Source organism: Brachyistius frenatus, unplaced genomic scaffold (genome assembly GCF_029030835.1).
Source record: "Brachyistius frenatus isolate BFR_SWC_R1_liver_20210118 unplaced genomic scaffold, ASM2903083v1 Contig_81, whole genome shotgun sequence".
NCBI classification, from domain to species: Eukaryota; Metazoa; Chordata; class Actinopteri; family Embiotocidae; genus Brachyistius; species Brachyistius frenatus.
The window spans coordinates 491,299-635,000 of NW_027210680.1; the positions used below are offsets into that span (position 1 = coordinate 491,299).

The following is a 143,702-nucleotide window of genomic DNA, read 5'->3' on the forward strand; positions in this document are numbered from 1 at the left end:
AAAAAATAATACTACTGAATGCTATATCTTTGAATGACCCATCCTTTATTTAAATGCGTGTCCACAGTACTTTAATTTGAACTGTGATACAAAAAAATACAGAAGTGCATCTTTATGCACGGCAACAAAAAGGGAAGTTAAATTCTAAATTGAGAAAATTGAGAGCACGTAATTAAAAACCGATGACACATTAAAATACTTCAGAAGAAAAAAAAACAACTGAAAATGCAGAAGATGAGAAACAACCGACGGTATGTTGATCTGAGCAACACAAACACAATTCTGCATGGAATCAGTGCATCCTCCAAATGTATGTTGTTTGATGCAGTTATTAGAGCGGAGTAATGCTAACAACAGACCGACCACTTCTGGGTTCAGGCTTCTGACTTGTAGAAGTACCCTTGAGTAAGAAATCCAGTTTGTGAACCGGAACCCCTGACTCTTAACCTCCCAGTGGAAGGTGGAAAAATAAAAATACAGCAAATAAAATACAGGTAAACATATCTAAATTAGGATTAGGTTTCTGTCAGACTGCAATTGCAACAATTCAACAAATTTTAAGTGTGACAAAATGTGCATATGTATATGTTAACATTATCCCCAAAGATATCGTTTTTTGGTTACGTGTTCGGTTGGAGCTCCCAAAGTGTGTGTCTGTGTTGTGTGTTTGTAGCTGAGGGCAGCAGTGTTGGTGATAGTTACGGGACTCATGGGCATCTGTGGCCTGCTTCTGCCCACGGCCTTACTCTCTCTTCTTCTACACATGCACCCTCACAGCCACACATGCACACGCACGCGCACACACACACACACACTCTCACAAGAAACAGACTACATCTCCCTCCGTGGGTTTGGAAACCAGAGAGAAAAGAGAAAGAAAATGGAGAGGCAAGGAGAGACGTGGTGGAAAGCCAACACTGCAAAAACTATAGTAATGATGGATAATCACATGTTTAGATATTTTCATTGGACGTCTTCTGCGTTTTGTATTTGTTAAAATAATTCGTTTTGGTTTGCCACTGCAATTTCCTCATTTGTAAATGATTCTGTTCCACTAAACGTGACATGAACTAACCAGAGACTGTCCACCCAGGGCCGTAACAAGGTACAAAGTGATTCATTACCTTTAAGAAAACAGCTGCTATATAATTTAAGATGTTACACTTCTACCTTTCAGGGCTTTCTAATTCTCAGCTCTCCTCTCTTTGTGTCTGTCTCTCTGAATTACAGTGTGCCCACTGGCCGAGCAGCTCCAGTGAGCACACAGTGGTAATAATTCCCAGTCAATCTGTGCACTGGACCGCCACACAGACTCATTTAAATACTGCCCTCGACATTACTACATTTCTCTGTCTCTATCATTATCCCTATCTCTTCTAAGCTCCACTCACTTGACCTCCCAATCCTTCCTCTCGTGACTGTTTTGACTTTTCTTTTGCTCCGTCTCTTATTTGTGTAGTCACCGCATCATTTCTTCACCTTCCAAGAATTATTTGAACTCAACTTCTTTCATTTCTTCTACCCCTCTCATAGTCACCACTTATCTGCTCACCCAATCCTCACAGCTCAGGGTTGCCAGGATGCCAGGAAGCTCTGATTTACTTATTTCTGTTTGTGGCCCCTGGCAATGATGTGAGGAGTTCAGACAGGGAGCACACCAAAGGTTGTGTCGATTTGATTAGTATGCCATCAACATTCTTGGATACACTGACTGAATATGGAATTAACGAATGCAGAGTGACATGTTTAATACATGTACAGTCTTTTGTAGGCTTTGCAGTCTTTGCACTGCAAAGGGCCCAGCAGTTTCCATATTGTGCATCAATATATATAGTACAACACTATACTGAAATGTTCTGCACTGATTCCATCAGTCAGTTTCTATCTGTATTATTCTATGCAAATATAATGGGAAATGACTGAATGAATGATGATATGTGCATCAAATGTATGACTCAAGTAAGCCAGGACTAGACTCAAGTTCTTTAAATAAGGAACACGGGTGAAAAAAGGCAAGAGCACCAGGGGATTATCCAGAGACAAAAATACACAGAGCAGTCTGAGGTCAAAACCAGGTAAGCACCAATCGAGGCGCCACGTCAAAAGGGCAAAGCAAAAAAAATGGCATGCAACCTTTCTTAATGTAGGATTTCTGATTTGTGAATGTGACCGCAAGCCAGAAAATATTATTTTGTTCCATGACTTGCAGCGATGACATAAAAATGATACATGTTTCAGGTTGTATTTTTTCCTGAAAAAGAAAAATGTTCTACATTACTAGAAAAAAAAAAAAAAAAAAAAAAACAGACCCAGAGTGCCACATACATTATCAATAGCTGTTAAAATCAGTCCACTCACTCACTCACTGACTCATAAATATGTTATTTGTTTTAATGGAAAGAGCTGTGGTCCTCAGCACATCACAGGTGTCCATCTGCAGGGGTTAAGAAGTGAGCGAGCGAGTGAAGGAATTGGAGCATGGTGAGGGATGCAACCTGGGAGCCGTAATCATCTCCAGCTGCTGCTCACCATCTCTCCGCATTTCTCTCGGTCGTTTCCTTTCTTCTCCTGATTCCCTGCTCTCTCTCTTTCTCTCTATCCTTATTTCCCCCTCTCTTTTCATCCCTTTCTACCACAGTGTTATAATCTTCCACACAGCTGCAGGCAAATCTCGCTCAGGGCACCCAGGGGCCTGTGTTTACCCCACGTCTCAGGCTCCTCTAGCAGGCAGTGGGAGAGAAGGATCTCCCCCACCGCAGGTTCACCGGAGGTTCTCATGGCTTCACCGCATGCCACCCTGCAGCGCACAGTGGGTGCTGACCTACAGAATAGAAAACAATACCACGGATGAAGGATAGGTTCGAATACATATGATTATGAGTCAATAAAGCTATTAGTGGAAAGGGAGTTTAGATAAAGTAAAATCTATCACTCTTCTAAGAGAACATTTCTGAGATGTTGTTTAAGCCAGCGGCAGGCTTGTAGAAAAGACTTAATAGTGTTTGAATGCATGGAATATGTAAACACAGAGCATGTAATTAAGCACTTTTTAAAACACGCTTTCTTCAATTTTGTTTTCCAAGACACAAAAAAGAGTCTTGGATTATTTCATTATTTCTCCTCACACTCGTCCCTGTGGTTACATAAGGTGACGTAACCAGCAAACTTCCCGTTCTTTGGGGCTAGAGGGTTGCCAGGCAACTCCAAGAGCATCTGCCTGTCTGCATCCCTGCAACCTTTTGTGTCTCACACACACACACACACACACACACACACACACACACACACACACACACACACACACACACACACACACACACACACACACACACACACACACACACACACACACACACACACACACAATCTAATCCTTTTAATCACCTGCTCTCGTCTGTAAGTGTCTGCAATGGGGGCAGAAGTTCCAAGGTAATGATGACGGAAAAGGAGAAGTCTGAAATGAGAACAGAAACTTCACTGGACACCAGATGACAGCTTGGAGTTTCCCAACTAACTTCCTGGACAGAGGACCGCCAGAGGAACTTGGACCCGTATTGAGACTGTTTCAGTTGGTGTCCTCTTTGAAGTCTTGGCCACATTTCCTTGTGTCTGCTGTTTTTGTAGACACTAACACAGTCAAGTCAACTCCAGGCCTCGACTGCATTTTTTTTTCTCATTCAGTTGCTGCAAACCTGGATGATTTACAGTTAGAAAATAGGTGATAAAGGACAGGGGGAAAAAAAAACATAAATTAGGTTGAACCATTGTGCAACATCATCTCTATGAATGCGCAGGACTCGCTGGAAGCTTTGAGTCCCCTTTTAGTGTCTGGCTACTTTTAGTCAGCCAGACGTGACTTCAACAAATATAGATTTATTTTTCCTCGTGAACAGTTGTGAATCAGAATCATCAGGATCAAGTAACACACTGAAATTAAATTTACTGTTAGAGTTCTTTAAAACTTATCATTGCCCTTCCACAGTTGGAAGTCTTACAAGAAACTATTCTTTTAAGGCAATAGAAAAATCAAAGCAGCAGAGGCAAATATCTTGTAAATTTTAGTTCCCAATATCAGTATCCAATGTCAACGTCAGTATCCAACAACCCATAAATCCTTCATTTCCCATAATGCAAATCTTTTCTTCGAGGCTTTCAGCCTGGTAAATGAGCACATCTGTCAAGCTCCCAGTTCAACCCACAAAACACTGATGACTGGTTATTTTGGTTACACGCATGCACATCAATATGTTGTACATAAACAGCACATATATATGCAAAGTGTACATGAAATCTCACTCATTGATTATGTTATTGTAAACAATAAAGGGGTGGCACTCTTTGAGTGCAGTTTAACCTATTAAGTATTAAATATTTATTTAAAAAAAAAAAATCTAAATATCAAATAAAAAGGGATTGCGCTGATGTGATTCAACACTGTACACATGCACCCACATACATCAACCTTATGAACACATACTGTATGTACACAAGGATTTAAAAAAACAAAAACAGAAAACATCCAATTTCCTCTGCATGATTTTAGCTTCATATCATTCTATTCCCACAACCATGAATGACTCAGAGTGTTCACTATGTTTATTCATCTCAGTGCTGCTATACTGCCTTGATTACTTTGCCGTGCTCTGAGATGGCTCTGTGGCTGAACAATCCATTCCCTGTCCCTCCTTTAGAATGGATTATTATGGGCTTGAAAACTGATTCACACTGATCGTCCTCTGTATGGATTCCCACAACAAACCCTGTCCCCTTTTGACACATCTCATTGAGCAGGGTGTAACACAAAAGCCAAATTTATGTCTAAAATCCAAATTAATGTATTTGAATGACTTGTTGCAAATATCCAACTTTCTTCCTCCTCATATCCTCTCAGATTTTTCCACAGAATACATAACCAGATGCAGATGAGCGGTTTGATATTTTCCAGCTCTGAGGGTGCAGATAATACCACACGGGTCGATAGACACCTAGATATTGTAGGGTTTTTTTAGCTCCTTGTGGGCACATACCAGACAAGAAAACAAAAAGAAGAGAGAGAGGGAGTGTGTGAGGAGAGATGTTTTTGTGTTTGTGTGTGTGCGCACATGAGAATGAAAAGAAAGAATCGGCAAGATGGAGAGATACAGGGCGAAATATTGTACAACAATAAGGTTTAGTCATCCACTGTGGCAAGTCAATTCGCTGGAGAGTCCCCATCAGATCTGCAAGTCTGTCTGTTTTAATAGCCTTTGGGCATTATGTCCCCTTTACATAGGATTCCATTGTTTGGAAGTCTGCTGCCTGCTCAGTCTCAGACAGAATAAAATCCACGATTGCCTTCAGTTTGTGTCTCATGAATGAAGGATATCTTAGTTTATAAATTGCTTTTTATCCTCTCGTCTGCACTGAATTGCTGACAGCTGTGATTTAAGTGAGAGCTGACATATAGACAGGGTAACTGTGGAGTAAGATGTTCACTTAAGAGCAGTCTAATTGTTTTCAGCTCATCACTGAACCGACTTCTAACTTCAAACAACTCAGCGTCTTTGGATGGCTGAACCTTTATAAAGGATGTCTGAACTTATTTCAAGCATTGTCCTGCCAACCTTTTCCATAATCCCTCCCAAGGAGGAGGAAGGGAGAAAATAGAAGACATTCCCATAATAGGAAAAGGGGCTTTTCTGAGGAAACGGAATTGAACAAGCTGTCAAGTAGCTCAGCCCTCCATTGATTCAGTGCCCGGGGCTTCTAGTTTATCTGTCAGTGGAAACCTGCTAAAATGGATCTCACATCCAAGTGGCCATTCTGGTTGTTTCTGGGACTTCACCCAACAATCGACTGAACAATTAGAGAACATATTCGGGGGACAGGGGTTGCAAAAGGTGAAAAAAAATACCTGAATGCCAATTGTAGAAGACCAAAACATCTAGTCTTGCTTATTGGTTTGAGTTGGCTGGTGTTCACATCATACCACAGCAAAGTGTGCCACAACTGCACCTGGCAAATGGTGGCTATACCTCCAGACGAGGTAATGAGGACAGATCAAAGCGTGTGAGGGTGCCATATACCCCCCACACAGAGCCATCAGAGCCGCAAGCAGCTAAATGTGTTTTTAATCCACTTAATCAGATGGCTAGATGACAATGACATTACCTTATCAGCCCTGTGTGTGTGTGTGTGTCCCAGAACAAGTGCGCGTGCTTGTGTGCCTTAATGGATTTTCCCCAGGACTCAGATAAGCCATATGTGGAGTGTAAAATGCTTTCATTGCAGATTCGTATTCAGATTCTGCAGCAAATTGATGATATCACAGTTTAAGCAAGCAACAAGCTAAAGCTAACCTTAAACGCTCCAACTTCTCACAGTTCATTCACACACATACACCAGTGTTTCATTAGATGACTGACTATGGAAACACTTTTGTAAATTGCTATTGAAAGGGAGGCTTTTGCTCCGAGTGTGATTGGGTTGAAGTTAAGATGAAAAGGTAGAGCAGAGTTGGGGCATACAGGTGTTTCTGGCTGATCTTCCCCTCCCTCAAAACGAACCTGTATTCTGTTTTACTGATCTTTGATCAATCAAAATCCATGTTTGGGATTCTGAGGAGGCTGTAGCACACCTCAGCCTGACAACAAAGACCTCTCTCTCTGTCTCTGCGTGTCTCTCTCTACCCATCTCTCTGGAGCCCTCTTAAAAAGGTTAATGGGCTGAGATTGAAGTTGCAAAATATGAGCTCGTAAGACAAACGTGGGCGACGATGGGGAGGTAATTACAATGACAGAAGCGTCACCTTGCTGTCATAGTAAGCTGTCTGATAAAGTGCTAAATTCTCTCAAAACAGGAAAATGAGGTGGGAATAATACGGGCTTCAGCCAGTGACTAACAGTCTGTAATTAGGATTTGGATGCTCTATTTTGAGTGTCCTACCTCCCGCCATCAACCAGCAGTGTGTTTTTATTGCTAAACGGGGCTGGATATTTGGTAATTACTATGAAAGTGCGTTAAGGCAGGTGGCGTCCAACACTCCAGGAGCTGGTGCCCGATAATACTGTCTGATTTTTCACACACAGGTCACATTAAGTTTATTTAGATATTAATTCACTCAAAAATGCAGCAAGACAGCGTTGTAAATTAGATATATATCATGATCCCTGCATGGAAACGGAACTGCTGTTGCAATAAAAATGAGGATACAGCAAAGAAAATAGGATTGGAAAACTGAAAAAAAAAAAAAGGAGTAAACATATATAGTGCAGCTATATAGTTAGACATTTACTGTATGCAAAGTGCAAATATAGCATCATGTGGAGGTGAATAAATCAATGAAAAAAAGGAACATGTGCATGATGGAAGAATTTAAACGAACTACAGCGATTAGACAATTAATCGATGAGTTGATTGACAGAAAATGAATCACCAACTATGTTGATGTTTTTAGTCATTCGTAATGAAAACAAAAAAAAGATACAATTGTGATTCCAGGCTTTTAAATTCAAATTAGAAACGTCCTCCATGATAATAAACGGAATATCTGTTGGTTGTGGAGTTCTGGTCAAGAAGAAACAAAAACATTTTAGGCTGCACCAAGAAATATTGATATAAAATAAATATTTTTCAGCATTTTCTGACATTTTAAAGATCAAACAGCTTATTGTTTGAGAAAATAATCAACAGATGAATCGATAATGAAACTGTTATTTACAGCCCACACATCATTACATTGCAAGAAATTGTTTGACATTTTGGGAAATATTGACTTCTTTTTGCTGAGATTGGATGAAAAGATCAACACCAAATGCTTAGTGATAACTTGCTTTCTGTCAGAAGTTGAGGAAGTAGAACAAGTGAGAGGCCGTTGAACATGATGTGATTTGATTCTGGTGCCCTACAATGTTTACAATAACTGACCGGTAGAAATAGAGAAAGCACACAGCTAAAATTTGAGGGAAACTACTTGCCACCCTTGAAAGATCGCCTCTCCTCAGCTTTTGACGTTGTCTTTCCATCAAGTTAGAGAGCCGAGATCATTTCATAACTCGCCTCTCTCCCCAGCAGGCTTAACCCATGCTGCCTCTCCACATTGCTCCAGGCCATGTCACTTATGAATTATTTAAAAACAGTAACATTGCACATGAAATTAATATTCAGACATTTTCCATTAGCTGCTGTCAGCTCCCTCTCTCACTCTTTCTCACTCCCTGCTATCTGTTATGTTGCTAATGATTTGTATTCCTGTGGTATTAGGTTGGTCAGGGCTTGTGCCCATTGATGTAACATGCCAGGCATGCTGAGTGAGCTTGGACTGGGGGCTGCTCTGTGTTTTTCCCCTTCATTCCTGCACTGGTTTTCTGGCAAGGGATTTCTTTCTCTTTCCTTGACACACTGCTTTGCCTGGCCTAAACCATTTCCAAGTTCCTTCAGAGCAACATCTGTTTTCTTCATTTCTCTGTATCTCAACAGAATGTGATATGACACTTTTTCAGCCTAACTGGTTATTTGATATTTGCATTGCACGCTCCAGCCCTAATAAACGTTTAAAGCAAGACACAGCTCAGCAGCGAGTATCGTTCACTGACTCTATAAATTATGGATCAAAAATTATTTAAAAAAAAAAAACATCCCTGGGAATATCACTTGCTGTAATGCAGTGAGAGCAAGGTGTCCTTTGAATTTCAAACAGTATGGCTCCCCCTAGTGACAAAGTCGGTTGTAAAGTCTGGAAGTTCCTCGTCAAGCAGGTTGGTTCAATATTACAGCAAACCTTCTCTTTGAGTGTGTCAGGTTTAATCGAGCATTGCAGAATGACAGATGAATTGTAATCATAAAACTATTCACCAGCTTCTCATACTTTTGATTTTTTTTTCTTTGTCAGTAAATTTGGGGATATAGAACCATTATCGAGTTACATTTAAAAAAAAAATTTAAAAAAAACAAAAAAACATCAAGGGGATCATTTGAAAAAGTAAAGGCGTGCAAAATCTGCACTATTACTTGATGAACCGTGCTTTCAGTTTGACTTCACACTTGGTGCTACTGTGTCCACTTAACACACCCCAGCTTCATTAATTATTCAGGCTCAATGCTACAAACAGTACAACACTTCTGTCTGTATACTGTGGCCCAGGGGCTGCATGCAGCCTCTCCTGGAAATGAGTGCAGCCTTCTCATGGGCCATCTTGAGGGTGAAATGTGTTTCTCGCCTCGATTATTCAAGGCATCACATCAGTCCGTGCGCAAACTGCAGTGCCAGGCAAACTGCATTTCATTACACATCTACAGTCTTGCTGCTTTATTCAAAGTCAAAGTTGTTGGGAGGAGGATGTGCAACAATACTGTGAGGATGTCTGTTCCCTAAAATCAACTCTACGTGCAATTTTGTGCAAACATTTTCAAATCTTTGGGATCCAAACTCACAGGTCTTTCTTTCTTGGTGTAGAATAAAGGATTTAGGAGCTGTCTGTATTTTCTTTGGATATGATTTGAACTGCTCTGGTTCACCCTGCTGTTGTATACTGTTGTTGCACGTGATAATGCTATTAATGAAAATCCCATGAGGACAATTTAGTTCATATTTCAGAGATTACCGAATGTGTTTCTGAGCCCACCCACATCTCGATAGTTTGAAGAAAACTCAATGCAAATGGGAAACATGATAAACAGTCTTTAATTAACTAAAACAAAGTATGTAGGAGTGCACGTTTCTTGGGAAGCGGTCCTGGAAACCTCCCAATAGTCTAACATGAGGTGCACGAAAAATGAAAGCTGGCTTTACATTCGGCAAGCCTTGTACTCTGACATCTGTCAGGTCTGAGCTGGAGAGAACACTGCTGACAGTTAGATCGTGGGAATGAGAACAAGGAGGCTGCATGTCTGAGATTTTCCACTCGTGTAAGAACTATTTCTATCGTGTCAAGAAAAACCGAGAGTGACTGAAACAATAAAAGCCAAAAAAATGATGAGCTGGATGATCCAACCTGAGCTTTCAGTTGGGTGATTTGAGAGCTGATTATTAGGATATTAGGCTGCAGGATAATTCACTGCAGTAGATGCTGTCCTGTGTTTGACTTTTTAGGTATCTTTTGAGATGTGAAGCTGGGAAAAAAAAAAGAACAATTTAATTGGCTGTATTAATTTAAGTCAGGGTTATATGTGAGAAACAATTGTTTTTACGGTAAATCTTAGTATTACAGAAAATAAATACCATAACAACGTACACAGAAATTTAAATTCATGCTGCCCTAGAAGGAGTAGGAACAAATACAATACCCCACAAACTACTAAAAGTGTAATGAAACCCATAAACTGGAGCCTGCATGTAAAGATAGAGCAGGAAACTCTGCCTGCTGGAGTGCAGTTACTGAACATGTGCATGGCTTTATTGTGCAGGGAGCTGATGTGCCACTCGCAGACATTGTCCCACATAAACTGAGGAAATATACCATTTCCTACCCGGACTGTCATTCTTTAACAGGTAGACAATGAATCAGTTGTAATGATGAATGATATGAACTAACTTGGAGGTGAATGGAGGTGTGTAATATACAACATCCCAGCATTGGGGAAACCAGGCAAAACCAGGCAAAACATGAAGAAAAAGTCCTTCTCCCAGCACTAGTGGTAACGGAGTTTGGAGCCCTTTTAAAGGTTTATTGGAATATTTTTAACTTCAAGGTGGGTTAGTGCCAAAACAAACAAAAGGGAACTAAAGTTGCCTCCTGAACACAACAAAAACAAACCAAAGAAGAAGAATCAAAGAACCAAAACACAAAGCACTGACCCAACTCCCACAGAATAAACTGAAAATGCCTCCCACCCCGACAGAACTTTGGCTGTTATCAATGTCCAGATATTTTTAGAATGTTTCCACAAAGGGAAATGTTGGCTGGCTGGCTGATTGGGGAAATGAAGAGCGAAACAGTGGGAAATCAGCCTTTTTCCTGCAAGTGTCCAATCAGCTCTTTACAACACACTCACATGGACACACTCCAGTTCACCTGCAACCCATTGCACACCTGCACATGAGCAGAGTCAGCAGAAAGAGAGAGACAAATCCACAATCGCATGCGCAGAGGGAAAAAAAGCATGTCCACATCGTACACACGTCCTCGGGCTGGGACAAGACAGACGGTTTTGACTTCAGATTATGGCACTAAAATTGACAATGAACACTTTTTAAACTCTGTGACTGTGCTGTGAGTGCAGAGAGTTGATTCATCCCTGAGATCTAATGGTTACTGGAACTGCCACTAAAAGCAGTAGATGTGTGAAACTAGCTGGAATTGATTCCCTCTCCAAGTGTTAGTCTTGGAGAAATCCATATTTCACCTGTTATTAGAGCAACAAGACTGAAGCATTGCTCCAGTAAAAATGTCTTTAATATCCTTTTCTTCTAAAAAGGAAGAAATGTGAGAGTCTCAGTTTCACACCATTGCACAGATGATAGTGATGATGACGGTTGCATATTCATTGAGACCGTGAGAAAAAAAAGATTAAACTGTGAGTTTTGCAGCATTTATGGACAGCTTCTATCAGTTGTTCCCTCTGGTCAGAACAGAGCGAGAGAGCCCAAATCCATCGTATTTAAGACAATGATCACTTAGTGTTTTTGCTTTGGATTGCATTACACTGAAGAATACATGTGCTCACTGCTAATTGGTATTTAGCTTAAGGTACCTCATCTGTGTGAACTGTCTAAATTTAAATGTAGATGTTGGTGCATGGTGTCAAAAAAAGACATATGCGGAAAAACAAAATAAAGAAAAGGGGTAAAACAGACTTTACGTGCACTTCTGATAGTCTAAAACATCCATTAGATTAATTCACCTGCGCACCTGTCGTTTTTATTGTGTTGCTGTCATTTTTTCCTGCCTCATTATTGTCACAACTTTAAAGGACTGAATTCATGAATTGCAACTATGCAGCGGAGTACGAATTTTGCATATTAAGCAAATCCACATTATGCAAATCTCAGATAACTGTAATCAAAGTATTCATTGGAATACAGAGGCACTGTTTTATTGCACTACATAATAACATAACTCCATCAGAGGACCATGTGTTGCATCCCAGACCTCTCATCACAATGTCTGCTGCATCACAGATGCATAAAATGACCTCGTCAACATCACAGAGCCTCCTAATAAAGTATAGCGGGCTGGGTTTTGTAGCTTTGAGCCCTATGATGGCATTTACTATACGTCACAGATGCAAGCAGCGCTTTTCTGCTGCATCAAAGATGCATTCATTCTTTGATTTTGTTGCATGATCTGTCGTTAATCACCCCGAGCAGATGGCAAGTCCCAACTGAGTAGATCAAGTTAGAAGTGTCTGTTACCCAATAACACTACACATAGTTATGTAAATTGTATGAAACAGCTGTTTGATATTTGTTTTTGTAAAGATGAGAAGGTGCGTACACTTTTCTCTTTAGAGACATACGTGACAATAATAGCACGATATTAACTGAGTTATGACGACCATGAATGGATTATAAAACCTGGGCACAGACATGTCATCTTTGGCATGTGTTTGTTAATCTTGGGCAAGTCTTTTTTAACCAATCTGTGTCGTTTAGGTGTTTTTGTGTGAAATCTGGATTTATTGTATGTCTCATTTTGGTAGTTTTGGATCTCTTTCATAACTATTTGTGATTGTTTTGTGAATCACATCTCTTTTATGGTCATTTTACTTCCCCTCTCTATGTCATTTTGGCTGTTTGTGCCGTTTCCTGCGATATATATTATAATTTTGGGATTAAAAAAAAACCAAAAAAAAAACACGGGGCCCCTGACTCCTGCCCGTTTGGCCCGCTCAGTTATCTGTCCGATCAGAGATATATACATTTTCACAAAAATAACCAAAGACAAACACAGCCCATGTTTCTGTTCACTGCGTCACGCGCGAAACACACGTGACGTTCGTTCCTATTCTGGGATTGGCCAACGATGCCGGGAAACCTCCTCGTGACATGTCTGCCGGTATAAATACGGCGAGCCGCTGTCTCCTTACGCAGCCCTGTTTTATGAGGGAAAATGTATCGTCTCGTTCAACAGACTATCTCCAAGATCGCTTTCAATTTCTTTTTATCGACTGTGCCACGGGAATATTTTCGTTCTACGAGACAATACAATAAAAGCTGGTCGTGTATCGGCTGATTTTCGATCCCCAAAAAAAAAAAAATTGTTTTTTTTTACACAAATCTGCACGAAAAATGCCGAGGAACAAGAAGAAGAATGGCAAGGGTGAGTAAACGTTTGGGCGGCCGCATCGCTTCGTGGCCTCGGCGTCACGTCTCCGTCTCGCCGCCGGTAGTTGTAGTTCTCTCCGTGTTGGTCGTCCATTGAGCGGACGTGGACGTCCTCGCAGTCCGGACTACAAATGTTGGAGGCTGGCCTACGTCAAAAACACAAAGCTGACCAGCTTTTTCCACACAAAGCGTGCCGGCAGTATGCAAATATTTTTTATTTATTTATTTTAATCTTTATGAATACATTTGTTTAATGTCCATAAACTAGTTTATACCTCACAGAAGCCCTAAAAAAATAATAATAAAAAAATAAATAAAAATCGTCGTACTTCGCGAGCTAACGTGAACTAGCCTCATGCCCGCTCCCTATTAGGAAGAACATACACATGTGGTTGCTAGGTAAAACATTTTTTATTTTTAAATGAACATTACAAGTTAGGGATCGTTTTGACACCCCGGCGGCTTTTTATCGTAACTATTATCTCGATAGCGGAATAAATAGTTCATTTCTGCGGGGCAACGTAACAATTACAGCTCGGAAAGTGTGTAAGGTGACCTCGATTAATATTCAGCCGAATTCGTGCTGGTGTTCATTCAGACTTCGGCTCGCCGGTGTTTCACTCCGGTGTGAAAGGCAGGTATTTTATTTTATTTATATATATATATATATATATATATATACATTGGTTATTATCGGGTTGTTATTTAGCAGCGAGAGGGCGGACATTTTGGACTCCGGGGAGCGGGGCTGGAAAAGAGGCGGCGCCCGGTTCTCAGAAATCAGCTGTCGTCCACGTCAACACAGAAACCCGCACGAAGCATTAGGTGGATAAAATGACCTTTATCGGTTTTTTGTTGTTGTTTTTGTTGTTGTTGTTGTTGTTTTTAAGCCCGTAGAGTTTAGCACAGCGTGGTAACGTGACTTAACGCGTTCAATTTTGAGTTGTGGCTGCGGCGTGTTGTCGCCGTGACGTGTTTTCCAGAGGTGAAGTCAGGTCACTGCTGCGGAAGCGGTTCAGTCCGAGTCTGGTTACAGTTCGTCTGCAGAGGTGTTACGTATATGACGTTTCTCACCACTAAATACATCCGAAGATTTCAGTTTTGTTAAATGGACACTCAAGATTGTGACACTATTTTTTTTTTAGCTATGAACTGTTGTTTTTTTCAAGAAGACCGTCTGTACAAGTATTACAAAATGGAAGAACGTTTTCATTCTTCTTCTTCTTCTTCTTCACACCGCTTTGGATGTTTTCAACAAAACATTTCCCCGTCTGAGCGGATGATGACTCGTCTGATCTGGCGTTGACCTTTTGTTGGAAAGGCACCCCGCTTCCTCCTCAAGGCCTCCGTTACACAGGGTTGTTCCTCCTGTACCAAAACCTGCCGATTTTTGTATCTGGGGTGAGTAATCGATTGCGGTGGCGGATTGTCAAAAGAGTCTCTTGTCGGGGACTTGTGTCCCTGCACCCTAGACATCGTGTTGTGTTCACGCAGACGACGGGAGTACGAGTTAACCCTTGACCGCTGACAACACGGCGCCTTCTCGTATGACATAATGAAAGCCCCGGAAGGATAAGGTCCACAAAGGACATGCACCCGATTAGATAGCTGATGTGTTTGCAGCAGTACCCGTGTGGCGCTCCGGTTACGTAATGGAATTGCACCGACCTGCTGCACTGTGTCGGGAGTGATGGAAGCACGGGGATTATAATCCAGCCTAATCAAATCGTTGTTGTGTCTTTCAGGAGGGCAGCATGGAACTGTGCATCCTTTCAGCGATGAAGATGCCTCCATTGAGACCCTCAGTCATTGCAGCAGCTTCAGTGACACCACCAGTGTCGCGGATGAAGGTAGGTTTGCGTGCGCACCTGTGCCAATACCGCGAGTGGCTTGAACTTGCGCGCGCAGATGCCGACCCGTGCTGTCGGTGGGCGTGTCTGCGTGCAGCCGGTAACTCGTATCTTCGCTCTTACGCGTACGTTTACCGCATCCCGTCTTGTCCTCAGGTGGCGAGGCCAGCGAGGACGCAGCCCAGGAGGATTTCCAGTACAAGTTGAAGGGGTTCATAGACAGCACGGTGGACAAGAGGTGAAAGTCCACAGACGCATGTTATGAGCTGGGGCTGCTAGGGTTTAGGCTGATGGGACAATGCCAGACATTTGCTGAGGAAAAACAAACCAAACATATTTCCTGAAGTCCCCTCAACACAGCATTATATGACTGAAGTGAATCGCCACGCAGTTCATGGTTTTGGCGCATTTTAGCGTCAGACCTCCGTCTGAATCCCTCCCGGGGAAAGCGGACGCGTGTCTCGAGAGACCATTTATGATCTCATCTTGCTTCCCTGCTCTATGTGCAAAAGGACACACTCGCACGTAAAGAAAACAAATAAATACAAATGGTATTTAAATAGGGGAGTCGCCATCGGTTTGCCGAGTGTGATAACGTTGAGTTCGGGATGCGGCAGTAGTGCCACATCACTACCAATGCCATGTGGGTATTAAATGTTTCAACTGAAGCGTCAACTTGCGGCACATCAATGCAAAATGTTTTTATAATCACAATCATAATAATAATAATAATAATAATAATAATAATGGAAGCAGTATTTTTTAACAGTCAGCCAAACATCCCTGATATATGTCAAATCTATGGCCTCTTTATCAGTCTCCATAAGCTTCTATATTTACATTTGCAGTGAATGTTTCTTTGTGGAGAATTATTTTTCTGACATTTCGCTGTCACGCGTCGCTGCTCACCCCATTTATACCAAGAGGCATTTTCATCATTTCAACGATGGCAGCAGTGAACGCTTGCGTCCCCGTTTTTCCTCAGTGCTAAGACCAGACAGGGGGCGCTGGACGGGCTTAAGACGGCAATGGCCACACGGATCCTGCACGAGTTCATCTCGGAGAGAAGGATGACCGTCACGGACAGCATCGAACGCTGCCTCAAGAAAGGTACCAGGGGGGGAAAAAAAAGTTGTCAGTGTCTTGTTGTCCGACGGCACCGTTGCCCACAAATAGTTGTTAGTAGTCTTACAACAACAGCGATGGAATTCTCAGGTTTCAATACTTTTGAACTACACGTGTGTATTTATTTTCTCTGTGCTAAATTAGTCGATTGCCTCTACTTTCAAATCTGATCATCTGTTTGTTTCTGTGTTGTTGTTTTTTTTTGTCAGGAAAAGGCGAGGAGCAGCGAGCAGCAGCTTCTTTAGCCTGTTTGCTGTCCATCCAGCTGGGCTCAGGAATTGAGAGCGAAGAGGTGTTCAAGACCTTGAAACCCATCTTCAAAAACATCCTGGCAGATGGATCAGCCAACATACAAGCCAGACAGGCAGTGAGTATTTGATTGGTTTCGTGGCGATCTCCTTGGATATCATGGACGAATGTATTCTTAACAAGTTGTGAAACATCACCCACTCTCCACTTGCTGCTTCTTGTGGTTCGGCTTTTTCTACAAGACGTCAACTGAAAAGAAGTCTTTTTGCTTCTGTGATAGGTGGCGACAAGTCTGGGCCTCTGTACGTTGGTTGCAGAAGACGATATTTTGGTAAGTTCTTGATCACGTCTGGGCTTCAAGGCAAACCGCTTTGATGGGTCTCTGACAACATTTTGCCAAGATGTACATCTGTGCTCATTATCGGCACTGACATTTTTTTTTGCCTTATCCACTGTTGATGTTCACGATTAGCAGAACCGACGGCTGAACTCAAACAAGCCTCAAGGAATCACTCAGACAGTCAATCAGTCGTCCCCAACAACATGTTTAGAATTTTATGTATAACGGCTGGAGTGTTTTTTTTTTCTTATTATTATTTTTTTCAAACTTAAAAGATTCCCGCCTTCACATGACCCCCCCGCTGCGTCCTCTTCTAGGACGTACACGCCACCATGGAGTGTTTTGAGAACCTGTTCACCCGGTCCTACGCGAGGGCGGACGGTGCCTGTCCTTCCATCGGCCCCCAGATGAGCCAGCTTCACACCAACGCCCTGCTGTCCTGGGCACTGCTGCTTACCATCTGCACCGCCAACCAGCTCAAAGACATCCTGCACAAGTACGACGATCGCTCTCGGCCCGCTCAGTGACGCGCCGCTGTCGAGCGGACTTCTTTTACAGATGAGCATTGTAGGAATGAATGCATATGTAATGCACGTGTGTTGTTGTGCAGACACTTGCCCAAACTGCAGAGGTTGCTTGAGAGTGATGATGTCAACATGAGAATTGCTGCAGGGGAGACTATTGCTCTGCTCTTTGAGCTGGCCAGAGACATGGACTCTGTAAGTTCACGTCTACGCTGTTAAATTTCACCCTACTCTTTTTTTTTGTTGTTGTCCTTTTTTCTTTTACTCTGTCCGGCGTGACATCTAAATCCTTCAGACGCGCGTATTGATTGTAAATGCAGCACTTCTTCCTGTGTCCCTTCAGGACTTTGAGTTTGAGGACTGGGATGCACTGTGTGATAAACTGAACGCGTTGGCCACCGACTGTAACAAGCACAGAGCCAAGACCGACAAGAGGAAGCAGCGGTCGGTGTTCAGGGACGTACTCAAGGCCGTTGAGGTGAGCGCTTGCTGTCAGATTTTACTTGACATTTTTAGGTGTCGATTTCCCCTGCGGTTTTTTTGTTTTTGTTTTTTTCAGGGTGGTTTAAAAATAACTCGTCTGTATGGCGGATTGATGGACTGCATTGCTTCTTACTTTTCCTGAACTCCCTTTTTATCTTTTTCCAGGAGGGTGACTTCCAATCCGAGACCATTCGCTTTGGGACGGAGCGCATGACCATCGACAGCTGGGTCAGAAAGAGGACATACGATGCCTTCAGGGAGTTTGTGGGCTCCGGGATGAACTACCACCTACAGGTATTTTTAATTTTTAATTTTTTTTAATTTATTTTTTTTAAATGGGGTGTTTAGTGTGGGTAAACTGATGCATCAAACTTTAACTTGAATTACATGGTGCCAGTTGAATTGGAAGACAAATAGGAGCTTTTTTCCTTCTGCATATATTGACTGTTATTCAGATTATTATTGTTTGACTGGTGAGCCGTCTTCATGGTGTTTAACTTTTCTCCAACTAGGCAAATGAATTCATCAGAGACGTGTTTGAACTGGGACCACCGATTTTGGTTGACTCAGCCACGATGAAGGCCATGAAAATCTCGCGCTTTGAAAGGGTAGGTGTCCACAAAAAAGGCTATCCAAAATCAGGTGTGTTTGGACTTTTCAGAAGCTATAACATGGTCCTTCTTTTCCAGCATCTTCATAACTCTGCTGCGTTCAAGGCTCGGACCAAGGCCAGAAGCAAGTTCAGAGACAAGAGAGTGGATGTGGGAGAATTTTAATCTTTTTTTTTTTTCTTCTTCTTCTTCTTCTTCTACTTCTTTTTTTGTTGACTATTTATCACTTTCCTGCTTTTTAGCTGACATTTGTCTTCATGTGATCGTCCCCCCCAGAGTCCATCTTTTGTGTATCCAAACGCTCACCTTCTGTAGACTCGATCACAGCCGCCGTGCTTTGTAACCGACAGGAACATCCTTTTTATAGCTACGCCTCAGAGGTGAGTGTTTGATAATCAAACAGCAGACTCTGGGTGGCGCAAACCTTCAATACTGTGTATTCACAGAAAACAGTGGTGTTGTACATAGCCTAAAGTGTATATTTGTTTTCATGTTAATATTCATGATGTGGCCTTTTTTTTTTTTTTTTTTTTTTTTTTTACCATAATAACTTATGAACTTTTGTCTTTGCACCATTTAGTTCTATTTTAGTTCACGTCAAGACATGTTGTGATCACCTTACCATTCGATGGCTTCGTATTAAGTTGCACCAACGAGTTGACCCTTAGATAATTGTTTATGTAGAACTGCGGTGAATATTGTGTTTAGTATTGTACTCTAAGGGGCGAGGATGGTGAAATAAACACTGAAAAGTTGTAACAAATGGATTTCTTCCCTCTTTTCTCTCTCACGATCGTGATACGGCTGATTTAACCAAGATCAGTTGATTTATTCAGCTCATGGAACACATATTGGGACCTTGCCAGCTCAATCCAAAGTATAATTTAACGTTATTGGAAAAAAAAAAAAAAAAAAAAAAAAAAAAAAAAATGCCTATAGGTTTTTACAGAGGTGACCGCGAGACTTGAAATTTCCCGGAAGAGGATTTCTGAAAGCCAGAAATCTCGGCACTTCCTCTCAAACCCTGGCAGGTATATGAAGGTCATTGAGCAAATTGTATTCAGTGCTGCCGCCGCACATCAAAGTGAAGGATCTTTGCAGCCGAGGTGACGGTGGCATTACGGTGACGGTGACTGAGCAGTGCACCCTGCCCCCCCCCCCTTTTTTTTTTTTTTCCTTTTTTTTCTACAGCTTGTCGGCGACGAAACGTTTGGAACGCAGACCATAAAGGAGCTCTTAACATAGAACGGCGTACATATCGTATTTACACCACCGGCTCCCTGCTCAAAGGCTGCTTCTTTTCCACAGCAGTGAAAGAAGACTTAAATCCACCGCAGCAGTAAATGTCACCGGATAAAGGTAAATGTCACAAAGCTACAAATAGTGCAGTCAATAATACGTTGTCTGTTAGCTGGGAGGCTGCAGAAAACACTGCTGTCCTGCAATCGTTTTCAGGTTTCAGAAACGATACTACCTTCGGAAGAGCGCAGGAACACTGGGCCGATACATTTTTTTTTTTTTTTTTTTTAAATGGCACGCCTTCGTTCCTGCCGAAACGTCGGGATTAGATACGGAGATGCGTTTGTAAACCTTCTGAAAGCCCGCTGTTCTTCAGATTACTTTGGATTAATAGATCTGATGAGGTACCTCGGCCACGCCAAGCAAAAAGAACCGCTTTGATTTTGAAAGGACGGTCCTCTTTGTTGCAGACTGCAAAACTTAAGGAATTTTGTCATATTTTGGTTCCTTGTTTGCAATTTGCTTCCTTCGGGGACACATTTATGAACAAAATAGGTCTCGTGCTTTGGTAGTAGCACTTCACCGTACGCTCCGCTGTCTTTTAAAATGGCATTTCTGGAGATATTTCTTGATTTCGTTTCTTGTCCTGTAAACAACCTCCGGCCTATTCTTGTCGGTCCGTCTTCCACCGTTTTTGAATTCCCCAGATTATTCCCCCCCCCCCGGCTTATTTGTTTTTCCTTTTTTTATTCAGGTTATAGATCGATAAATACTTTATTAATCCCCTAGGGGATATAAAACCAGGTTTAAAAGACGGTACATTAAAAATAAACAACCAATAAAATTCAAAGTCGGTGATAATAGTACGTCAGGGCTAAGAAGGATTACTAAAACCAACCCAACAATAAATAAATAGAGCAATAAAAAAAAAAAGTGCAAATAAGAAAAGAAATGTCATTATTTGTTATTGCACAAAGTAAACCCGGCATGAGAAATATCCACCGTCTCCTGCTGAAAAATGTTGTTCACTGTAATTCTTGCTGCTTTTAAATCTTGAGAGGAGATTTTAACTTGTGTTTGAATTGAAACGGTCAGGTTCAGATCTGGCAGAATCCTCGCCATCACTGCGATGCACGGGCTCGTTGTTTCTGGATCCCTCTCCTTTTCATGACCACGTTATTTAAATGCCGTTTTTTTTTTTAGTAGTCGACTCCGTTGTGGTCACTTGGAATTTCTGGTTTTCTTTGAAACTTTGCGTCTCGCATTCCGACCGTCGGTAATCTGCGTCACCTCCTCGCCCTCCTTCTTCATCAGACCAAGAAATTCATAAGAAAGAAAGAAAGAAAATGTGCCTGTGTTGGAGGCGACTGTGCCAAATGACATGCCGTTAAAATCCCCAACGCTGTCACATCCCATTTCTTTCTTTCTTTCTTTCTTTCTTTCTTTCTTTCTTTCTTTCTTTCTTTCTTTCTTTCTTTCTTTCGGAGGAGGAGACCGCTGTCTCCAGCAGTAAAACAGGACGTTGTGGGCGATTTATCTGCATCCCCCCTCCCCCCGGCACTGGTTGTTTCCTTCACACTTGTGAAATTAAGTCGTCTTATCGTTTTTGTGGCCTGGGAGGCAGATTGAAGTTTTTGTTTTTGTTTTTGTTTTTTTTCTTCTCTTTAAACATGCCTGCTCTGGTCTTGTTCTCGGACCTTTGTGAACTGAGAAACGGAACAAACTAGTTCTGATCAAGATTAAAGTCCCAAGCTAAACAAACCTGCACCGACGGTTAATGATTACCTCGCCTCTTGGGCAAGTTTGGCAAATTCTTTAGGAGGAAGAATTTCATGCGGGGCCAGAACTGTTTTTTTTTTAGTTTTTTTTTTTTTTTAGCATTTGTACCTTTTCAAAAGGTGCTTTTGGTTTGAGAGCAACCGCTGAACTGTACACAAGGACAAGTGCTGTTAACACTGACCTGTGGACCCGTGTTGGTGGAACATGAAAAGATTTGAATGAAAAATACTGTAAACAACACGAGCAAAATATATCCTTTTAATTTTGTATAACTTGTTGGCAAACCCGCATATTTACACGTGTAGCAGACAGAGCAGCATTAGCATTCATTTGGCCAACTGGTGAAAAGTTCAATATTCACTGAATACGCTCCATCGGTGGGTTTATAATAACGGCTCCTTGCACACACACACACACACACACACACACACACACACACACACACACACACACGCCCCTTCAATCCATGGTTGATATATAACTAACGATTGCAGCAGCTTGAAATCAGATTTTTCTGTATTTATGTGAGAATGTAACACTTATTTTCAAAAACCATATTAGTTTCAGTGTTGATTTTTTTTTGGATTTAGATTATTTATTTTTTTTGGATCGAAAACAAATTTCTCCCAGCTTATGTGGCTCCTCTGTAGATAAACATTATCATTTGATGAGATCGTCTCTATCTTGGCAGCTACAGTCAGGCAGGTAGAAAAGGGATCGTAGAGAATGTTAATGGTTCATTGTTATTATTCACGTGTCATCACAGTCACGCTGTATACAAAGAAAATCGCATCACTGTGCAATTAGGTGGGGGTGAGGGGGAGGGGTGTGTGTGGGGGGGGGGAGATAAATGAGGATCAAATGAGTAAGAGACTTGAGAAGGTATCTGCAGTTTTAATCAATAATTAGTTTCATTTGTGTGTCGTTATGCGCCCACCGCAATTTGGAAGCGCGTCCTGCGGCGAAGCGGTTCCTGCTGCGTTGTTTTGTTGTCTGCAACTCGAGCAGAAAAGAAAAGAAAACAACAACAAAAAAAAGCTGTGGATGGCGCAGCGGGCTCGAGGAACCAAGCAGAATATGTCATGTCATGGTGGGTGGGATTTGACCGGTGGTTGCGCGGAGGCACACGGCGGTGAGCACAGAGGCAGTGTTTTGAGGGGAGGAAACGGCGCGTCCAATGATCGGAACTCCTTTTCTGTTGTGTAACACAAGTTAACGCATTGTAATGTGACACCTGCAGCACGTGAGGACACCGAGAAGCCGGTCGTTGCTACGGCCGGTTGGGCGTCTCTTGTGGAGTTCAGTTCTCCGTTCATCGTGCCACACACGCTGGCAGCAGCAAGAGCCCGAAGCCAGACCATTGAGCGCACACGCGCACGCACACACACACACACACACACACACACACACACACACACACACACACACACACACACACACACACACACACACACACACACACACACACACACACACACACACACACACACCCCAGATGGATGCTTTTCAATAGTTAACCAGGTTAATGTATTTATTCCACTTGTGTGCTTCCGGCACATCAGCAGCTGTTACTATGTCACCTACTATAGATCAGCCTATTTCCTTGCAAATTGGTGATGCTGGCAGCAGTGTGCCACTCACATAAACTCCTTCTTCCCTTCTTCCTTCTTCCTTCTTCTTTCTCCTCTTCCTCCTCCTCTTTCCAGCGCCTCCTTTTTCCTGGCCCTGCTCCCCGGAGCGAGGCGCATACAGTAGCGATCGCAATGAAAAATGGATGGCGAGATTAGCGGCACTTTGTCACCGAGTGGACGTTGCGTGTTCTCCATCTCGAGATGCCAAAGGGCTTGTTGTTGCGACTGATAAAATGGCCGCTGCCCCTGATGACTGCAGTCATGGCTGCGTGCGTGCCGTGCAGTATATCAGCAGGATGGTTCACCCCGCTCTCGGTCACCTTGTGCGGCGACGACGTGCCACATTGTGACCGCGGCACGCTGAAGACTGCTCAGAAGGACTTGTGCTTTAAATTTAGTTTGTGGAAACCCCGAGTGTTTTCTAACCGCACATGAAATGACTTTGCTCTTGAAGAAAAAAAACAACAAAAAAACGACAAAACAAAACATCGAGTACAGCTTGCCCTCTCGCTCCTCTGGTTGGTCTCTAGGGGAAACATCATCCCGTGTTAGATCAGCATCGGGATAATTAAGTAGCTCTGGACAAGGCAGCAGTGAAGAAAATAACTGCCGCGGCAGGAACACGATGCACCCCCCCCCCCCCCCCCTAAGACAACCAGAGTACGCGTTTCTATATCGACTGACGAGGTGTTTTATTTAACACGGCCGTTGTCGGTGTTGCATATGGAGCTGCGACACCGCCTGCTGTGGAGATGGTTTCGTGTTATTTAAAAGATATTGCACGCGGTTGTAAAAGACGACCATGAGCGCGCATCGCTTCTTCGGTTTGCGCTTATTTACAGGTCTGCGCAAACGTTAAGTGAGCAGAGTGTAAACAGAAAGTGAGGAATGTTAATGCTACTGCCTGGCCACGCTCCCAGGAGAAAGGTAGAAGCTTGTTTTTCCAAAAGTGCAGCATCGAACGTAAATCGTTGATCTCGCTGCGCGGCGGGCTCGCTTCTTACTATCGGTGCTTACATTGCTGATTATGTTTAATGCATCGCGACTCGGGTGACTTTATGGAGTCGCGCTCATGACCTGTGTGGGGGGCGGGGTGGGTGGGTGCGGGGGGAGGGGGGGTGCTGACTTCTCTCATCCACATCTTTGTACATGCAGGTGAGATACAGCAGGACAAGAGATCACGACATTCACTCTCCAACTGCACACGTGCTTGTTTATCTGATGTCTCCATTAAGAGGCTTGTTTTCTTCACATAACATTTTGGAGGGGGGGAGGGGGGAATCACAGTTTCTGGTCCTAATTAGAGAGCAGGTTGTTTATGTCCCAGCATTCAGCTTACACCATAAAATACATGTGAGGGTTCAGAGGCAGAAAGTTCCCAAACAAATCAGTCGGTGTTGCAGCCGAGGTCAAAAGTCATTTCTCTATGAAGAAAGAATAAATAAAATAATATAAAAAAAAATCCTTCTTTAATTGTCATTATTGTGTTTTTTTTTTTTTTTTTTTTGGTCTTTACTCGTCACTGCATTCCCCTCTAGGGCAAATGGAAAATATAAAAGTTCTGTTAAACCTGTGTTGTGTTTGGGTCATGTTTAATATTTATTTTTTTTTTTTTTACAAAAATCAAAGCATTACTAAAAATGGGATCTTCAGTGCAGAACTCCGTGACCCCGCCCGTAGGAACCTTTCAGCTTCATATGGTGTTGACTGGGTCAGTTTGGCCTGAGAAGCTGAGGCTTAATTGCCAGCTTCATATTGTGTTTTATTTATTTATTTTTCCTTCAAGGCCATTCCTAACACCTTCACCTGAGTCACAATATCGACTTGTGATGATCGTTTCATATCCCACTTCGGGACGAGAACAGGTAGGTGAGGTGGGTGTGGAGTGAAGGGGGGGGGGGGGGGGGGGACTCGGTAACTGAAAACAACAAAACTAATTAAAAAAAAAAAAAGAAAAGAGAAACGCGCAGAACCAAAACCAGCGCAAAGGCATCTGCGTGAACATATTTACACCAAGTTAAAGTTAACATTGTGGCTTCAGGTTATTTCGAAGCACATCAAACGGCATCATTTACACTTGACGAGATGAAACGCCCTGCAGAGACTTACAAATGGTGTTTACTCTTTTCCGAGTGATTTGCTGGATATATATATATATATAATTACCACTCGATAGCATGATTGAATTTGTGTTTGACGGGTGTCTCTAATGCGCAATTTAGAATCTCCTGGAAACACACCGTGTACAGTAAGCTCATACTTCACCGTTTTTTCAAACTTTAAAAGAAACACTTGAGGTTAACGATACTTTCACTGCTGCAGTGGAATTGTTTTGTTTTTTTTAAAAAAAATTTTAGCTGAAGTCGGTGAAGTTTATTTACGTCGCACTTTTCTGGAGCGTGAGAGGAATAAAAAAAAAAAAAAAAAAAGGCGAGCTATGAATCATCTGAAAATGTAATTTTGCTGTGTGTTAATTCTGCCTCCATTTGCGGTTGACATCACCGAAATGCACCCCGCTGCCGGAGTAATGATGTCAAGGCGAGTGTAATTTTAAACTTCGCCAGGCGGTGGCAGCTGTTCACCGTTAAGCCTGTGAGCTGCGGCAACACTCGAATTGACAGTGATCACCTCTGCACTTGCGACTGAGCGCGCCGAGTAGGAATTGTGACGGGAAGCATGACGCATTTCGTCGAATCACAACAGGAATTATCAAACGAGTTCATTCCCCCATTACTCCCACTTGATTACAGTGTTGTAGTCCTGCTCATTTACTGGCAAAAAAATAAATAAAAAAATAAAATAAATATATATATTACCCCGGCCTCGCCTGAGCTGAGTCATTCAGACAACTTCTTTTTTTGTTGTTGTTTTTTTTGGTCTCTGCTCTGTATTGGTCTGAATGGGCGACCCCGGACCCCATGTGCACGGGTCACAGCATAAATAAAACATCCAATGACTGAGCTGCTCACATCTCATTCATCTCTCCGCAAAAAAAAAACAAAAAAAAAAAACAGAGCAGGCCTTATATCACACTGTGCAAAGCCGACACCATATGGAATGTGGTTGTAGACTTGAAATAGAGTCAAGCGGTACACGTTTGTCGTGCTGGGCGCAGATGCATTGTAGCCCCCTCAATGTGTGACTCATAGCTGCTGAACACTCGCACACAAACAACACGCATAAAATACGAGTGCACGTGCGCAGACAAACACCGTTACACTTCCCCTCCTCCTCTTCCTCCTCCTCCTCCTCCTCCTCCTCCTCTCTCGACAACCCTCCCCTCCCTGCCTCTCACTAATTCTCTCTCTCTCTCTCTCTCTCTCTCTCTCTCTCTGCGGGGCAGCGAGGAGCGCAGACCCCCGTCAGGGCTGACAACTGTTTGCCGGATGATGCCACGGAGAGGAGGCAAGAGGCCACAGTTGAGGCGACGACACCTGCCTCTGCGTGCTGCAGCATCAGTCCGGCGCATACGCCAATAGAGATGCAGCGTAGAGAAGCCATCCTCTGACAGGATGCATTTGGTAATCCAACCCGTGACCCTCTTCTTTTTTTTTTTTTTTGGATCATTACACCATTCACGTCCCCCCCCTCCCATGGAATTCATGCTGTGCTAAGCTTGACCTATAGGATGTGACGCTGTGTAAATACGCAACGCGTTTGTGCGATTTTATAGTTATAGTTGAGTTTGGTTAGTGTTTGCGTCAGGCTGTCCACAGCAAATGGATGTGCGTGCATATGGGTGCGCGTGTGTACGTAACGGTAGCATTGACTTTAGTGAACAGATATAAAAGAGGCCACTTTCCAAAAATGGTGAACTTTTTCTTTAAAAAAAAAAAAAAAAAAAAAAAAGAGGATAAAAGGGATCTCAAAATGGTAAATCGCCAGAAACGGGTCCATATGGGGCCCTCGAAACAGAAATGAGTTTACATAAATTATATTTCATGTTTGTTTTAATGTGGTCAGAGACATCTTTGATTACACCAGCAGTTTATTTGTGTAATTTTATCATTTCCCATCTAATTTGTCAGCTTTCTACCGTTTCGATTTTTGTATTTTCCGTTATCTAAAGTACATTTATGCCAGTTTTTTTTTTTTTTTTTTTTTTTTTAACGTGTTTTTCCACGATATAAACATGATCTACAACTCATCGTAAATAGGATTTTATTTGAATTTATTAAACAATCGACTTGTGAAGTACACCGGAGAGGACATTAAAGAGGCATGCTGTCTCAAGCTGCAGCCAGAACTGTTTGTTTGATCCCTCAACAGCCATTCGCACATGTTTGAAATGGATTGGAGGATCTATGCTTTTTAAAAAAAAAAAAAAAAATTATTATGTGTTATGGCCTGCAGTACCTATCTCACAGCTTATCTGTCTGCTTTGAAGATGGCCGCTGTGCTTATGCTGTATCTTTCACCGTATTGACTGAACGAAGCAGCTTTTCACTGTTGCTGGGGCCAACTCAAACTGGAGTTAAATCATCCCACGGACAGAGAAATGTCTGTCCTGGCTGGCTCAAAAAAATAAAAAAAAATTTAAAAAAAAAGAATCTGCCTGGCATTGATCTCGGTCTGCTCAGAAAAGCAAAAAGTTCCCATCAGCCATTTGCTGAATTTATATTGGTTTCACTTCAGCCAGAGGGGACCTCTATCTGTACATCAGCTGTTCTACAATCAATTTCTGACTGCTGCAACTTGGGCAAATCTTCCGCTCGATTCTATTTATGCAGGCACACACACACACACACACACACTGTGTGTGTGTGTATATCAGTCCGGGCGTGTTGCGTGTTTATAGGAGACTGTATTAATGAATTCATGAGGTCATCAATTAATCTGTCACTCACGGGACGAAAGCAGCTCAGCACTAGTTTTCATGTACACAGTAGATCCGAACAGACACGGCAGTCTGTGTGACACTGCAGCTTCCACACGAGATCTGAATGCAGAGGAGACGGATTTTTATAGGTGATGTGATGAGTCGCACACTCGCTGCACAAATGCACACTTTTCACTGACACAGATGTTAAGACAAACACGCGCACGCACGCACACACACACACACACACACACATCACACTCCTGCTTCGCTTTGCCGGGGAGGTTGTTGCCAAGGCTCAGAATGAGCGAGTTGATTGGTCGCCCCTGCTCATCACCGTAGGAACCCACCGGTTGGATTGGCTGGCTCCGTAAAGGAAGCTTTTTAAGATGTTTTCTCATCTTCTCCTCTAACAACCGCTGGATCTTTAATTACTCTTGTTATCGCCACACACTGCTCATATAATTTCATTTGCTCAGCTTCGCAGTGGTGTTTTTAAAAAAAAAAGAAAAAGAAAAAAATATATTGTTTTATCCATTTCAGCTGGATTTTTTTTTTTTTTTTTTCCCTTTGTTGCAGGCAAGGTAGTGTAAGGTGAATAAAGGAGTTGGGGGCAGGTGTGGGGGGGGGGTTGTTTTCTCGTACAGATCAGTCCACATTATCATACGAATCATGATCCTGGAAGGAAATGATCAGAGCAGTTCATTGATTCTCAGTTGTCTTTTCCCCGGGCGAGGTGGCACACGCATGCGGATTGATACGCGCTGTATGCAGTGGCAGCATGCAGCACAAGGAAGCATAATCATGGACCAGAATAAAACTCCTCCGTTGACTCGCAGCGCACACAGACACTTTTACTTGTCTGTAGTTTATATCTGTTGATAAGCACCAATGACAAAATATGTCCTCAGGGTTGAGCATGCTTGTGCGTGTGTGTGCATGTGCGTTGGCACGTCTATGTTGTGTGTCTGATGCGTGCATGATTGTAAGCATGCGTGTGCATGACTGTGCGTTTGCACGCCCCGCGCCTCTCTGGCGGCTGTGCATGTGTGACAGTGCCACGGTGTATGTGCGGAATTAAACAAGGTCGCTCAGTGCAAGGCTGACTGCTCCGGCAGCAGCCCCCCCCCACCCTCCTCATCTCCCCCCCCCCCACACACACACACACTTCATGTACAGAGATGGTTTAGATGTTTACGTGTCTCCAGAGGGAACACAAAGGGATAGAAGGACATATCCTGGAAAAAAATGACAAGCGTCTCCGTCACTGTACATAAACGATCATTTGGCAGTCGTCTCCAACTCCATTGGTCTGTTCCTATTTCAAAGAACGGGCTCGAAATGTGTGCGTGCCAAGAGTTGGATCAATTAAAACCACTCTGATGTATGTGCAGTAAATATGAAGCTGCAGCTGGCAGATGATTATCTTGGTTAAGAATTAAGACCGGGAATGGGAAAAAGAATCCACCTACTAGCACCTCACTAGTCAACATTTAGCATTTGTTTATCCCAACAACAACAAAAAGAAAGTAAAAGTGACAAGTTACGGGTCTTGTGTGCTGAACTGGATTGGGACACTGCATATTAACCATGGATGTGTTAAGAGAGCTGGGTCGAGGGCTTCCTCTCAGTCTAGTCCAATATGTCACAGTGACCACCAGCGGCGCTAAAAGGGAAAAATGCCCGGTGGCTCAAAAAGCATCGTCTCCATATACCACCATTACAAAAGAGACATCTGGACAACTCTTGACAGGACACTTCCAACTGCAACTAAACTAAAAAGGAAAACATTTTTAGTGTTTGTGACGTCAACCCAATGTGAAGCAGAAACGTGCAGGCGGGGTCAGCGAGAGAAATGCACGTTTGCAGTTGACCTGAACGGCAGAAAACATTTTTTTGGTGTTTGTGCTCGGCAAGCAATTTTCATTCAAGAGAGTGAGCTCCAATTTTTAGTATCTAGTTCTTATAATAATACATCTGTGATGTTAATGTGCAACCTGGAGGACGCTGGGATTGCTGGTCGGTGGAAGTGATATTTTCCTTTTGACAGGTGGGCAAATAATTTCTTCCTGTTTCCAGGGGCAACCAACTCCTGGCTAAGCAAAACTAAAAACCTGCTGGTTGTAGCCTGGTAACTCAATGGAATTTTGTATTTAAATAAATCCGGGAGGGGAAATTTTTCAGTTGCTTATACATGTTTTGTAACCCCCTCACAGGACCCAACCCTCTGATTCACTGACTCAGATGTAAAGATTTACAGGTGACCAAGTAAATTCTTTGAAAAACATCAAACATTTTGGACATGTACACAAAGCTACTTTCTGGTACCAAATCGTATCCAGGGCAAGTATAAATACTCTATTTTCTGATCCATTTTACATTTCTTAAATGGTCTTTTTTTTTTTTTTTAACCTTCAAATCATCAAAAACCCGCTCATTGATTTTCTCCACTGTGGAGTGAAGTGTGTGATGCTCGTACCATCCACTGACCATCATTCTCCCACTCTCCAACAGGCAACCTTATCTTTATTACTTTCCCCGGTAAAAGATGAACAGGTCAGCACAGGGAAAGAAGGCAATTATTGTCAGTTAGCTGTACACCGTATATCTGTCACCGCTTTTTTACTAGGCATTCAGGGTTCAAATGTATTCCATCATAATTTTTTTTTTTTACAAGGGCCGCTGAATGCGTTGATGTTATTTATAGGCAGCTGTTTTCCTTTCCATCAGCGGTGTCACCCCTCGTGTGTACACGGCACCTCCCTGTTCACCTCTCTGGCGACGGGAAGATGGCTTTAATAATAGGAAACATTCCACTTTTCACGCTGAGCACTCGAGTCGTCGGTGTCTGCATCCGTGTCAGTGCCAGGAAAGTGTAGCTGTCACTTTGCAGCTACACATTTTAATAAGCTGCGCGGGAAAGGAAAATGTTGGACTGCTGCTTTTATGAACGCAGTGTGCCTATAAATCCCACATACATGGGTATAAATAAGGCGACATAAAAATCTAAAGCAACTTGTCATCTGTCAAACCTGTCATACAATGAATGATTAACATCTGAAAGGTAAGACACGCAGCGCAACATGTTAATCACTTACTGCAGTTTTTATATCTGATTTATTGTCGCCTTTTTTCAGCGTGCGTCGATATTGGCAGCATGCGTGACCTGAATTTAAAGCTTTGTAAATTTGGCTCGTAGCAACATCCTTTCTGTCTGTATGAATATTCAAGGGTCTTGATAACATCAGTATTTATTCAATCAGTTGTTTTTTTTACTATGAGAAATAGTATTAACCTATATTGGCAACTTAAAGTACTATCTTTAAATTAAGAAAAGCAATAACATTTATGTTCAATTGTCACTGGTGCATAAAGAATTTGGGTCAAATCTGGTGGTAACGATGCATTCAAGGCAGTTCAGCTGTCATTAGGTGCTGCGCACGACCTTTCTCATTGCTTTTTCGACACCTCTGACTTGCTGACACCAAGCAGAGCTGTGAAGGAAGTTTGGAAGTTTTGTGCTTCGAAACAACAACAAGAACAACAACGCAGTTCTTACTGAACTCATGAAACCACAATCCAGCTGCTATACTTGAGGTGTTTGTCTTCACAAAGAACTTGCTTGCTTGGTATAACAGCTCTGGAGAGTGGTGTTATTTAGCCGTGTTGCAGGACCAAACACAACTGTTGACTCCTGCTGCAGGCTTTAACGAGAGAGGTTTCATGAAGGCATGGAGGTCACAGACAGTTCCTGTTCAGGGTAAGCTCAGCTTCTCTGTCTGTCACCTTCCATTTTTGGCCGTCCCGGTCAACATGTCTTTTGGCTGTCTCAGTGTTGTTGTGTGCAGAAGGTCACTGTCTTTGTTCTTATAACAATAAGGATGTCCTCATTAAAATCACAAATCCCCAGACACACACACACACACTCACAAACCTAGCCCTTTCCACAATAAAAGTGGTCAGCTATTGACGGAAAAGGAGGTTTTTAGTATTGCTTTCCTTCGTTTTATGTTTTTTTTGTTCTTTTGCACTCCCAAGAGGCGACATTAATATAAAAATGTTTTCCCTGACAGCATTCTTGCTTATCGGCAAAAGCAGAAACTGTCCAAAATACAAAATGTGGTGCTTGCCAAACAGTCCTATGCCCAACAGCAAGATGCCAAGAGTTCATTCCACAGATTTCTTCTCCGGCATTACTGCTTGGAAGCCTGAAAATCAACACAGAGGAAACCAAGAATAATACTGTAGTGAACAAAAAGTTAATGCTCTATTTTCATTTTTTTCTTTCATGGGAGGTTTAGCTGGAAGTTAATTGCAGGAAAGTTTGATTTAGATGGCGATGGCGTCATTTATATAAAAAAAGACAAGATTGTCTTTTTACTTTTAGCTAGAAAGTGAAGACACATATCTCTTTTAATCAAAGTATTTCTTTCAAATATTATAAGCCCTAAATTGAACAAGCTTTATACACAAAACTGGCATTCAGATGCACTTTTTTTTATTTTTTATTGATAAATAAAAATGCAGCAACGCCGAAGGTGTACAGCGTGTGACTTTTATTCCTCCTTTCCTTTGACTAGCTACATAAATTTTTACAAGAAGGTCTCGCAACATTAAGTATTAATTGAGAATGGCGCGTCTACATTTCAAAAGACACTCGGATAGAACAAAGAGCCTTCTTTGTCAGCAAGAGATCTATGAAAATACAAGCTGAGATCACACACAGCAAACCCATGAACCACAGAGACCTCTTGTATGATGCTGCAGATTTAAACTTTGACCCACTGAATGTCAGAGTTATCATCGTATGCCCCCGTAAACCTGGTCAATACATAAATAAGCATCTCCCTCAGTTTCAGAGCACATATCTGATCAGAAGGTAAATCTGTTGTTAGCAACAATCAATAATAAACTACCCAACGGAATGACAATGACATCTCCACTAAGTCACACACGTGCAACTTTGCTGCTGCTGCTGCTGTTTGCCGGGCAAGTGAATCTGTAGGGGGATACATTTATATTACCTTGTACAGCAATGATATATTCTCGTATCAGACATCATGCAATGCAGATCTAATGAGGGTATACAGATCACCATACACCTGACGACCCTCATGTTCTTTTCAGTGTTGATTTTGCATTTCTGAATAGGTAGAGCCGAATCTGGCCATTTTACTGCTTTTAAATCAGACAACATACAGGAATTGATACCAAAAAAAAAAAAAAAACAACAACGTTAAAATGAGAACTCCTTTTGTTCCAGCTGTTTAATAACATTATTACGATCATATTCACCTACTAATTTGTGGTGTCCGTCATGCGTACCTCAGCCATATCAAAGTCTTTTGATGATATTAGAATGATTTAATGACTGTGTTTGTTTAAATGAAGGAGGCTAATCGTGTTGGGTCTGGACAGCTCAGTCGTTCAAAGTAATCTACCAAAAGTGAACAGAAAAACAAAATGTTCTCTAAACAGCACAGTCATAAAAAGCCAGACTCACCAACGTAGAGCTTGTGTCTCTTTAGTGCCCTCGTTGTCTTGCTTTCCACGTACATGTAGATTTACAGCTCGAGGCGCAACACTCTGCCAGCAGATGGACCAGATAACCTCATATCAGACTTTACAGCTCCCCAGTCATCAGTTCAGACTCCACGAGAACAAAACCTAGCTTGTGGAAATATGCCCCATAGATACAGTAAAAGAAATGACACCAAGAGTGATTCAACAAATGAATGGATACTATTTCAGTCTTTTATGATAATTTACTCCCAAGCTTCATTTCTTTTTGTTTCCTTTTCCAAATAAGTAATGGATGATTTGGTTAAATTGCTTGTGATGTAGCGCCCAGAGCATTTTTGTCAGTGCTCCGTCTACAGTTTTCCTAGCTGTGTACTTCGCACTGCTTGTGGGAATCCAAATACCCAGGCGATAAAAGTCATGTCATCCACCCACTATGTCCCCCTCCATCTGCAGATTTCTTTGGCTTCATATCATCATACTATTTACTCCATGGCTCCAAAAGGACAATAATCTAAATTCCTACAGTTACTAGTCTTTAAGTCTTTAAAAATCTTTTAAATAAATTGTGATCGGGAATTTGGATGAACAGCTAATACTGTCTTTTTTTGTGTGTGGTAGGACAGCCTCTGCTTCGGCCATTGTTAAGTGTACTAAAATAAGCAGCCGGCACGATTGTATCGTTGATAGCCGTGTTTGATACCACAGTTGTATACAGTATTATATAGGCTTACTTGGTTTTATAGTAGCCTATATGGAATACCTATGCAAAGCAAAAGCATCTGTAACCCACTCAATGTAGTCAGTAACTCAGTAATCTCAGTTGCAGAGTGGAACTGTCTGGAAATAAACTTTTTTTTTTTTTTTTTTTTGGTCCAGCGGAGGGCAGTGGCCGCGCGACAGAGAGAAAATACAACTTCCGGTTCCAGTTAGCAAGAGTAATTAGCAAGAAAAAGCTTAACAACCTCGCAAAGTATAAAAAAAACCAAAATAAAGAAGTCTGAATATGGGAGTGATTTAGTGTGCAACTTTAGACACGTCAAGTGGTCGCCCTCTTGACGAGGTGACGGAAGGGGCGGGGACAACCGACTTCTTTTAAACCATTCGGGATAACGCCAGAGGAGGCAGCAGGTTGCAGCGAACACATTAGGACAATGCCAGTTGTTTATGTCGATACAAAAGCGATTTATTTTCCCATTTATAAAATATTTATGCTTGCCATATGCTTATTATGTACGTTAAACTGGATGCTCGTATTTTGGCGGGGGATGCGTTCAAACGTTGCCGTCGTGATTTCCGGTAAGCGTGCGCCGGCTGCGTTGGAACGTAAGCCATCAAAATGAACCACTCATTCTTCTTACCGAAGAGGGACACGATCTCACGCTAAGAGTTCATGTCATTTATCAGTGCAATCAAAGTTAAAAGTGAATGAATTAAAGATGCATTGGAGGCAGTGAAGGGAAATTCTGGTCATGTTACGATGGCGCGAGAGATTTATATGAGCAGCAGCACAGAGGGTTGAATGTATATTGATCTTGGCAATAAAGTTAATAAATGTAGGTTTTTGGCTAACATCAGTACTATGTGTGGTGGTTTTCATTTAATAGAGAATAATCAAACATTGACCTGCTTTTGCAGGGTTTTGTTCTGCACTTTATGATCTGCGAGAGACTGATTGTGGGATAAATCGTCAATGGACACAGGACGGCCGTGCAGACCAGTCAAAGGGACGGATTCACCCCACATCCTTCAGATCAGCGCTGAGATCTTCACCACATTGCATTTAAGGTAAAACACACTACCCAGGTAAATAAACACTTGTTTTATTTTCTCAGAGATCTGAATTCTTTTATTTGGTAGTTTTTTCCCCCCCCTCAAACCGAGCTGTTAAAAAAAACAAAAAAAGCTGACTAACTGCTTCCCTGAACTTACTGCAATCTGTTGGGCGAAAAGGAGATGTTGTTATTAAAAACTGGTTAGCCAATTTCACTTCACTTTCACTGAAAAGACATGAAAAAGAACGAGTTATTGAAATAGTCTGCACTGTATTGGAGGTCCTTTACAAGCAGAATAATTTAAGAGATGAATAAACTACAATCTCACGTTAGTCTCTGGTTAAAAGCTGCTGAAAGTAATAAACTTCATCTTTGATGTGATTACTTTTTTTTATTTTTTATTTTTTTATCCGAGCCAATTTCTAATTTCTTCTTGATGGATTTTTCTTGCCTTTGTTCTGCCTCCCAGGCTCATCAGTTATAAGATCTAAATTGGTTTAGTAACTTCCTGGATAGATATCTTTGGTATCACTCAGTGCCCGGCTTGATGTCAATGATGTCATCTTTTGCTCGCTGGCTTTTGCTGTCGCCGTGCAACGCAGCGAGAAAGACAATGAAGTCCACTTATGTATTTCACAGTTGAGTTCCTCCTCATTATTCTGCCGTTCGTCCTTCGACACTCAACTGTGAGATCAGCAGAAAAAAAAAAGAAATGGCATGATACAAAAGAAGACTTTTGAGACTGCCAGAACGATTTCAGATCTATTTCACTGGAGGAGTTACAGCTGTGCATTGAGGCAAAAACCCTTCTACAATGTCACTCTATTGGTTGATCTGGACCAGAGAGAACAAAGATCTTGTGAAAGGGCAGTGTTTTTTTGTTGTTTTTTTTTTTAAGCCAAAGTTACTTTCTTCCATCATCACACAACTGTGCATGTAGTATTTGTCCAAATGATTGTCAGATGATTACTGGGAGAAGAGAGAAGAAGAAACAAAGTTCTGACACACAAATCTGTTTTCAGTTTTTTGACTTTTTCTTATCTTAGATTTTTGCAGTGACATCGAACCATTTGAACATTTATTGAAATGAAACCATGTGACAAGTTCAGACGGGGGAAAAAAAAAAAATAATCCCTGTTTGGTAGGGCTATGAACAGCTCAGAGACATCGGAAATGTGACCCGACACACTGCTTTTTGTAAGATGTCGGTGGTCAAAAAGGTTAGAAACCACTGGTTTAATTTTTAGAAATGTGTTGTGTTTTAAAAGCTTCCCATATTATCAATTGTGCCAAATCTTCATCTGTAAAGTCACTAAAGCTGTCACGTAAATGTAGTGGAGTCAGAAGTATAATAGTTCCCTCTGGCGTGTGTGGAAGTGGAAAGTAGCTTCAAATGAAAGTACTCAAGCGAAGTACAAGTACCTCAATTTGCACTAAAGTACAGTACTTAAGTAAATGTGCTTAGTTGCTCTCCACCACTGTTTTGCCGTATCATCGGTGCTTTGTGTTCAGCTCAATTTACTGAACTCGAGTCCCTAAAAATCATCTGTTAATTAAAGTTTTAATACATCTGCTGCTAAAAAAAGTGACCATTTTCGGTAACAACTCTTCTTACGACTCTATTTTGACCATGAAACATGCCGACGTCTGTTTGTTCATCAAGAATTCCACCTACATGGAGGAGCACACTTCGATTATGCCTTTTTTAAACTTAAGAGGTGAAGAAAGAACTAATGATGAGGTTAAAACATGTTAATGGAAAAAAATAACACACACACTAAAGAAGAAACCAGGGGAGTCACTGGAGAAGATATTGCAATCCTGTTAGCTAGAGATGACATTTATCTGCTAGTTTACTGGAGACATAACCTTTGGCACATTGTGTCGCTGTGTCAGTTACTTACCTCTGGAAAGGAAGTAAAAATTGATGACAGACGTAATGTTTTCCTGACAATTTCTCTTTTTGCGGGCTCCAGATTTTGATAAGTGGAAGCTAATAAACGCAGCAGCATGTTATGGCACTCAGCAAATAATAAGCACCAGGGTCAGCACTGTGTCAGTCTTAAAGATGCGAAGTAAAGAATTTCTCAAGAATACTGTTCGCTGCGGAGAAAACGAAAATGACTGAAATAATGGATCCTAGGTGCTTGCACAAACCAGCCTAAACAAACACAGCAAAAATACATTTAAAAAAAAAAGCATCTGGCATTACAAGCGAGCTGCTCTCTGCTTTAATTTGGTACAGTTTGTTCAGAGGCATAATTTTGTCTGGTTGACAATGTCTTGAAGGAGAAATAAAAAGATGCTAATAGACAGCGGCTCACATCCGCTGCAGAAAACAGGAAAGGAGTCATTATCACAACTCGTTAGACAATGACACAGAGGAAATTCAAGAGACACTTTAAACCAGATGTATTATGCTAATAAGCAGTGGCATCAGTGTCACTTGAGTGCAAGTCTGTTGTAATGCTAACTGCATCTATAAATCATCCCATATAATGACGGTGTAATGACTGTCCCAGCCAAACAAATTGATTATTTTTGTTATGCCGATGACATTAAAACATTTAAATGTCACGTGTTTTGTAGAAGCGGGCTGGGAGGATACACTGAAACATGTAAACAAAACAGAGCAGATGAGGTGTTCACAGTGTTCAGTCTGTTCGTATTTGATAATGTAACACCAAGACTAAAGTGAAATATTCTGCAGAATTTTTTTTTTTAAATGTGATGTTTTGAGAAGTAGAAAAAAAAAAAAAAAAAAGCCAGCCTCTGCTCACCCCTTGGGTTGTAGGGTTACTATGGCGACAGGGCCTTTTCTGTGCAGCTGTTACTTTGTTGACCCGAGAAGTTCACAACCATCCACTGACTGAAGACTAATACTAAAATGCAAAAAAATAATAATCTCAGGTTAGGTCAAACCTTTCTGTTATCAAGAAGAAAACCTTAAACAGTTGAAAAGATTTTGTCCAAATACTGCAATTTATTGCAGGGGAATTTTATGCCTTTCAACCCACCAAGACATTTTATACAAGTACCTCCGTCTTTAAAACACCTTGACTCAGCTTTAAGAACTGTTTAAAGCTATACAAGCCTCATGGGAAAATATGAGAGAATTATTTTGCAGGAGATGCGAGTGAAACTCTGAATCCGAGAGAGAATCAAGAAGAAGTCAGAAACATGCTTCAGCAGATAAGGTTCAGTTTCATATTACACCATGTCCGAGGTCAGTGAGGAGCTGACGCTAGCGGTGAGGTGTGCATGTATGCAAGTCTGAATTAAAGCTACCCCCAAATAGTTGACGAAACATTATCCGACGGCAAAAGTCGGCCAAGTTTTCATGAGCGAAACGGTCACGGGAAGAAAATAAACGCATAAAACAAAGCTGCACCTTGGCGGAGACTTTATAAATAAACCACAGCAGCTGTTGCCGGTTGAGCCTACTTCTTCAGGAAGGTGGCCTTGTGCGTCACCTACAGTAGGTGAGAAGTAACATCAGCAGCATGTAGCCACACTGAGGCGCATGCTGACGGTGGTGATTAAGTTATTGTAATCAGACATAACGTCTCGAGATGAGCCCAAGTTTCAGAGTAAAAGTTTTCCAAATGTTGTGCTGCCCAAAAAAAGAAATAAAGTTAATTCAACATTTCGAGCGTGCCTCTGTCTCTCCTCACAACTGCAGAGGTGGTTGAGACAGTAAAGGCCAGACTAGAGCTGTGAATGTGGAAAGGTAACATGTACCGTGCAATTGGCTTTGTCTTATTTCTGAACTCTGTTCACCTTCCACCTTGTCTCTCGCTCTCTGCACTCACTCTCTCTCACACACACACACACACACACACACACACACACACACACACACACACACACACACACACACACACACACACACACACACACACACACACACACACACACACTAGAGTGTCCAGGACTTTAACAGGAGCATCGCTTCATGCATACACTTGTCAAAGTCCTATCTTAGAAGCTCATCATTGCATTTGTCTGTAAATGTAGCACAGTGTTAATGTTATTTCCTCCTTTCTTTGCCAGCCCTGGAACTTGAACCATTTTGCCCCCACAAAAATATATATTTAGACAATTACATTAATATAAATATCAACTATTGGCTTGAACTAATGACTAAGTCGACGTGGAGAATCTTCAGTCTGAATTTCTAACATCATAACACACCGATTCATCTTTATCCTTCATGATGGTAGGTATCACTTTTAAACTATTTTAAGCCACAATCTAAAACTGTATATATGCTGTATACCGTGACAAAAAAAAAAAGAGGTTGGAACTATTTTACTTAATTGTACAACCAGCTCGTTGGCATTTCACAGACACAAACCAAGGAGGATATCTACTGTCTTGTGCTTTTATCAACAAACACGATCACATTTTCAAAATAAAGTTAATGAAGGACTTTTCCCCCCAACATAACGCATCACAGCCAGGAAAACTTGCTCTCTGCCAAAATAAACTCGAGCTGATGCGTCGTTTCAGGTGTCAGAAAACGTCGGTCGCAGAATAGAGTGAAACAAATCATAACGCTACGCTGTCACATTGCCTCATTCGCTCAGTCATGAAATGTTAACCACATCCAATGAGAGCGAGCGCTCTTCTCAGCCATTCAACGAGTCGCTATGACAACAGCTCTTGACAAGGGAAATCTGGTTTGATGTCTTAAAAAAAAAAAAAAAAAAAAAAACAGCTCTCGGAATCAAAAGTCTCGGCTCATTGACTGAGCCACTCCTGAAGAAGACTGAAGGAGCCTGTCCAAGCTGAAGGATGATGGAGCTCAGACATGCATTTCAGATCATCCGTTTCCGTTTTTTTCAAAGAGGGCGAGCGTATCAATAAGAAGTCTCATTGCAGACAACAAGCGTCGGTGTCAATGGGATGTCAGTGGGACGAGGCTCCCTTTATCCATTAACCTCTGGATGGGTGGCCATGAACCCGAGACCCCCCTCCCCCCCCCACACACACAACTCATCATTGAGGCTTTCTAATTAGTTGTTCAGTTCTCTTTGATCCCATATCTTGTTATTCACCGTTGCGACTTCTTTGCCCTTTGGAAATAGGAAAATCATTTCTTCTCATGTTGTGATTTACAGTTATTACGTGCAGAGACCGGGCTCGGTAATTTGGAGATGGAAATGAGCACAGACAGGAGCGAGAGTCAAGTCTGTAACTCATTTCCAACCTTCACTTCCTCCTCCTCCCGCATATGAAAGCAATAACTCAAGTCTTCGTGTCCTCAGCTGACTACGTAGCCTTCGGTAGAGCATCACATCGCCGGGCATGTTGGTCTCAAGGTTGTCCTCACCGCTGAATGGGAACCTCGGTACATTTGATCTGCACATATCTCAGTCCAAGCCAGATGGTAGTTGGATAACAGTTAAGCTCTCGAGGATGCCAAGTGTAGAAATTTACACATCAAAAAAAGAAGTTGGCCGCATTTCTGCTCAGGTAAAATAGCACAGCATTTCAGTTCGTCCTCACACTGTTACTGCGGGTACTTCTCACATGTTATTCTTCCAAGTAATACGTCCATTTCCCAACATAGTATTCCCAGCATTCCCTTTCAGTTAGAGGCTCCAGTAATTCTGCGATGGCTTCTCCTCTCCCAGTAACGATCCCACTAAATCTCTGCACAGCCACCTCCCCGAGGTGGACAGCAGCCTCCAGACACGTAAGTAAAGCCTTAGACCTGTAAGTAAAGCCTTAGACCTGTAAGTAAAGCCTTAGACCTGTAAGTAAAGCCTTAGACCTGTAAGTAAAGCCTTAGACCTGCCGCGGTGGAGCCCGCAAACATGGATGATTTGCTCCCAAACACCTTGAAACCACCTGACCTCATCCCTGGGGTTGCAAAGGGGATAGTGTGTGTGTGTGTGTGTGTGTGTGTGTGTGTGTGTGTGTGTGTGTGTGTGTGTGTGTGTGTGTGTGTGTGTGTGTGTGTGTGAGAGAGAGAGAGAGAGAGAGAGAGAGCTAAAGACAAACTGAGAGAAGCAGCAGCAGCAAAGGTTTGAAAAGGCAAAAGAGGACAAGCAGAGCCGTTAGCTGCACTTGGAAAAATGTAACTATTACGCACGAGTGTGTTTTTCAGGGAAGTCAAGAATAGAATAAGAGTGATGCATTTATCTGTGCTGTGTGTGTGTTTGTGCAAATGAAAAGGCCAACAGGGACAGAGTGGATGGAAAGAGGCTTCAACTAAACTGCTTGTGATTGCTCACCTGGTTCACTATGTGTGTTTATGTGCGGTTTGATTACTCTGCCAGGGAAGTGGTCCTAGGCAAATATTGAAGAGCGAGAAACACCTGATCCTCTGCAATTGTATCAACTCCCGAGTGGGCACGCACACACACACACACACGCATGCACACACGCACACACACACACACACACACACACACACACACACCGGTACCAAACATCAAAACCTGCTCATTTCTTGCATTACTCCCAATTATTTTCAACATTAAAAACTTCCGTTAACTATTTAACACTTTCCAGCCCAGAGGTTCCTTCACCAGGTCCTGGCTGTATTTATTATTAAAGCTTTTCAAAGGTTGCAGAGCGTGGCGCATGCAAAGAGGACGCTTAGTGCGTCTGTGATTAAAATGGATCTCACCGTGCTTAATTTGTTTTGAATAAAATTTGGTAAGAGTCACAGTAGGTACATTTTTGAACAGGTTTAGTAATAGCATTGAATCACTCTTATAAAAGCTATTGTTTACTGTTTAATTTAGGGTTTAGATTAGGTTGAAGGAACTGTGGCTCCACCCAGCTGAATCACTGAGTACAAACTAGGTACAAGATATATTCACAGCTTTAGATGTATTTAACTTTATTTTAAGCTTTTGTTCTGAGAGATGTAGTAATATATCGACATCATAACTGGATACGATACTATATCAAGGAAATACAAGCATCTCCAGATGGGTGGATTAGGTTGAAATCAACATATCATTCTGGCCCAGTGATGAAGACAAAGGTGTCTCCTATCCACCAGCCCAAATTTGTTCATCTTACAGTTAAAAGTGTTTTTCCAGGTGTTAATTAAAAAAAAAAAAAAAAAAAAAAAAAGAAATCAGTAGGAGTGAACCCATTTGTTCTTTTTTTTTTTTTTTTTTTTTTTTTTTACTGACAACTAACCATTTAACCACAACTTTCAAAACAACAGCAGCAGAACAGAAGGCGGCTGAAATGGGGAGCACATGGTAGAATAAAGCCTGTTCGAGCCAGCGGTCATCTGAGAATAATCAAACTAAGAGATAGCCACCTGGATGGATGCTGGATTCAGTACAGGAGGTAATTTCCTTAAGAAAAGACTCATCCACCTACAGTTGAATCACAGCCTTTGCCATTAAACCAAATCTGGCGTGTGTGTATTGAAACAGCCTGCCAATACTGCCATCAATATCCGTTCATCTAATAAATCTCACAAAATAAAATTGAGTTCCATTCACAGTCGCCAGCGGGGCCATATTGAAACATATTGATTGCCTGCGCTGACGCTCGCCTGCAGCCATGACGGAGGACTCGTTGTTTTTTTGGGGATGAGATGTGATCAGTTGCAGCTGCCAAATGAGTGCAGTGAAAGTGCCGACGCCACGGACGCAACTCAGCAGAGTTTTCGGCAGCGCACGTGCTGGCACTTAACCTTGAAGCAGTGTTCAACCTCGCAGTGAATAATGCCCTTGGGGGGGAGAGGAGGACAGGAGGGGGTGTGGTGGAACGGGAGGCGAGGAGAGCGGAAAAAAAATACAATGAGGGAGACTGGCAGGGTGCGCATTTAAAGAGCTGCAGAGACTCTGGGAAGGTTGTATAGGAGGTGTGTGTGTGTGTGTGTGTGTGTGTGTGTGTGTGTGTGTGTGTGTGTGTGTGTGTGTGTGTGTGTGTGTGTGTGTGTGTGTGTGTGTGTGTGTAGGAGTGAGAGGGGAGGAGGAGAGGGAGGAGTGGAGTAAGAGAGGATGCCAGAAAGGTCACTAGGCAAAAATGATGAAGTCATCTGTATTAGATTTTCTGCGGCTGCAGCTTGGATGAAAGCTGGCTGCTCGCCAGAGAGGTGAGCTGCCTGTACCTGTGGCCGGTCCTCCTCAGACATTAGCAGCTCATCAGTTCCTTTGGATTCTTGTAGAATTCCAATCAATACCTGGGATTCTTCAAATTTGTACTGCCCCGTCTACATCTTGGGTAACATACCCGCTGAGAAAACAGAAAATAAATTAAGTTTAGGGTGTCCCCCACCCCCCTCCACAAATACACATGATTTCCGTTCGGCTGTTTGCTCGTCCCCGTGTCCGTCTCCCATGTCCAGAGCCACTTTGTAAAAATCCAATAATTGTTCCCGAAAAGTTTGGAGAGTGTGGCTTCCTCCAGGGTCCTGCATCCACTCCCCCTACTCGCCTCTGCGACTGCTAAACCACTGATGCAACAAATAGGCAATCCACTCCCCGTGGCCCAGGACAGCTCTGAGTCTTTAGCCTCCGCAGTGAAGGCCTTCCCACTGCTCACAGAAACTTCCTCTGTCAACAGCCTCTCCGTATAGTCCTAAATTACATTATTTATTTATTCTCTTATGGTAGACACAAGCAGCAGCAGGGCATATGTTTTCTGCAGTAATTCAGATGTTTTGTAGTCGGGGGGCTTAGGGAAGAAAATCCATCCAAAAGCTGTTATATGCTACTAAATTCCCAAGCCAAGTGTGTTTGCTGGTGTAGTTTTCTGACAGAATACGGCCTCTAGTCGAAGTTATAGCGGTGGAAGTTTAATGGTGGAGATATTTTCTGACACCCAACATGTCAACATCAGATGTCCCCTTGTTGCTAAGCAATTTTGTAGACAGTACTGTTCACTGTTAAACCAAAAGCTCCCCATTTGACAAACTTCAATAAACGGCAGCATCATATGCAACAAAGGCACGACGTGTTCAGAGCCCGTCTTGGCTTGGGGAGTATATACGCAGCTGATGAGTAATGGGGGAGCAGGTGTGCAGCATGTGACGCGAGGCGACCACAGCCGTTGGTGGGCAGGTGAGGGACAGCGGGGTCTTGCACCACGGGGAAATGTTAGTAATGCGCAGAAGAGGATGAATCAGATGAAAACTATGACCGAGGTTTTTTAGTTTAATTTTTTTTAAATTCAGTTACAAGTCTACGAGCCACCCACGCAGGCATTTTCACTAAGGAACTCTTCTCAGGACTGAGTGGGAGTGTGTAGACTGACGAGCTGAGGACACACTTGAAATTTCCTTTCACCACAATTCAAGACCACGGAACTCACTAATTCAAGCGTGAGGCTCAAGTGCGACCTGCGTATTTGCACTACAAAGCCCACGCGAGCGGTGTTTTCTTGGTTGATCTTGTGATTTCCGTTTTGTATGGAGTCTGGTGTGATCACATGATTCCCCCGTGCAATCAAACTTTACGAGTTTTTAAATTTCATGTCATTTCCTGCTTTTTTTTTTTAATTTATTTTTTTTAATTACCGTTATGTTTTACCGCAAACCTTTTGGGAAATATGGTTATTTGCTTTTGTTTATCTCGGCTGAAGTTATCTAGACTGAAAGCAAAGGGGAACCGAATGGCTATGTTTAATTGTGAAAACATCCTACCAACAGCTCAATAATGAATTAGTATCTCACAAAAGAACCCCTTTCATACCTCATTTGTTATGTTGTGATCCATTCACATCAGAAGTGAGAGACTCACAAGTTGAACCCTGAATTCGCAGCTTGAAGCGCTCCCCGACTCAGAAAGCCAATCGTAAACAATCAACGTAGTTAATGCGTGTCGATAGAAATTTAATTTGAATCATTTATGTGGAATTTGAATTGCTCCACTTGGATAATTGCTTTACATGAAAAGGAGTTCAATTTACATGTACTCAATGGCTCTTCCTCAACCAACACGGAAGGAGAATTACAAGAACTGAATTTGAATTGTGAGAACTGGATGTTGATGTGCGGTATCTATATGGAGGTTTACATTTTCTGTAAAAGATGGTTTACAGTTACAATTAAAATACAAATGATTCAAATTCAGACCCATACATCCGCCCACGGGAACATGCAGGTAACATGTTACACAGCTTAACTGGATAAATCAAGAAAAGAAACAAATTTAAGCCTAAATTTGTTCAATTTTGTGGATGCTGCAATATTAAGTGACAGTTTACCTGCTGGTTTTTACACAAACGAAGATTTAATGAGGTGCTGGTTCGGTGGAGTTGGGTTTTGTTTTTAACCTTAGCGGGGAGAGAGAGCCAAGCCAGCAGTTTCCACCCTCCGTTTCCAGCCTGCATGCTCAGCTATGCTAACTGTTTTTTAGATTAATATTCAGCACACAGACAGAGTGACAGCAATCCTCTCAAGCGACTCTCGGCAAAGGAAGAAAACTATTCCTTTAAAATAAAAAAATAAAATAAAAAATCCCCCCGGTCTTTGCCCGTTGCTCACTTCTGCCAATTTAAGTGTGAGGAAGATGAGTGCAGAGTGCAGGCAGTTTTGGTGTAATGATGAAATGGATGTTGATGACTGTGCTGTTGTAGGAGCTGATGCAGCATATAGCTTCTCAAAACATTTCAAAAAGGGAGAGGACAATCGGCTCCCGCTTAATCACCCGTTTTAACACTTGCCCTTAGATCCCTTCCGTGATCAGAAAGCGCTTTATGAGAGCGGGCAAGAGCTGCAAAGCGTACTCGCTCCATCAGCGAGCTCTTTCTGGAAAAATCAGTGCGGTCACGCCTCAAGTGTGGACTCGGAGGAAGAACATTTCAAAGTTTTAATAATTGGGATTCGACTGATCTCGGGCTGCCTCCCCTACAGTTTCAGCTCCTTCACGTTTCCAAGAGCTCTTTGCATAACTCGCCATGATTGGTTGTGATTTCTCGAGCAGAACCCGAGCCGCTGACAAGCCGGCGCAACGTCGCTGAAAATGTCAAGGCGGGTCAATCAGCGTGCCGTCAACAGAAAGCTACCAATTAGGTCGCAACCAATCACGCGGCCTGCAGTTTTGCATGCAGATTAGCCAGTTTTTTTTTTCTTTTTTTTTTTTTTTCTCTCCACTGAATATCTGCCAGGTTTTTTTTCTCTCCCCCCCCCCCCCCCCCCATTTTAAATCCATCGCCGTCACACAAACTGTGAGGGGTCTTGTTAAGACCACGTAGCCTCGTGTCATCAGGGTGGGTAAATCGGTTCATTCGTCTCCCTTCTCACGTCTGAGCGCAACTGTTCGGTGCCTCAGACAGAAAGAGGGATAAATGTTTGCGCGATGGAACGCTGTTGCTCAGGATGAAAGCACTTTGTGGAAAAATACGACGGCGTGCGTCACGGCGCTAATAAATCCCGCGCTTCGAGCGGGGCGAAAGGTGAGAGGGAAAGACGAGGAGCGGAGAAACGCTGCGTGCCAGGAGGCCACTCTATCACAGTGGCAGACCTCTATGACGTGGTCTTTCTGCACATATAAATCACTGTACTAATACGACCGGAGCATAGCGACCGGCCGCAGGCCCCGGCTGCTAACTACAACGCCAAAAAAAAAAAGAAGAAGAAGAGAGAAGCAGAAAACACTTACACAGAAACAACACCCCCCCCCCCACCCTCCCCATCCATCCATCCATCCATCCCCGCAGTCCAGCTGTACTGACCCGAAAGGCAGAAAGCAATTTCAGCCGAGAGTACAAACATTATTACAGGTCTTGATGGAAATGAATGGCGGGGTGGAGAGCTCGACAGGGTAATGCCTCACATTCCGCGTACTGCTTTCTGGGTCAAGCGTTTCCTAAGATTCCCTTTCCACATGTGGCACGGGCGCACTTGAAAAAAACAACAAAAACAAACAAAAACACCCCACAAAAGACACGCAATCAGGAGCGCAAACACTCGAAGCCGTGGATGCATACACATTTTGGAGTTTGTATTCAGAGAGTGAGGCCATTTGTTCGGCATCACATGGGTCATCTAAATTCATTATTGACTGATAATAAGGCTGCTGGCAAGGACGTCTTGTTGGCAACATCCCCACCTTATTATGCAGGAATATGATATTACCTCTGAATTAATTAACTACCGCTGTGAGACTATGGGGAATATGTTTTACAGGCTTTTAAAGAATGCCATTGCAGATGGTTGGGAGATTTTTTTTTATTTTTTTTTGCCTTTGAAACTCCAAAATCTGTTCATCAGTCATTAGTCTCTCTTAGCAAAGACAATAAACGCCGAGCCTGCAGTGATATTGACGGGGCTAGAAATTAATTTTGTGTCCCGCTCAACATTAATTAATCACTTTTAAAAAAATAGTACCTTCGCCAAAGTACAGGGGATGTTTTGACATTGGTAGTTCTCAGAACATCCTCGTGTCCAAAAAGCATCCATTCAGAAATTAATTACTGTCTCGCCATGGCTGCACCATCACTGTGAGTGCAAGCTGTTTTAATTAGCGCGGCAAGAGCTTAAGTTATTCAGTCAGTTAATTCTCTGTAATGCAGCGCAAGCCAATAAATGTGCACACAGTTCACTGGAGAGAACGCGCAGATAATGTGGATATACGTGCACAGCATTTGTGCATGCATGCAAACGTTCATCGGCCGGTTCATATAGAGCGCGCGCACATACCTACAGAACAAACACGTGGGATGTACAGCTGGAGGGGACAAGGTCAGACACAACAAACAAACAAACAAAACAAAAAGAAAAAAGAAGGACAACAGGGGAAGAGAAATGTTGATCTTTAAAAGTCATTTCCTGCTTTGCTGGCACCCAGCTGAAGAAGGCTGGTGCACTCCGCAGAGATTGCAAACACAGCCGTGTCTTTTCAGCGCCTGTGCATGTTTCCAAATCCCCTTCTCCTCCTTGGAGACAATCAATAGAAAGCTTTTTCGCAGTGGACAGCCAGGAATACAAAGGACCCGCGGGTAATAAAAGTCAGGCCCCGATGTTGCAACTTCAATCTCTCAACCGCTGGTAAACATCATTGATGAGTAAATAAAGAAAACATGCACCTGCCCCCGGCTGCCACTTCACTCTGCACGGCCTGATTATATATATATATATATATATAAATATATATATATTGCAACAATATTGGAAACATGAAGTCTGGATTTGTGTCACGTGAGGTACACTATATTGCCATTTTTCTTTCAGGCAAGTGTCTTCCCTTTCACATTAAAAATGAATACAGACCACTGTACATTCAGAAAACAAGAGCTCAAAGACATTTGCTTCCCCCATGATCTGCAACTCCTTGCTCTCCGTTCGCCCGCTCGAGTGGCCAAGACATATCTGGACACCTCGACCGTTGGTCTATATCATTCCGTCGTGTTTAATTTCAGACTGTGCCGCCTGCTTTGCATTGTTGAAGGATATATGGCATTCGAGTGCTGCTGCAGAAAACAAATATGCATGCAACAAACCTCCTCATGACTCCGTCGGGGTTATGCACGGTATCACAAAATGGAAAAACTACAGAATATAGCATGCGCATCAATTATTTATAGCTGCATTACTCATCTCCGAAACGCCACGCAGTAACCAGCAAACACACGGTATTTGAAGCAGTGTGCGGCGTACATCAGGCTTCCCTCCCTGTTAGCCTAATATCAATACAATGTCTGTTTGCTTTTGCCTCCAAGTATAGAAAGATGACATCTGGAGATCACGCTTGCATAAATCCTCAGTGCATACCCATCACGGGGTAGCCATTCCCATTTGCTCGTTCAGTCAATTTATTGAATATGCATCAGGTCGTGATTTCCAGTCCACACAGAGGTAATTAAACTGAATATGATCGACGGCCTGGTGTTAAAAACGGCTCAACCTGAAATGGCAGCTTAGCGACTCAAGGAGAAGCAGCAGTTACAGGAGAGAGGAGAGGAAGGCCGGCAGCAGATTAACGGTCAAGAAAAAAGTGTCATCAAAGAGACCCATCGAGGGAAAAAAAAAAAAAAAATCAAATAAACCGTTCACATAACAGTTTGGACCCAACGGTGTCCTTGAAGGCGTCGTTAAGGCGCTGCCATGGGAGCTGCTTCAGAGAGGTTTTAATCTGGCTCTCGTGTTTTGAATAAGAAACGATTCAATTATTCGGGCAAACTTAGTTCGTATTGCACATTTTGTACATTAAAATGCAATGAGCCCTTCAGGTGATGAGGCAGGTTGACTGTTCCCATGCTTCATTCGTGGTGATCAGTGGGGCAATTAATAGGCAAGCCACTTTGGTTAATTTCCCTCTGTCGCACCATGACATTGTTTTTATTTTGGAGCATCGATTCTGTAACATTTTCACTCGGTGACAATTAAACCGTTGAATAATGCAATATATTGAGATAATTCTTCTTTCTGTGGAGGTAATGTGGGGAAAAAACTCTGTGAAAGGATTGTAGTCATCTGGATGCAAAGTTTAAACAGCAGAAGACAGGAGGTTAATAAAGTTGCCACCTACCGTGACCGTTTTAAAGCCTCGAGTCTGGCATTTGTTTTCAGGGGCCCGAAGTGACCATATTTAGGACGGGCTGGGGGAGGAACCAGGGGGAATCTGACCGAGAACCAGCAGACGCTACGCCCCGCCCACCTATACAGGCCACCTGACTGCACCTCAGGCATGTCAATCAAACCAGGCAGGCCCTAAAACATAGCTCTCTTTGAGGCCTGATATGAAATGAATTATGAGGTTACTTTTAGAAGCACCCCCAGAACACTGATCAGAAGGAGGGAATTTAGCTCACGACACCACAATGACTTGTAGAAACAAGATATTGACTTTGTATTGCAGGAGAGACGTTGACACTTATTTAATGGGAGTCTATTGGAGCCTAACCAAGCTTACCCAGACCCAAATTCACCGTGGGAATATATGGTCTGGGCACGCTCCATACCTAATTGTTCGCAGTCGTTCCATCACCCTGGGTGTTGACCTCGGGTTCATTTTAACCAATCAGCATGCGCCAAAATCCATCGACACTCTGCTGCCGCTGCAACCACCTTCGGCCCGTTTTTCCTTGAGGACAAACTGTTAATTGTAGTGTTGTGTCTTTTACAAACAGCGGGACGAGGTGCTGAATGTTTATTTTGCGTGCTGAATGTCACCGCAAACGACCGACACGAGGCGCTAATTGGTCTTCCCTTCAATACGAGCAGCGTATCCAGACTATAATCACAGTGAATTATACTGAAAACTGAAGCGGAGAGCAACAGTCTGACGGAGCAAAGCTAATTTGAGCCAGAGGTTGTTTTTTTTGGAGCAGCCCCTGGTGGCCCTCAATGGTATTTCACATTCAGACACTTCCACAATGGCTTTACTTTTTAGGCCGGGAGATTACCTTCATGTTTATATACAGTCTATGAATTTACTGTTATGATACAGCTGGAATATAAAGTAACATTTTGTAAAGGGACAATTACACATTTGGGAAATATGTTCATTAATTGTTTATTGTCAATAGAGAGTTTCATTTCTGTCTATTACCCCCCTCCCTCCCAACAGTGGTAACATGCCCCACATCATATCAGATTTTCCCTCTCAAACAAACATGTGCGCCTGGCTTACACAAACACTATACTCATACAAAAGGAGCCTCTCTTGTCCAGATTGAACAGCTTGACTATAAATACAGAGTTTCGTCTTCACACCCCCGATCACATCTCTCGACAGCCGAAAACACTTTGTCTACTTTTCGCTCTCTGTATCTCCTCATCCATCCGTTTGTCTTTGCCGTCTTTCGTCCTCACTCTTTCTCTCCGTCTCTGCTCCGCCTCTTTAAGTCCCCCTTTCTTTCGAATCATTTTCCCTCCGTGAATTTCTCTCCCTAAACACTCCGGCCAAAACAGATGAGTCTGGAATGTTCCCACACAGCACTAAGACGGATGACGGCAGCCCCCAATGGGATTGTGTGTTGTCGTCCCCCCCCCCCCTCACCTCCCCCCGCCCCGCACAGTCTCAGCTATTTCGTCCTCGTCAACAATTTATTTTTCACTTTTTATGCTAACACCTATGCTCAGTGTATCCCTGCCTGTCTCCGTGTATCTTCCCTTCTGTTCAGGGCCATGCAGTCATCTGCCTCTAAATTAGGCTATTCCATGCCGTTGCCCAATTGCCCAACAGCATGGAGGCTCTGACCGCAGCAGTTTAACTGAGCGAGGGCTTCAGCCTGCCTTTAATCCCTTAGTAAACCCTGGCATTACCATCTGTGTGGGCAAACACAAGGTGTTTTTCGCGGAACGCCCGTCTGCGTCCGATGTATGCAATCTATGTGCAGAAAAATACGCAGTGCAGGCTGGACTATATCTGAAACTCCCCGAGTGAATGCGTGTTTTTGATCACTGAAGGACAGGTAGACCATTTCCTTCCCCGGCTTCACTCTGACACACTGCCACGGGCACACCTGCCCACCTCCATACTCCCCTCCATTTATCTTTATCCATCCTTGCTCCCCTATATTTCTTCCTTTTCCCTTTTTTTTATTTTTAAGCTCTTCCCTCTGATTTCCTCACATTGGTCACCCCACTTTTTTTTTTTTTTATGGGCTGGCCAATGTAAGAGCTAAAGCCAGACAAGCTGTCTTCTCCACTATTTATCAGGTCATCGTTCCTTTCCATTCCTCAAATGTTTGCCCTCTCTCTCTCTCTCTCTCTCTCTCTCTCTTCTCTCCCTCCTTTCTCTTCACTCGGAGCCCGGCTGGCTAACATCGTGAGCCAGCTGTGAGGCTGCAATCAAACGAGCTCCTGCTTAGACCCTCTGGGGTTCTGCTGACATTATACACTCTCTCTCTCTCTCTCTCTCTCTCTCACACACACACACACACACACACACACACACACACACACACACACACACACACACACACACACACACACACACACACACACACACACACACAAGACCAGACCAGCAGGTCATGGACAAGCGTATGCACACCAATAATGCCTTGGCCAAAATTGTGCATAACTTTGGTTCTGATTTGGCTCCTTTCACGTCAGGGTTCCCCTTATTATTCAAAGTAAAAGTTCCACTTTCATCTCCTTTAGGATTTTCTCTGCCTCTGGGGAAAGGTCATGGTATAAATTCTGAACGTCTCCTAAACTGAATGGATGTAACGTGAACCGTCTAAAAGCTGCGCGCACACACACACACACACACGCGCGCACCTGTACGAGACAAGCAATCATCTTTGAGCGCCGAAGTAAACAACCCATGATAAACATGCAGGAGAGCAAAAGACCTCTTGTAAATCTATCATCTCGTGAAGCAGCCATCCCCTAATCCCCCCCGTCAACCCAACCTTTCTTAGTGCCTGAGCCAGCTGACTGCTTGTTACAGGCAGTAAACAGGATCGTCTCCCGTCAGTGCCTGAGTGCCTTGTTATGTCATGGTTGAAAAGAGACCCCAGGTGACGCCTCGTGCCCCATTCACTGGCAGTCAGACACACTGAAGATCAGAGGAGCAGGCTTAGGTGAGTCGTGCATCGGCACTGCGTTAGCTGGAGAGACAATTTCAAGGGAGCATGAGAGAGCGTCTGCAGAGAGACAGGGCAGCATTCGTTCATTCTGGCCGACTTCAGTTTCTGCTCAATAAAGGATTTCATGAAGATGTCCGAGCATTGCAACAGAGCAGTCCTGTCCACTCCGGCCTATCACAACCCACCAACCTTATTTACAGCGGCGATGTTGAAGCACTCCGGTGCAATATCATCCTCATTTTTAAATCATGTATAAGGGTACACACACTGGAACTATGTTAGTTAAAGACCAAAATCCATTTATGCAACATCCATTTATCCTTTATGCAGCAGTTTTTTTTGCCCCCCTTCAATCTTTACTTTCATTTGTACTAAAAGCATGGAAAAAATAGATGCAAATTATTTTTTGCCAATAATTAGATAAGATTGATACCACTGTGACATCTGTATGATGGCTGAAACTTCTGATTATTTTCATGATCAGTTAATCTGCTGATTATTTTCTGGATCAGTTAATTTGCTGTTTGGTCTTAAAATGTTGACCGTTGTTTCCCAAGGTGCAGCTTAAAAAGTATTGTTTTGTCCACAATCCACAACAAAAAGATATTGAGTTAGTTATGGAGGATAATAACAATCACATATTATTCACGTTTAAGAAGCCAGAAACAGAGCATTTGAGCATTTTGTTTTTCATTAATAAGACTCAAAACAAATCATTAACTCTCAAAATAGCTGGCGATTTATCTTCTGTTGATCAGCCGACTAAGACCAATAGACTTATTGTTGCAACTCCAATAAATATGTAGCTTGAGCCTGAGCTTGCAGCTGGAGGAAACAGCCTTCCTCTGGTCAGGAGTAAAAAAAATAAAAAATAAAAAAATCACCAACAGCACCTATTATGAGCCTATTATTTCTGTGTGGTTTATTTTAAGCAAAAAATTAATAATTACAATTTATGTAAAATCAAAAACTCAAAAACTTGCAGTTCTATGGAGGAGTTTATGTAAAGGACGCTAAGCTAACCAGCTGGTGGCTCCAGCTACATATGTCTTACAGACAAGAGTGAAATTAATCTTCTCATGTAACGCTGATCTAAGAAAGTGAATTTACATATATCCCAAAATGTCAAATCATTCTTTTGAATGTTTTTTGTACCTGCACATTTTTTTGATACGATACTTTTCCCCGAAGAAATCCTCCTACTCAACAAACAATACCGATGAAATCTGTGTTTACAACTGATGACATTTCAACAACTTATTAAAATGTTAAGCCCCGACATCAATCTGCTGCAGCAATATTAATAAGAGGATCGAACGAGCGTTCCATTTTACAGGTGACTGTGACGGGAACAATCTGACGGGGTTAAACTTTTGTCTCCTTAAATGTCAAAGTTAAGACATCTGGGCTCCCAGATGTGGGATCAGAATAGGAAACTCATCTGTTTCGCGAGCTGAGCCGAGCCGAGCTCCGTCCCGCCTCAACCCGACTGTGACAAGAAAGCTAATTACCGAACCTCCGATCCCACACAGAGTGCTGACAGTCTCGTTAACCTCCGATTTACACTTTTAATTGAATCAAGCGTGTTGCCCATCATCTGGCTCGCACTATTTTGCTGCTTTCGAGAGCCAATATTCAGAGAGAGTTTTGATTTAGGGCGAGTCCAAAATTAGCAAGCCATTCTGACGACACACCTGGAAAAAAAACAACTATCCTTTCAGTGCGCCACATATCATATCACCAGATGTCACGGGCAGATTTTGACCTCGTTCTGATTCGGAGACGCATTTACACCCGGCATTAACCTGTAGTCTGTTTTCTTATCCACTTCAAACAGTGTACGGGGGTTTATGTGAAAATTGGGCTGAGATAAAAAAAACAAAAAAAAAAAAAACAGGACAAGGCGGCCCACACAAAATAATTCTTTTATCCTCCCATAATCTTGACCTTCACTTCACAGAGAGGCATATGTGTATTAACTGAGGCTACAAGGCCTTGCTTCACTCAAACCCTCCCTGCATCTGCATCAGCTCGTAAATCCTCCCCCAGAGTAACTCCAATCCGTGTACCATGAATAATCTCTCCACATCTCTGCCTTGAATTGGAAAATTTATACATTTTTACTGTAGCTGACATTCATAGCCTGACAGTGGATGTTAAGGGGATCAAAACTTTTGCCTCCCGTGTTAAAGCCGCTTTTCACTCCTCTGGAGATGCTTGGTCATCTGTCCCAGACGTGTTAAAAACAAGTCCCCCAATTGCGAAAGAAATTGTTTGTTTACGTTTCTCGCCGAGCCAGATAAAAAGAGTGATATCACCGTCATGTCTGCATGGTTAATATACGGCCGGCTGCGAGTTAGCTTCCTGCCAAATAATGCAGTGTCTGATACCAACTATGATATTAAAAACGGCCATGTGGTTTTCAGAGAGAGTAGAATGTTGAAAGAGCTCCCTGAGAGCGGGGAGATTTGGGCAGCCTCTTCCAAATGACTATCTGCATCGCGGGGAGTGTTGCACGGTTAAACGGCCACTAAACGCCCTTGTAATTTGAGATAATGGCTTTGACATTTCAATGTCGGACATACTGCGAGCCACAGCAAGCCGGGCCTCTTGAAAAGTGGGGCGAAAAAAAGTTGGAAGAGTGACGCTGCTGAATCTGTAATCTCTCCTCCCATTACTCTCTCCGATCCCAGAGAAGAAGAGGGAAAAGGACATCCAGTATTTATGTATGTATATTATTCCAGTACATTTAGCCTGCTCGCTGTCACAGAGTTGTAGCGGCGATGGAGGAAGCCTGGATTGCTCATTTATAGCTTTAAAAAGGTTCAGCGAGTACAATTTAGGAGGAATCTACTGGCAGAAATGGATTGTAATATTCAAAGTTATGTTTTCATTGGTGTATAATCACCAGGAACTCTGAATTTCAGGTGACTTGAACGAGACCTTGATACCTATTAAGACAGCAGGTCCTCTTCCAATGAGTCTGCCATGTTTCTACGGGGGCTCAGGAAGTACCAAAAAAAACAAAAAACAAAACACTGGCTCTTCAGGGCACCTTGCGGGTCACGCGGCCAGAACAGATGATCATACATGCTTGGAAGGAGGAGGGGGAGGTGAGGGGGTTCAATCGGTTGTAATCTGCGAGCTCACCACTAGGTTCCACTAAATCCTACGCGCTGCTCCTCAGAAATGATGGTGAGATATTTCTTACCTGTCAAACCAGGTGCTTCGTTTTGACGATCCACGCACGCAGACTAAGTGTGCGTCACCAGTCCATTTAGGGCATGTCGAAATCCACTTCTGCTTGTTTAACAAGGGATAATCCAAGCGCAGAGCAGGAAGCACGGTTCAAAGGGGCGGCAATTCGTGTCCTGATTAATCACAGGCGTGTCTGGGGCGGGACATGAAAATAAACCAATCAGAAGCTGATTGCTATATAGGCGGCAGGCTTGACAAGCAGCAGGAACGATTGTGTCTCCGCAGGGGAAGCGTTTGTGCTCATGTGCAGCTTGATGTATGCACTAATAATCTTTCGCATTGTCATCGCTTCATTTGTAACCTTTTGGCGTGTTTGTGCTCTGCCACATGTTCAGCAGATTGTGCCCTTGAAATAACAGTGAAATACCGCTTCTCAGTTTTTAACACCAACACGTCCGTGGACGGTAAGACGGGTGGAAGTACATTTGCTTTTGAACTGTGTAGGTTGGAAACCGGGTGTAAGAGAGGCGTTTCGAGACATTAACGAACAGACAAATGGTTTAATACTACACAATTGGTTCAAATGTGGTTTGAGGAAGATACAATTGCATCCGAGAAAAGAGGCGTAGTATTGCCCCCCCGATGTGCAGTCTGAAGGATTTTGAATAATCAATAATAGAGGAGCAGCTGTTGTATTTGTTCCTCCGCTCCCTCTGCTGAGATTCAACTCGGCCTATAAAAGCATATTTATTTCCCCAAATAAATTGCATGCAAGCGTCAGGCATATCACTTTGCCTGTATTAGAAGGTAACACCCCGTGACAGGCAGTAATTACCCACAGACGAGAGACTCAGCTGCAGAGACACACACACACACACACACACACACACACACACACAAAGGCGCACGGAGAGGCAGTAAAGAATCGGTGCGTACGGCTGTATCCACACATGTCCGCGACGATGTGTGTGTTTGGGAGTGTGTGTGTGTGTGTGTGCGCGCTTTGGGCTCTGACTCAGCACATCCACACGGGCCTCAGAGGCGGCTGACTGTTTTATTACCTAATCCAGTTTAGGAGATGAATCCGGCCCGTAATCTAATATTCCCATAAACGATTCCCGCCATATACATGAATCCCTGACCTTAACCGCAGCTCGCAGGCTACAGCGATGAAAAGAACACCCGCGCGAGGATGCGTCCATATGTCTCTTTTTCACTAATTGCTGCTCCGACTGAATTTATCTCTCCTATCTGCCAAATGGCTTGATATTTACAGCACCTAAGAACGGCAATTTAAAAGCAGCGAAAGGTTGCCGCCCTCCCCCCAACCCCCGCCCCCGCCTTCCTTGTTGCATGTTAAGATGAATTCTGATATGAAACGCTGCTTCTAATGTCAGCTTTCATCTTTCCAAGGTGTCCCCCCCCCCAAAAAAAAAAAAAAAAAAAAAAAAAAAAAAACCCTCTCTCTGTGTCCAATAGCGCCGGTCAGGCATGAACCAGGGCACAGCGCTGCTCTGTGGAACCAGTGTAATACCCAGCAGCACCTTGAACACGCCCGGCCAGTCACCGGGCTAACTGAGGTGAAAGCTCTGAGCAAAATCCCTCAGAGACAGTGTGTCATGTATTGTTTCATTTTTCCCCTTTTACCCGTTCTCATTTTTTTTTTCTCCCAGCTCATAATCCTAATATTTTACGCGAGCATATCCACAGAGCAGGATCTGTATTTACCCCGTGTCTACCATGTTAAAGTAGCCCACCTGATACCACCATGACTTCACCTCCCCCCCCCCTTATCTATCCCCTCCCCTCTTTTATTATTTGCATTAATCAGACTCGTGTTCCCTCCCAACATTTCTCCCGATCGACTTTCTCAACCACATCGGACGACATCAGTTTATTATCCAAGTTTAATTCTGACATTTTAAGGCAACTCGGGCATACGGGGAATTACATATCAATAATGCAACTTGACCTCTTTGGAAACATCGGGATGAAACACACTCTGAAAGCCAGCAATCCACTCCAATTTTTAGGGTCGTGAGAGAGAGGAAGATACGACGAAGCAGCTGCGGAACGGTTCGAATGGGTTCTTAAGTTCAGTGCACGAACACGAAGCATTGGGAGGATTTGCTGCTTCGCATGACAAGTCACTTTTTCACAGCACGGCAAAAACAAATAGGTTGAAAACGTGCGCCGAGCAAATGATTCGGTTTAATTTTGGGGTAAATAAAACAGGATGAGGCGCACGGCGGGCCCGGCGTCGCGCAGCCGTACGTACAACATTGTTCTTTTGTCCGGTGCTGAGATTCGAATGCTTCCAAAGTGATAAAAGATCCCACAGCGAGAGTGGCAGTTCGGCCTCATCGTTCGACTTTCCCATAACCAGCGGGGTCGGTGAGTTCAAACCCCGCAACAGTCATTTTGTCCATCCTGTCAGAAAGGCTTCAGGATTGACGGAGCCTCCCCGCCGCTCACAAAGTTCAAGTTAGGGATGGCAGCGAAATCCTCTGAATACCAATAAGAGGCGAGGCGAGGATGCATATATATATATATATATATATATATATATATATATATATATATATATATATATATATATATATATATATATATATATATATATATATATATATATATACAGTCGACGCGTACGAAGAGTCAGACACCCAAAATCCATCTCTAAAGGCACTAAGTTAGAGATTAAATGGCCCACTGTAACAAAAGAAAATTTGAAAACCTTTCCAAAGAAAAATAATCAATATTTTGAAATATATATTTTGGTCTGCAATCAATGACAGAGACATCAAGGTAAGAAACATATATTTTTTTTAAACTATAAAAAAAAAAAAAAAAAAAATTATATATATATATCCCTTGGCCCTTTTTAATGATTTATTAAGACATCCTAATTATGCATCTGTGCTCTTTATTTACGCCGAAATCACTAGAATTCTTAAATTAAATTGTAAATGGTTAAATCAGCATGATGTCTCCCATCGTGCAAAACATAATTTTAGTCCTTGCTGACTTAAGGCCAAATATTTTACTGCTTTTCTCTAAAATGTGTCCATGTTTGTTTTGATAGTACAATGCATATAGACCTATAGTTATTTGTAATATAAACATCTCGTACCCAGCAAACCTCCAGCTGTTAAAACAGACTCGAGTCCAATGGTACCTATGAGTGCACCAGTTTAATGCCCTGCCCGGTGTCCAACACAGCCGGTGGGAACCAGGCGAGTTGACACCTCCTGAAGCAGCGCAGACACATGCCACAGAACCAGAACAGGTTGAGGCCGCAGCACCAGTTGGACAGGTGCACCATGGGATATATAGCTTTGGGAAAGTGGGTCTTCCAATGCTTGGCTACATCGCTTCCAGTGGGAAGGTGAAGCGTGTAGTCGCTCCAGCGTTTGGACACGCCGTAAGCGGCCGTCACGGTCCGTCCCCTTTCGGACCACTGGGTGTCGCTGGCCGGGTTGCAGTTGAACTCCACCCATTCGGAGGTGAAGTCCCCGAGCAGGGGGGCGTCTCCGGCCTCCGGGTCCGCCCCGGCGGCCGACAGCTCGGCCCCCTGCACGGCCAGGTAGATGCCCTCCGCCCGGCGCACGTCCTTGACCCAGGGGAGGGAGTTCTCGGTGTCCAGGACGAGGATGAGGCGGGAACAGTGGCCGGCATTCTTCTCCTTCCACAGCTCCAGCAACTGGGCCAAGTGGAGACTGTCGCCTTCTGCAGCAGAGGAGGTTCGACAGCGAGAGGGAGACAGACAGGAAGAGGATTTAAGAAAGAAGAGGAGCGAGGAAGTTGAGGGTGCAACGAGAGAGGGAATCAAAAGGGAAAGAACAGTGAGCCAGCGTTCAAGTTTACATCTCTCGTGTTTTGTACGTTAAAAGGTTTGAACATTCAAAAAGCCAATCTGGTTAACCGCACTCCCTTTCAGAGTTATACGGCGGTGTTTATAGAGCCACTGCGGGCTCGGTGTCGCGTTCCAAGGACGTTTTCAGCGGGACGCGCGCTCGTTAATGGACACAGTAACTTTGCAGGTACCAAACCTGTCGACTCTCACTAACGGGACGGTCCCTCCGTTTAACTGCCGTCATCGCAGCCAGAAACACAGTCGCGCAAATCACATTAGGATGCTGTTGTTGTTTTTTTTTCTCCAGATGGCAGACCCGAAATACAGAGATCGGAGCTGCGCCACCAAATTATTTCTGCTGCTTCAAAATCATCCTTTATGGTACGGGGAAAACGCCGGGGTGAGCACACGAGGGCTTTTTAACATTCGGAGAAGCCGATCGGGAGGGAATCCGACTTTATCGCCACGACATTTCATGTATCCACTGTGATCGACGCAGTACAGATGAACTGCGTCGTCGGTGGATTCCCGCGTAAGTTTAGCGCTGGACAACGCTGCAGCACAAAGTCTGATTAACTGGAGGGATAAGAACAACAACAACAACAACAACAACAACAAAAATAGGACTTGTAATCATTAACTATCCCAGATTTGGATTTCTGCCCAAACAAGCCCACTTTTTCAAAACTGTGTCCAATTGATCCACTGAGCAGCGACTGAAAACGACCCTTCGGGACGGCGAATCGGGGAAGTGATTATCTTTTCGGTGGGGATTTTTTGTTTTTTTTTGCCTTGTTTGCAGCAGCACGCAGATATAAATACGTCAAGTAATCTCGGAACAGAGGAGCCGGAGCTGACACGGTGTTAACCTACTGGGATTCTCATTTGGGGGTTTTCGGGGGAGAGGGGGGGGGGGATGCTCGGCGTCGCAGCGGACCGTCTGTAACTTTCACAGAATCTGCCTCCGCCGGAACCCAAACTTCTGTGCCGAGTCATTCGCAGCGATTTGAACTCTTTGGGCTTGTTTGTCTGATCGGACAAAAAAATCAGCCCGATCCACCGGGAGACGAGACCGGGGAAACGAAAGGAATGGAAATCGGACTGTAACGCAAACGAGTCCGCGGTCAAGATCCAATATCTACCTAATGCAATCCGACAGAACAGCTCTGCAGTCTTTTCTGCTTTTCTGTTGAAGAGACAATGAGAGAGTTTGGATTAGAAAGCAATCCGCAGAGGAACGGAGCCTGCTCGCGTGAGGAGCTTTGCTATTAAATTAAATCTGAGCAAAAAAACAAAACAAATGCTACTCATCAAAAGATTTGACCTCCCATTCAAGTCTTTTGCTAATTAGAGCCTGTTTAGATGTGATAACCACAAGCTGAAATCCAACTTATGATGCGTCTGAAAGCGTTTTTGTGAAGACTAAAGGTGGCAAACTGAATCATTTTGATGTTTACAAAAACAACACGAAACGCCCGAGAACGCCAAAATAACAAAAAATAAAAATATAGAAATATTTGTCCGACAAAAAGGAAAGAAGTTTGATGTAATGTGTTTTTTAGACATCTGCACCATAATGTTATCGTACAATAAGACAGCGGCTCCCAGCTGCGCTCGAGTAGCCGAAGCTGGACACTTCATTGCATTTCTATTTCAGAAACTCTTATCCACTTACTTCTAACAACATGATTGATTTTTTTTTTTTTTTTTTTTGTTACTTCCAGCTAGCCGCGTAGACTTCTGCTCACCTGCTAACAACTTTTCAGTCTCAATTCAGTCATCGAATCCCTTTAATAAGGAAACTCTACTGCTGGTCCAAATCCAGTTGGGAAGAAATAGGATCGCTTGTCTTTTCAAAGGATAAGTGATTAAAGGAGTTTATTGGTCACGCATTTTATCGATATATATATTCTATCATGTAAAGCACTATAGAAGGCAAATTACATCGCCCGTAATTTAATGTTGGCTGAAATTGGCATAAAAATTGCTGGTGCAAGTTTAAAAGGTCCCGTATTTGAAACGTCTCAGGTGTTTTATTTGCAGTCTTGATATCTATAAGGAAATATTGATGTGGTGTTGAGTACCGACAACCATCTCACTATAGTACTATAACTCCCGTTTTAAGACTCTCTCTCCGGAGCTCCACCAAGGACAGGCTGTTTTGCGTCTACTTCTCTGACGCGTACCGATGTCAGTGATCCTCTCTTCTGATCGGACGACACTTTTCTAAGTGACCCGCGCCGAGGACAGCGGTTTCTGTCGAGTCTTGTCAGTGCGCTAGCTCGGCACCGGAGCGACTGGGCGGGCCGAGCCGAGCCGAGCCGAGCCGAGGGCAGACAAATGGCCGAACGGCACGGTCGCCCGGCGCATTTCTGTCGCCTGCTCAAAAGTGTTTTGAAAACGTTTTACAGTAGTTCGCTCTCACCAGCCAGAGCCCAGGACCCGGAGCCTTTGTGCGTGTGCCCGCTGTAGAAGATCAGGTAGGTGTCGTGACGCGGCCCGTCTGCCGTGCGGAGCTCCAGGAAGCTGCGCAGCTTGGTCTGCAGAGCCTCCAGGGTGACGCCGCTGGTGGAGTAGTCGCAGCCGAACGTCTGGATCATGTGGTGGGAGAAGAGGCGCTGCATGTTGTTCAGCATGCTGGTGGAGCGGAGATTCAGCTGCTGCACCTGCTCAGGCGGCAGGAGGGTGGGCTGGCCACCGGCACTGGAGGGGGAAGAGAGGGAAGAAAGAGGCTGTGAGGGGAAACGCTTGGGAGCGTCATCATTTCCATCTAGTCGGGGGGTGGGGGCGGCGGCGGGGGGGGTATATATATTCAAGTTGGGTGGCCTGTCAGAAGCGGCGGAGGAAGAGAGACACGAGGCACAAGCAAACAAGAGATGAATGAGTGAGTGGTTGATAGATTGACATTCGCCAGGGTGGAGTAGCTGTCTCCGTCGCCGCGGAGAGGGGAGAGAGTGACAAGAGGAGAGGACGGGGAGTCGGGGATCACCGCCGTAGGAAATGACACGAGCCTCAGGGATGAGACAGGGAATCGGGGACTATAAATGGATAGTAAGAGAAATGGGCAAAAAAAAAAAAAAAAAAAAAAAAAAAAAAAAAGGTGGCGAGGAGCGAGATGACAAGAACGGAGGGAGGAAACTGAGGTTAAAGATATTTGAGGACAAAGTGATTTTATAAAAGTGTGGATGCATGTGGCACGAAGCCTTGCTCGATGGTAACACACACACCCACACACACACACAGAGCAAGTCAAGGCTACCAGCTATTCGATGCAGTCATACATCTTCTCTCCATCTCTGGGCTTGATGTTATTCATGGCCAAGCGGACGGCACAGTCATACTTCAGTCTTACTGACATCCGCATACATCAGGCATTATATTATCCCCCGTGCCCCCTCTGTGACCTCTGACCTCACCCTGACAAGCACAGGGGAACGTTGATCTCGTGCGGATGCCGTCGGGGTGATTTTTTTTTTCTTCTTCTTTTTTTTTTTGTATTGGTCGACAGCCGTGGAGCGTTCCTCAGGTGCGTCTCGTGTTCATTTAGGTTCCTATTTTTTTTTTAATATATATATCCTTTTGGGGGAGAATTAGATGAACCTTTTCCTTTCACTCTGGAAGTTGCGACAAAAACATGTCTAACGTACGACATTGAAGCCCGCTACAAAGACGCACTACACATCTGCAGGAAATGACACGGTCCAGCCCGCGCAGCACTTGGCAAGCTCGCCATTCCCCTGAACCCATCTCATCTTTTTAGATCTCACGGCGCCCGGGGGAAGTGAAGGCTTGTAGTTTGAGATTCCGACCACATCGTCCCCCTGTGACACTCTCTCTTTCATCCTCAGAAGAAAACCCCTAAAACCCCGTTCTTTTCTCCACAGCTTTCAAAGGGCTCCACCCCTCTCCTCTTTTTTTTTGTTTTCTTTTCCCGTAAATCCCTCCCTTTCCTTTGCTCCGTCTGTCGCTTTTACCACCACCTTCCCTCGATGTTTACAACCTCAGTCTCTCCCCCCCTTGTGTTTTCTTCCTGTTGTTTTCACCCTCCCCTTCTCACCCCTATCTCTCTAATCTCCACGAGGGGATCTTGTCTTGTCGTTGTGAGAACATGATCTGCAGCCACCAAACAGCCGATTATACGCCGCTGCATTCTCATCATGCTCCCAGTCCTCCCTGTGGATCCTGCACACCCAGCTTTGCATACAGAACGTCCGCGGCTCTAATAGGACACGGGACTGCATCCAAAAAAAAAAAAATCATCTGGAGGGTTAGACGATAGTAATGCCGGCATCCCCTCCGAATGCTAAAGCTAACGATCAGCTAAAAGGTTCAGTACGCCCAGAGTAGTCATAATTGTATACAATGGAGGCAAAAAAACAAACAAAAAAAAGCTTTAAAAAGCCTGATTTCAGGACGGCCGAAGGGCTCTTCAATGTGGAAACACCTGAGGGTTTGCTTCTGCTGCGTAGGAAGAGGGGACATGTCGGCGTCTTCAAAACGAACCAAGCCATTTCAGATAAAAAAAAAATGCTTGGTCGACTGAGATGGGCACCCGGAGAGGCAGCGGCAGCAGCTAGTGGCTAACTGCTCCGGCTAAACAACTTGGTATGCCGCGGCGGGAGCGCGGCATGATCCCTTAAGGGCCCGAACATTAGCGGCATGTTTACGCGTAGTTCTTGGCCTATTTATTCCGGTTGGTTTTGTGTCAACAGAGGAGAGAGTTGGAAAGGCGTGATCGCGTTTACCGGCCCCCGGCGATGCCAGGGCTCCGACACGAGGCAAAGCCACCGTTTGCTTATGTGGGTAAATGCTGCATTTTGCTGCTGCGCACGGTGCACGTGTTGTGATTGGTTGATTGATCGATCTCAAACGGACCCGTGCCCAATTAGCAGGTAACGAGCTGTGGCCTCACCCGCGAGGAGTGCACGTTCTCGTGCTCGAGAACAAACGCACACGTGCACAAGTGTTCTTGAAATAACGACTTGATTGATCATTTAGTCGACTGACAAGTGCAGCTGAAGCGAGAATTGATTTGACTGGTAGATTTATATTCGCATGTCTCGGGTTGCTGCTGCTCACTTGTGACAATTGCAGTGACTGTTCTGGTTTCGGGACTTCCGGCTGAACAAAAACGGCATCGTAAAGATTGCACCTGGGGCATCAAGTGTTTTTCCAATATAATATGCCATTTTATGGATCTAGCAATTCATAAAGACAAAGAAAAAAAAAAAATCACACTGGCTATGACTATAACGACTACTTGCAGCTCAATTTGACAGAAAATTAAATGACATTTTTTTTGTATGTCTTAATTTTGATTAATTTTTTTATTCAAATATTTGCACTTCTATTTTGTTGTTGTTGATTAAAGGGTGTTTCTCCATGTTGGCCTTTATTAGACAGTTAAGAGTGACAGGAGATGAGAAATTGATGACATATTAAAGATCCCCATCAGGACTTGAACCAGTGATGGTACAATTACAAGAGCAACATCTTTCATTTCTTATCCAATCGGATTCGCCGTCCCCCCCACTCCCCGCGTCATATCATTGCGAACGCATCATTTCTACGTTTCGAATTGTGGGGCACACAAAACACGTTTCTCCGGGCTGTGAAATTTGAGGCGGGCGTTACTTCACAACTATTTGATCAATATAAATGTCTCAACAGCCCGAAGCAATAATCAAGGAGTGCGATTCAAGAGTGCGTGTTTGTCTGATGTCTGAACGCATCCCTCCTGTCTCCAGTACCTGCAGTAAGTGGTCGGTATGACCAGGGCGTAGCCGACACAGGTTCCCCCCAGGCAGCTGCCCAGCTCGTGGAACAAGCCGTGGGCCAGAGACTCCAAAGGCAGCACCACCAGCAGAGCGCTGAGAAAGAGACCGTTGGAGCGCTGCGAGAAAGCAGAAGAACCACAGTCACTTTCATTCGCCGCGTACAGCCTGCGCCGAGGTAATCAGACTCGCATAATTGATGTTGACACTTGGCAAGACAGTTACACAATATGGGACTGACGCTGTGCTATTAATCGAAGGACAAAACATGACGGGTCAGAACTAAATGGAGACACAATGCGTGTGTGTGTGTGTGTGTGTGTGACAGAAGACTAAACATCCATCACAAGTATCAAAAACAATCATTTGTGTACGTGTGAGTAACCTTCAATCTGTTCAATATGATTCTTTCTTCTTGACGTCGACTTGATGTTTCTTTATTTTTAAGTTTAATCTCTAAATGACAGTTAAGACACGTACAAAATTGCACATACATTTATATAAACACACACACACACACACACACACACACACACACACACACACACACACACACACACACACACACACACACACTAGAACGTTATGATGTAAAATCTGTTTGGCTTTTAGTGCATTCCCAATTTAGCTTTTCAGAAAGTCCCTTTGATTTCATAGCATGGCATCGTTTCCCTGGATGAATACTGTATGGCTAAATCTAACTACATGTTTGCAGAATATATTGAACTCTTTCAAGTATGCCCAAGTAAAAAAAAAAAAAAAAAGGTAAAATATTCATTTATTAAGCTGTTAAATTATATAATTCTTAAATTCATACTTATACTCTCCTCTATCTGAATAATAGTACTGTAAGCAGACAAATCATAATACATAAAGACCACTTTCAAAAGGTGGTGTTTATAATATAATGCAATCTTGTGGTGCTTCTCACAGGTTGAGATTTGATTTGCAGTAGTTAAGCCAAAGCTGTGGGAGTAGGAGGTTGCTCATGAGCAGCTCAACACTTCCCAGTAATGCCTTGAGAATATGCAAGTCACTCGTCCACAATTTCATGACAGAAATATTCTCCTTCTTCGTCAATCCACACTTTCAAATGCAGAGATTTAGTACATACAACATAAAACATAACGTATGAGCAAATCTTTCTGGATGGCTTTTCAACACGAATTCGGCAATAGATTCAGAAAGCAGTAAAGCCAATTCCACCGCAAACTATGGCATTAAACATTTGAGTTAAAACAACAGCTCTCTGAATGTACTCAATGCTGAGAGGGCCTTGCATTGTACCGGTGTTGCTGTTATTGTGCGTCGGCGCATCAACGCGCCGTGGATTTAACTGGTTGACCATATATTGCTGTATTTCACCAACTCAAGACAAATAAATAGCTGTAAAACATGAAAAAGCACACAGGAACTGAGCACTAACTTTCTCACACACAAACAGCTCCCGCTCTCTCGTGCCAATTTGCAACCGACATCAACAATGTGCAGATCTGAAATTAGGACTCAGGCCCGTGAGACTCTTACAAGGTAAACGTCTAATAAGGCTAAATAAGTTATTGCTGCTCTTTATGGAAGTAGATAGGGATATTAAAGTGCTAATTAAACTGGCTCCGCATGAGAGCAGAAGTGCTTCCGTTTGGGGAGCAACTACTAACTGCACACTGCCACTGGCATCTCTCTGCAGACTTTAGAACATGGGTGTACGATATGTTTATAGAGGCTTCGTCGTGAAACTCAAAAGGGCTGCAGCTGTGAGACGATGAATCAGACTGGGACCCTCAGCATCACCTGTGAGGGGTTCAATGAAACTCTTGACCTGCTGAACGCAGCCGAGAGGTTTCTCGTCAATATTACTGTGCAACATGATGATGCTCGCTGTGCTATTAGAAATAAATAAATTTACAAAAAACACATGAAAGACGAATGAAGTCCCTTTTTCTTAAGATACTTCGTAAACTTAAGACATATATTTCGTGATTATGATGGATATTATTTCCGCCATAAGTTGAAGTGGTAGTGGTCTCTCAGGGGTCCTACCTGCCAGGACACAGCTCCCATTATGACTGTTGACAGCAGGCAAAAGAACACCAGGCGTTCGGAAATGAGGCAGAAGTGTCGGATGCCTCTGGAGGCCATGACCTGGTCCAGACTCCTGCTACTAGACCGCTGAGCCTGCCAGGCCTTCTGACACTCGCTCAGCTTGGTGTGGAAACCCCAAATTGTGATCAGCAAAATAACGTGGCAGATGGACCAGAAAAGGCCAAACAGGCAGAAGCCTGGGATCACCAGATACCACAGCTCCAGGTGGCCGAGCTACGTAAAGCGAGAGAAAAATGAAAGGACACATCCTTAAAATATGAAATCACACTATGCAAACTCGTGTATCATTATTTCAATTACACGTTTGTTCCGAGGCAAAACATTTTTTAGGCATGACTGAGTTTTGACATGGCAAATCGTGTACCTTTAAGGCAGCCAGGACAAAGAAGGCGAGCTCAGTCAGACTCAGAGGAAACAAGGACAGCCGCCTCAACACTTTCCCCAGAGAGAGCATTGGCATCCAGCGCTCGGTGGGCCGCAACCCGTTGAAGTACACGTCCAGCACAGGCTCACACAGCAACCTGCCCATGTAGCAGCCCAAGGCGTAAGGGTTAGCCGCGATGCCCAGGGCCTGGAAAAACACGAGAGACGTAACCAAGGCAAAAGTGATGAGGTTGGGCAAAGCTAGGGGAGATTTCATCCTCAAGTCCACGACGAGAGCCCCGAGAGCCACCGCCAAGCCGATTATGGCCACCGACTTGTGAAAGAGCATAGTGGTGCTGGCGATGCCAAACCCCAGGAGCTCCAGAAACTCGGCCGACGTTAGCCAGGTGGGTTTGTAATAGATGGTGCTGCATATCCGCTCCGTTACAGCCCATATCGCTTTCATGGTCACACTGGCCAGGAGGAGATAGTTGGCGACCAGTTCTTTGACGTTGGAGTCCAGGGCGGGGCTGTTGAGGAAGCACAGCAGGCCGAGCAGAAACCCGAACCACAAGTGGAACAAGCTGAGGCTGGCTTTCTCCATAGCGAAGTAGTAATGGAGGATGCTGGCTATTCCCAGGACGACGAGGCCCAGGATGAAAATGACCAGAATCATGGGTTCGCTCGTCACGTCCCAGCGTACGTACATGCCGACGCACACCGCCACGAGGAGGGTGATGCCGGACAAGTAGCCCAGGAAACGCACGGACGTAAACATGTCCACCTCCTTCGGGCCGTCGACTTTCGGCTCCTCGTCCTCCTCGTCTCGATCCATGGCGGCAGTTCAAGTCAACTTGCAGCCGAAGCCCGCGGCCGTCGGTTTCCTCCAGTCGGCTTCTGCAGATTCGCAAACGGGAGGACTGTGCCTCTCCCAAAGTCAACCCCTGTGAACAATTCAAAAAGATCTGTCACTCAGGAAGTGTCCACCCGGTATCTAGTCGTGCAGTCAGACCTTACATAAAAGTTGGGCCACTTGCATTATATATATATATTTTCTTAACAAAACAAAAATCAAAATAATAATTCTGTGACCTATTACATTTTAAAAGTCACCCTCCCAACAGTGCGGAGGAAGCAATGTTGCTTCCCGCTCAGTATCGTCTGCCACACGAATAAGTACATATTTATTTAACTCTAAAATTGATTTCTCTTCCTTGTTCTCAAACCACTTGTTGTTATTGTTAAGAGGAAGAAAAAAAATAAATAAAAAATAACGTTGCAGCATGATAGTCTGGGCTTCTCGCAAAGTGATAAAGCAGCTAAAAAAAAAACAATTAAAAAAAAAAAACAGTCAAGACAAAACGTATCGATTAGTTACTACCGCGTTAAAATAAATAAATAAATCAAAGTTAAATCGTGAGTCCGGCCCTGCAAGTCATTTTTGTGACGATGTGGCAGCGTGGCCGGAAAGTTCGCTAACGACCATAGCTCTGCTCACTGGCTCGGTTACAGCCGGCCAAACCCGCTAACTTCCCCGTTTTTAAACTGTCAAAAGACGAAGCGGCAGTCCTTGCGCGGATGTTTTAGAGAGCAGAGTACTTTGCGACATACTTGTACTTGTCTGTAAATGTCAAAACGCTGCTTACATGTTGATTGTTTCGATGACAGCAGCTGCGCTTCCTGGTTTCGTACTAAGGCGTCTCGGAAGGGTCGAAAGACTCAAACATTCGCTTTTCAGGCTCCACACAAATCAGGCATTGGAAAACGCAAAATAGCAGTTTATTATAAAATATGTTACTACTTTAAATTATCAAGGCATTGAAAGAATTGAAAAAAAAAATCAGTCCGGGGAAACTATACTGTAATTACTTTGGATAGTTGTGTTGATTAAAACTGTGGAAGAAGGTGAATAATATGACATGAACCACACTATGAATTTATATTGATATTATTTTTGGCCCAAATAGGAATTTATCTTTAAGTTTTCCCATTTCTATTCACTTTGTCATTTTGCAACTGCCCACGCCTAATACTGTCTAAATATTCAGTCACAAAGGTATTGTTCGAAAATATGTTTAATAAATCGTGTATATTTAATCACTGTATTTGTATCTGCTGTTTAGTGTACTGGGGTGGAAACTATTCCTCGGGCTTACTTCAGCTGTTGCAAAATCCAACTATAATGAGTAAGGAAATACAGACTATTGTCATCATTTGTCAGATTAAATACCTCAAATTTAATATGACATCAAACAATGGTGCAAGGCAAAATAAGTGAATGAATAAATAATGTGTGTTAAATACAACACACTTACAATTCTGCATAGCAGGGCAGTAACACTGGCATTTGTCACAGCAGCAAAGTCACAGGTGGAACTAATAACATTAATAAGGTCTCTGCTCTACTGAAGTGTCCCAATCAGACAGCACACAGAATTTCAGGGCCTTGAAATTTACACCTAAATGGAGAGCAGCAGTAAACAGATTTATTAATTACACCTGTGCTTTTTTTTTTCTTTCTGTTGTGACATATCAGAATGTGACAGATTGTGTGGCTGCTTATTGTAGAGACCCTTCAGCATCGTAAACTCTAAATACACATTGCAAAATCTCATCAAACTGAGTTTGGGTCTTTGTTTATTTTTGCTGGTTTTCCTTATTTATGGTTAAAAAAAAACAAAACAACACCTCGGTTTTATTCAGGAAATGCAATATTTATGAATCAACATCTCAGGAATGAACACAAATTAATTCATGTCTGCTGTTGCATAACATGGTGCTAAATTTTACCTGCGTGACTGAGAAAACTGTACAGTCTCAAATGTAGAGCTTAAATTCCCAGCAATTAGAGGCTTTAAATCAAATGTATCAAGGAGATCACTAGATCCTGAGCAACTCTCTAAAATGATCTGTGAAGTGAATGGGGTCAGTGTCCACATTCATAAAGTCCTTGTTTGTAACTGTTGTGGATTTCTTACTTTTACTTGCTTCAGTCCTGCAACTGGCACCACAAAAGTCTCTATCATAGACTTTTTAAACCAAGATAAACCCACTGGCTTCTAGGATAACAAGTATATTTAGTGCATTGATGAGAAGCCTGTTAAAAGCTTTATTTAGGATTTTCTACCAATGCAAAATTTATAGACTTAACGATCAGGGTAACATCAACCACTGCATGCATGTGTGTGCATTTGTAATACTTGTGTTTTTTTAGAGAGAGGGAAAGTGAGTGTGTGCATGCTGCTTTGATCAGATGTTGACAGAAGGCACGACTGGGAACACACTGGGATTTAGCCCTGCATGTCAAATTACACACGCGGCCCTATTTTCAATATGACTGAGAATAAGATGAAAACCCTAAAATGTACGACGGTCCATTTGTCCTCAGCAGGAATCTTTAAAATATAATTGGCCCGCAAAATGAATTGAAATCCATTGTGAATTGAGGATCATCTCTAAATAATACCTATTATGCGGAAGAATATAGATTTCTTGTTCAGAAAATCTCATTTCACATTACTGTGAGCAGAAAATGGTTCCAAAAGGATCTAAACTGCTCCATTAATATACATGAGCTCCCTTGCAGAACAGTACATGTGCTATACTGTAACATGTTTGCACCACCTGGACAACATGGCTTTTCTGTTGAGGTCTATACGTTTGCGTTGCTGTGACCGGGAGGCTGAATTATTTATCTCAATCCAATCCCTTTTACAACAAAGCAATAGGTGCACAACAGTCCTCTGACCTTTAATAACTTGGACATCGAGTTTATTTGTTACAAAGACTTCAAGACTACAAGAGTATACTAGTGGTGCAACCATTTACGAGTAGTTGCAGCAAAAGACGGGGTCTATATATCCATTGAGATACAAGGAGCAGCTTTCCTCATGAAGATTAGACATCTACTTATAAAAGGAGGTTTCAGTCGATGATGACCAGGAGGTCATTAGAGCCTCTGTTAATTCCCTCCAAATCCATTTATTTTCTGTATAAAGAATAAGATAAGTACTAAAATTAGGGAGTCACCACATTTATTTAATTACAGCTTTTCGTTCATGTATAATTAAAGAATCCGGTGATCAAATAATTCCCCAAAACTGTAGTGTGTGGGCAGGTCGGGTGTAATGAGCCTTTATCTAAAAGGGATAGCAATATTCCTGCACTTGCTCAAGTATGGTGCAGATATGTTATGATCTCTTGAAAGTTAAAGTGCTGGAAGATCTTGAAAAACAGGTCCATGTGCAGGCAGGGAGGGAGAAAGAGAAAGTTACATTTAAAATAGGGAGGGTTAAATGAGGATAGGAGTGAGGAAGTGGGAGAGAGAGCAGAGGGATATAGGACACTAAAGGAGACAGGTTCATCTGAATTATGCAGGGGCTACCTTCATTCTAATGTCAGACACACCTTCACACCACCTGCATGTGTGTAGCTGCACAAGCCACCGGCACATACACACAAAAGCTGGTCTGAACCATATGAATAATAATTTACATTGGTATTCTAATACCAAGTCACTATTCAGAGGCTGTTTGCTACTACCATACGGATAAGGTACTTTTAAGGTTGCGGTGAGGGAAAGATTGTGATAGTGGTTAAAAAACAACATTCATGTTAGTTCTGAGATTGGATGTGAATTCTCAACTCCGGCATGAAGGTCGGACACGCTGCACATACCCACCACGCCTGACCTTGATACCCTTCGTTTTTTGCTTCATTACATAGAGGGCACGCCACTTCCTGTGCAGCCACTGGACGTTGGCATTGGAGGTAAATCGTGTGCTGCGGCATCATCATCCAAGTACAAATGCTCCTGGTTGAAAACATGAGCTGATGTGAGAAGCCTCAAAAGAGTAGAGGACAAAATTTAAAAAAAAAAAAAAATTCTGCTCTTTGGTACACTGGGGATTTTATTTGATCTAACAGGCTCTGTAATCATTGCTGTGCAAATGTCTGGGATGTAGGCGTCTCTGTATCCTTCATCTCGACAGTGTAGCGTCTGGTTAACGGGAATTGAAATAGAACGCATTTTACATTAAAAAAAAAAAGTCAGCTTTAAATAGGTCATATAAGGTGCACTGGTTCACTGGCATCGCTGTCCACCTTCATACGCTCTAGCGCATTACACACATATCGGGGGGGGGGGGGGGGGCTCAGCCGCCAGGAGAGGTGTGTTCAATCAGAGTTTCATCTTCAGTGAAATCAATGTGTTGGAGCGCTGCACCCAAAGTGGATGTTAAGGGGAGGCAGACGGCATCAGAGGGCAAATCAAAAGCTGTTGGTGCTTAGTATATCCATCAAGGCTGAAATGAATTTTGGGAAGAGAGGGCTGTGACTCGCGTTCGAGGGAAAGAAATGGTTCGAGAGGTTGATGAGGGAGGTTAGAGGGATGTGCATAAGCAGCTTCCTCAGACTTGTTGACTTTTGTGTTGTCTTCAGAAGAATATATTATTTCAAACAGATTCAAAGAAAAAGTTTCATTGGATTGTAGTGTCAAAGACGTACTATACTATGAAAAAATAATCATAAAAAAGGAGACGCTCCAAAATGCAGGACACATTTGGGAATTTTACAGTAATCTTCCTTCCTCCTTTCCTTCTCTCTCAGGAGGAATATACATTAGGGCCTGTGACTTTTTTTTCCCCCTGGCGAGACAGGAAGGATTGAACAGAGAGGATGTAAAAAAAATAAATCCCCCTCTGCTGATTAATGCTGAAAGGAAGTGAAATCCACCTCTCACAGTCACTTCCTGCTCAAAAAGGCAAACCATCTTCACAGGACAAGGACAATGCTTCATCTGCCAAGGCGTTGTGTCATTTTCGCAGGGATCAATTCAAACCGCTATTACGTTCGCTTTTATCCCCTGTCAACATCACAGACGAGATGCCAGCACTGAAGATGAGAAGCACAGAGAAGACGTCCTTCGTGTCACAGTAGTTGAGGAAACTGTGGCTGAAGCAGGATTTCAAATGTAGAAATGTTTCTTTAATAAGAGGTTTCATAACTGAATCTCGATTGACATTTCTTGGCTTGATATTAGCTTGAACCTGGAAAGTGCACTGCTTCTCCATGAACTTAAACTTTGAATATAACCGGTTAAAGGCAATCAGACATTACCAATATAATGTAGTCCTTTGCCTGAGATCTCCAAGTGAAGCGGCAATGACTTTTTAATAACCCAACCTGTTCAATCCCACTGAGCTGTGACGATGAAAAGTCAGATTCATTAATCGTGCCAACGGGGGGAAAATTACAATTCAAATAATGAATCAGTTTGTGCTATTGTGACAAAAGCTGTGTGCTCATTTTAAAGTCAACTGTGCACCTCCACAGAATGGATTTTCACTGTGATCAACAGCGCTGATGATAATGGCATTGTTCATTAAACACACACGGTTTCACAAATGAGGGATTTGACTTCCATCTCTGTCGCTGAGCTTTAATGTGCTCGTCTTGTAATTGGCCTGGATTAGTCAGCGCTTTGTCAAGTGTGAGCACAGTCCAGTTGCGCTCGCCTGCTCTCGGCAGATGGATCTGAGACAAAAGAATTTGGTCACTTGGTTTCCCTCTGCTCTGTTCCCACACCAGCAGAAAGTGGGCTTGTAGAGGAAAATATGGCAGCGAGTGGGGCAGTGTTCAGGAGTCTCGCTGTGCTTTCTCAGGTTTAACAAATCAGCATCTGTTGGCCACTCTGCCAGCCAAAAACCCACTGACTCCAACCTAGCACAGAGAGAGAGAGAGAGAGGAAGAGAGGAGGTTGTGAGAAAGGAAACAGAGAGGGAAACATAGCAGTGCTAAAAATTCAATTTGCCTGTACATTGCCTGAATGGGTAGGTAGGTATATACATACTTTATTAATCCCCGAGGGGAAATTTTTTTCATGAATACTCCAATATATAATAATACCAGTGTTGAGGAGTAACAAGTTACATGTAAAGAAATTATACACTATAAATGTAATCAAAATCAGTTAGTTACTGAGTGTTATGAGGTGGGTGTTTTTCCAGGACCCAAATGCAAGCTCACAGACTCGAGGTTTCAAGTTCCAAAAATACAGTCTTTATTGTCCAAAAAAAACAAACAAAAAACTACAAACCAAAAGGTGGCACCGAGCGTGTCCACTTTACGTCCAGTCGGGAGGGCAACTCAACCAACAGCTCCAGGGGGACACGGGTAACAGGGCAGACCAGCGGAAGGGACGGCGTCAACAATCCTCCTAGCCGGGAGGGCAACTCCACCGACTGGTGATTTTGACGGGGATATCCGCAGGAGACACAGAGGCCGGAGGAACGGGAACAGGAACAGGACTGACAGAGAGCTGACGGGGAGCAGACGGAAGACGGACGGGGAGCAGACGGAAGACGGACGGGTGGCTAACAAAAATGCACCGACAACCAGAGTTGTGCAGGGGCAGGGTACATATAGTCTGGGGAGGTGATCAGGGAGATGCAGCACACTTGCAGGTGGTGATCAGGGGTGAGTGGCTGCATCTGCTGGGACCTGTGAGGGGCGTGGCCACGGGAGGTGAGTGGCGTGGCCACAGACAAAGACAGGGGACACAGGAGGAGAGGTGATCGGGGGCAAAACGGAGGACAAAACTGAACTCCTGACACTGAGACAAAATATATATGTAATTAAATTACAGTTACTATGTTGAAAATGTTTGTGATTATAAAGGGGTTACATCTGAATATATTATTTTTGGTAACAAGCTTACATCTGTATAATTCATGATGAATCTGCCTTTTTATTTTGTTTTGTTTTTTAAGCTCTAGTTCCACTTTTGTTATACTTTTCTTTGTTTATTTCATGTTTTTAAGAGCATGAAGGTATAATGTACGTCTGCACTACTACTACTACTACTAAATAAGCTGCTCACAAATGTGAGTCCTGAGGCTAGACCTAATTAGACAAAGATATTTAAAGAGTCATTCAGGAACCAGTGTCAAACATTGTAAACAGTACTCAGCTCTTTTAATATTTCAGCATGAAGTCGACCTGAATGTAGACTTGGTTTAACGGAAACATTTTCCCGTCACCACAGTCAGTTGTGATCTACATACTTGTGATTTTGTTTCGGTGGTTGTGCTTTCAAATGAAAACATTGCCATCTTAATTCAATATTGAAGACAATTTAAATACCGTAGGGACTGTAGGGAGGTTTACAATGACTAGTTTGAATTCATTTTTAGGACTTCTTAGCTTCATTGCCCAGTTTAAAACATTTGTTAGAAAAGCTACCTTTCCAACACTGAATCATACTGAAGCACTGTACTTTTGGCCTCAGGGTGATTTTAAGTGGCCCGAATTATTTTTAGCCACAGTAGCAGCTCCAGCGATGGCAGTGATGGTTGCTCGCTCCACCACTTTGGTCCAGATTTAAAGTCAACAACTACTGGGTAGTTTCCCATGAAACTTTGTAAAGAGGCTCACTGTCCCCTGAGTATGACACCGAGCTTATCTTTTGTAGCACTAGCACAAGTTTGACATTTGTGGTTCATTTTTGTGAAATATTGAATGAATTGTGGTGAAAACAGCTGCATATATTTAAGGTCCCGCATTTTCATGCATTTCAAAGCAACTATAGACTATATGTAAAAGTGGACATAGCTTCTGGGTCTGACAAGTGAGTTCATAAAGTGTAATACCACCGAGGCCCGGTAGGGTTTGGCTCCAAAAAGGCTCTGGCTCCGTAGACTTTTATTCAACTTCTTCATTGAAATACAAAGTCAATAAAAAATGTTCTTATGAGTTTTCTGGCAGGCCATCTGAATCCCATCGCGAGTTAGATATTAGGCCTCAAAAAGTGGTATGTTGTATGTATTGTCCTTGGGTTAGTTTAATAAGAGTCGCTAGCGTTGCTATAGATTTATAGTCTAGTTGGAACACAGCTGATTCTCAGACTAACCAAGCAGGCGAGCAGGTTAAGCCCCTGTGCTGCCCATGTCACACAAACAAAGATGAATTTAAGGTCAGCATTTGCAGTACCCATGAGCCCTTGCAGTTACTCCCCACACCAGTGTTTCACAAGCCTTCTCAGAAAGCGCTGTTTGTCCAATCATTTGAAGTGTGAAAACTGAGCAATTAACAACTCAAGTTCAGAGACAGAAAATCGACATTGAAGTGGGAACACCAAGGCAAGACTTGTTATGGTGTGAAGAGGGTGTTGTCATTTTCAGGAATGTTGATGAACACGATCACTGTCTGTGTCCAGCCAGACCAAACCACCAGAGCACATACAGTAACCTGAAAAGACATAACCAAAAAGGGATATTTCTTACCAGAAATTGTTGGTCTTGAATGTGCAGAAGTAAATTTGTCACCCATAACCAGTGAAAACATTAGGGTTAGGACACCTTCTGTGCACGAGCGGATGATTCACCTCTTAGCGTGCGGCTTCCCAGAAGATACCTGCGCTACACATCACCGTCTCTCCGTCTCTTTCTATCCTACTCTCTCTCCCCTTTACTTATGTCACTCATGCCGTTTCTGTGTCACTCCTACTCGCGTCTGCATCGCGCTTTTCAAATCATTTGCTCGCTCCCTCCTTCTCTCTCTCTCTCTCTCTCCATCTTTAATACTGTTCACACAAACACGCATGCTTACACAACGTCAAGGTGAGTGAGCTAAGCACTTTCATGCATCATTAGAGCAGCAATAACAGCGCAGACATGAGAAGAGACATGCCTGATAGGCCTGAAAATGCCATCTAAAATACATTTAGCTCAATAGATTATGATTGGGTAAATGTCATATAAGTATGTATGTGTGTACAGTATAACCCGATTTGTGATATGAGAAATAGCGCAGGGCTGTGGTAGTTCATTTGTGGACATAAATGAATAAAACTACATGGATCACACGTTTTAGTTGAAGCAGTGGTAACATTTGAATGATAGGAGCCTGTACGTGACTGAAATTTAAAGTCCAATACAAGAGACAGACTAATAACATGCACTGATGTATATTTAAAGTTATTTGGAATATTGAAAGTACTATTTTAAAGGACTGTGGAGCTCTGCAAAGTTTTTTTTTGCTGTTGACGCACAGAATTTGTTCCCTTTTTCTCCAATGTTTTGCTTTGCTTAAGTGCTAATTTGTTATTTCATAAGCTTTATTCATAAACAAAATGTGCAACATGTCACACAAAATGGTTTATATTGTGTCATTCAATGTCCTTACCTGATAGGTTGGTTTGTAGACATTGGTCAAAGCAGCCGCCCATCGCACTCCAAAAATGTGACTCTAAATATTGCTGGTCAGGGCGTCTTTGGTGTCCAATTGATTTGTTTGACCGTGCGATGTGAGACCCCTGTTTGTTATTGATACCCAAAGATTTAACATATTTCTCTGCCGACCGTCAAATTACTGATCAGACAGCCCAAAATCGCGTAGCGGAAGGTGCCTTTAAGACCACCAGCTGTCCAGTCAACTGTTCTCCCGTCACATGATGCTCTCCTGTTCACAAACATACTGTATGAATTTAGGCTGAACAAATATGTTCAGTAATCTGTCATTACACATATTTAAGAGGAAAATTTGCATCTTTTCATGTAAATGTCTAATCAGTTTTGATAGTAAATATAGTCAACTGAAGCAAAACATTTCTCTGTAGATTTTCTTGGAAGCAGAAGCTAAATCTGTTGTTCTTCCAGCACCAGCACTGTCATTTGACTTGGTCAGTGATGTAGTCGGTGGCCAGGAAGAACTTCAGGCGAAATGAGCTGTCTGGTAGGAGACATGTCGCTGTAATACAGAAATTTCGGCATTGGGACATTTTCATTTGATGCTGTCGCCGATGTCAACCCAGAGAGAGTCCTGTACATTACTAAGAATGAGATATGCTGGAGACCATCTTGAGAATGCTCATGCTAAACTGGAAAATACAACTAAACTCAGCCAGGCAGATGACCATCGAGTGAGTATTTTTTTTTCACTTAACGCCATGTTTTGGCGAGATCAGTGGGCGAGAGATGTAAAACATGGCAACGTTGGATGAATAGTTTTCCCAAGTTTTTGTGTTATTTGTGTTTAAAAGAGCTGCTAATGTTACAGTATGTGATCAGTACTAACTGACGAATAACCACCTTCTTTACTGTTTTATAGTCTCTGTAAACAATATCATCTGGCTGCTTATGTTTTTTTTGTTGAGTCGGAAGACTTGGCAAAGGGAACTAAATAATTTGGGAGTTTGGTGTCGGAAGCTCATATGCAATGCATCCTGGTAGATGTAGGCACTGCCAGCATGGCTCCACTAGCAGGAAAACTCCGCTTACTGGTCAAAATAGACCCTTTGAAGAATTAATTTGACACCACTTACCATCAAGTGGACATCCAAATAAATAACTGGGATTTTTTTTTCCCTTTAAGACACAATTACTGTTGTTAATTTCACCTTAAATTGTTCATTGGAATGACATTATTATGTATGCCTTAAATTTCCTAACTACACCTACATAAATCACGTAAAGCACATACATAGTCCTCTGCTGAAACATCAAGCCCATTCAAATTAGTCCTAACAAAAAAAAAATGTAAATGCAAAAACATTTTTTGCAGTTATTACTCAGACAAAAGGAATATAAAGGTTTGTATCTCTGAGGTAAACTAACACATATAACCAAACAAATGAGACAGCCATGGAGACATCAGTCCTGCACGGTCTGTGCATGCCCACACAGCCCTGACAAAAGGTTTAATTAAGCCACATAGGTTGAAAACACCTGTGTGGGTGAGCTAAGACTTTAACAAACAAACTATGACAGTGCCGCCTACAATTTCTGTTGTCAAATTTTTACAAAACTGAAATTGAAAATTACATTTTGTATTTTAAGGCGTGATCAGTCTTTACAATAGCATTGCCTTCATATGCTTTCAGAAAGATGGTTTCCTGTCACGTTGGTAGTATTTAATGTCAGCCCTAACTGACTGGAGGGTGTGACAATTATATTATGTGACTCACTTTCTCACACGGGTACTACACAGAAATGTAATATGTTGAAAGATCAATCTCTCATTTTAAAACGACAAGTAAAAGGTATTCAGTCAAGAGCCACAGCATTCATGATTATTATGTTCCATCAGCTTTTCCATCAGAATTCCTCTGACATTACGCCAAAAAAAAATTGTTTTTAAAGGGCTCTGAATTCAACATGTGCTTTGCTTCAACATTGCAGCTGACGTGCCAGCAAGCAGTTACTTTTAAAAACAAGATTCATGTTAGCTGACTTATATCAAGGGAGTCAAGTCCACTTTTCTGAGTCTAAATATTCCAACACACGCATATAGTGCATTATTTTCCACTTTTTTTGTGGGAACTCATTATAAACATCAAGACTAAAATGCTTTCTGCTCCGCGTAGGCCACCCTTACATCATGAAGATTCAGAGGGAATACTAAATAAGGTAATTAGGCTTGGCAAAGGGCTAGCGAGTGTAATCATTTCAGAAGAGGACTCATATTTTAAAATAGCCAAATTACTAGATGATGACTGATAAACTAGTCATCATTTCCAGAAAGACATCACTAGTTGGTAAACAAACAAGATTTTCATCATGCTCTTTCACTTTCCACCACTTTTTAATTTACTTGAATTGAGCTGTCAGTGCGGTTGTGATCATCATTTCTTATTGAACTGATATCTGTCAGTTGCATACAATTACGCAGTTACTAAATGCATAATATAAAGACCGCAAGCTTACATTTCGACCTTTGTGTCACCTCCTTTCCCTCCGAAATTCCCTACGTCACCAGCACATCATGAACTGCTCAGATGTGCTGTCAGAGCCATTTGAAGTGACACACAAAATTGTCCTGAGTCATTCTCTTTTCGAAGCTTTGAGTGGCATTAAAAAAGGGACGCTAATCACCAGAGACAGAGACAGAGAGAGAGAGAGAGAGAGCGAGAGAGAGACAGAGAGGGCGGGAGCAACATGTCAAGCTGTCGCCACGGCAACCTTCTATCACAAAAACCTTCCCTGAACAGCTGTCGTGATCTTGCATGATTAAGCATGTTTTTTTTTTTAGTTATCGTGAGCTCTCAGCCCAATAACAAGAGGTGCAGGGAAGGAAAAAAAAAGAGGAGGAGGAGGAAGATGGGGAGTTGAGACAGAAAAGAAGAAACATTTATGTGTGTTTGTGTGTGTCAATTTACAGATCACTACTCTTTGACAAGATTAGGAGAACCGTCAAAAGAGAAACAAGATTTTGGCTCAGTGTGTGTGTGTGTGTGTGTGTGTGTGTGTGTGTGTGTGTGTGTGTGTGTGTGTGTGTGTGTGTGTGTGTGTGTGTGTGTGTGTGTGTGTGTGTGCGTGCGCGCGCAAAGCAGAGAGAGGGAAGGGGGCGTCTGAAAGAAGTGAAAAGCAAAGAAATGAAGGAAAAATATATGACAAGCCCCGCAGCTGTATGAGGATTTATTACGAAGTCCAACCCCAGTGAGCAAATAAGAAACCGCAGTTAAAATAGAACGCTCGGTGTATTACCTCATATACTGAAGGTACTTTGAATATTACATCCTACTGTTTTGCTGAGTCAGAGCATTCAGGAAAAAAAAAAAAAGCACAAAGACAATATGTGTATAAAAATTGCTGGGGGGGGGGGTTGAGGTGGGGTCTTTGAGAGAGAGAGAGAGAGAGAGAGAGAGAGAGAGAGGTGTTAGCAACAGCCCATTGTGAAAAGTCTTTTCCTGAGAGGTTGGAGGGTGAAACGCAATTAAATCAAGCCTCACCATTATTTAGCACCGTCTCTATCCTTTTTATTTCCCTCTTCCTCTCTGCTCTCTTGCCGTTTCCCAGCAGACGTATGACCGGCATGGTTCATCTGCCGCCGGGTTTTCAGTCATAAAACGTGTTTATTCAGACCCAGATTTCATCCGTTTTTATGTGCAGCTACGGTTCCGTGTAATGAACCAGCCACAACAAGATACACACACAGTAAAGGAATATATGCACTAAACTGTGCTGTTTCATTGGCAAAGTCCTGATTCATGTATCAGGAGGAATGAGATGAAGGGACAGTTTCATTTTGACCTTATCAATGAAATGTTTTCAGTTAGACAAATAAATGGCCGAAGGGCCTGTGACTGATCATCAGTTGACAGTGTGATTTCTAACATGAATACTTTTTGAAATGAGCATTTTAAAAACTTAATATAACTTCATAACAGAAAACTGGTTGCAAACTCTTGGACAGATTCTTAGTCTTATTTATTCCTGTTTCGCTGATTAGATATTTCCTCATTTATTTGGTACAGTTGTTAGATTTAGACTGTTTCATTAAGGTTTTGTAAAATTGCTTTGTCTAACAGCAAAATTTAACATATGGACTATTTTAATTAATTTGCAAATGCTGTGCAAAACATTACAGTAATTTTCTTTTATTCTGAAAGGGTATTCAAATATGAAATTCAGTACTTACATTACAATTCATTACTTTTCCGTACATTACCAGGAGCTTTAGATGCTAAGTTTCATACCAGTTTTGTCTTTGTGCATTCAGTGCAGGCTCTTGAACACATTAGCTCATTGCTGGCTAACTAACGCCACTGTAAATTGTATCACCTGCTCAAGCCTGCAGAGAGTACACACTGCACCAGCGCCGACTGTGCAAGCGGCAGGAAAACAAGTGGATGTTAATTTCGAGTAGAAACTGTGCAAGAAAATGTCTACTGCCCGTGCCATTAAAATTCATCCTCAAAGGAGTACGAGGACGCAGACGCTGCGTTCTGAATTACATACTTTTTCTTTTTAGTTATGAGTACGCTTCCTTTTAACGGCTCCCCTTCTTCGTTTTGCGAGTTTCAATCGGGTGGAGCGTTAGCACGACTAACTCGGCTGATGTGACTTATCTCCCGCTGCGGTGAAGATTCAGGAGAGCCAGATTAGCATTCAGGCCTGCATACTGCAAAATACAACCAGATGTAGTAAGACATCTTGGTATTTTTTTTTGCCACACTGCATTTCACATACTATGTATTGGGACACATTAAAGGTTTTTCTGGGATACTAAATAGTATGGTAGTGTGAATACTGGAATGCACAGACAGATGACATTAAACTCCTGGTGAAACCACTCCCCTCGAATACACCAACATTACTTTTATGACCATATGCCCTCACGTCCGCCATTGTGACGTAATAACATACGTCACATGCAGTCGAGAGCAATGGAGTACGTCTGCTTGTAATCGGAGAAGTTGCTACCAGACTCCCTAAGTGCTTTGATTTGTAGATGTTTTCCATTGATGGCGCCCAAACACAGAAGAAAGTTCAAAATGTTCCAGAAATTTACACCCACTGCTTGAGAATGGAAGGCAACAAACTCTATGCAGCAGACATTAAAATTGTAGCATGGATGGAAGCACGTGTGCATCAGCTGTCGTCTGCCTCAGTCCACTCACGCGTACGTGGAAATCACGAAGACAAGTCAAAGTGTCTGCTGTGAAAATGGCACAATGTGTAAAGAGTCTTGTGGTTGATCTGTACTGATTAACAAAAGGAATGGATATGTCTTCTATCGTAACTAAAACTCATGTATTGTATTGGCAAGATATAAAATGCCTGTATTTGTGCACTGCTCCTGAAACTGTGACAAGTTCATAATTTTCTGCCAAGCATAGATTTTTTTTTTCTTCCTGTTTCCCTTCTGTACCTTTTCATCTTTCCCTCTTCCCTCGCCCCCTTCATCATCCTAGTTTGTACTCTCCCTCCGTGGCACCTGTCCGTCCCTCCCTCTCTTCTTCTTCTTCTTCTTCTTCACAGCCAAGAGGCCAGTGTTTGATAATAACATATCAATCTGTAATGTACTCTGGTCATGACTCACCCACAGATGGCTGCGAGAAAAACATTTTTTTCTCTCCCTGCGGTGCCCCAGTTACCAATAAAGAACTGTCCGAGGCTGTCAAACTGTGCGCTTTCTTGTGCTGTGATAGTAAAATTAGGTGATTTAGATGCTGTGGAGCCAGCCGCCAGGGTTGCTGGCAACTCTCACTCATAATTTCAAATTTGGGGCTTCTGATATTATTAACTGTAGTGCCAAGGAAGCATATAAACAGTTAGATGTCCTGCTGGTATACATTAAAACTGACAGGTAACAGAAATGAAAACCTGCCTTGGAACACGAAGCAGGTATATATGCATATCTGTAAACGACAAGCCAATGGCGATTACCCATTTTTTATATTTCACTATTAATATGGCTATTTTACTTATTTACTTAAATATTGCTTAAATAGTGGTGGACTATTCCATAGCTGGTGTTCCCTATTATATCATTACTGAGGTTGAACACCACTGAGATCTTAGAGAGCAGGAAGAGGAAGAGGACAAGATGTCACGGTGCCTTGTTGAGACGTTGGTCTGATTCCTTCTGCATCAGAACCGACAACCGTTACTGGTCATCTGCTCTCTGTCGTGTCTGATGTAGCTGCTGCACAGCTTCACACCTGATTGGTGTGGTACTAATGGTGTTATAATGACCTCAAAATGCATCACAATGTTTACTCGCCCGTGGGTGGGCTCCCACTACGAGAGTTCGTCCAAATCCAGCTATAAAATGTATGCCATCTTTTGGAACACCCTGAAGTCACCAAGCTATCACCACTACCGTGGTACTGCTTGCATGTTTTTCTTTAATAAACATGCAGACTTTCAGTTTATATCTCCCAATATATTATGATTAACCACTTCCCTTCTGTTCTGTGTGCATGCAAACTATGATAAATGGCTTCCCCAATGCAGATAGACCAGCTGGTAGTCATAAACAACTCAAACTACTGTACTGCTGTATGTAAGGCGATGCTGCGAGTCAGCCACAATGCAGGTTTAGGCTCAGGAGTCATCAATCAAGATGTTGGAGTGGAGGCTATGAAAAAAAAGGATGTGTAGATTCAATGTCCATTTTTCATTCCATAGGAGAACATTTGAAAAGTGACACTCGTTTTTAGACATTGATTGATTACACTAAATTAATCTAAATTATAGAAGTTATACGTTTAGTAAATTGGCTTGGATGAATTCTCAAAGTGAGACATAATAAATATTAAAGTTGAAGTATAACATATTTTGGGAATAAAGAAACAAACAGCTTTCCTCACACATTCTTTGGAAGGCAGTAAATTGGCTCTTCTGATGAGTGTGTTAAAGGGAAGGCTTTAAACCTCGGTTTCATTTCCATATGTGATGATGCATCCTCATTTAGTGGGAGGACAGGAAGTTCTGACTTGTTCATTTTGTGCCACACCAGCCTTTGTAAATGATGACAGTGCACAGGGAGTAATGCATTAAACACATGTATGTAAATCAGCATTAGCTCACTGCATCGAGCTCATTATTCATTTTTGCATTGAAGCATTCGAGCCTCACTTGACTCACATTACTGTTCCCTTCTGTGAAAAGTTGGACAAATCCCCTTCCCACATGTGCATTCTTAGATCCTTGGATTTACACAACTCAATTATACATTAAGTAATCTTTATTATTCCAAAAGCGTGCGTGTGCGTGTGCGTGCAAAGGACTGAGAGATGCAAAAGGGAGGAAAGGATGCCAGTGAGGGTTTGTAGCGTGCCTCAGACTGCAGAAGGCTCCATTAAGTTGGGCTTTAGGCAAGCACTCTGCAGTGCTGTAGCTGGGCCAGACTGGAGCAGGCAAACTTACAAATGACTCCCTGAATGTGAAAGCCAGACCTCTTAGCTCTGACAGTCCCATCATGGCTGCGAAGCTCTTGTTTAGCTTAAGGAACGATGTGAGCCGCGTCACTGGAAGCGTTCCCATGCTCTGCTATCACACTGTTGTTCTAAGCGTTTCCAGTGAGCGCAGCTCAAAGTAAGGCAGCCCTTTCTTGTCACATTGTTGAAGCCAGCAAACAGAAAGGTTCGCAGAGGGCGCCGGCCGTGACGGCGCTAATTGGTGGATACCGGTTTGTTTGTTCTTGAAGCGTCCGTGACAATAGAAGTGAATTCAAAAGGAGGGAGAAAATGGAAGGAGAGTGAGCGTGGTAGGAGTGGTGGACGTGGGTTGAGACAAAAGCATGTGTCACCGTTTTTTCTGTCTGTCGACTGTGATAAGCAGGTTTAGGTGGTAGACCTCAGAGCCAGCTGAAAAGAGCCCAGACACAAAGCTTGTGTTTTTTTAGTCTTCGTCATAGTATTACTGTTCCATCAACTCTTGTTTCTTATATTTGTAGCGTATAAAGTATATTTAATAGAATGCTATATGTGTTTATCCCTTTTTAAAGTCTGTGTTTGTATGTGCTCAGTCAATTTTCACTGGAGATCAAAATCTGCTATTAGCACACTGACCTTGATTGTGAGACATAGTTTGTTTCGTAAGGCTTGTGACTAAATATAGGCAGCTGTATTATATTACGGAAATATGCTTGATGATACAATTGATATCACTCTTATAACTGTATGGTAAACAATATACCGGCGTGTTGAGAAGAAACTGATAGGAGACGTATTATGTAAAAGGGGCACTATTCGATACGTATCGATACCGTAAACGAAGCAATAAACTGTCATTTTATATATCATTTTACAAAAACTGCCATAGTATGAAGAACACAGAAACAAATGCATGAAATCTGACAAAAAAAATGTTATCAGTCTGTCTAACATCCAACTTCAGAGCACCTGCTTACTTTTTGTTGCCACAATCTGAGCAAAGAACTCGTCCCGAATCTTTGTACGTAAACTAATAATTAAAAAATGCATGCAGTGTTTTCTAGCATCAATACGGTTTTACAAAACATTCTTTTTTTTTAAGCCACTAGTAAACATAAAGCATGTTGCCAGTTAGCCGTTTACAGCATTAATGTTAATTAACTAGCTCCTCTCTCTAGCCTTTTTCATGAGTGGTGTCTGTGGTGTCAGATTTACCCCCTCTTTTTCAGCAAAAAATTGAATTGTTGAACTTCTCCTTGAAATAAAATCCATCACTGAAATGACAACACACATCAATGATTACTGAACTGAGAGTCGCCCACAAATATATAGAATTAGCTGCATTAATTGCCCCCAAAAAGATCTCCAGGCACAAAAAGTATTCCTAAACCTGTGTGTGTGTATTATTCACTCCTGTCCAAGCCTGCAGTGGTATGCCATCTCAGTCACATCTACTTTTAGACTTTCTATTTGCTTTAGTGCCGGCCAGTGCCCTGAGGTTGAGGGAGAGGAAATAACTCAGCGCACTCAGGCAGAGTTCAGCAGAACAAAAACCATTTGGGTTAAAGTGACACAGTGAAATTCTGTTGGCTCTGCAGCATTACACCACCACCAAACTACAAAGCTTGCAGCTCGTAGGTCGAGGCCAATTCTTTTTTCTTTTACTGAAAAGGAACGACAAGAGGATATAAAAAGAGGAATGAATTTCCTTAAAAGCTTTGAATCCATTTTTTTTCTATCCCATGGCAATGCAGTTAATAGATGGTTCATTTCCAGAAAATCTGAATAATGGTTTTGGACAGCATTTATTGAGAGAGCACTGGAGGCCATGAGTCCCCCCAACTCAATTACCAACTGTTCAGAGAATGTTCTGCATCAGTAATAGTGATTGTGACAAATCTTTTCTATAGCTGTCTTTCCCTTCATTTCACGTGTAACATGCATGGCATTGTGTTTAGACTGAATGTGCTACTATAATTTACACAAGATTCTGCCAGAACCTGGGAGTTAAATACTTTTCGCAAAAACAATATTCAGTTGCATCTGCCGAGTAAATTGCTGAATGAGCCTGCTGTAGTAAAATGTGCTCATTTCGTTCGACAGTACCTTTCTCCTGCCACCTGCTTGATTTGCTTTTCCAGAAGAAGTCATCATCATTGACTCCTAAACTATCTCTTCCACTGACTAGAATTCAGCTAATGAGACTTTAGATTCCCTTGTAACATAACTTACAGATGTGTGTGTTTTTGTGCCTGTGTGGGTGCCTTAATGTCATGCGATTTGTGTATCATCAACCTTGTGCGTACAAGCAGCAAGTCTCGCTGTGGTGAACATTTATTCCCCATTGTGCTTCAATATCATTAGGGAACAGCAGTGGCATATTGTTCTGATGAGCCTGAGGAAACCACGCTGTCTGTTGATGACCAGCATCAAATACAAATGAAGTTCCACTGCAAGAAGCTACAGTATATTTTCATTTTAGGAAAATTGAACATATATCTACCAACAAGTGCTCCAAACCATGCAACCATTTAGGTTGTTTTTTCCCTACCCTCAAATACGACCCACAGAAATGTTTCCTATATAGGGGCCCCTGCTTAAGTTTAGGCACAAAAAACCTCAGGCATGTCACTTAAATCAGTCACGCCCCAAACATACCTCTCTTTAACACCATTATATAAAAAAAAAAAAAAGTAGAGGACTATTTTCCCCTGAACACGAATCAGAAGGAGTGAATTTAGATAATGACACCAAAATGACTTGTAAAAAAGGAGTTGAAGTTTTTTGAATGTGTCTGTTGGAACCAAAGATTTTTCTGGAGCCAGCTCCGAGCAACCTTCAGTGGTATTGCATTTTTAGGGTACTTCCATATTGGCTTCAATTTCAAGCAATGGTGGTTGCAGCTTGGGTGGGACCGTTGACAGTGATCATTCGGGCAAAGGATCATTGAAAATTCTCTGAACAAAAGTTTCGAATTTTTAAAGCATCCCAAACATGATGACGTAGCTTCCTAAAAAATGCGGCCTACCAAGAAGGCATCCTTGAGATTGAGTCACATTCAAACTCTCCTGTCGGTTCTAGACCTGGCCACTCCCGGCTGCCTCGTTAGCTGCTCATTCATCACCTTCTGCTCACCTGCATCCACTTTCCCAATCAACCCCCTCCATAGATCCTGTGCCTACATGTTGATAATATGAAATGAATAAGCAATACCTTCTTACAGGTAGTTCAATAATTCTCATTTTCAGTTGCTATGCTTTAGTATTAAATCTGACACATTTTAAAGTTGCATGTGACACCAAAAAGGCTACTCTGCTGGGTTAAAAAAAAAAAGGAAATAAGAAAAACATTTAATGGTCAAATAAACCCCTACTGTGTATCATTTCATGCGTTCATGTTTACCTCTCCTGGTTTGGAGTATTCTACTTCAAGAGAAGAGCGATATTTTTCTGAAAAACAAACCATTGCCTTAAGGTATTCTGAAGAATCTTTGAGGTTATGAAGTTGAACATTTGAAGTTGCTCCTGACCTACTTTGAAGTTCCCTTACCTGGCTGTCGGTGTGACTGTTTGCAGTTTTTTTTTTTTTTTTTTTTATCTACATCTTATGGTGAATCACAGTAGTTACAATAATTGGGACTGACATTGTTCAGACCCATTGTTCTGAATATAATTATGTTGATGATTTATGTGTCAGACTGCCCCGCGCACATATGAACGCTCAACACAGAGGCCCAGGCAAATACGTATACATACACATGATACCATACCTGAGAGGGACGTGAGCAGGGACAAAGAATCACTTTGTGACAATTTATCCATGAATCACGTTACAAGCCGGCTCCACCTGTCACAGCATAGGAACAGTACAGCATTACCTCCCACCAGGCTCTGGGGAGAAGCAGTTACAGCAGATGGATGGGCTGATACAGGAGGGATCTGGTTCATAGGATGGGTTTCTATATGCGGGCTGAGAATATAGGTCAGTAACACATTTACACTCTTTTATAATGTCGAACGTTTTTTTACCAAGCGCCCCAAATTACGACTCCCACTCTCCCATCACGATCACTTTGTTGCCAAGGTGATGAATCAGTGAAAGATAAGGGGGAAAAAAATGGGGCGAAAACAAGAACAGCAAATCATTTTCAGCTCAGCAGCGGAAGGAAAAGAGTTTTGATTCCCTTTTGTAGTGAAGTTTTTCAAGTGCAAGAAAGACACATAATGTAGCTCTATTGATTATAAAAATCCAAATAACCTTGTTGAGTTTCACTTTCTTTATTCTCTCTAAGTGCTTTAGGAAAAGAGATATGACAATTTTACTTCTTTTTTTTTTGGCAACATTTCCAAACAGTATCACAATAAATCTCACCCCCTCTGCCCGTGTGTACTGCATGCAGGAGGAAGTTGTTTTTGCAGGCTTTTCGCTGTGGCACTAGACTTGTTTATGCTGTGCTCACAACAGAAAAAGGAGGAAAAGGGAATTTAGAGAAAGCGACAGAGATGAGGTGGGGGGGGGAGGGGGGGGTTACAGAGGGAGTAATGTGGAGCGATGAAGAGGAGGGACAGCAAGAGAGATGCAGGCAGTGGGGGCCATGCTGCAGTGTTCTGGCTGCTTTCCAAGGGCAGTGTTGCTTCCAGTGAACAAACAAAATACTGGTCTCAGCTAAATATAACATTTCCCTTCGTACGCTAGCCTTCACAGAGGTGATGGAGGCAGGAGGATGAAGAGAGGGTGTGTGTCTATGTGTGTGTGTGTGTGTGTGTGTGTGTGTGTGTGTGTGTGTGTGTGTGTGTGTGTGTGTGTGTGTGTGTGTGTGTGTGTGTGTGTGTGTGTGTCGGGGGCGGGGGGGTGTTCTGTCCCTGTGCAATGCCCCCTTACCTGGGAGAAGCCACCTGAAGCCGAGTGTGGCGTTAACAACATGGAGGTCAGGATCTGCTCCCCTGTTTGATCACCTCAGGGGTTTTCTTCCGGCATTAAAGCTCTCTATTCTCGTTCTCTTCCTTCCTCCCTCTGCTACGCTGTCCCCTCTTCCGCCGGTACCTCAGTATTACACTGAAATGAGCAGAAGTTCCCCTCTCCTGTCCCCTGTGGAAGTTTATCATGCATGACAAACAGCACAGATGACTCCCCCTCGCTGTAATGTCAAACCTCCTTTTTTCTTTTCTTCATTGTATTCCTTTCCATGCTCTTCGTCGCTCTCCTTATACTCTCCTTTTTCAGTTTGTTTCTTCTTTTTTTTTTTCATCCGACACAAATACAGCACTTGGAAAATGAACTACCGCTGCCGCCGATGGATATAAATAATTTACAGGGCAGCCAATGCGGCAGGAGAAAGGAAATTAAACATAGGTTTTTAGCTCGTGCAAGAGATGGCAGGAAGCCAGTCATGCATGCTGACTAGTGTGTGTGTGTGTGTGTGTGTGTGTGTGTGTGTGTGTGTGTGTGTGTGTGTGTGTGTGTGTGTGTGCAAGTGGTGGACAAATTAGCACTGCAGCCACACAAAGAGAAACACACACAGAGTTTATAATTTCTCATCATTATGGCGAAAGATATTGCAATTTAAGTCCCCGCAGGTATTTGTTGGAGACCAGGAATGTCGCTCGCAGTGGCTTCTCTCTCAACTGGTGATTATCTTTAGTGAGGCTGCTGTGGATTGGAGACAAATGCACACAGCATATTATTATTTCAACTTTGCCTGGAATCCAAACTACTGCTAATTTACTGAGCCTGTGTGCATCTGTGTATGATATGAGCACATCAGTACAGTCTTGCCCACGCATGTTTGTATGTTTCCTCTGAAAAAGACTTCTAAGCTCTTCAAAGAACACAACAACATGAGAAGGGAGCGAGCCTGAAGTCGGTGGTTAGTAGGCCGGGAGGCAGGGTTTAGCTTGACACATGCAGAGGCCAACACAACAGTGCGCCAGGGCCTCCGCTTGGCTTTAATTCAACATCACTTTTCATTGCAAATCTCCAATCCAGCCTCACTCGTGTGGCATAGGGAAACCTTCAGGTGAGGAGCTCCGAAGCCAGGTGAAGTTTCGGCACCATCAGCAAAGCAAATCAAATCCAAAAATCCCTCTAGGAGAAGAGGGAGAACTTATATAGCATTGCTGCCTGTCTTGTTTCACTTCACCATCAGCTCAGTGGAAAGTCAAGTCAATATTTTTCCCCCACTTGCACAATGATAAACCGCCAAAGGAAAATAAACATACCAGTTTCGAGGCATTATCAAACACAACACGGGGGTAGTTTGTCAGAATCGAATCACCAGATGGCATTCGCTGTGAACATGTTGATCGCGGTTAAAGTGAGCCCAGTAAATGTTCATGGCAGGCTGCTGTCACGGGAGGGGCTAAATTAATCTCAAGCAGGGAATTCACACCTCCTGAGTATGTCAACCACTTCCTGTCTTTAGACAAATACTCAGGGAGACAGACAGACAGCCCGCCACCCTCTGGCGGGGCATGACACGCTATGCAAATTGACATTTCTGTGTATATAATAGACCTGATGGTGAAATACTGATGGTATTTTGAGCTGCTGTCGCTCCTTTTGACGTGCTCTGAGTAGACAGTGCAGAACCTGTGACCTCCAGGTGTGAACAATAATATTTAGAGGAATAAGGTGAACCTCCCTTAGAGAATGATTGAGAAAAACCTCTTGCCAAGATAACATTTTCCTGAACACATATTTTTCACACTATACTCGTCATAAAGTAACAAAAGGGAATGTAGGGAGTGACTCATCAGGATAAAATCCACTAATATATTTCGGTTTTACTTGGGAAGTCGTCATTTAGTGGTAGTTCATGACTCCTGCCAGGCAGGCCCACTGTGTCTTTCTTCTTCAAACATTCAACTCAAGACACTAAATTGGCCCCAAGGTTACTCAGCAAAGGGTATATAGCACATACCGTTACCACACACTAACACATACATATCTGCAGATATTCTCCTTATAATACAGCTTGACTACCTCACTAACTCTTTTGTATACATCAATGCGTGAGCATAATCACTTCTTGCTCACATCCTCCGGGATCCATTCTTGATGTGATGCACTCTGTCTGCTTGGAATCCTTTTTTACTGCAAGCTGCATTGCAAAAGCTAAGTAAACAAGCAAACAAAAACAGATCAAAAATGCTTTTAGTTTCTCATTCCCCTGAATTACACATTCTATTTTATAAAATTCACTCTAGAATACCAAGATGCATACTTTCTGGAGATCTAACTTCTGTCCTCGTATGTTTTTTGATTGTAAGGATCCAAACAGAGTTATCTTAAAATATATACCATTTTGTTTATTTGCTGTAATACTAGAGCTAATTAGCTGCACCCTATAATACAAGAGAAAAGCTGGTCCTTTATGTCTCCTATATTGATTAGAATGGTTGGTGGTGCGAATGTTGACTTTTTTGAATGTGACGTACATGTAACATCAGTCTTTAGTATTATCATGAATAAAAACTGCTTACTTACTTCAAACAGTGGCATGAGTAACCAATGGGAATGGGGTTTAGTGGCGATACAAGAAGGGGATGAGTCGATTCTTTTTCTTGAGGAAACTTCGATCCTTCAATGTGTGCAGCATGATGCTGGAGATGTTCTACCAGTCTGTTGTGGCCAGTGCTTTGTACTTCGCTGTGGTCTGCTGGGGGAGCAGCATTGGAGCCGGCGACACCAACAGACTTAACAAACTGGTTAAGAAGGTCAGCTCCATCATTGGCTGCAAACTGGACAGCCTGGAAAAGGTGGTGGAGAGGAGGACGCTGAACAAACTATTATCCATATTGAATAATCCTGACCACCCTCTTCACCACCTGCTGCAGGGACAGTGGAGCACTTTCTCCAAAAGACTCCTCCAGCTCCGCTGTCACAAGAACAGATACAGGAGATCATTCCTGCCCACTGCAATAAGACTGTACAATAACTCACCTCTGGCAAAATCCATCACAACAATAACACCGTTGTCTGTTTTTCTTGGTTATTTAAATATATATATAAATGTTGCACTATTGTTTGGTTAGTTTTAATTTAATTATTAGATTTTATTTTATTCTAATTTTTTTGTATATACTGTGCATTTTTATATTTTATATTTTTTTACTGTTATTTTATTTCTTTCCTGTATCTATAAATGCTGTTGTAGCAAAAACATTTCCCCTTGGGGATTAATAAATCTATCTATCTATCTATCTATCGATCTATCTATCTATCTATCTATCTATCTATCTATCTATCTATCTATCTATCTATCTATCTATCTATCTATCTATCTATCTATCTATCTATCTATCTATCTATCTATCTATCTATCTATCTATCTATCTATCTATCTATCTATCTATCTATCTATCTATCTATCTATCTATCTATCTATCTATCTATCTATCTATCTATCTATCTATCTATCTATCTATCTATCTATCTATCTATCTATGTGTGTTTAAGGTATGCATGTTTACGTGGGTTCCTATGTATGTGCTGCACCGTACGTCCACATCGAAGTTTGTGCCCATTTGTGCTGGTCTTCCCTTCATGTGTGTTCAGTACCTGTCATTGAAGAGTGAAGAAATTAGGTTTAATATTTACAGCATGTGGAGAAGGTCTATCTGATCGTCGAGTCAAAGTTTCTAGTTGAGATTTTATAGATGCATCATTATCAGTTATATAGGGAACTGAATTTGAATAGGTGGGATTATCCAGCAGCATTTCCAGAGCATTTTGCAGAGAAATATGACTGAATACAAACCTAAATTGTACCTGGACCAAGGAAGGCTTTGCTAGTTTGCAGTTTATCGGAGTGGCATCTTGGAGTCTCACACATTGTTTGGGTGGCATGTGTGACACTGATGGGCGCAGGTTAGTGCACGGGTGCAGTCGACAGCTGCCCACACACTGCAGCAAAAGCCAAATGTTCTCTCTCATTCTCTCTCCTTCCTGTTTATTTCAGGAGAGGTGGTTCAATTTTACATAATGAGTTCCATCCTGACAAGTTGAAGCATCTGTACATACAGTATTAGCCAAGCAAGAATGTACATGTCCGATCAGAACATAAAAAGATGAGCAGGCAGTTGGTTGGAGCCAATTTGCTTGTGATGTTGTTCTACGAGAGGCAAATTTGTTCACAAAATGCTGATTTGTTGATTTTGTTGTGCGGGGAGCGTGTGTATTCATTTTGAGGGTGTCGGAAGGAGGGCGAAAGCGGCTAAAGTGGTACTGAGCATGTATGACTCATTACATATTAAAATGGCAGCCCCATCTTCAATATGTTTACTTCATGAGTCATCTGTGGACTGCTCATAAACAGTAAATATTTCATAAATTTTAAATGGCTCTCCAGCAATTTTAATTGAGTTTCATCAGCCACAAAGCAAAGCACGCAATACAAAAGTCCATTAGAATTCCATTTCCCATTATAAGAGAGTCTATTAAAGTTAACAAGGACTCATAACCTTCATGCTTTCTTACTCCGGATATCTTATTGTTCAGCGCTCTCGGTAATGCCAGCCTCGTTCTGCCTCTCCTCAGGTCTTTGGCCTTGGCCTCTATTGTCGGCTATGTAGAGAATAACACGCACTTGGCTCCGTTTCATAATTCATTTTGGGGAAAACAGGTGTCTGGCCTCGTGTTCACCCCCCACAATGGGGTGGCTGCTGCCTCCAGGCAGTGTCACCATACTCCCATCATCTCTCTCACACAACACAAACACATTCCCCTGCACATGCGTTCTCACACAAATTGGGGCCGCTGCCAGTATGCACACTCACATGCAAATATGTACACATGGATGCGTGCGCACATACCTACACAAGTAAAAAAAAAGTACATATACACATCTGGCATGAGGCCATATTTCTCTGGCAACAAAGGTTATTCTAACAGATAAATACATTTTAATTACCTGGGCTCCTGTCATATAGGAAACAAATGTATGTATGTATCATAGCAGAATAATACAGATTGCATAGCAAATACCACTGGCCACGATGGGAAGCCTATTTCTGAGACTGTAAATAGCATCCCCTGTAGCGAGACAGGCCGAGTACATGTGTTTCATCTCCATCCATTATTCATTACCAGATGTTGGTTTGTATTAATTTCCAGGTATCTGCAAGGACTCTGTGGAGATTGCAACATCCCTGCGGTTTTTGGAACCATTTACTTGGCTCGTCAGCGACGGCACACAACTGCTCGGAGCACATAATCTATTAGCTGCCAGATTCACCACCAAGAACCGACTCGTTTGGACAAGTTATGGTTTTTCGCGGTGAACGCAAAAGACCTGCAGGAAAAAAAACAAAGCTCCCGGTGACAAACTGTGTTATTCTAGGCGAGCTTCTTCGAATCCATTTGGACGCCCACTCAGACACCTACGGGATGGTTCATCCATAGCCAGATCAGGTCCTGCACTCAATCCATTACCTGCCGCTTGCAATGGATGGTGGCAGATTCCCGAGCTCAGTCAACCATTATCAAAGAGAGATGGAGGGAGGGATGGACAGGGAAAGATGGAGGGATAAACAAAAGGGTGGCTTGGATGTACGAGTGACAGTGAGAGAGGCCGAGGGATGGAGGGCAGAACGATAAGGGGTGAAAAGGAGAGAAACATTTATTAATACGTAATGGAATGCAAAATAAATAAAACCCAAATCTCTTTTTGTCATTCTCCGGTTGTCGTATAGGAGAACTACATTTTATTGATAGACGAAGATTTGGAATAATCATGAATGATGAATGTAACACATTCAGCTACTCGCCACAAAGTTGCCATCCTCTGCCCTGATTGGCAGCCGCTGGCTTTATGGCAACATTGGAAAAAAGATTAAAAACAATACTGTAGGTGCTGATCCTGACCATGAGCTGCTATGGCTTCATTGTGTCACTACACTGTCTGAACACACTGAGCTATTTTCCCAGACGTGATAAACCAAACTCCCACGCAGCTGCACTGACAGAGAGAAGCTCCGGCATTAGCCAGTCTTCCCTTGCCGTGCTCTACTTTAATCTGTGTTTGGCCAACTGTCTCTGCAAGTTCAGGTAGTGGCTTAGCGGGCTGAACAAAGTGGTTCAAATAAGGGGGGTAAATTAAATGAATTTTGAGAAGTACCAAACCTAATTCACAGGGTCCTTGGCCCATCTTTTCAGGGACCTCTTAGAAGGGAGATAAAAGTGTGAGCATTAGCTGGAATTGGACACAACTGTCTTTCCGCAAGGCAGGAACAGGAGAAGTCTTTTTCATTCTGTTCCCCCCCCCCTCTCTCTCTCTCTCTCTCTCTCTCTCTCTCTCTCTCTCTCTCTCTCTCTCTCTCTCGCTCGCTCTCTCACTCACACAGTTATCATCCTCTGTCTTTTTCTCCAAGCCCTCAAATCCCTTCTTCTTGACTGCCCATGTCACATGGGATTATGGCCACAAACACCACTGGATGTTTTTGTCGCAGAAAGACACTCGAAGTTGCTGGAGAAAAGTACTCAGCTCATACTTTAACGGGTTTGCATGTTGAGACAGCAGTTTTTGCTGTTCCCATTTCAGAGCTCTACGATGGAACACCCACGAGCAATTATGTTGCATGGTGGAATTTTTTTTTTCCCCTTTGTGATTATAACAGTAAGAAATAGGCCACATGATTGGAGTGTTTTGGGTCTAAACAACTCAAGTATTGCTGTCAGAAATGCAGCGGTGGGCTTTGATACACTGGTTGCACTGTAGATAAAAACTGTAGGAACATATAGAAGCAAGAAGACCACTTTCAAACAATGACAAACAATAATATCGTCAATAAATAATATAGAGTCAGCCTGCTTCCTTACGAAAATGAGAAGATAGAAGCTACACGCAAAAAAGTTGTAATTCGACTTGCGTGCTAGACTGTGAAAACAATGGTTCTCTAGCAGATGCCGTCCACAGAAAAAAAAGAGAGGCCTGAATACTTTATTGTGCTTTCTCCTTATAAAACATTCTCTTGTTTTCCATCTGAAATAACACCAACCTGCCATAGTGCAGCTACAAGGAAACAAACGTCATGTGCAAGCAGAAAAAAAAAAAAAATCAGCATTGCATGTGCTCATGACTGAAAAGGTTGATAGTTTGAAAAACCCGGGATGAGGAAAGTAAGGTGAAAAGTATTCTCGTTTTTTTAGAGACGTGTTAGATCGCCCGAGGTTGATCGTTGCTCCGGTGGGTCTTCCCCATAAAAAAACAGCAGAGGACCATATTTACACTGTGCCGGTGTGCTGGGTGTAAATCTGCTTGACTGTGTGTTAAAGAGAAAACCCAGCAAAAAGAAAAGTACACATAAAGGCAAATAAGTCATTTCATGCAAATATACTATACCACAGTGATACAGGTTAGAGAATAATGTTTGATTAGGGGACAATATGATGTTTAAAACTGGAGGTTTCAAGCCTGTGCTGCTAATGTATTTCGGTAATTATGTAAATGTGAGTACTTCAGTAGAGTAACCCCAGTAATGGATAGAAAAAATTATGATAAATGGAATTTTGGGCCTGCCAGCAAAAATATACTGAAGTTAATAGAATAATGAGGTGCAGACAGGGGTACATGAATGGAGTCCTAATTAGCCTGTATGCTTTGAATACTTGATATTGGTGTATGAACCAATAATACCCAAAACTCTTCATCAGCACTCCTTAAAGAAGAGAATGGTGTGGGATGTGAAAAATATGAAGAAGCATCTCTTTCTCTCATTCTTTCGGCGATGCTCAATTCATACTGACGTTTTGCTTTGTCATTGATTGGCTCGGAGCGGATAATTAGCCTACATCTCATCATTGCCACAACAACTTATTTACCCCCAAATAACAAGAGAAGACAGAAATGTCTCATTAATTTTGGCAGCCCAGAGAGCTCGAAGGTCTGTCATTTATTTGTTATATAATTTAACAGAAAAGTGATACATGGATGAATAAATGGGTTTTAGGTTTGGGTTATTGAAGACTCTAAGATTTTTTTAAATTTTTCAGGCAACACTGTTCAGGCCCCTCCGCATTTTGGTCTTAATACAGTCCGCAAGAAACTCGGCTACATGTGAAGATGTAAAGGTCTGAACCACTATAATATCTCTAGACACATAGAAATATTAATAAATTGGCTCGTGGCTGAGATATTAAGTGATCACACATATATGCTGTCAAAGGCGAAAAAGCGAAGGCCAAGCCCCTGAGCTTGTACAGGCCAATTCAATTACTCCAGGCCATTGTCTAATGGAGAATGAACTAACCAGGCAAGGGGTTACTTTGGGATGGCTCTGCTGACTACTGCCTCTTGTCTACATGATCTAATTTACGAAGACACACAGCTATTGATTGGCTTCTGCATGCCAACAGAGGAAAACCTTTTAAGATGCACTTTTGCAGTTTGCCATCTAGCAGAAGCTGAGTAATATGCTAAAGGCGAGCATGCATAAACATTCAAAGATTCACACGTAAGAGCGCGAGCACATTCACACACATAGATGTGCACACGGTGCAAGGTAATTCTCTTATCGGTGTAAGCCATGATGACCCAAGTGGCGGGGGCTCCAACTACATGGGTCAATAGGCACAATCAAAGGCATCAACTGTGAGGAAAGGCAAAAAAAAGGTTTGTGCCTTTTTTTTTTTTTTTATAACTATTACTTCTCCTGTCTGTGGTTGAATAAGAGGGTCAAAGGGCGAGCACTTGCAGCAAACCCTATCAACACCATGCATTTTCACCACAACCACATTTGTTTACTGTTGCTTTCACACACGCACACACGCACACGCACACACACACACACACACACACACACACACACACACACACACACACACACACACACACACACACACACACACACACACACACACACACACACACACACACACACACATTTCTAGCTCAAAGCTGTGGACACAATAGTCTTATCTAGCGCTGCCTTGCTGTCAGTGGGAGTGGTCTATTTTGGGCTTTATCTTGAGCAGGGTGCCCGGCCCGAGCTGTGGGTCTGAAGCCGAGCTGGTGCTCCTGGAGATAAGGCAGACAGGGACACTGTAACCTGTGTGTCTACGGTCAGGGTGGGAATGGATGGAGCCCGCTCCACAATCTAACAGCTTCCTCTTCGCACTCAATGGATCGGATCAGGATCACACCGCTGTGGAGGCAGGCTTGCAAGTGTCTTTGAAGACACAGTTTGTTTGAAAAGAGGTTTTTTTTGGTGCCTGCAGGTATCGTCTACTACAACATTGTAATGAGGCAGTGAAGGGTTTAATACCATCACAGATCTGGATGCAGCATTAACTAAAGATACTAAAAATATTCATGAATTTCTCCGAAACAGGCTTCAGACTTGTATTTGAACAAATATCTTCCAAAGTTCTGGTACTGATTGAGGGGGCGGGGGGGTCAAAGGTGCAGATAGACTTGTGCATGACCTGAGCACAGCACATTCATGCCAATGGAGGAGCGGGATGCAATCATTTTTGTAAGTATTCCAAGTTGTGTTGCTTGATCAACATCAGCACCAGAGTTACAGACGTTTTTGTGTGACCACTGGTACGTGTGCATTTGCGAATACGTATGCAATTTTGAGTCAAACAGAGGAAGGCGAAGTGAGCCAAATCAGGGGAGAGCGAGGCATGTGTTGTTGTTGTGGGCAATAAACTCACGCTTTTTTAACATGCCGTTGGTGGCTCCATTGTCATGTTGGAGAACCCAACTGTTATCGTGCCACAATTCAAGTTGTTTGTCCCTCAGATACCTGAGAACATCACAGGAGAAGTTGGTGTTGGCAATCGAGATGATTCCATGGTGCACAACCCTGCAAATGTCAAATAAAACCTACCTGGCTCTTCTGATATGACGTGCCTTCTTTTGTCTTGGACAGTGACATTCTGCCTTTCTGGAAACTCAAATGTCACTCAAAACACTTCGCCCAGCTCGTTGCTTCATTGCCGAAGGCTTTCTGAAGCATTTAAAAGGTGTTCGTTGTTGATTTCCAAACACTGACACAAAATTTGAATGCGCACTCTTCGCTCAAGTCCATGGTAAAATTGTAAATGCACATGCACGAGGGCTGATGTTGATCAAGGGACATATGTTGGAATACTTACTTATAAAATTTCAAGCTTCCTCATTTTCCATGTGTGATCACACTTTGTATATGGGAAATTGAAGGTATTTACAAATTTGTAGTAGTCATCGGTGTAAACTTCCTTCGTGTTTAAAATGGAAAACTTCAGGCCTCAGTGAAAGTCTCACTTGTGGAATGAATAGACCAAACAACAAAAATTAAGCATGATCATACAAAACGAGACTTTCTCTTATTTCTGTGTAGACTAATGAACCAAAGCTTCTGGATGTGGCCTGACATCGAAGTAAGAAATAAGAGAGGCCAAGTCAAAAGAGGAAAGTCCATGGAGACACTGAGGAAGCCTGAGCTTATAGCTTGCACAACACAATGCAGTGAGACTGCAGATGAGAATATGTCTGTCTGAGGAGGGGTGTGGGGATGTGGAGGGCGGGGGTGGAGCAGGGTGGCACAGGGAAAGATAGAGAGGGAGAGAAACCAGATGAGACTAGTCAGAAATACTCAAGCTCTTTCCCAGTGATCGGCACACTACCTCAGCCTGACAGTTTCATTTTCAAAGGCATTGTGTCACAATGTGCCAATACCTGTTATCAGCCACTGCCTGTTTTGAGTATCAACACTGCTCTCCTGAAGAAAATCCCGTCAGCAAAGAAAATGGAATACCATCCGCGAAGGCTTTTGAGAGTCACATATTTACTTAAACACTGTTCTCCTTCCTATAATTACCCTGTCCTGTGTCACAAACATTATTCAGTTCTGCTCCACATCATGTTTTGAAAGCCGGAGTTATCACTTCGTGAGCCAACATGACATCTACCTTTGTTCATGCTCTGTGATTGCATTCGCAGTACCTTGGAGAATGTTTTTGCACTGAATTGGTGGTGTTATTTTAGTTCAGATGACTCAATTATGCATGGGCTTTATTTTCAGTGTTTGCTCTGTGGGTTCGAGCGAGGACAGACTGCTTACAATCAGAAAGCATTAACTGACAGCACTGACGCCTTATTAAATCACTTCAGTGTTCCCTAAGAAGTACCAAACAGAAGCAAGCATGTGTAAACTGCCCAAGGAAGAATTTCCCCCCGTTTAGCCCCGAGTTCATTATCTCTTGTATCTGTGCCTCATACACTTACTCACCAGCAACTTTGTAGAGACAATTAAACAGAATGTAGATGGGTCCAGTATAAACTAATGACACAGCTGATAATGAAAACAAAATGAAAAGTTAGAAATTATTACCCCAAATAACCATTATTATGATCTACTACTTTGCAGCTCTCCTTTAATTAAACTTGAATGACGAATGCTGTTCCCCCTTTTTTCACTTGTCTGTCTAGAGGACGCATTGCAGTTGCAAGTCTCAAGACCTGCTTTCTGAAAAAAGCTGTTAAGATGCCTGAAACTTTTCCAGAGAGGCTTCAGGTTGGTGACAACAATAGCAAAAGAATGCAATTTTGCTATGGAAAACCTGTCACCGCTGCTGCCTCTTTTTCCTCTGAGTATGACAGGTAGGTCGCTATTTTGCATTTTTTTTTTTTATCTTGTGGACTTGTACTCCCTTCAGCAAACTGTCATGTAATAGATGGAGGTCACAGTTACCCAAGTTAAGATTTAGGTCAGGGTCTATCTGGGTTTTTTTTTCTCATTTGTTTGCGTTCTCATCTCGGTTTCAGATCAAATGTACAGACTTTGCATAATTTTTACATATTAGATCAACAAGGGTGACACAAGCACCATGAAGTGACACTGTTTTTGTACCAGTCTATGCTCCTTTACCATCACTTCAGCTAATTTACCAAAGACATGTGACTTAATTTCAGCAATTCCATAGCCCGTGCTGATGCATATTCATATCCAGAAGCTTCCCGATTGAGCCACAGTCATCTCTTATTAGCCATTCAGCAAAGCCACTGGGACTATTAGGTTACACATCGATGAAGAATCTGTCTTCACCACGCTGACCTCTTTATCTCATCTTTGTAATGGAAATGACACGATGGTGAGCGATTCCAGCAGAGCGTGGTGCTTTGAAGATAAAAAAAAATACGACAAATTACAGCAAAAAGATGGCATGCTTTGAACAAGTTTATAATTGTTGCTAGGCAACAACTGCCAAGACCAGGACTTCCTCTTTCTGGAGTTGTTTGCTTAAAAACAGACCCCCGGTGAACAAGTGAATACGAGTTGGGAAGGTATTAAGCACACCCGCTTCTTCAATTGTCACCAGGGATTCAAACTGGCAACTTTTGTCATGAACTTTGAATAAATCCTCATCTTTTGGAGTCCAGTGAGAAGAATTGGCTTTTTTTTTTTTACCATTTGGAGTTGATCTTGGATGCGACATGTTTCCACTACGACTACCTGCTGGACCCTCCTGTATTAATATGCATGTATTATCTTCCATGTCAGGGAACAATGAGATCAGCGCACTGGATGAGGAGGTAATCATATCAGTGACACACCATAGACCTCCGCTGCTGAGCCAGCTGCTGATGGAACCAATTACATGAAATACTGGGGGGTGAGGGGGGGGATGTAGTGTCACTGTAATGTTCCCCAACGCATACATTTAATTGTTTTCTGTCTTCACTTTGTCCAATTTTCAGTCATCTTCCCACATCGTTTCCTCAGTTTCCTTCCTGTGATGTTTCTGTGAGCAAATTAGAACAAATGAACAAAGTACTTTGAATTTGTGTAGCAACATTTTAACACTTTGTCATGGATCACCTTGTGTTTGTAGTTTATCGCTGGAAGCGCTGTTGCCATAGCAACCAAAAACCAATCCAAGCCAGTTCCCCCTTGCCAGCTGTTCTTCAGCTGTCGCTGTGCTCTTTCGTTAAGTTTTACCCACTTAGCTGCAACATAGTCTTTTTTTTTTGCCCGTTACCAGCACTGGTGTGACCTGGTGTTAATTGAAATAAATTGTAGCAAGTGATCACAATTTCTTAACTAATTTAGCCAGGGAGTGCTCTTGACCCTGGAGATGCAGTGAGGTTACAGCACTGCTTCGCATCAATGGAGATGGCTCAGTTAAATGCCAAAGGGCAGCGCCAATAAAACTGACTGTTAGTAAAAAGAAGAATCCCAGCTCGATTTTTGATATTCAAGGAGGTTCTCACAATTGAATGATGACAAAGAGACATTTAGTCCCGTTTTTTAAAGACAGACACAGAAAGCTAAAACTAAATCTTAAAGGACCATTTCCATCAAACCTTGAGAGATGTGTGAATAAATTGTCGGAGCATTTATGTGTGTTTGAATGATTTCCCAAGATATTGTAGACTTAATGGATCCGCTTTGATACTAGTCAGATGTCTCCTGCTGCCTGAGACGGGCAAAATTTCCTGTGATCCATAATGCAAACTTTATGGAATCAAGCTGTTAATGCGGCATTTTAAAGTAAGGCGGGATCTAAATAAGTTGACAGTAATTCATTGTCCAGACTTCAACCTCCTTGACATTGTGACTCCATTTGGCTGGCAGCATGTTCTAGATGAAATCAAATTTAGCTTGCTCTCAGTGGAAAAAGTTAGTTTCACATGGACTTACAGAAGATTATAGATTTCATTTCAATCTTCATAATTAACAACCAGCAATAATTTGGAGACACAAAGTGTTCAAAACTATATAGGTAATAAGATGTTATGAATGAAAGGTCGTATTAACAAATACAGATTATTATATCATTGCTTAACCATGAAATTTGTGAATAGAAATCCAAGACATTTTTACAATTTGTTGCTGTCCACTTCCTGTTGGTCATTTAGACTGACAGCCAATAACTTAGTTTGATTGATAAAAATTGGTATTATAAAAGTTGTCGTGGAATCCCATTTTGAAATATACACAAATAAAACCCCAAATAAACTCTTTACTATATACAAAGTGACATTATACACAATGTATATGTGTCGCAAACACAAGTAAAATCATGTTTTTACATCCAAAGAGATGGATCTTATTGGAATGCCGAACAGCGGTATGCCAGATAATTATCGTATCTTAAATTAGTCCGAAGCATTCCAAGAAAGAAGAGACATCCCTTCATGAAGTAAAGGCCCTACATTTTACAAAGCTAATGCAACTGATTATCAAATGGAAAACATAATATCAGACAGATGAGAAACAACAGGGCTGTATAGAATCACAACGCAAACCTGATCTTGCCAGAAATAGAAGTATGTACTTTTTTTTTTCCTTGTTGCATCTGGCACTAAAAGAAAGAAACAATATTTATAGAAGTGCCCATTTGGCTATATTCATCCATCCACTTTTGCATAATTACAGAGCAGCAATCTAATTGTTTAAAGATGAATTCCCGCTACGTTAAGTGGTTGCTACACTAACTCATGTGGTAACCAGGAAGCTTTGAGTGGTTAGCTCTTCATGTAGCAAGCAGGGGAGAAAAAATCATGGCAAGGAAACCCTTTTAGCTGGCTTAAGACATCACACAAATTTCATAAATATCACACACACACACACACACGACTGTGGATAGAGAGGAGTTGGCTGACAGACTGGTGAGGATTAAAGCAACATTTTCTAAGAACAAATTTCAGTCTTAAGAAGCAATGAGGGAGAGATGAGGAGGAGGTCCTTTCTTCAGGTGGTCTTTAACAATGTTCATATTTCACAGCTCTGCATCTTCACACAAAACAAAGCTTTATAAGTAAAAACATAAACAAAACCATGTTTATCTTCTTGCATCGAGAGACAATAATGATGTCTTTTCTGTGTTGTTGTTGTTGTTGTTGTTGTTGGTAAAGGCCAGCATTGAAAAGATAATACAGAATACAATTTCATTTCAAGTAGATGATAGTTCTGGTATAAAAACTAATCACAGGGGAGATGACTTGCAGTTCGACATGCTTAAACCCCTTACAATCATGTCAATACATGGACTTTCATCCCGCAGCAGTGCAGGTCAAAACAGATGACAGCTTTGCTTTCGTATGTGATTGGGATTTTAAATCTTAAGCATAATGCTGTCGGGGCTTGTGGTTGAAATTGTTATTGATGAAATTCACAATTAAAGGAGCAGTGTGTTGAATTTAAGGGCATCTAGAAATGAGGTTGCAGATCACCAACAACTGAATACCCCTTGCCACACTCTCATCTTCTAAGCAAGCAAATCATTTATGGGGGTCAATGTGCCTTGCAAAAAAAAGCAAAAGGCCATCTCTAGAGCCAGTGTTTGGTTTGTCCCTTCTGAGTTACTGTAGAAACATAGCGGTCCAACATGGCAGGCTCTGTAAAAGAAGACCTGCTCCCTATGCAGATGTGAAGGGCTCACTTTTAGGCAACAAAAACATTATGATTCTCAGTTTCAGCTGATTTTACATCAATGGCAAGATGATTTTTAAGATTATATTCTATTTCTGCCAATAGATCACCATAAATCCCACACACTGACCCTTTAAAGAAATCGATAGTCACAAAACCAACATTGTATAAGTAGAATTATAGGTAGAGTGATCTATCACAGACCAAAAGAGTTAATTATATATAAATAATTCCACACAGTACAAGCAGAGAGGATCAGCTGAATACCATTATAACCACGAACTCCTGTCCACACATGGCATGTAAAGTACCAATGCAGATCCGATACTGGTGTGATTTATTTGGGTTGCGGGTTTTCTGTTGCATTACATTAAGTGTCTGAGATCGTTTTGCACACAGAACGGCTGAAGGAAGAGCTGCAGTGATTCAGAGGGAAACTTCCACAGCACTGCGCTTTGAGGGGCCGTGTGCCGTTGCTGATGACTAACGATGATGGCTCTTTGCTGCTTTGCTCAGGGCTTTCTTTTTTGTTTCTGTTTCAAGGCTCTTTCACTGCTCTCCTAAACCAGTACAGAGATTCAAAACGTATCAGGGACCCTTTAGTGCACAATGAGTTGGTACAGCTCATTATAATTAATGTGTCACAAATCAAGGGTTATAGGTGTTTGTGTGTAATGCAAATTATGCACCCATGACATCAAAGGCAAAATAATAAACCATGCTGCAAAACATTCACTTATACAGCTTGCAATATTTGTGAACTGGAGGACGGGAGGCATACAAATTGCACAAATAACAACAGTGTAATCAGTCTGTGAGAAAATAAAGCTATTATATCCATGTAGCAAATATAATTCCTCAAGAGGAAAATTGAATTCTTTGAACACAGAAGGTAGAAAATTACTTTTTCACCATGGTGACTGTGTTCTACAGTAAAAAAAAAAAATAAAAAAAAAATTCCAGGCAAGCTTCTGGGCCACTTTGTTCCAAAACAACACTCTAGAGGTTTGTGATTACCATGAAAAAGAATTTAATAAAACTTATTTCAAATGCAACTAATTATTTTTCACCCTAAAAGATGCATCACAGATTGTAAGACCCTAAATATCTAGAGATGATGCCTGCAGATTTTCATCCATACAAAGCTCAAATAAAGAATCCAGGGGGAAATGGCTGTTCACCTCAGCTCATTCTCTTAATCCAATTGTTAATTGCAGATGCAAACAAAAATAAAACGGTGAAATAACAGCCTTTAGCCAAAATAAATCCTTATCCAACATCACAAAAGTCAGTCCCTATTATTATTTTTGTGCAGTGCAGACAGTGTTTGTTTTGTTCCAGCAGGTTGTCTCTGTAATTAGTACAGAAAGATGAATCATCCCTTTTCAATGCGCACCAACAGATAGCAGAAACAGGGACTGAGTGAAAATAAACTCTTCTAAAAATGTCAGGAAACATAAAACAAGCAAAAACTGTCCATTTCAACAAGCCATTTAATTTTGTATTCAGATTTGAAGTTTTGCCAGCGGGATGATGTAAGTGTTTGTTGTATGAATCGGTGTTTCCAAGGCAACTTCATTTTGTAGATTTTATTTTTTCCTGGACATTATCTGCCTTATTTGCAAGACAAACTCTTCGAAGAAGTGACACTACATCGCAAACATGGTAATTAGCTGATCCCTTTGGAGCCACTGCGGTTTGAACAGAAAGAAAAGGGAGCTGATAAAACAACAACTGGATAACAGAAGTGGAGGTGACACGGCTATCAGTCAAGTCAGGTATCATCAATCAACACTGCCATCAACGCCGCTCGGCAAATTAAGATGGATGACAGAGATGTGGTTGTATCATCATCACATTGACTTTGAGCCACAAATGTAGTGAGTTTTGACATTTGCAGTCTCAGGTTAGAAATTCTCTGCCAGTCACCTTTCAAGGCCCCCCTTCAGCCAATTATTACACCAGCAGGTGCAGACACATCCATCCATTACCTGTCAGCTATGTAAATATGGTGAATTCACAATTCACAAAGCATCAATTCAAACCCCTCTCTATTCGTCTGAGAGAGCGAGAGAGAGAGAGAGAGAGAGACGAAGAGTTCTGCTACCTCCTGCTCGACTCTCTTATGTTTTAATATCATAAACAGAAGAGACGCGGGCAGAGGAGGAGGAGGAGGCGAAGAGCTTGTTAGACCGTGGTTTTGTGAGCAGGCCGGGCCTGACTCACAAGAATGAGATGTTTCCAAAAATAAAGGAGGGAGGGCGATAGAGCGAGTGAAAGAGAGAGAGAGAGAGACAGAATGTGCTGAACAGGCTGGAACACAAGAAAACGAGTGGATTAAATCCCTCCCCCACCCACACTGCCTACCCCCTCCTCCTCTTTTTTTTTTTTTTTTTCCAAAAGCCCTTGGATTCATCACAAAACATGTCGAATTAGTGGGAACAAATCGCCTGTATAAACACCCCTAAACACTTTCCCCAGTCACCATGATGCAAAAATTAGATAAATAAATAAATAATGATGCCATTCTCAGAGCAATGTTATTAAATGCTGGAAACAGTAACGGATCCGAGCTTTAAAAAAAAGAAGAAAAAAAAAAGAAATCATCTCTGAATGCATACATATGCACAGTTCTAGATCAAATTCAGCTTGTGTTTCTTTAATATTTATTTCCTTTGCTCCTCTGGGGGCAGATGTACCCCACTGTGAGTGGACGTAAGCAGTTGTTTGCATGTTGTAAATAGGCACCATAATGTAGAAGTTGGCTTTAATCATGACAGATTGCCCTCTGCAAATGCAGCACAATGAGAATACGGTCGTCTCAGCCTCCTTGCTGCGACTCATAATACTCTGAAAGCTCCTATAAGCCAGATAGCAGATTCTGAATATTTTAGTCTGTTAGGAAAATGTTTGCCATGCCTGCTAGTTTTGTCAGTTTTATCCCACAAGCTCGGTTTAATTTGAGTACAATAAAAGTGGAAACTAAAGGATGAGCCAGCTCATTGGTGGAGAAATCAAATGATCACAACACTCTATTCAATTTCCTTGTGACCCAAACATTTCTTCTCCTCTCTACGGACTACTGTAGGTACATCATCCGTGTCATTTCAGACTTCAGTTGTATGTGTGTAGCGCCTGGTGACTAAGATGATTATCTCCACACACTCGCAGAGAGACGTAGACAGCGAGAGACCACTTGGCTTGTGATTGGTCAGCCTTACCAGATCAGAGTATTGAAGAATGCCCCGCACAAAAGCCAGCCGAATCACGCTCATTATCAAGCAGACAACGGTAACAAAAAATTACAAAGATGATGCAGATAATTTGTCATCCAGTGCATTGATTTCCCATCAGGACTCAGATGGCGTGGCAGGGTATCATGGGACCCTTTAATCTAGCATGAAAGACACGGGTAATCCTTGTTGGGGGATTACTCCCGACCAGTACTCTCTCTTCGCATATTCTAACTTTGGTGTGCGAGTGCTTAAGTACTAACCCACCAATCATGATCTATCCGTGGCTCCATCACTCATCCTAAGTCTTAGCAGCAAAGGGGACATGTTTACTCTTGACTCCTAACGCAACCAAGAGGATTTAACAGCAAAGAAACAGAACCTACGTGAGTTTATATCCTGACCTGTACTCCAAACAGGCCGCAGCAGCAGTTTTCCGCTGCTCAAACCATCCATTCAAAGCGTGAGGACATTATCCTCAGATGTTTGCATTCCCAGGAACAGCTCAGTCCTTTAAGGTTTGTTCTGCACGGCACAATGTACAACATGTACGTACAGATATACCAAAGCGGAACAAATTGTGTACATTTGTTCTTCATCTCTGTGCAGCCATGATAACTGCACGTGAAAGAACAAACACAAACATAAAACATATTGTGTGTATCCTGGATTAGCAATGCATCATGTTCACACTACCTACTTTTAAAGTGGAACAGCAGAGCAGCGATGGTGTAGCAATTGTCTGAAAACAGAGGAGAAAGTTAGCCGGGGTGTGTCCAAATGTAACACAATCTACATTGTACCATTTTAAAAGTTAACTCAGAAACACATTGTGATTTGGACTCCCTTTTCTGATGGGGCCAGTAGCTAGGAAGCAGAAGAAACTCCAGGAAGTTGCTGGGCCTGGCCAAAAATACAAAAACAAAATCCCAGCACGTAACAACTCATTAAAAACAATTTGCAATATGCACACCCTAATTTTTTTTTTTATGAATTAATTTAAATGGTGATTAGTGAGCTGTAAAGGTGCTGGTATTAAAAAAAAAAAAAAAAAATGGTGTCACTAAGAATAGCCAAGCTGGCCGTTTCTCTATGTTTTCAGTCTTTATTCTAAGATAAACTAAGCTAATCAATGGCTACTGGCTTAATATTTAGGATACAGACAGATAAATGGTATAAAAATGTTCATCTAGGCATATTTACAAACATATTTTTCAAAATGTTAAACTATTCCCTGAAACCAAATAGTGTTGTCTCAGAAAGCTACACTCTTGTTCATCCTACAGCAATACAAATCCTCAATCAGGCCAAAAAATGACCAACCTCCATCCTCCAATGCTTTCACTGAGAAATATATCATCTAATACCCTTAATCTACCCATTCTACATAAATAACACCTGAAATAAGAGTAGAAACTGCCAGCTCTAACATTTAATGTGAAGAAGATCTCAAGGAACTTCACCATATAGCCCAGAGATTCCTTCCCTGCAAGTACATACAGGTGTGATGCCAAAGATAGAACTAGACTAAGTCCTCCTTCTAAAATTTAGCTCCGAGCAGATTTCCAGAGAAATGATCCAACTGCTAAATCTCACATTACAGGGGAAGAAAGAAAAACTACTGTTTAAATATGCAGGACGGAACCTTTGAAGCTCCATCCGCAATTTAATCAGTTAATATTTAAAGCAGGGATATTCTTTATAGAAGGCATTTGCATGATGGGCTGCAGAATTTGGGAGAGGGTGGTTGTTGAAAATGAAGTCATGACGATTGGGATATTATGTGGAAAAATCTTAATCCACGTACACTTTTTTTTTTTTTTTTTTTTTTTTTTTTTCAGGCATCCTGTTTATCATTGGTATTCAGAGGCCTGCCCTGACTGTAATAGCTTGTCAGACAATAAATGCAGCAACATTTGCAGAACCCCATCCCCGGAAATCAATATCATCATTATGTTCTGTTGTATTGGATGTTCTTTTCTCCTTTATCTCATAACCCAGTCTTTATTATCTTGGAATTATTACCAGACAATGCCATACATTAGTTTTGTGCATATTAAATCCAGATTTGGTTAACATAAGCTCAGTGTAGGCCCATGTTTCAAGTTCTTTGTAAGCATATATTTTATTGTATGATCTCTTCTTATTATATCGAATTGCTTTGGAAAATCACAGGTATTTCTTCATAATAGAAAGATTATGAATGGACGGTGAGCAGGATAGCATTTAACTCTCAATGCAGCAAAAACAAAGATAAAAATAGTGAAATTTTAGGAGACACCTACACATGTAGACAGTCTAACATCTGTGATCCTCACATTATCATTCATTTGACCATTACCAATCTGCTGTGGGACATCAGCTATAAAGCTGCAAAGCCATTAGAGAGCAAACTGCAGCATCTCTGACAATGTAGTGAATCAGACGCATCTAACACACTGACAGTGGATTGCTCTGCGTGTAAGGGCAAAGTTAACTCAAAATTTGCCACAAACCCCACACACTGCCATGGGGTCACTGAACCACTCAGTTGTGTTCACATTTACAGACAAAAAACAAGAATAAAACAACAACAAAAGTAATTTGACCAAACATCCCACGGAAAAGTCAGTAAATGTCATTTCACAAAATGAAATAAAGTCCCAGGAGAAATTATGTAAAGCATATTGAACCATTATATGTGCAGCTTCTGAAGTGGTCACACAATCAAACAAATATGAAGAGCATGGTGATGCCAAGACAGAAAGCAATTCTTTCATTTTCTTTTTCCAGAGTAGTTTGTCAGAAGATTGAGTCGTCCACTCCATTCCGTTCAAGGCAGCTTTCCGTATTTGAGTGCTTCTCAGCATGGACACTTACTGCACTTTAATTAAGGTTTGGCGTGCATTATACAAATAGAAAATGCTTAAGAATGCAGAAAAGCTCACATTAGATGAGCGGTTTTTTTCCCCCCCTTTCAAAAAAAGGTCAACGTTTGCCAGTCAACAGATGGGATTTATTAAAATTATAGACAGCAAATGAGGTCTATTGTGAGATGGGATTTTTTTTTTTTTCAGAGCCCATTGGTAGGCCATTAAAAAACAGAAATTGTAGCGCTCAAATCCACAGAGATACAAAGAGTGACATGGATTTAGGGATGGTTGTATTATTCATTGGCAGCCAAAATCCAATAGAAAACTCTTCTGATCGTTAAATAAAAAGCTCCAGCAAAGCATTATAATTGCCTCACAAAAATGATCTGCATTTTTTTTTCTTTCTTTCTTTCTTCCATGATCTAACCACAAGTGCACACAGAACCAATCCCAGTAAGAAGGTAATTGCTTTGATTGTGAACAATATGTTCCTCGATGTTTCTCAGGAGAGATGGTGCCCTCGGAGGGAAAAGAGTTCAATGTGTGAGCTTGTCTGCCAGAATGAACCACTTTCAAGCCGACCACCTCTGCCTGTCATCTTCTCTCAGACGTAGAGAGAAACAGAATTACTGGGGCACTGAAATGAACATGTGAGAAAATGGGCCAGTGCTCAAAAGTGACACCATTTGTGATTTGCATATGCTGAATGAGGCTGAAATATACATAAGTGAGACATTAAATCATGCTCTAGTCTCAAGTAGTTCAATTTATATCCCAGTTCAAATAAAATCCCACAAAATGTCACGTCTTAGTTCATTAACAATTATCTCATTCATCTCTTCCTCAATCTCAAGAAGCATCTTACAGGTTTAGTATAAAGGACAAAAAGCTGATATTTGTAAAACTACGCCAGGGCATTTCCTTATATCTGATTATTCCCTTAAATTTCTATATACCGTACCTGTCCTGTTTGGGTCCAAAGTGGAATGATCAATGTCCAAAATTAAACAGTAATTGTCATCCTCATAATGAAAATGGACCCCTAATAGATATTTTTCATCAGCGGAACCTGCAATCCAGCACGCAATTACCTGGTGTGTTTACGAGCTATTTCACCATCATATTTTGTGTTTTCAGGCTCCCAGGCAAAAGTCATTACTTAAGTGAATGGGGTTTAGACGGGGGGAAATGAAACAGGACATATTTGGGTAAAAGATACAAAATTGGGGTAGTTATAGATGGGTGGGTTATAAATCTTGCATTATTCAATTTGCACTCTATTCTTGCAGATGGACATACTGACTTTCAAACATCGTCAACATATCGTAATTACAGTCTTTTGTGGAGAAATACCACTCAATTTAAGAAGAAACATGTTGGTCTTGTGGCCTTTATTAGCCGTGTTTTAAATTTGTTCAACGAGATGAGCTCATATGACTACATTTTTTTACTTTCTACGACGTAAACAAATATCCATCATTTGTCCTTAAATGAGCTGATAAATTTTGCAAGGGAGCCAAAAAATTTGGAAAGTTTTTCTTGCAATTCGGTTATATCTATTTATTAATTTGTGGGGGGAAATGTCTTGGAAATTCATATGCATTTTAACTGAAAAGGTTCATTTGTTCACATTTCCATATTTTCCCAGTTCATCATCATTGCAGGTCCACATCAATGTGACCTTAACAATGAGATAATGGGACAAACTGCTATGTCATTTGTGGCTACAGGGCTCTATGTAAGGGCATACATTAATCCAGAGTTCTTTTTCATTATTCCATATGGTAGTTGCATATATTACATCTCAAATTCAGTGGTAGCCCTCTTTAACACAGGAATGGGAGAAAAAAAACTGCAAGGGTGAATGCGCTCAGGGATATATTCATGGTGATTATTCCCATTAAATGGGAAGACACTTCACATTCAATGACAAGGTTTAGCATATATTCTGCTTTGACAAGCGGTCCCAAGGACTCAAATGGCAGAAAATATTGTGCTCTAAAAGAGACACATTTGAACATTTTATCACTTTCCCTTATAAAAAAGCATGAACATAAATTAAACATATAAAATAGTGGTAGAAGTACCAATAATCACTTACATACAAAATTTGCACATGGTAACACACTAAGCAATCATAAACGAACAATTCCCCCTTCGCTGTTGATTGTTTTAAATGTTTTGAAAAATTCTGATGAAAATAGGTGAAAATATAACATTTAAGTGTAAGAAAATGTAAATTTTTGAACAAAGGATCTCTAAAATTACCAATCACCATCTAGAAAACTTGGGGTTTTGCAAGTGTTTACCAGCTGTTAATATGACCATATTGAATGATCTCCACCCAATGACAGGGATAAAAACAAATTTTGCAAAATGGAAACTTTTTATTTTCAAAAAGCAACAGATTACACAGTTAACTTTCAGCAAATGCAATCCTAACTGAAACTGTACTCACATTCGGGACTTCAAACTGAAAGACTCACATACTTACACACAATCTATCTATAATATACAAAAAAGAATACATAATAAATATTAAAATGGCCACAAGAGAAAAAAGTAAGTCATTGAAAACAATCAGTAGAGAGCAAATGTAGGGAAAGTAGAAACAAGACGGTGTGCCTTAAATGTCGTTTTTTTGGGGTTTTTGTTTTTTTGTTTTTTTTTTTCCTTTTACATTTTTTACAAATTGTGCAAGATTTCATACTAAGGCTCTGGTCTTGAAGTGACTGTTGTCTGATCCACACACATCCTCGCGGTGATACGCACACACATGCACACACTGGCACACACCGGCACACACACACACACACACACACACACACGCACGCACTCTCTCTCTCTCTCACACACAAACACACACATATACACACACTCCCTGTGCTCTGAGCACTCTGTGGGGTGTAGCAAACCATTGCAGAATAAAAAATGGGCTGCTCAGTGTATGGCCTGTGATGCTCATGGGAGTGGACCAGCTTTTTAAAAAAAAAAATGGACATGCACTTCACGCTGATGTGAGAAAAAAAAAAAATTTAAAAAAAAACTCCCCTTGCATCTAAAAAACAACTTTTTAAGAGTGAATGAAAAAAAAAAATTACAACTAAAAAACATGACAATATCATAACCATTAAGGCAAGAACACCCGGAGTGGCATCAGCAATACTGTAACAATATGATAGTGTTTAGGTACATGGATATGATGAAACATTTAACTACTTCTTCAATGTCTTTTTTTTTTTTAAGCACAAGGTTGTTCTTAAAAGTAACTCTTTAAAAAAAAAAAAAAAAAAAAAATCCAAACATCATTTCATCTTTTTTTCCATCTTTTTTTTTGTAAAAGGTGTTAAGAAAATAACAATGCCAGACACTAGGGACATATGGATCGTAAAACTACAAGAAATAATTTCTAGTCTTAAATTGCAACTTCAAAACCACACATTGTAAATCCCCATCGTTAAGCCCCCACCCAGTAAATGAAAAAAGATATCACTTACATTAAAACCATTTTATCCTCTTGTGATGGTGTAATTCCAACAGTCACCAAGTTTTGCTTTACTTACAGCGATTGTGTAGTCTGTTGCAAATTAAAGCATTCATTGTTTAGTTTGGGGGGAAAAAAGAAAAAAGTTGTCCTTGCAATGCAACTGGCAACTGTCGACCAAAAAAAGCATCTTTACATCTTCTTTTTAGTGCAACTCTTAAAATGTAAAACATTTCCAGTGATTCCTTGAGAGGTATCATTTCTTTGTTTCATCTTTTTTTTTTCTTTTTTTTAAATTTCATATTCATGTATTTCACACCTCACAGAATAACGCATCTTCAAAAAAATCCAAAGCAAGAGGTTTTGTTTTCATTGTTTTGTCAAATCTTTTTTCATTTTTTTCATTTTTTCATTTTTTTTTCTTTTCTTTTTCAACTTTTTGCTTCTCTGCATTGGCATGGCCTTCCACAATGTCTGTTTACTAGAACATAAACACAGGAGGGGATCCATACCTCCTGTGCATTCACTTCAGCCTCCATGTTTGATACGTTTCATACTCAATCACCCCAGCAGAACCTCGTGATTGACAGTCCACCTTCTACCTCTGAAAAGAAGGGTTAGGAGAAGGAGGAACAGGAGGAAACTGGAGGATGAGGAGACGAGAGATAGAAAGAGAGAGTGCGCTGTACAGTGGGAACGAGCCCAGATCAAGATCAATCAGGGTAATAGAGACATAGATGAGGAAAAAAAAAACACAGCAAAACCATCATATAACGCAGTAGGGTTCCCTTGGTAACCTGGATTTTCTGCAGTAGAGGAGTGTGGTGCTGAAGCAGCGCCGAAGCTCCCTGTTGGAGAAGATGCAGATAAAAGGATTGACCCCAGCCTGGGCAAAGCTCATCCACACGGCTGCTGTCAGGTAGCCCCCAGGGACCACTGGGCCCCTTGCAAACACCCGCCAGTAACAGGCGACCAGGTAGGGCCCCCACAGTGCCAGGAAGAAAAAAGTCATGATGTAGAACATCCTACTAATCCTCTTCTCTGTTTTAAATTCATCCAATACCAGAAGACGCCGGCGGCCCGCTGCGTTGCTGTTCTGCCGGATGCCCAGCAAAGTAGGCGGGGTCGGGCCTCGACCAAATCCAGCCAGCCAGTTGGCCGCCGCCTGCCCACTGGCGCCCGGCCCGTGGAAGGTCCAGTTCTGGCTGACGGCAGGCACGAACTGGACAGGCTTCATCTTTCGACGGTCGTGGACGAAGAAGATGAGCTTGAGGTAAACCAGCTGTGTGGCCAGGAGGATGAGCGCCAGCAGGAGCATGAAGCCCAGTGAATCATTCGCCCTGAAAGAACGGTGCTGGAACGTGCACTGGTCCTCCTCCCGGATAAAAGAGTACGTCCCTACATCTAGCACCGGCGGGAAGGCCATAGCCACTGACAACGTCCACACCATGCAGATGACAGCCAAACACGTCCAGAAAGTTAGCCTCTTGGTGTAGAAACGGTGATGTGCGATGGCCAGGTAGCGGGTGACGCTGACACAGAATAGCATGAACGCTGTGTGGAAACAGGAGAGGACACCCAGGAAGGCGATCACCTTGCAGGTCAGCGTGCCATAGGTCCAGGCAGATCCATTCTTGACTGAGGTGAAGACAAAGGGGAAGCAGATGGCGGAGCGCAGGATATCAGAGGCGCACAGGTCCAGCAGGAAATAGTAGGGCGCTCGATGCAGGCTCTTGTCTTTGACCAGCAGGATGGAGATCAGGAGGTTTCCAACCACACCGACTCCGATGATGAAACCCAGAGAGGTCAGTTTGAGGAACGTGGCGAGAGGAGAGACATTCTGCAAGATGGTGTGGTCCCCTGCATGGCTATAGTTCGCCATAGATGGAGGAGGGATCATAAAGATAGCGGAATAGCTTCAGCCAAGTATCATGATCTAGAGGTGGCAGGGGGAGGCGTTAGATCCATTTGGCGGTGTGCTTTGAAGAGGTTTCCAGGCATATAGGCAACCTCTCCTCTAAGGCATCCTTTGTTCCTTTGTCTCATCACACCTAAAAAAAAATCCCTGAAAAATATCATCCACCCATCAGCATTCAGTCCTCAACAACAGCTGCATTGTTTTCAACTGCACTTGCACAATCTAGAATGTGATCATTTCCCTCTGTCTGTCATTTATTTAATTATTTGCTTTGCGTTTTAACATCGTTTGGAGTGGCTCAGTGCAGAGCTATGCCTCAGCCTGAATACTTTGTCTACAGAGAAATGCAGACAGACAGTGATCGAGCTTGATTAGACTAAAGCATTAATCCGTCACAGTGATAGAAATTCCCCTTCATGTGGAATGTCCTGAACAAAAGCACCAAGATGTCAAAAAAAAAAAAAAAAAAAAAAAAACCCACAGTCCAGCCTTCATTAATAAAGCGACGCATTTTTATTGTATTTGTATTACCGTGTATGTCGGGAAGAAGGGAGTTACACAGAAACCAGGGCTCGGATTGGATTTTTTTTTTTTAGAGGGGGGTTTAGAGGAGGGAGGGGGGGGCATTTTCGGCGCACCGTGAAACATTAAGAAAAATGCAGTCCAAAATAAGCTCTTCTTGATCACACCCTACACCCTGCAGAACAGAGGAAGGATCTGTAAATCGGCGAATGCCTCGAATAAAGTCGCCCTACCTTCGTGCATTATGGAAAAACGACGGAGGGGCGCATACACAACAAAGCATCCGTGTTTTTGTCTGATTAAAGGTTAACTGGATTACGGGTCTTACGTTAATAAGCAGTGTTTTCATTAGGGCGTCTATTGAATCAGCCTCCATTTTCCACATCATCTTTTATCCTCCAATTGTGATTACAAAGAGTTGAGAGAACATGATTTGTAATACTGGCACTATGAGCCGCATTTCGGCAGAATTGAGCTTTTTAAGGTGCGGGTGTGATTATCAGTGAGGATGGATGAAAAGGATGGTTAGAAATGACAACAACAAGACTGCTGGGAACAATGTTACGGGATGCTCTAGTCACTATGTGTATTTTAAAAATATTGCATAGCCTATGGTAATGTCTGATTTCTTAAATAAAGGCGTCTGTGTCTACTTACGCTTTAAATGCGTCCTCCGAGTGTCAGTCGAGTATATTATACGCGTTTGAATCCGATAGTTTTCAGTTAAAAACACAACAGAATGAAATGATCGTCTTTGCATCCCATTCGGCTGCATGAAGCATAACAGTGTAGCAGATCCGCACGTCCATTACACTAGAATAATTTCCAAGTCCCCGCTATGAATTGCCCAGAATCGCAGCCACCACACAAGACAAGGCCAAACAAAAAAAGAGAAGAAACCGAGAGAGACAGCCGATCACAAGATCAATCAAAATCCTACCTGTTGATAATCCTATTTCGTGTCCCTCCTGTTGGTTATTTACATTGCACTAGTCGGATTTTTGCTGTTTTAAAAAGCCTGATTTGTTGCCTGCCCCCTTTTTTCCTCCACGGTGAATATCCTACAGTAAACGGAGCGCACTGCGCATGCGCCCTGCATCCCTATTTGTGATCCAAGACGCGTCTTGTCTCTTGTTGCAGCAGCAGCAGCAGCAGCAGCGGCAGCAACTCCGTCTCTCACACGGTAACATCTGCTCAACGGGGCCGCTGCTGTCAGGTAACGCGTTACAGCAGTACTCGGGTAACGGATTATCATTTTACTGAGACTACTGAGTGTAGATGAAAATAAAAATGTATCCTAATGCTGACTGTTTTTTCCGATTACTTATAATCTCTTTCAGATGTGAAAATTATGAATTTTCAATCAAGGCCAATCATCTATTTTTATTAGCTTATTTTTTTTTTTTTTTAATCTCATGTGACCCTTTTCGTGCTAATAATATCCTTATCATATATATTATAGGCGCTAGCATTTAGTTTATATTATAGTAGCTACCTGTCCATTCATTTAGCTCATACACCTTCCACTCCAGAAACGTCGACTGTTATGTACAAAGTGAAGGGTTAAATCAGGAAGCCTCGTTCACCTCATGGTAGAATGACTCCCTCTGTACTGTATATACATAATTGACAAGCACTTTGCACACTGTTGTTCATTTTGCCCAGACAGCATGATAAATTCATAGGATTTGATTTCCATGTATGGAGAGCTGTGATGTCATGAGCAGTGTAACAAGTGAGCAATGATTCAGACAGCGTCGTGTACACACGCTTACATATTTCACACACACACACACACACACACACACACACACACACACACACACACACACACACACACACACACACACACACACACACACACACACACACACACACACACACACACACACACACATGAAGAAAAAAAAAAAACAGCAGTGAGAGGGTGGCTTTTCTACCTATGCTATGAAACATAAATTAATTATTGTAATGTAGGAGATGCTGGTGACTGATACAGCTATACGTGACATTGTGGACAGAGCAGATTTTTATTTTCTCTGATAAAAAAAATAAAATTAAAAAAAAAGCTGCTAAGAGTCAATGGGCTGTCAGTTTTTTTTTTCTTTTTTACAATCACAGTTTTTACAAACATGGCAACCCATCCACTGGGCTACATTCTTGTATTGGAGGTTGACATTGGGTGATTAAACAGCACCTCACAATTAAAGCAAAAGTGAATATCTGGGATGGTATAATATTCCCTAAAGAGTAATGGCTCATTTAAGTCCTATTTTGATGTATAATTATCAACCTATGATCATTTGAATCATCATTTATATGAGGTAATAATACTACTTCCAGAAATTAATTTTAAGATTAATACCTGGGGGGAAAAAAGTATTCGCCTTATTTGCACGAGGTTTTAAAAGTGTAAAAATCCAACACATTACAAGAATTGTAAATAAAATGATATTTGAATGAACAATATAGTAATGGTTACCTCATCAATGTAAGTAATAATATCAGATTTGAGTTCATTTATAAGCAAAAATGCCCAAACCTTTCTGCCCCCAGTTTATCATATGTGACTATTTGATGTTTTTTTTGTTCATTATAAGATGCATTTTGGAGTCTTTTAGAGTCAGACACGACATGTCAGCTTGGAGTTTGACGAAATGTGATGGGCATTTTAAACTCTCTTCTGCTATTTTATAAACAATCAATATTTCATCAATATCAAAAATATTCATTAGCTTGGGCCCTAATTTCCACCCATGATCTTTATCACCACAGCACATCCACTTCAACCCATGCTATTTAGCTTTAAAAGCGAATCTGCAGTTAAAACTTTTGACATCTTGAAGTTGGAGCTGCTCAATTCTGCGGCATTGAAGCACTGTTTCCACACACAGGAGTCGTATCAGATGAATCGATTTATTCTTTACAAAGCTAAAATCACATGGTTTATAAGCTCAACACAGCAAAAGAAACTCAACTTTTGAGATATTGTGCTTCAAAGAAAAGCAATGCGGTGTTGCACACTGAAAGCACACAGCAGGAAATCACTGATTCCGTCAGGCGCGGAAAGTATGCGCAATAACGCAGCGCAGCAGTCTTTTCATTATGAAGGCAACGGTGTTTGGTCCTTAATCTCAGCAGCGCGACGAAGACAAAGTTCCTGGTTTTGGACTTCCTGGATGTTTCGCACCTTCTCCAACTCCACGTGCCCCCCCCCCCCCTCCCCCGTTGAATTCGCCGCATCGCTTCCAGTAAGGCACGTTTCTTGTCAGCCGTTACGACGCTGACGTCGTGCCAGCAGGTCGGTGGTTTAGGAGATTAGGGAGTAATTGTTATGGGACAGGGGCTGAACAGGCGCGCTATCCGAGGGAGCCTCTCTCATCACAGCTGTCCGTTCCGCCTCCGTGCGTACCAGCCGAGGAAGGCGCAGAAACCCACCACGGACAGGACGCTGCAGAGCAGCAGGGCTAAAGCGTCGCCCGCGTCGTATGCCTCCGCCGGGGGGATCAGGGAGAAAAACACAAGCCAGACGACCACTGCAGCGGTTGGAAGTTCAAGTTTGGGAGCCATGTTGAGCTTTTCTGCTGTTGCTGTTGACTTTCGGGAAGCTGGGGCGCCTGCGTCATCGTCAGATGACAGCGACAGAGCGGCAGGATTTCCTGGTTCGCTTAGCCAATGGCAGCGCTGATTCATTTTAACCCTGGATGGGGTTTTTTTTCCCCCTCCCCCTCTCCATATCAGCAGCCATTTATTCTGTGACATGAAAATATAATTGCACTGCTCTGCTGTGGATTGTTTATTTATTTTTCTATAGATCAAATGAAAAGGCAAACTAATCCTGCACTTCAAAACTCCTGTAATTATCCTGCAGTGAGTGGATTTGTGACACTCTCCCTCTCGTTAGTGACGATCAGGCCGACAGGCTGTCAGTACTTCATGTCTCTGCCTCTCAGGCCCTGCTATAAACAAATGAGACTATTTTGCATTAGCCAGGCTCATCAACAGTTCTTGTTTGAAGCTTTATATTCTCTCTGAACACAAACACAAGCTGACATGCACAGGTTGTAAATGTATGTTGCATGAGACACTCGCTGGATATGGTCAGAAAAAAACCCAACAACATGCACATTACAGCTCAATATAGAAGATATTAGCTGCCTTAAGGTTTGTGAACTTTCCTGATCCATTTGACTATTTTGATTTCGACGGAAAGGGTGTTTTACATTAAAAAGAAATCTTCAGGTCCAACCCAACTGCTCTGCTTTGCCTCACTACACCTCTGATATCCTGAAACGCTGCTTCAAACCAGCCGTGCTGCGAGACTAAATGCGCCGACATCTCAACTCGTGCTACAAATTGTTTGGCTGATCGAGCTGTGGGTTTCTTGTTTTTTTTTTGTGTGCAGGTTGTGTGTCTCTGTGTGCTCTCCTGGGGCACTCTGCCTGTAATTTAATTAGCACGCAGGAGCCAAAGTAAAATATTGACCTTGTACGGCTGCCATACCTCTGTACCTGCCTGCTCTGGGCGAGGAGATGAATAGGCACTCGTTCCCCTCTGCACGCTCGTCTTGTTTTCACATCATATGCTCTCTCACCTGCTCCTGCTGTCTGTTTGGCAGATCGTCTCGCATATACGCGCACATACACAGGAGTTTTTAGGAGGCCCGTCTAATCTCTCTGGCTGTCTTCAACAGACAACGTGGCAATTACAAGCTCATCAAAGAGCCTCTCATTTAGGATATACAGTAAATCAAAACAGTGTAATTGTTTTATTTGTATCCAATTCTGTAAATCATATTCCAATTTGATCTTTCTTTGTGCGTGATTAAACCAGAACTGTCCTCAGATCTCCCATTCAGTCTGCTGTAACTACGATGGTAGCCGCAGCAGCAATTACCCTGGATTTCAGCTGTATTGGTAATTGATCAGTGGGAGGATGAGATAATATCCAGAAATGAGAGTGTTTTGTCTAACGGGCGAGGGCAGAGACATTAATCTTCCCAATATATGTATCCTGCATTGTAATGTGCTGCTCTGCACCCGGAGGCCCTGTACTTAAATTGGTACACTCAGGAGGAGACTGAAAAGGATTGTGTACGGTCTGCATACACACCAGTAGGGAGACAATATCAAAACACAGTCACTTTCACCCAAAATGTAAATTGAATTCTCCTCACTGGTTCGTGCAAGGAAATAATGATACTACATCATAGGCCTGCATAGCCTGCCAACATTGATACAAGAAGGTTTTCTACATTTTTCATCATGCACACGGTGTAGAACGTTGTACTGTTAGTGATTTGAGACTTTTACAGTGAGGTCAAATAAATCTGGGACCACGTGGATAATCTGTCATATTTACATTGAAAACCTTGAAATAATCGGAAAGTTTGACGATTTGTTGACATTTAAAAAAAAACACTAAAAGTCATGACGTGCAAAATTGAGCAAAGATAACGTTGCCCAGTAGGTAGGGAAAAAGTCATCCTATTTTATTATTTTAGATGTAAAAAAGTTGTTTTAGTTTGGCGGAGTCCACAGTGGCATGACTGTTTCCTGTAGTGTTTAACTGCCAATCAAAGAAAACAGAGTTGATTGATTTGATAGTTTTTGTAAGAAAAAAGAGCGAGTTAGGCCTCCCAGTTGTTGGCCTAACTCGATGAAGGTACTGTAGGTGCCCACTTGACAGCCCCAGTGAGATACTGCACACATGTGTTGCGAAGGCTTTGTAACCAACTGTCAACTTTGTCAAGTGTCTTTACTTTGGTGTATGAGCATAGCATGCCTCATGTTAGCATAGCATCCTGTGAATTTGAGAGGCATTCTTAATATTGAGTCAGTCAACCCTTGCGGTGTTAATTTGCATTGGTATGGCACTTTGTGTGTACTTTCACTTTCAAACAAAATAGGTTAGCAATTAAATTCGAACTCCTTTGCAGACGAGGTCAGATTTCCCTGAGTTGTGTCACATTCAATGAAGCATGTGTTCAAATGACAGAGGTGGATTTGATCAACTCATCAGAGGCTTGACGGGTAAATCAGCTTGGAGTCATTCCTCATTCGTTATAAATATGTCTGTCCCTCAATTTTCCAGCAGAATATTGCTTAGTAAGTAGCTGGTGTCTAAGAGGACAGAACATGGCACTCTTAAGCATGTTGTGGAAACTGAATCAGTTGCATCCTCATCCTGATTAGGCAGCTCTAATAAGTATTATGTACAACATGTGTGGAGTCTGCCCCACAAAAAAGGGAATTTACAGTCCCTTCTTTAAACTCTGTAAAATATAATATTGTGTATTTGAATGTTCTCTTAAAAAATTTTTTTAACAGTTTTCAGCTATTTAAATATTCATTCAGTACAAGTCTCTAGTTTAAATAATTCCTCATTGCTTTTCATATTTGTTTGGCTTGATTATTTTGAACATTGAGATTATCTATCCATGAATGACAAAGTGAAAAGTCCAATTTTTCTAATCCTTAGTTTTGTCCACATCGTGCATTCTCACTTACTTTCCACAACGGTGAAGACAGAGTTCCCCCTTTACCAAAAAGCACAAAACATCTCGAGCTGAAGATTAATTACGTTCAGAAATTGGTTTCTCAGAACACACTGAAAAGCTGACCCTTTAAAGCAATTGCTGCTTTTGTAGTGGCTCAGTGCACCATCCATAATGAATTGCACTGTGAGAGACATGACAAATGGATTTTCCTGTGTCTTTTGTGGTTGTGTTCGAGATGTTAAAAATGTTTAAGAGGGCTTGAATCAACACCAGGAAAAGAAAGGAAGGGCAGCTTGGTCCTGCGTAACATAGTGTTGGACCACATTGACTCACGCTGTTAGGGACGTGGGATGAGCTGAAACACATCACAAACCTGCAAAAAAGACAAATGACGCAGTGTAATTATCTATTCATATTGGGAGCTGAGAGGGAGTCTGAGGGTGGACGCTTGACAATCACGCATCTGAGTGTTACGCTAACAGTTGTATAATGCTTGAAAGGGTAATCAATTCGTCCTTACATTGTTGCTCAGTTCTGCTTGAGATAATTCATCACAGTGAATATTTAGTCATCGTTACTACAACACCAGAGTCATGTTATCATCACATAACAGTTGTAAACCCCTCCCTCCCCTCCACACCCTCAGTGCATTCGAGTGATATTAGAGAGCCGCCAATCACCTTCAGAAGTCAGAAAATCCAACCTAAGATAAAACACCACTGTTCTTATATCTGACTTTTCTTCTGGCCAAGTCTCACATTTCAGTTTTACCACAAGCGCCTGCAAGAAACAAATATTACCTGCAGCCATGGAAAGATAACAACAGTGTGACTGCTGTGATTGATTTCTTACCTCGCAAAAGTTACAGTCTCGACAAGTTCATTTACTGAAATGGATGGAAATTAATGGCTTCCTGGAGGGTGGGACATCAATCTACGATAGTGTATAAAAATCACTGCACATCAAATAAGGTCTCGTTTGAGGTGCTGTTTTGGGTCTGTGTGTTATTAATTTTTTGAGGTAAGTGTTTGACCAGGGACCTTCTTTCATCGTCTCATCATTTAATCATTCATTAAAAATAATTTGCATTCTTCTGAAAGTAGTCAGATGGTACTCGTGAAGCGCTGTAGTTAATGCGATACAGGTAGGTAAGTCATTTTGGAGGTTGAAACCTGTGTGAGCAGATTTATTTGGTAACTTGGGGGCAGCAAAAGCTGTAAACAGAATATTTTCATCTAACTATTTAGATGCAACATGTTAGCAAAACACCTATTAGCCTTTTCATACACCCAGCACACAAAGAGGAAAATTATAAAGTATCTGGGAGTCGTGTTTCTGGCCAGTTATGGCATTTAAGTTGGATATTTACTCTCTCCCAGTGGCAGAAGAAGGATTCCGATCTTTGACTTAAATAAAAGTACCAATACTCCATTACAAGTAAAAGACCTGCATGAAAAACCACACATAAGTAAAAGCACAGAAATATTAGCAGCGAAATTTAAAAGGAAAAAAACACTGTTTGGTGGAGCTGTTAACAACTCAGACATCTGAAATGTGACCGTGACTGCACACTGTTGTTTGTAAGATGTCAGAAGACAAAAAGTAAAACAACTGGTTTACTCTCCTAATACAACAAAGTGTTGTATTTTAAAAGCTCGTCGTACGATTATCTTAAATAATCATCTGAAAAGTAAATGAAGGTCTCAAATAAATGTAATGGAGTAGAAAGTACAATATTTGTCTCTGAAATGTAGAGAAGTAGCATCAAATGGAAATACTCAAGTAGAGTACCACAAAATTACTTTAATACAGTAAAACTTTCCACCTGTGCTCTTTTTTTTATTTTTATTTTTTTATCCCAGTTTTGCATCCCCAACTTCTGTGGGAAAACTCTGTGGCTCTTAACTCATATCGATAACTTCCCACCTGGCTAACCTACCTAACCCGGTCTGTTCTTAGATGCAGGGTAGTTATCGTGTCCGGTTGGTTTGCCTTTCCCCTGAAAACAAAAGCATGCTGCGGCTGGAAATGAAGATAAACTGCATAGTGATTAAAAACTCTTCATGATTCCATCACTGTGAGTAACCTCTTTCACTTCCACATAGTCATTTCATAACATAACTGCTCAGTGTAGTCGCAGTATTTACTCACTCAAATTAAAATGCAACATCTGTTGTTAGATCTACTGTTGAAATTTTCCTATCAAACGCCCTGTTTAGTTTTTAGCACTTCGTCAAATGATTTGTTTATCATGAGGTATTAGTCAAATTCAATCCAAGTGGGCTACAGTCATCATCACATTACTGCTCAGCTTCAAGAGAGTTACATAATGTTTAGTCATAATAGTGGTTGTATCCCAGCAGAATTTTCCCCCAACAAGACGAACTGGTCCCAGAAGGTTGTAGCAGAGGGCGAGAGTGTCTGCCTTAGGCTCTGCAGAGAGACATGAGAATTTATTTTGAATGAAAAATATTCCAAAACAACAACATCTAGCTAGCGATCAAAGTGATTTATTACACAACATTTAAAACTAATCATAAAAAACAAATCACCCAGGGAGGAAACCTCAGCTGTAGTTTACAAAATGATAAAACTAACAGGCTGTGCCTTTTACATTTTTCAAATATCAGGTGATGAATCTCAAGTAATGTGTTTTCCCTCTTTTTTGTCTCGTGGTTTTATGGTGGTTTGGAGAACTGTTCATTTCATTAGCATCTTTTTTTTTTATTTATTTATTTTTTTTACTAATGAGTGTCTCCAAAACAAAATAGATGGATGGTTGTGGAATAGATGGAAAACAGTACAGTACTGATTTACTCAAGGTGATCAAGCTTTCTCTAGCTGCACACTCGTGTCGCTTCTGTCAGACGTGATCAACAGCTGAATACATCACGGTTATTCATAGCATGTATGCGTGCGTGCGCATGTATATGCATGGCAGATTGATAGCTCATCACATTTCCTGTCATGGCGTAAATGTCACCTCCGAAGCTTGCAATGATGAACGCAATCATGTAGTTGGTTCATTTCCATGTAAATGTTTGTCAAAGCACATACATGGAAATGGAAGAAGTCACAGTTTAAAAGACAGAAAGATCTTGAATAATATTAAGGCTGCTGTTTTGGATATGTGTAGGTCATAGTGTATTAAAGGAATAGTTCAACATTTTCTAGAATGCACTTATTTGCCTTCTTGCCAAGAGCTGGATAAAAAAAAAAAGATCAATACCATTATCAATATGACCAAATATGAAACAGGAACCAGAAAACAGTTGGCTTAACGTAAAGACTGCAAACATGTGATAACAGTGACTTCCTGCAGTGTTTGCTGGTTGTTTGGTGACCTTACGGTGGCCCCAAGAAGTCACTGCCACTGGCCAAAGTATTTCCAGCATACGATGCCAGGTTCAGGCTCTTGCCCTAACATTAAGAGTATTTGTATTGTATGTAGAGCAGAATTTTAGTACTGTTTCAATTTTGAATAGAATCAAATCTAGCTGACTACCTTTTAGACGATGGTTGCGTCAAGATTGTTTCGCAAACATTGTTTCAATATATAATTAGCTAAAAGTGTAGATGCAGAATCTTTTTATATGATGGTTGAATTAATATTGATTCAGTGTCAGCTGAAGTTAAAACTCCGACGTTAATTCAACACTGATCATAAGCAAGCGCTTTCAATTTACTTTCAATGTTGGGTTTCAACGTAGATTCAATATTTCTACCTGATGACATTTAAATGGTGTTTCAATCTAATTTGTCACTTCTACTTTAGACATGCTGGCAGATTTATTTTCTACATTTGGGTGGTTGTTTCCCAATGTGCTCAGCCTTCATGCTAAGTTACACTAATTGCTTGCTATTTCAAATCTAATCTTTTGATCTTCTGATCGAAATCTTATCCAGCAAATAAGTATATTTCCCAAAATGTCAAACCAATCCTTTATTCCTGCAACAGCAATAGCCACACTGATGCTTTAATAACAAACAGAACAGGAATTGCTACTGGAAAAAACATACCACACAGATAAATATGCAAATGGTAACTTTTTACTTGATATATCTTTTGAATTTCTCCTCTCATTAGCAAGCTTACTTTGATTGTCACAGATGACATTAACATTCCAGGAGGCAGAAGGTGTGAGCACATCTGAAAATATTGGTCTTATAAGAAGAGAAAAAAGTAGGGAAAAGTCATGTTAATGCTGCTTTACTGCAGTTGGAGTGTCTGATTTGATCTGAGTCATTTGGCAGCTCTGAAACACATTTAGCATTAAAAATAAATAGTGACGGTGTCACAGTTAAGGCAGACATTTACTGGGATGTCAAAACGTTGACCAAGATCCTATGTGGTTTTAAAATTATTATTTTTTAACATTCTGTAACTGCCAAATGAAAGTGACATGCATGAATGGAGTGAAGTGATGAAAGAAAATATATTTCTGGCATCTCCTTAGTGAATTCACTCATCCATTTTAAGTACATGGCTGTTAATACGTGCATGTTATCTACCCGGGTCATGCACACCGTCCTGAGCTGATGCCCTTCGACAGCTGAAGTACGAATAAAAGCAAAGAATAACTTTCTCATAATGTAAGCTATAAATGCTTGTTTTGAATATATTTCAGACAAAGAACACACAAATATTGGCCCTCAACATAGAAGTACTGCAGTTTAATGCTGTGATACAAAACACATAAGACTACCATTTTTTTTAAGGCTATTAGATAGATAGATAGATAGATAGATAGATAGATAGATAGATAGATAGATAGATAGATAGATAGATAGATAGATAGATAGATAGATAGATAGATGGATGGATGGATGGATGGATGGATGGATGGATGGATGGATGGATGGATGGATGGATGGATGGATGGATAGATAGATAGATAGATAGATAGATAGATAGATAGATAGATAGATAGATAGATAGATAGATAGATAGATAGATAGATAGATAGATAGATAGATAGATAGATAGATAGATAGATAGATAGATAGATAGATAGATAGATAGATAGATAGATAGATAGATAGATAGATAGATAGATAGATACTTTATTAATCCCCAAGGGGAAAATAATAAAATAACAGTAAAAAATATTAAATATAAAAATGCACAGTATATACAATAAAATAGAATAAAATAAAATAGAATAGAATAATTACATTAAAACTAACTAAACATTAACACGTATTGTTTCTTGAACATATATATTTTACAAGAGTGCATTGAATAGTGAATAGGCCATAATAATAAATAGCCCTGTTAGGAATCATATTCCGGGTTCCAACAGTATTAATATTATCCTGTCCTCACTGCTCAGTGCAGACCTTACTCTTTCCGTTTGTTTGCTGTCTTTGGTTGCTCCCTTTTCATTTTGGTTTTCAACCATGTGAAAGGGAGGACAAAAATAGTTGCAGTGACAAAAGAAATGACTAAGTTGAATGTCATAGCAGTGCAATGGAATTATTATTAATCACACAGTGGAAAAGAGAAATAACATCAACGTAAATAGACACTGTCACATTTTACTATGATTCTAAAACATGTTTAAATATTGGCCCATGTTGGAAACCGCCTGCTGTTGCCAAACACCTTATGCATTACTTTATTCAATTATTCCACTCCTTGTTTTTGTTTTTTTCCCTTACAACCTGTTTTAGTGATTGCACCTGTGTCACATACCATGACTCTAGCTGGACCCTCTTGCTGCCTCTGCTCTCATGCGGTGTAGTAGTGTAGAATACCCGCATTCGGATCTTACTTGATTTAACGTACACAAGTAATGGCAACAAAATATACTTAAAGTCTCAAAAGTTAAAATACTCATGATACAAAATGACCCAATTTAGGCCTTTGAGTACTGCTTCATTGACATGTACATGTGAGCAGCATTTTTATTTCGCCATGGTAGAGCACATTTTTACATACGATAATGTTGAATTTTCAAATCTAATCGTAACAGTGCACATATAACAAGCTGATCATATATTGTACGTATAAAATGTTGATCTTACAAATGACTAATAACTAAAATGGTGAAATAATGCAGTGGAGAAAAAAGTAGAATATTTCGCTGTGAAGTCGAGTGGATGTATGAAGTAGCTGAAAATGGAACTACTCATCAGGTAAATTGCAAATAGCCTACTTTTTGAAGTCCTTAGTACAGTACTTCAGTAAATGTATGTAACCCACATTAGTTTTACCAGCAACTAAAGGGTTAACTCCAACATGCAATACCGACGTTCACCAGAGGGGCGCTGTGGTGCACGTCGGGAGATCAAAGCCTTCTCCCGGTAGACGACCCTTTATGCCTCGAATGAAACAGCAGCGTCATGAGCGACACCATGAAGAATCTCATTGGGTTGATTTTTGCTCACTGCTTTTGAGGATCTTTATTTATTTGATCGTTAACCAGACCGACTCCGAAGGAAAAAAGTTTCTTTAAGTCTTGAGAAGAATCTCCGGTGAGTGACGAATGCGTTGCTAAGAGTTCGCCGTTGCTGTAGAGCTACAAAGAAGGACAGTTATTTAGTTGGGCTAAAGATACCGATCAGGAGAGAACAGAAAAAAAAACCAGTCGGAGATAAATATTAAATTGTTGATGAATATTATTTTATGTGGTTGATATCTGTGATTGTGAAGTTACATGTGACCGATGGGGCTAGTTAAGCGCTAGCTAAGCGCTGAGGGGTTAATGCGTCGGGACCTGTTGAACCGAGCGGGAACGATGACGTCATGTTCTTGTTTTAGCGCCAGAAGTTAACGGTCAGATTGAGAACAGCTGTTGAGTGTGTTGCTTAGTAACGGTGGACGTTTAAATAATGTCTGTTAGGTATAAGTGATATATGTCATTGAGACATGAGTACATGTGTGTGTGAAATATGTTGGTATGTTAATATTGACCATAGTGAATGTTGTGTGTATATATATATATATGTGTGTGTGTATACTATTTTACTGGTCATTTACTGTTACACCAACAATAGAGTTTAGAAATTATAGTACTGACATCGTATTCAATTCTGCTGTATGCAGATTTTTTTTTTTTTTGTATGGATCTGTGATGGAGACAGCGATCCCCAGAAACCTCCACAGAGCGCTGGAGCTGAGTGACCCTGTGACCCCTGATCATCTTCTCCGTGGGTGAAGCTGCATTTGGTCTTCTTGGATTCTCCTGCCGGAGCACCGACGAGCAAGAAGATTCAGATAAGAGTTCGGCTGAGAGCCTCCAGACTTAAACTACCCGGGTAGTAGACTGAAAGACAATAGACTGAAACTGACTGACTGTGAGAGAAATACCGGTATTGGGGTTATTATTTGAATTTGTTATTTTTCTTTTATGTTGTTCCCTTGATTTTCTGTGTTAATAACTATAATAAATTGCAGTTCAGTTCCTTGTTTTAAACTGCAAACATTTGCCGTGTTTCATTCACTCCCAGAGCGACCTAAAGACAGTCCTAAACTAAAACACAGGAAATCTACTGTGTAACATAGATACTACATGTAGGATACTCGAGTGTCTATGTAGGCTATGCAATTGTGCGTGTTTGTGTTGCAGTATTTTCACAACAGACTTTGCAAAGGGCATGGCCACTGTCCTGGTGACTACATGTAAATGCAAACTTTTCAGTCCAACTCCGCTTTTTTTTCCCCGCTCGTCCCTTCCCTAGCATTTTGACACCAGCTAAGTTAACTAACTCAGTCAGCATTCACCTGGCCTGCCTGCGCACAGAGCAGCTGCTCACGCGCTCTTCACGTCTGGTTGCCGGGTTGCGATGACGTATGGGTTGGAATTGTTTCGTGCGCAGATCGCGCGTGTAGCTTGTGTTTCGTCACTATCTGCCAATTTAGGTAATGTCACACCAACGCACAAAACTTACGGATCACTGTATGACGATTATCCGTGGTAAAGTTTCCCGGGATACACAACGATGGCCTGGAAATACGAGATTCCATTATTCCTTTATTCCACTCCTTGGGTGTTTTCCCCTTTAACCTGTTTTAGCGATTGCCCCTGTATCACTCTGTGGTTCTAGCTGGACCCTCTTACCGCCTCTTCTCTCATGCATCATGTCAAACCGCAGCCATAAACAACCTATTAAGTGACCTATTTATCTGGGCCAATTCTGCTGGTTCACTCACCCCAATTACTTTGCTGGTGGAATATCTATTTTGGACCGCTTCACATTCCCTTACGCTTAAATCAATATTTGTGCAGAACCAGAAAGCCGTTCCATGTGCAAGCACTCTCGGCAGCACCTCTCACGGCAACTTAAAACATGTTAGATAACAAGGGCTTTGTGAGATGAGCACATAGCAGTGCATTTGCTATTGTTAAAGGGGAAGGAAGAGGAATTCATGTTACTTCTTTTTTAGAGGTAGTTGTTTTTGCGTTGCTGTTTAATGAGGCGTGGTGGGAAGATGTATTGTAATGGCTGGCAGACAGAGCAGAACCTTGTCTGTAACTGTCCTCATCTGGTCATAAGAATATGCACTGTTTTGAGTGCAGCCTCCCAGGCGGAAGAATGCTTCAGGACGTCAGTTCCATTTACTTATGAAGTTGTACCAGTGCATTTTCTGCAATTGAGCCGTCAGCGGCTGTCAGTCAGGGGAAATTAATGAGTGTGCTGATTGCACTGCTGGTAATTACAGAGTGCAGCTGGAGCAGTGCTGTGTCAAGCCTGGGAGGTATTTTAAGCTTACGCCTGTCCTTTCTCCCAACAGCCAGGTCAAGTAATGTTCTGCAGAGGAACAGCAAAGGGCTCTTAAGTGACCACAGGCGATTTCTGTAACTAACAAGAGTGCGTAGTGGTGGCCGTTGCCAGTGTGTCTGTCCTTGTCCTTCAGAAAGATATTGAACCCTTACCTGATTGCCCACGACTATAATCTTTAGTTAAATGCTCATAATGATGCATAGCTAATAATGGTGTGATAATGTTATTGTGCAGTTTATTGATCCCTGAAGGTGAAGCTCTTTTTCTATCCTCTCTGCTCAGGAAATTCAGAGCACAGGGTCAGTTGTGCTGAATGTCATGTTCAGCAGGGTGGATGTTGGAATGGAAGGATTTGAGCAAAAGAGCCGTTAACGGTGAAGAAGACATATGTTGGTGGCTGCTCTGTACATTGAATACTTTGAGAAGCTTTGCACTGTATGTTAAAAATATTACAGCACGGAGGGTTCAATTTCCACAGAGCACATTTGGATACATATTATATTGTTGTCACATATTAGTAATATGTATTTTGTGTGTTTTGTGATTGATCACAGATTGTCCTTTCACAATTATTGTATAATTGCTGGATTGCAATTATTTGAGCTCACCGCAGTTATTTTGCGTAATGCATTCGTTTGGATAAAAACAAAAACAGCAATATCATATTTCCACATTGATTTCCTCCATTTGAGGTTTTACTGGTGATCTTTTTTTAAATGATCTTATCTCATTGCACTTCCTTCTTCTGCAGCTTAATACCACACGAGTGGAGAATTTGCCAGTAGGGCCAAGATCCCAAATTGGTAGGTGGTACGTACCATTTCCTCGTGGTATAGCACTTCGACTTTTGGTACGCCCCGCCTTCTCCAAGGTGCCATATACCGATTTCTGCTGGTATACCAACTCCTCCAGGGGTATTGTACTTATCCCTGGAGGCATGCTGCTCCTTTACCACTGGTACAAACTGTCTGCTCGCGATATTCACCACATTAAAGTGGTTGGACGTACCATAGACATTCATGCAGGGCTGTTCAGTCTATTGCTACGCCATGTTAGATTTGCCCCGCCCCACTAATGCGTATGCAAATGTGATGCAAGTAGCCGAGGGTTACACCAAGTACTGCCGTAAATGTGTTTTTTTTCTGTCATCATCTTCAAGTCTATGGTCTTTATTATGTTAGCGCAGCAGAGCGATGTAAATAAAGGGATGTACATGTTTTTCTCGCCTCTTCTGTAACTTGGATGTGTGCAATGATTTTCAAATGACAGGTGTCGTTGTTGATTTTCTTTGAACAGACTGGTCACAGATGAGGTTGGAGTCGAAGATCAATTCATCAGAATTCTTTATTGGACATGAATCAAGGGAAGAAATGCACAGTTTGCTGGACTGTCAACTCTCTGAGGAAAACGTAAAGCCTTTATACCCTCCCGTTACATAGAACAGGGCTGGGACATACATGGGTGTCGGCTATATGTCCATACATGGATATTAGCCAGCTTATACATAGGTCTGAAACTGGAGGTCAGCTATATGTTCTTCCAGGAAGAAGTGCAGAGCACAGGCATGCCAGACATAAGTCCATAAATGGAGATGGTCACAATATAGGCATGCAGGACAAAGGTCCCTATATAGATAAGAGCAGACCACACGGGGTTAACCAGATACATATGTTCAACCAGAGTGTGTCCGGTCACACAGAGTTCATCTGTGACTAACAGTGTGTGTGTAATCTTACAACAAAGTGGAAATATATACCAATAAGTTGTGTTGAGACTGCTCATAAGCTGCTATAATATTACGTACAATGTTATCAATCCTAACATGTATATACAGGAGATATTAAAATATCTCCACACAGGAAAGTAGTTTCATATTCTGATTGTGACTCTGAAAACATGCCGATGTGTCCACACGTGATATTAGAGCTGGTCTTGGATAACGCAGTTAACGTTAGCCTCGCCACCGTAAACAGTCTGACTGATCGATAACAGAGTCACCAATAGGAAAATAGTTGCATTGTTTTTGACACGTTGGTTTCGTCAAATGAACACGATCACACATAATTTTAAATCTTACTCCGTGTTGCTCAACATTAACCAAGTACGTGTATGGCAGAATATCTATTATTATCCATAATCATTAAGTAACCGGATGCTATCAAGCATAAGGCATTTACTAGTGGCATAGATATTACTGATGTAGTGTTTTATCACTATTTCATTGGTTTATAGCAAGAATATAGAGTTTATATCATATACGGCAGCATTTTTACCAGATCAAGACATGTACCTACTTTTAGCCAATAAAATTTTAACTATAAAATAAAATACTGGCTTAAATAGCCCAGAATAGACAATTATATCGTTAATTGCAATTATTTGGATGAGAATTAATCATCAGCTAAAATTTCATGATTTTGACAGCACTAACAACATTCATTTCTAAAACGAAGCTTCCTAGTTTGCTAAACAGTGGAGATCTACATGCATATCTTCAATCTGCAATTTACTGAAGAGCTGTGTGTGCAATCTTCCCAGATTGTCAGTGGACATTATTTTAAAAAGAGGCAATGTCACAGACTTCATGCAGCAGTCTACAAAGCTGTGTAGTAAATGACTCTGCCACTAAGCCTCCGCTGCCGCTTTTAACAAGGTTTTCTAACATAGAAAGGCAAAAAGGGGACAATGTTAACTGTCCTCTGTATTTATTAGTCAACACGCATAGATTTGACACAGTCTGGACACATATTATACACATCCAGTGTCCTAAAGCCTGTGAAGCTGTAATTGCTACCTTAAAGGCTTTTACAAATTATGGGTCTGAATACTTTTGTAAATGAGGAAATTGATACATTTGCAACAATTTCTAAAGGGAGGCTTTCATGTTGTTAATATTAAGTGTGAATTAGTGGGGGGAAATGCCCATTTAATCAGCTCTACAACAAAATAAAGTGGGCAAATAGTTCAAAGGTCTAATACTGTCTGAAGTGACTCGACAGTAAATACCTACCTAATTATATGAAGTACTGGACACACTTTCCTTCCCTGACAGCTTACCCATTTCTTACCTCGTTTGTAAAGGAACAGTTTCCCATTGTGGGAAATACACTTATTTGCTTTCTTGTTTAGTTTTAGATGAGATTGCCAGACTACGTCCTGGAGACTTTTTATCTTCTCATTGAACTCTTTGCAAAATAAATAAATAAATAAATATGTGTACTTTCCCTGAGTTCACTTTCCAGAACTCTCCTGACATTAATACTTTTAGTGGCCTGGGTTGAATGCATCAATCAATAATGCTGCAATTTTTGTGTTTGGCCCAACTTTATCATATAAATCATTTGTTTTAAATGCCACACTGCTACACAAGCCAACCCAGTCTCCTAGAAATTACATTTATGCAACTTTTACTGATTCTGAAAAAATGTCAAACTGGATTCCATTTCCTTATCGATTAACATGTGGACATGTTAAAGAATTGAACATGTTGATACTGATCTATCAGTAAAATGTTCACAATCATGTTTTTGATGTCCACCCAAATATTGGATCTTGTAATTTTTAAGTTTTTGGATTATGTTGAGGTGCTGCCAGCACTTGGTTAAGTTTAGGCAAAGCTAAAAAGTCCACAGTGACTTGATACAGTGTAGTATTTATAAAACCATGATCCTTCAATGGCCTTAACAAAAGGTGCCTCTGCTGCCTAAATCTAACCAAAGACAGCAGTCCGGATGCGATCCCAGGCACTCTGGTATTTCAATTGTGCCCCTTGTACACCCTTGTACACTGTCCGACTTTCACATACTTCAGTGCAGCTCATAAATGTTGCACTTCATTCATTTAAAAACATGTTGGGAAATCAATTTGGTAATATGTTATTTCCAGGAGATGGGGTTACACAGGCTTTCTCGAGGAAGTGCTCACATGTCATAATTGATGACTCCAGATCCCTGCTTTTCCCCCAGCAAACATCTATTTGTGCTCATAAACACAACATCATGTCAGTGAGAGGGCATGTTTTGACCCAATGCAATCCAACCAATCTGACTCAGAGAAGGTATATCAAGTATTAGTGGGAAAGGAACCAAGCCCCTTTTCAGAAAAACTCATTTATCTTCATGCTTAGAACTTCGTGTCTCCTTTTAGAATGTATTACAGAGGAATGAATCCCTCCATTCCAATTGTTAGTCGGTACATTATTTGTGTCCATTTCTTTGGAAAGCTTCTGCTTCTTTAATTTCAACATTTTCAATTCAGTACTCGAGGTGGTTGACAGAGCAGCACAATCATCTGTCCCATTATTCAAACCAAAACAACAACAACAGCAACGCAGATTTAGTGCTGGGCTGTTCTGTTTTTAGATTCCTATACAAAATTAAAATTCATATGCCACCATGCCGGTGCTGCATTTTAACAATTGCTTTAACTATATATTGGATAGCAAACTCATAGAACTGAAATTATAGCGGTTACCGCCATATCGTTGTGTTGAGCCCCAGATTGCTGTGTTGAGCTTATTAATAAGGGACCACTATTGACTACATAGCCTTCTGACCAACAGCTGTAAGACAACAGTTAGTAGACCACAACTAACTTTTGGTCAAGCTCCAGATAGTCGAAAAAGACGTGTTCAGAGCAATGATTAAAACCCTGGATTCAACATATATCTTCTGTAGTAAGCAAATAGCCGCTGTGCTCCTTTTTCCTGCATCAGACATTGTACATATGAAGACAAGAATCGTGACCCGCTTATGCCAAAAGAGGGAGTATACCCTCTGTTAGGTGTACTTCAAGGCAAGGCACATACGGTGCTGCAACGAAAAAGGCTTGACATGATGATGTTAAAATGTAAGGCTACTATAGTCTAAATATTAGTGAGTAAGCCACTATAACTGTATATAAAGGCCCTGTCACAAAAAAAAAAAAAAAAAAAAAAAAGATATGCCGCGAAACCGACAAAATCTTAAACAGTATCGTGATACAAATTTTTGGTCATACTGCCCAGTACTACACAGAATGTCATGAGATTTTACAAGTTGACTAATCCATTACAGGCAAAGATGCATTCATCGAAACAATTTCACATCTGCATTATCAGGGTTGAGTCTTTCCTTTAAAATGGCACTAACTGTACAACAGGTATAAAGTGGAGAAATGGCTGCATTAGTAGCATATATTTTGTATATCTTCTGGTAATTTTACTGTGGTGACTCAGTTGTTCATGTATGTCACAGTTCTCAAATCCCTAGTTACTCTATTATCAAGACTTAGTAAACATTATAAAGAAATAAGTAACATTTTGTAAAGCGGCTCAGGGCTTTTTGTTGTTTGTTGGCTTATAATAACTATAAAACATAATAACTTGTTTTATATCTAATTGTAATTGTTTTTTATCAAAGGAAAATATATTTCATATGAGGGGACTGACCACAGCTTAGTAAATTTAGAGAATGTTGGTTCAAATAACAGAAATCTAATTCGTTTTTTTTTTAAACAATTTTAATTAACCATATCATTGTCATCTAACCAAGATAAGCAATATTGTTTTTGAGCATATCGCACACGCGGACATCCTTGCTCATTTTCTAGATTCCAAACAAAAGAACTCAACAAGACAAGGATATGATCCCTCACAGACGTTCCACTCTTGAACACTACAATGCCGGCTATTCGCTTCCCTGCCCCAAACTGTGATTGTCCAGTTGTAGCATAGCAACTGCAACCAGGCACGGCAGGACTTTGCTTGGATCTCTCCAAATGTTGAAGTGGTGTGCATGGGGCTGTAATGGGAGTGACACTGATTCCACACAGAAGGAAAGCATTGAAGCATCAGTTCCACAACGCCATGTGTGTTTGCACAGGAGGTTTTCAGGAACAGCATTGAGCTGTAGGTGTTTTTGAAAGGACTCCGAGCCCAGTACACAATCACTGTAGTGAAGTGCTTAAAATGCAGGAAAATAGACCAGTATAGTATGATAGTAAAAAAATACACTTCGGTTCACATCGACAGACTGATAGTGCAACTAAAACCTGACCAGTTAAGCCCCATGTACTGCAACTGGATTCATTTAAGTATGAGTATGTTTTGAATTACAATTAAGTAAAAGATCAAATATAAAACCGTTACAAAAATAAATGTTGATTTGAATAGCCTTGGAAAGCGTCACTAATCACTACAACATTCGGTACTATCCATAATTTGGTCCAAAAATTTTCTAATATTCCATTTTGTAATGACAAAATAATGTGTGTCTGAGGATTTTCCCTCCTGCAAGGAACCCGATTTCCTCCAATAATATTGGCACTGGTCATCAAAAATGTTTTAAAATGAAGGGAAAATAAACGGACTGATTTCATGCCAGAGTTAGAAACCAAACATTATTGCCTTTCTTGGAGACAGAGCCAATGGCTCAGGGTCATTGCTTCAGTTCAGCTTAAATCGCCGTGTTACATAATTCCCTCTCTATCCCCGGCTGCACATTAGACAGACCAGGGTCACTCAGCTGTCTGTGTCTGCATGTTGTGTTGCTCTCATGTGCGCGCTAGTGTGCTTCTATGGGTATGTGCTCATGCTTGCGTGTCCAACAAGGCTACAAGGTTCCCTAAAACGGTGCAAGGAACACAAGGAGAGAAGCAATGTCAGGGATTTAATGATATAAACCCTGCAACCTCCTCATAACACCAGGGGAGATGTTTTTAGACTCTCGTCTAAGAAAACGTAAAAATGAAGCCACACTATTCTTTTTCCCACTTTCCTTTGTTAATTAATTTTCCCCTGCTGCTGCTGCCGTGCCTTCATTTGTATGGTATTGCCACCTCTGCCTGGAAGATATATTAACAATGTGAAGAAATAATAGCTCATATTTTGCTTTGTCTGGTTTGTTTGTAAGCGCGTTTGCTCCAGTCTATAAAAACATGATTTTGCACACAAGGCTTACATAGATTTTTGCCGAGTCCTGGCATTGATTGGAAATACAATTTGCCAACCTCTGAAATCCTTCAGGCCAATTTCCATATACTTCTCGCTCAAATAACAAACAATGCAAACGAGGGAGTGGAGAGGAGAATAATATATTCTAACGATGTCGAGCAGGAGAGAACAGTTTGTGGACAAAAATGACGTCTATTGCATTAACCTCCTCTTAAATTAAGGTCCCTGGCAAAGCTGCCGTAGTGTCGCTTGTACAGTTTTATGTCTGCACATCTGCGATGAAAAGAATGTTATTTGTCTGCAGTGACTTTTAAATCAAATAATACAGAGCTGCTGAGATTTTTAAATTGGATCGCTATGATTAGAATTGAGAGTGTACCTTTATTAAACATCGCCGAGCTTCGGTGAGTTATGCAGGCAAACGCAGATAAGTCATTATACAGCCTGAATGCCTGCAGTCGTTTGATGGCAAGTGTTTGTGTTCTTTAAAACGGCAATGCATTCGCCGAGAGGCGTTCTCCTTCCAAGAGTCATCCATTTTACACAGAACAATAACACTGTCATGCGTTTTCATTTTTCTCACATGTCCGGGCAGTGCTCGCGTGCCGGGCAAAACCGAACACAGGGAACGTTCGTAGCCAACAGCTGCTGACCCTCCATCTGACCTGGGAGACTGGTGGGAACCTCTGGCACTTGGCCGAGTCAGCACATGCTCGCACAAACATACAGACATCCACGGTTTGCACTGTTTTTCTGTACGGGGAGAGATATCAGCCTGACTGAACGTTATTGAGACCCAGAGGACTACATGCACTCAGGCATGCGCACACACACACACACACACACACACACACACACACACACACACACACACACACACACACACACACACACACACACACACACACACACACACACACACACAGAGGAAGCTAGCTGAGTAGGACGCAACCTTGAAAAAAGCTCTGGTCTCTGGGGAATTTCCCTGAATGGCCTGTTTGCAAGAGCAGAACAATTGCTCATTCACTCCATCTTTTCATCCCTCCTTCCATCTATCCTGGGAAAAAGAAAAAAAGTGAAACCTGTATTCAGAAGGAGTGACTTCAGCTGTGAGATTTTTTTTTTTTTTTCCAGGGACACCTTACTGGGACACTGGAACATATCATATTTGATAAACACAGAAGTCAGGAGGGAAATGAGCAACAATTATATTGCCGGGTTTGAACACACGATAAACTAGACGCGCTCGTGTCCCGACCAAACAAAAGGACGTTGCTATTGCAATGACAAGGACATGATCCTTTACAAGCTTCCCAGTCATTAACAGTGCCACTTAACCCCTGCGCCAAACAGCCCCCCCACCCCCTCCACGCTCCCCTCCCCTCCACCAACCATAGCATAGCAACCGTAACTAGGCACGGCAGATCTTTGCTTTGAATTTCTCCACATGCTGAAGTGGAGTGCACGGGGCTGTAATAATTATGTTGCCATGTCTCGTCTACAAAGGAGGCATTCGGTCATAGTATTGAGCTGCAGGACACCCACGTTTTTGAAGTGCTCAAACAACCAATGAACAATCACTGCACGACAGCAGTTTGAAGCTTGAAAGTACACTCGGGGTCGTGTTTAAGGGCGTTCAGCATGAGTAACACACGACCTGTGAAGTGGCCGGCGTAGAAAGTTGGATTTGAGTAAAATAGAAGCATTAAATACTGCAATTGCCAGAGTTTAGAAGTGGGTGGCCTTTTAAACTACCTTTTCAAACCAGAACGATCCACTCTGAGCTTAGCTGCAAATGTTTGCATGTCTTTACCGGACAAGGGTCCCTACCGGAGTTATTCCCATTTCACAGGGTCCCATGTTTCCCAGATTTATACTGTATGTCACATAATGGGAACATGAAAAAGGGATGTGACCGATCTGATGATATAAGGCCTCACAGAAAGGTATGTTTGGGGATTTGTCTGGTTTGATTGACAGGCCTGGGGTGCAGTCAGGTTTTCCATACAGGCAGGCGGGCGTACTGTCCGCAGGTTCTCAGTCAGATTCAGATCCACCTGTCGCTCATCCCCAGTTTGTTCAAATATGGTCACTTCTGTCTCCAAAAAAAACGTAGTTAGCCAACCCCTAAAATGAATCACCTGTAAACATGAAAAAAAAGTCTGCTGCATGCGTCGTGTAAAACTACTTAAATAGTTCTACATCAGCATTAGCTTATGCCAGCCAGCTACAGTCAACACAATATGCTAGCAACAGTCATTATTGAATGACAAAATCAGCCCTGAGAAACGTGCCATTGTTTTACTGGCTTTACAGCATGGCTGCAACTTTCTGTTTTATTAACTGGCCAGAAGAGAAACTGTGAGGAGGATTTATGACACCTGCATTACTTTGGATGATGCAGACGCCCACCGGCATCGACATCATCACTCCATTCACATTCCTAAGCTCCTTTGTGAAAGGTTCATCTCAAAAAGGCCCCGTAAGGTTATCTCCAGCAAGGTACAATCCCAGCCATAATGAGGCTCAAGCACTGAGCAGCATAATAAGGGGTGGAATACTAAGCTGTGCCCTCAGTTGGCAGTAAATCAGCTTGTAGTCCAACATTGGCCATGTTAATTGATGTCTCGCTTAAGAAGCTGCTTTGACAGTCCTCGTATCATGCAGTCAGAAAAGGGGGAGATCATATCTAGGTGCTGATACGAGATTTGATAGGTCAAATGTTTTCTGTGATTCCAAATCACCACATACTACATCCTGTCTATGGTTAGATTTTAAAGTAATGAAGGGTCCTATTGTAGATTTGCCTCTTCTAGCTTTTGTGTTTCCTGCATGATTTACCTCTTCTCCACTGTCATGTCAATGCATTCATTCATGCTTCAGTTAAATTGGATCACAACACAGGCCCTTACTCAAGCTGTGATATCTTCATCTTACGCTCTCTACTCTTTCTCCCCTCTCTGTTGCAGACCAGGTTCTGTCCTTGGCTCAACCTGCCCCCAAAACGAGTATACATTTGCATGCATTAGCGCTCTCCTGTGGCTTGCCTGCTACCCACTGTGCCGTCGAGTCTGATTAATGATCTGAGTGTGCCACTTCTCACAGCAGCCGAGCAGGCCGCCTGCCTGCGCTCACATCAAACATCCAAATGCGGGGGGAAAAAAATGTAGAATTTAATTTGCCACAACAACAAAAAAAAATCACAACATTTAATATTTTTATATCCTTACATGCATGCACATCTCATGCACGACGGATAATGCACGCACCGTTCTGTATGTCATGCAGGTACATACTGTGCACGAGGTTGCATATTGCAACCCTGTACTTTCCCTATGATTAATAAGAGAGACGAATGGATAAACACTTTCTGAATGAACACACACCCTCCCCTGCAGAGAGAGCTCCGTCAGGCCATTACATTTTAAATATGATCGCATACATTGTTCAAACATACTTTGGCTCAGTAGACATGAACCCATGCTACACAGCAGCTCATCTCAACATCACAAATACAGCTATAAGGGCGTGTACAACTTGGAATATTCCCTGTCTGAAACCACATTTTC

General features: G+C 41.9%; 5 protein-coding genes across 8 annotated transcripts in view; 1 reads left to right on the forward strand and 4 right to left on the reverse strand.

Annotated features, from left to right (window-relative positions):
• Window positions 1–12,998: 12,998 nt before the first annotated feature.
• ifrd1 (interferon-related developmental regulator 1) lies at window positions 12,999–19,188 on the forward strand. Its single transcript, XM_069709199.1, has 12 exons — window positions 12,999–13,238; window positions 14,989–15,093; window positions 15,250–15,331; window positions 16,079–16,203; window positions 16,428–16,585; window positions 16,748–16,798; window positions 17,125–17,303; window positions 17,418–17,526; window positions 17,675–17,809; window positions 17,980–18,108; window positions 18,327–18,422; window positions 18,504–19,188. Exons 1-12 carry the CDS (start codon window positions 13,208–13,210, stop codon window positions 18,588–18,590), a joined length of 1,287 nt encoding a protein of 428 aa, XP_069565300.1. The 5' UTR covers window positions 12,999–13,207; the 3' UTR covers window positions 18,591–19,188.
• Window positions 19,189–58,684: 39,496 nt separating this feature from the next.
• tmem168a (transmembrane protein 168a) lies at window positions 58,685–77,515 on the reverse strand. Of its 2 annotated transcripts, XM_069709176.1 has the most exons (7): window positions 77,230–77,515; window positions 72,630–74,668; window positions 67,950–68,892; window positions 67,523–67,798; window positions 65,459–65,601; window positions 62,134–62,411; window positions 58,685–59,581 (listed from the first exon to the last, which is right to left on the reverse strand). In XM_069709176.1, the coding sequence occupies exons 3-7, from the start codon at window positions 68,781–68,783 to the stop codon at window positions 59,031–59,033; spliced, it is 2,082 nt and encodes a 693-aa protein (XP_069565277.1). In that variant the 5' UTR covers window positions 68,784–68,892; window positions 72,630–74,668; window positions 77,230–77,515; the 3' UTR covers window positions 58,685–59,030. The 2 variants fall into 2 exon arrangements, with proteins under 2 accessions (XP_069565277.1, XP_069565275.1); XM_069709174.1 differs by lacking the exons at window positions 72,630–74,668; window positions 77,230–77,515 and adding an exon at window positions 69,595–69,678.
• Window positions 66,452–121,617, reverse strand: LOC138627093 (small integral membrane protein 30). 2 transcript variants are annotated; one of them, XR_011311358.1, is made up of 2 exons: window positions 121,299–121,617; window positions 66,452–66,463 (listed from the first exon to the last, which is right to left on the reverse strand). XR_011311358.1 is itself a non-coding variant. In XM_069709177.1 (1 exon), the coding sequence occupies exon 1, from the start codon at window positions 121,544–121,546 to the stop codon at window positions 121,358–121,360; it is 189 nt and encodes a 62-aa protein (XP_069565278.1). In that variant the 5' UTR covers window positions 121,547–121,617; the 3' UTR covers window positions 120,874–121,357. The 2 variants fall into 2 exon arrangements, 1 of the variants encoding a protein (XP_069565278.1); XM_069709177.1 differs by lacking the exon at window positions 66,452–66,463 and having other exon boundaries at window positions 120,874–121,617.
• Window positions 112,174–119,073, reverse strand: gpr85 (G protein-coupled receptor 85). Of its 2 annotated transcripts, none has more exons than XM_069709198.1 (2): window positions 118,917–119,073; window positions 112,174–117,601 (listed from the first exon to the last, which is right to left on the reverse strand). In XM_069709198.1, the coding sequence occupies exon 2, from the start codon at window positions 117,434–117,436 to the stop codon at window positions 116,303–116,305; it is 1,134 nt and encodes a 377-aa protein (XP_069565299.1). In that variant the 5' UTR covers window positions 117,437–117,601; window positions 118,917–119,073; the 3' UTR covers window positions 112,174–116,302. The 2 variants fall into 2 exon arrangements, with proteins under 2 accessions (XP_069565299.1, XP_069565298.1); XM_069709197.1 differs by having other exon boundaries at window positions 118,634–119,073.
• Window positions 121,618–141,557: 19,940 nt separating the features above from the next.
• The window catches only part of LOC138627091 (protein phosphatase 1 regulatory subunit 3A-like), a 26,676-nt gene continuing 24,531 nt past the window's right edge, over window positions 141,558–143,702 (reverse strand). Inside the window, exon 6 of the mRNA XM_069709172.1 lies at window positions 141,558–143,702. This exon is cut by the window's right edge and continues 2,688 nt beyond it. The gene's annotated coding sequence lies outside the window, so the exon portion shown is untranslated.

Bases quoted from the DNA above. Each gene is read 5' to 3' on its own strand.
- tmem168a (XM_069709176.1), bottom strand. From the start codon at position 68,783: ATGGATCGAGACGAGGAGGACGAGGAGCCGAAAGTCGACGGCCCGAAG. The intron at 67,799-67,949 runs GTACACGATTTG...CGCTTTACGTAG, and splicing joins TTGTCCTGGCTGCCTTAAAG to CTCGGCCACCTGGAGCTGTG. The intron at 65,602-67,522 runs GTAGGACCCCTG...GCTTTCTCGCAG, and splicing joins TGGGAGCTGTGTCCTGGCAG to CGCTCCAACGGTCTCTTTCT.
- LOC138627093 (XM_069709177.1), bottom strand. From the start codon at position 121,546: ATGGCTCCCAAACTTGAACTTCCAACCGCTGCAGTGGTCGTCTGGCTT.
- ifrd1 (XM_069709199.1), top strand. From the start codon at position 13,208: ATGCCGAGGAACAAGAAGAAGAATGGCAAGG. The intron at 16,204-16,427 runs GTACCAGGGGGG...TTTTTTTGTCAG, and splicing joins CGAACGCTGCCTCAAGAAAG to GAAAAGGCGAGGAGCAGCGA. The intron at 16,586-16,747 runs GTGAGTATTTGA...CTTCTGTGATAG, and splicing joins ACATACAAGCCAGACAGGCA to GTGGCGACAAGTCTGGGCCT.
- gpr85 (XM_069709198.1), bottom strand. From the start codon at position 117,436: ATGATCCCTCCTCCATCTATGGCGAACTATAGCCATGCAGGGGACCAC.